Source organism: Astatotilapia calliptera, chromosome 7 (genome assembly GCF_964374335.1).
Source record: "Astatotilapia calliptera chromosome 7, fAstCal68.1, whole genome shotgun sequence".
In the NCBI taxonomy this organism is placed as follows: Eukaryota; Metazoa; Chordata; class Actinopteri; order Cichliformes; family Cichlidae; genus Astatotilapia; species Astatotilapia calliptera.
This window is the reverse complement of record NC_137428.1, coordinates 5,391,827-5,503,618: the sequence shown is the minus strand read 5'-3', so window position 1 is coordinate 5,503,618 and position 111,792 is coordinate 5,391,827. Positions and strand designations below refer to the sequence as shown.

General features: G+C 40.3%; 4 protein-coding genes and 3 long non-coding RNA genes across 12 annotated transcripts; 3 read left to right on the top strand and 4 right to left on the bottom strand.

Annotated features, from left to right (window-relative positions):
- Window positions 1-8,619: 8,619 nt before the first annotated feature.
- On the top strand, window positions 8,620-15,890 carry LOC145429929 (uncharacterized). Its single transcript, XR_013910272.1, has 2 exons — window positions 8,620-13,754; window positions 13,786-15,890. It is a non-coding gene; the product is annotated as an uncharacterized LOC145429929 (long non-coding RNA).
- A 76-nt stretch (window positions 15,891-15,966) lies between these two features.
- Window positions 15,967-18,882, top strand: LOC145429928 (uncharacterized). Its single transcript, XR_013910271.1, has 2 exons — window positions 15,967-17,951; window positions 18,026-18,882. It is a non-coding gene; the product is annotated as an uncharacterized LOC145429928 (long non-coding RNA).
- A 539-nt stretch (window positions 18,883-19,421) lies between these two features.
- Window positions 19,422-26,664, top strand: LOC145429927 (uncharacterized). Its single transcript, XR_013910270.1, has 2 exons — window positions 19,422-24,528; window positions 24,560-26,664. It is a non-coding gene; the product is annotated as an uncharacterized LOC145429927 (long non-coding RNA).
- A 7,842-nt stretch (window positions 26,665-34,506) lies between these two features.
- poglut3 (protein O-glucosyltransferase 3) lies at window positions 34,507-44,877 on the bottom strand. Its single transcript, XM_080304084.1, has 6 exons — window positions 44,501-44,877; window positions 44,059-44,256; window positions 42,824-43,107; window positions 42,526-42,730; window positions 35,501-35,697; window positions 34,507-35,320 (listed from the first exon to the last, which is right to left on the bottom strand). The coding sequence occupies exons 1-6, from the start codon at window positions 44,736-44,738 to the stop codon at window positions 34,880-34,882; spliced, it is 1,563 nt and encodes a 520-aa protein (XP_080160210.1). The 5' UTR covers window positions 44,739-44,877; the 3' UTR covers window positions 34,507-34,879.
- Window positions 44,878-48,882: 4,005 nt separating this feature from the next.
- cyb5r2 (cytochrome b5 reductase 2) lies at window positions 48,883-55,965 on the bottom strand. 2 transcript variants are annotated; one of them, XM_026172658.2, is made up of 9 exons: window positions 55,822-55,965; window positions 55,536-55,682; window positions 54,868-54,940; window positions 54,384-54,490; window positions 53,297-53,426; window positions 53,092-53,175; window positions 52,636-52,721; window positions 52,430-52,529; window positions 48,883-49,243 (listed from the first exon to the last, which is right to left on the bottom strand). In XM_026172658.2, the coding sequence occupies exons 1-9, from the start codon at window positions 55,834-55,836 to the stop codon at window positions 49,071-49,073; spliced, it is 915 nt and encodes a 304-aa protein (XP_026028443.2). In that variant the 5' UTR covers window positions 55,837-55,965; the 3' UTR covers window positions 48,883-49,070. The 2 variants fall into 2 exon arrangements, with proteins under 2 accessions (XP_026028443.2, XP_026028442.2); XM_026172657.2 differs by lacking the exon at window positions 55,822-55,965 and having other exon boundaries at window positions 55,536-55,718.
- Window positions 55,966-57,400: 1,435 nt separating this feature from the next.
- Window positions 57,401-71,992, bottom strand: LOC113025176 (ovochymase-2). Of its 4 annotated transcripts, XM_080304083.1 has the most exons (18): window positions 71,873-71,992; window positions 71,150-71,250; window positions 70,935-71,032; window positions 69,960-70,057; window positions 69,686-69,858; window positions 68,627-68,722; window positions 68,364-68,542; window positions 68,001-68,202; window positions 66,493-66,525; window positions 66,312-66,402; window positions 65,687-65,820; window positions 64,070-64,213; window positions 63,543-63,667; window positions 63,359-63,452; window positions 63,149-63,280; window positions 61,766-61,825; window positions 60,849-60,903; window positions 57,693-57,828 (listed from the first exon to the last, which is right to left on the bottom strand). In XM_080304083.1, exons 2-17 carry the CDS (start codon window positions 71,247-71,249, stop codon window positions 60,869-60,871), a joined length of 1,794 nt encoding a protein of 597 aa, XP_080160209.1. In that variant the 5' UTR covers window position 71,250; window positions 71,873-71,992; the 3' UTR covers window positions 57,693-57,828; window positions 60,849-60,868. The 4 variants fall into 4 exon arrangements, with proteins under 4 accessions (XP_080160207.1, XP_080160208.1, XP_026028441.1 ...); XM_080304081.1 differs by lacking the exon at window positions 60,849-60,903 and having other exon boundaries at window positions 57,401-57,828; XM_080304082.1 differs by lacking the exon at window positions 60,849-60,903 and having other exon boundaries at window positions 57,401-57,828; window positions 68,364-68,455.
- Window positions 71,993-77,532: 5,540 nt separating this feature from the next.
- far1 (fatty acyl CoA reductase 1) lies at window positions 77,533-105,882 on the bottom strand. 2 transcript variants are annotated; one of them, XM_026172655.2, is made up of 13 exons: window positions 105,744-105,882; window positions 92,977-93,078; window positions 91,705-91,821; window positions 90,886-91,061; window positions 89,006-89,185; window positions 87,159-87,336; window positions 86,773-86,817; window positions 86,348-86,475; window positions 86,190-86,257; window positions 84,187-84,358; window positions 81,102-81,231; window positions 79,752-79,879; window positions 77,533-78,996 (listed from the first exon to the last, which is right to left on the bottom strand). In XM_026172655.2, exons 2-13 carry the CDS (start codon window positions 93,046-93,048, stop codon window positions 78,837-78,839), a joined length of 1,554 nt encoding a protein of 517 aa, XP_026028440.2. In that variant the 5' UTR covers window positions 93,049-93,078; window positions 105,744-105,882; the 3' UTR covers window positions 77,533-78,836. The 2 variants fall into 2 exon arrangements, with proteins under 2 accessions (XP_026028440.2, XP_026028439.2); XM_026172654.2 differs by lacking the exon at window positions 84,187-84,358 and adding an exon at window positions 83,502-83,673.
- Between the last annotated feature and the right edge of the window lie 5,910 nt (window positions 105,883-111,792).

The following is a 111,792-nucleotide window of genomic DNA, read 5'->3' as shown; positions in this document are numbered from 1 at the left end:
GAGTCGTTTGGTACCGGGCCGCGAGAGTTGAGGCTCAGGTGTGAAATGTATGGTTTTCAGGGTTTTTATCGGTTTTCAGCGTTATTTTGTTATCGTTTTTATCGTTAACTCGGTGTCCCTGGGCCTTTTCAAGTGTGTTATGAATAAATCTTCTTTTTTCGGTACCGGTACTAGTTTTATTTTGTTGTATTTATCCGCGACACCTTAAAGGCCGGTCCTTTAAAATATTGTCGGGCATAAACCGGTCCGTGGCGCAAAAAAAGGTTGAGGACCGCTGACTTAATGCATGTTTCCTAATTATATACGTATGAGCCACTAATAGGAGAAAATGAGCACGCAATAAAGTGGACTTGTTAGGGAGAGATTGCCATCAGAGTTAAAACACTCCACCTCAATTTTGATGATGGACACAGCTAAAAAAATGAGCGTTTTGTTGACACTGATGACAAAATCCTGGTCAGATACAGACAGACACATGCATACAACACACACTACTGCTCAAAAGTTTGTGGTCAGATTCAAACAGTTGTCTTTTAATTAATAATTTACATTTACTTTAACATAATATTACATGAAAATTATCAGAAATGTTTTCACAGATGTGTGTTTAATGAATCATTTATGTTGAATCACCCATGATGCATTAGGAAATGTCTACACATTTATACATGGGCCCATTTTTAGTAACAATCACTGCTGTATGGACCGATCACATGGTTATAAACCAGGTGAAAATTGACTTCAAACTTTTGAGCTGTAGTGTAGATTGCAATGATAGTGTATAGTTATCTATTACAGAAGAATATATAGAAGTATGAGGACAGGGAGACACTGTAAAAAAGTTATGAGCTGTCTTGCTGCAGAGAAAGTGGAGTCTGTCATCCTTGAAAAGCTCCCAAGATAGGCAGCTGGCAGGTTGAATGATGCTCTGCCTCTGTGGTCAAGTACAGACATAGGCCTTAAGCAACCATGAGCCACTGATAAGTGTGAGAAATTAGTGCACTTAATGCAGCGGTCCCCAACCCCCGGGCCTCGGTCCGGTACCGGTCCGTGAGTCGTTTGGTACCGGGCCGCGAGAGTTGAGGCTCAGTTGTGAAATGTATGGTTTTCAGGGTTTTTATCGGTTTTCAGCGTTATTTTGTTATCGTTTTTATCGTTAACTCGGTGTCCCTGGGCCTTTTCAAGTGTTATATGAATAAATCTTCTTTTTTCGGTACCGGTACTAGTTTTATTTTGTTGTATTTATCCGCGACACCTTAAAGGTCGGTCCTTGAAAATATTGTCGGGCATAAACCGGTCCGTGGCGCAAAAAAGGTTGAGGACCGCTGACTTAATGCATGTTTCCTAATTATATACGTATGAGCCACTAATAGGAGAAAATGAGCACGCAATAAAGTGGACTTGTTAGGGAGAGATTGCCATCAGAGTTAAAACACTCCACCTCAATTTTGATGATGGACACAGCTAAAAAAATGAGCGTTTTGTTGACACTGATGACAAAATCCTGGTCAGATACAGACAGACACATGCATACAACACACACTACTGCTCAAAGGTTTGTGGTCAGATTCAAACAGTTGTCTTTTAATTAATAATTTACATTTACTTTAACATAATATTACATGAAAATGATCAGAAATGTTTTCACAGATGTGTGTTTAATGAATCATTTATGTTGAATCACCCATGATGCATTAGGAAATGTCTACACACTTATACGTGCGCCAAATCTTAGAAACAATCACTGCTGTGTGGACCAATCACATGGTTATAAACCAGGTGAAAATTGACTTCAAACTTTTGAGCTGTAGTGTAGATTGCAATGATAGTGTATAGTTAACTATTACAGAAGAATATATAGAAGTATGAGGACAGGGAGACACTGTAAAAAAGTTATGAGCTGTCTTGCTGCAGAGAAAGTGGAGTCTGTCATCCTTGAAAAGCTCCCAAGATAGGCAGCTGGCAGGTTGAATGATGCTCTGCCTCTGTGGTCAAGTACAGACATAGGCCTTAAGCAACCATGAGCCACTGATAAGTGTGAGAAATTAGTGCACTTAATGCAGCGGTCCCCAACCCCCGGGCCTCGTACCGGTACCGGTCCGTGAGTCATTTGGTACCGGGCCGCGAGAGTTGAGGCTCAGGTGTGAAATGTATGGTTTTCAGGGTTTTTATCGGTTTTCAGCGTTATTTTGTTATCGTTTTTATCGTTAACTCGGTGTCCCTGGGTCTTTTCAAGTGTGTTATGAATAAATCTTCTTTTTCGGTACCGGTACTAGTTTTATTTTGTTGTATTTATCTGCGAAACCTTAAAGGCCGGTCCTTTAAAATATTGTCGGGCATAAACCGGTCTGTGGCGCAAAAAAGGTTGAGGACCGCTGACTTAATGCATGTTTCCTAATTATATACGTATGAGCCACTAATAGGAGAAAATGAGCACGCAATAAAGTGGACTTGTTAGGGAGAGATTGCCATCAGAGTTAAAACACTCCACCTCAATTTTGATGATGGACACAGCTAAAAAATGAGCGTTTTGTTGACACTGATGACAAAATCCTGGTCAGATACAGACAGACACATGCATACAACACACACTACTGCTCAAAAGTTTGTGGTCAGTTTCAAACAGTTGTCTTTTAATTAATAATTTACATTTACTTTAACATAATATTACATGAAAATGATCAGAAATGTTTTCACAGATGTGTGTTTAATGAATCATTTATGTTGAATCACCCATGATGCATAAGGAAATGTCTACACATTTATACATGGGCCCATTTTTAGTAACAATCACTGCTGTATGGACTGATCACATGGTTATAAACCAGGTGAAAATTGACTTCAAACTTTTGAGCTGTAGTGTAGATTGCAATGATAGTGTATAGTTATCTATTACAGAAGAATATATAGAAGTATGAGGACAGGGAGACACTGTAAAAAAGTTATGAGCTGTCTTGCTGCAGAGAAAGTGGAGTCTGTCATCCTTGAAAAGCTGAAAAGCTCCCAAGATAGGCAGCTGGCAGGTTGAATGATGCTCTGCCTCTGTGGTCAAGTACAGACATAGGCCTTAAGCAACCATGAGCCACTGATAAGTGTGAGAAATTAGTGCACTTAATGCAGCGGTCCCCATCCCCCGGGCCTCGGACCGGTACCGGTCCGTGAGTCGTTTGGTACCGGGCCGCGAGAGTTGAGGCTCAGGTGTGAAATGTATGGTTTTCAGGGTTTTTATCGGTTTTCAGGTTTATTTTGTTATCGTTTTTATCGTTAACTCGGTGTCCCTGGGCCTTTTCAAGTGTGTTATGAATAAATCTTCTTTTTTCGGTACCGGTACTAGTTTTATTTTGTTGTATTTATCCGCGACACCTTAAAGGCCGGTCCTTGAAAATATTGTCGGGCATAATCCGGTCCATGGCGCAAATAAGGTTGAGGACCGCTGACTTAATGCATGTTTCCTAATTATATACGTATGAGCCACTAATAGGAGAAAATGAGCACGCAATAAAGTGGACTTGTTAGGGAGAGATTGCCATCAGAGTTAAAACACTCCACCTCAATTTTGATGATAGACACAGCTAAAAGAATGAGCGTTTTGTTGACACTGATGACAAAATCCTGGTCAGATACAGACAGACACATGCATACAACACACACTACTGCTCAAAAGTTTGTGGTCAGTTTCAAACAGTTGTCTTTTAATTAATAATTTACATTTACTTTAACATAATATTACATGAAAATGATCAGAAATGTTTTCACAGATGTGTGTTTAATGAATCATTTATGTTAAATCACCCATGATGCATTAGGAAATGTCTACACACTTATACGTGCGCCAAATCTTAGAAACAATCACTGCTGTGTGGACCAATCACATGGTTATAAACCAGGTGAAAATTGACTTCAAACTTTTGAGCTGTAGTGTAGATTGCAATGATAGTGTATAGTTATCTATTACAGAAGAATATATAGAAGTATGAGGACAGGGAGACACTGTAAAAAAGGTATGAGCTGTCTTGCTGCAGAGAAAGTGGAGTCTGTCATCCTTGAAAAGCTCCCAAGATAGGCAGCTGGCAGGTTGAATGATGCTCTGCCTCTGTGGTCAAGTACAGACATAGGCCTTAAGCAACCATGAGCCACTGATAAGTGTGAGAAATTAGTGCACTTAATGCAGCGGTCCCCAACCCCCGGGCCTCGGACCGGTACCGGTCCGTGAGTCGTTTGGTACTGGGCCGCGAGAGTTGAGGCTCAGGTGTGAAATGTATGGTTTTCAGGGTTTTTATCGGTTTTCAGCGTTATTTTGTTATCGTTTTTATCGTTAACTCGGTGTCCCTGGGCCTTTTCAAGTGTGTTATGAATAAATCTTCTTTTTTCGGTACCGGTACTAGTTTTATTTTGTTGTATTTATCTGCGAAACCTTAAAGGCCGGTCCTTGAAAATATTGTCGGGCATAAACCGGTCCGTGGCGCAAAAAAGGTTGAGGACCGCTGACTTAATGCATGTTTCCTAATTATATACGTATGAGCCACTAATAGGAGAAAATGAGCACGCAATAAAGTGGACTTGTTAGGGAGAGATTGCCATCAGAGTTAAAACACTCCACCTCAATTTTGATGATGGACACAGCTAAAAGAATGAGCGTTTTGTTGACGCTGATGACAAAATCCTGGTCAGATACAGACAGACACATGCATACAACACACACTACTGCTCAAAAGTTTGTGGTCAGTTTCAAACAGTTGTCTTTTAATTAATAATTTACATTTACTTTAACATAATATTACATGAAAATGATCAGAAATGTTTTCACAGATGTGTGTTTAATGAATCATTTATGTTGAATCACCCATGATGCATTAGGAAATGTCTACACACTTATACGTGCGCCAAATCTTAGAAACAATCACTGCTGTGTGGACCAATCACATGGTTATAAACCAGGTGAAAATTGACTTCAAACTTTTGAGCTGTAGTGTAGATTGCAATGATAGTGTATAGTTATCTATTACAGAAGAATATATAGAAGTATGAGGACAGGGAGACACTGTAAAAAAGTTATGAGCTGTCTTGCTGCAGAGAAAGTGGAGTCTGTCATCCTTGAAAAGCTCCCAAGATAGGCAGCTGGCAGGTTGAATGATGCTCTGCCTCTGTGGTCAAGTACAGACATAGGCCTTAAGCAACCATGAGCCACTGATAAGTGTGAGAAATTAGTGCACTTAATGCAGCGGTCCCCATCCCCCGGGCCTCGGACCGGTACCGGTCCGTGAGTCGTTTGGTACCGGGCCGCGAGAGTTGAGGCTCAGGTGTGAAATGTATGGTTTTCAGGGTTTTTATCGGTTTTCAGCGTTATTTTGTTATCGTTTTTATCGTTAACTCGGTGTCCCTGGGTCTTTTCAAGTGTGTTATGAATAAATCTTCTTTTTTCGGTACCGGTACTAGTTTTATTTTGTTGTATTTATCCGCGACACCTTAAAGGCCAGTCCTTGAAAATATTGTCGGGCATAATCCGGTCCGTGGCGCAAAAAAGGTTGAGGACCGCTGACTTAATGCATGTTTCCTAATTATATACGTATGAGCCACTAATAGGAGAAAATGAGCACGCAATAAAGTGGACTTGTTAGGGAGAGATTGCCATCAGAGTTAAAACACTCCACCTCAATTTTGATGATAGACACAGCTAAAAAAATGAGCGTTTTGTTGACACTGATGACAAAATCCTGGTCAGATACAGACAGACACATGCATACAACACACACTACTGCTCAAAAGTTTGTGGTCAGTTTCAAACAGTTGTCTTTTAATTAATAATTTACATTTACTTTAACATAATATTACATGAAAATGATCAGAAATGTTTTCACAGATGTGTGTTTAATGAATCATTTATGTTGAATCACCCATGATGCATTAGGAAATGTCTACACACTTATACGTGCGCCAAATCTTAGAAACAATCACTGCTGTATGGACCGATCACATGGTTATAAACCAGGTGAAAATTGACCTCAAAATTTTGAGCTGTAGTGTAGATTGCAATGATAGTGTATAGTTATCTATTACAGAAGAATATATAGAAGGATGAGGACAGGGAGACACTGTAAAAAAGTTATGAGCTGTCTTGCTGCAGAGAAAGTGGAGTCTGTCATCCTTGAAAAGCTCCCAAGATAGGCAGCTGGCAGGTTGAATGATGCTCTGCCTCTGTGGTCAAGTACAGACATAGGCCTTAAGCAACCATGAGCCACTGATAAGTGTGAGAAATTAGTGCACTTAATGCAGCGGTCCCCATCCCCCGGGCCTCGGACCGGTACCGGTCCGTGAGTCGTTTGGTACCGGGCCGCGAGAGTTGAGGCTCAGGTGTGAAATGTATGGTTTTCAGGGTTTTTATCGGTTTTCAGCGTTATTTTGTTATCGTTTTTATCGTTAACTCGGTGTCCCTGGGCCTTTTCAAGTGTGTTATGAATAAATCTTCTTTTTTCGGTACCGGTACTAGTTTTATTTTGTTGTATTTATCTGCGACACCTTAAAGGCCGGTCCTTTAAAATATTGTCGGGCATAAACCGGTCTGTGGCGCAAATAAGGTTGAGGACCGCTGACTTAATGCATGTTTCCTAATTATATACGTATGAGCCACTAATAGGAGAAAATGAACACGCAATAAAGTGGACTTGTTAGGGAGAGATTGCCATCAGAGTTAAAACACTCCACCTCAATTTTGATGATGGACACAGCTAAAAAAATGAGCGTTTTGTTGACACCGATGAGAAAATCCTGGTCAGATACAGACAGACACATGCATACAACACACACTACTGCTCAAAAGTTTGTGGTCAGATTCAAACAGTTGTCTTTTAATTAATAATTTACATTTACTTTAACATAATATTACATGAAAATGATCAGAAATGTTTTCACAGATGTGTGTTTAATGAATCATTTATGTTGAATCACCCATGATGCATTAGGAAATGTCTACACACTTATACGTGCGCCAAATCTTAGAAACAATCACTGCTGTGTGGACTGATCACATGGTTATAAACCAGGTGAAAATTGACTTCAAACTTTTGAGCTGTAGTGTAGATTGCAATGATAGTGTATAGTTATCTATTACAGAAGAATATATAGGAGTATGAGGACAGGGAGACACTGTAAAAAAGTTATGAGCTGTCTTGCTGCAGAGAAAGTGGAGTCTGTCATCCTTGAAAAGCTCCCAAGATAGGCAGCTGGCAGGTTGAATGATGCTCTGCCTCTGTGGTCAAGTACAGACATAGGCCTTAAGCAACCATGAGCCACTGATAAGTGTGAGAAATTAGTGCACTTAATGCAGCGGTCCCCATCCCCCGGGCCTCGGACCGGTACCGGTCCGTGAGTCGTTTGGTACCGGGCCGCGAGAGTTGAGGCTCAGGTGTGAAATGTATGGTTTTCAGGGTTTTTATCGGTTTTCAGGTTTATTTTGTTATCGTTTTTATCGTTAACTCGGTGTCCCTGGGTCTTTTCAAGTGTGTTATGAATAAATCTTCTTTTTCGGTACCGGTACTAGTTTTATTTTGTTGTATTTATCCGCGACACCTTAAAGGCCAGTCCTTTAAAATATTGTCAGGCATGAACCGGTCTGTGGCGCAAAAAAGGTTGAGGACCGCTGACTTAATGCATGTTTCCTAATTATATACGTATGAGCCACTAATAGGAGAAAATGAGCACGCAATAAAGTGGACTTGTTAGGGAGAGATTGCCATCAGAGTTAAAACACTCCACCTCAATTTTGATGATGGACACAGCTAAAAAAATGAGCGTTTTGTTGACACTGGTGACAAAATCCTGGTCAGATACAGACAGACACATGCATACAACACACACTACTGCTCAAAAGTTTGTGGTCAGTTTCAAACAGTTGTCTTTTAATTAATAATTTACATTTACTTTAACATAATATTACATGAAAATGATCAGAAATGTTTTCACAGATGTGTGTTTAATGAATCATTTATGTTGAATCACCCATGATGCATTAGGAAATGTCTACACACTTATACGTGCGCCAAATCTTAGAAACAATCACTGCTGTATGGACCGATCACATGGTTATAAACCAGGTGAAAATTGACCTCAAACTTTTGAGCTGTAGTGTAGATTGCAATGATAGTGTATAGTTATCTATTACAGAAGAATATATAGAAGGATGAGGACAGGGAGACACTGTAAAAAAGTTATGAGCTGTCTTGCTGCAGAGAAAGTGGAGTCTGTCATCCTTGAAAAGCTCCCAAGATAGGCAGCTGGCAGGTTGAATGATGCTCTGCCTCTGTGGTCAAGTACAGACATAGGCCTTAAGCAACCATGAGCCACTGATAAGTGTGAGAAATTAGTGCACTTAATGCAGCGGTCCCCATCCCCCGGGCCTCGGACCGGTACCGGTCCGTGAGTCGTTTGGTACCGGGCCGCGAGAGTTGAGGCTCAGGTGTGAAATGTATGGTTTTCAGGGTTTTTATCGGTTTTCAGCGTTATTTTGTTATCGTTTTTATCGTTAACTCGGTGTCCCTGGGCCTTTTCAAGTGTGTTATGAATAAATCTTCTTTTTTCGGTACCGGTACTAGTTTTATTTTGTTGTATTTATCTGCGAAACCTTAAAGGCTGTCGAGGAGGGAAATTATTTTACTGCTATTGTTAAATAATTGTTATTGCATTAATAATATAATTTGCAGCATGGATATTGCATTCCAAGGTTTAGACAGTGTCTCTTTCAGAAAGACTGAGTTGCAGGCTGACAGGAAGTTGTATGCAGAAAGAAGACAGGAAGTTATTTTGAGCCGCAGGCTAAGACGAGGCTTTAATAATGTAACAGATAGCTTTATCATTTTATATTAAGGTTTTAGTAGAGGTTCTTGATTAAAACATTTATTTAGTAGAAGACATACACATAGTCTCAGTGAGCTTCTGGTCTGGTAAAAGGTCAGAAGTGCAACAGGTGAATTGAGAAAGAGCATGTGAGGTCAACACACACACACACACACACTTTAAATTAGATTTATTTAGAGGAAGAGGTTAGTTATGTTTGGCTGTAACTACAAAATTGTCTCGGTAAAAGAGGAACCGTTTCTTGTTGTCTCGACAAGAAAGAGGAACAATTCATTTTAAGATAAGAACGGAAAGTACCAAGCCATGAAAATAGGAGATGATTTTCTGGGTGAAAAGTCATGATGATGTTGATCTGATCTATGTATAAAATGTGTCTGTGACGTATGAAGGGGCGTCAGTAAACAAACCCTGATGCTATAAAATATCTGTTCATGCTTTGATTAAGTTGAAGACTACTTCCTGTCTGCGTACAGAGTTTTCTTCCCACGCGTGTATTCATTAAAATCTTCGTTTGACTTCACCCGGCCGGACCAGTGTGGTTATTCTTCGATCACCTCTTGTACCCTTCCTCAATATTGAATCTTAACATTTGGGGGCTTCGTCCGGTTATTGGGGAAGGAGAGTTGGAGGTTTGGACGGAGAAATCCGGGGTCTTGGGTGGTCTGACGGGCAGACGTGAATTCCAGTGGTCTAAGTGAGTGGGCATAAGCCGGCTTATCCAAAAGGTAAGGCACTACCTGTTGAATTATTTCCAAAGTGTGCCAAATTGGATATGATAAAATTTAAGTCTACTCACTGAAGTTACTGGTGGATGTCTGTTTTGATTTTGATGAAAATCTCATGAGTTGAAGCAGTTAGAGTTCTGCTAAGAAGAAATGAAAGTAGTTAAGAGTCTGATAAGAAAAGTTTAAATAATGGGTTGAAGTCCCAAAGAAATTGAGTTAGAGTCTCAAGTAGTTGGTAGGGAATTGGTTATTGTGTTGGTTAGAGTCCAAATTTGGTCATAAGAGTGGACCTGAGCGGTCAAATTGGCCACTAGGTTGCACCTGCCTCAGTTATACACTTGTTTCGGGTGTTGATTGTTGTTTCAAAGTATTATAAATTATTCTAGAACGGCAGTTCGAGTCTGCTAGGAAGCGCAGTGCTCAGAGGTAACGCTTGCCAATGTCAAGGACGCTTAGACATTGTCCTCGAAGAGGGATAGTCAGTTGGTCACTGTGGAGTTTGGGGCACTCCAGAATAACTAGGAGTTAGAATCTCCTTACCGTTTGCAACGGTATCTGCGCTTTTTTGGCCAGCAGAAGTGGACTTCGGGCGTGTAACTTTAACCTAAAACTTCAAAAAAGTTTGGGTTGGTTGACGCTTTTAAATTGAGTTAGGGATTTTAGAAATGAGGCCAGAAACAGTTAAAGTCTTGATACTGGTTAATTGGTGGGCGGTTATTTTAAATTTGTCGAAATTGGTTAGGCGCTAAAGCTGACAGATCTGACAGTAGTTGTAAATATAAGACGTCTTTGTAATAAGAGATCTCTGTGTGTCGAGTCAGTAATGCACTGACTGCCTGCTGCTATTTTTGGAGGTGTGTGTGTGAGTGAAAATGCAAATGAGTAAGCAGTGAACTGTTTAAGCCACAGTTGGTTTTACAAATACTGCTGCAAACATTGTAGAGTGTGTGTTTAAAATGCCATTTATGTTTAGTAAAGGACTATAAATAAAGTTTTGAGTTGCCGTAGGGGATGCATAGTAACTGACTGAGTTTGGATGTAGATATATAAATATATTGAGTGCACTGTATATACTTAAGACTAACACATCACTTTCAGTAGTAACTTTTCTCCAGCATTAGTTGCTGGTGGGTTTTATTTTTTCAATTTCTTGTGTGTGCGGTGAGAATTAATGGAGGTTTCAATTTTTTGTTTGTTTGTTTTTTACTTGCTTTTTTGATTATGACAAGCATGTCTAAAATACTCTTAGGAAATTGTGTTTTGAGTTATATTCTTCAACTCTAGTCACAGTTTAAGTGTGAATGCGGTGACTAGAAGGTTTTGAATGATGAATGAAGGTGTGAGAGGTATTTCTTTGGTGATGTAAAGTAGGAGGTTTTAAAGTTTGAAAGTGTTTTTAATTTAAGAGATGCATGAGTGATGTTATGAGAGTTTTGAGTTTCTTTTTCTTTCAGTTTAAAACACATAAGTACATACACTTGGTACACCTGTTTACTCTTTGACTTTATTAAAACAGATGGTGTATTTGAGTTTGAATTTCAGTAATTGTATGTTGATATGGTAATTTAGTTTTATGTTAGGTGAAGGAGATGTCCATCTCTGCGTCTTGCAGGATCGAAAGTGAAAGTTGAAGGTTGTGATGTGAATGCTGTGAGTACTCGATTTGAATGATTCTGTGTGAGGTGTACAAAATACTAAATAATAATAACACTATGAAAGTTGATAGTAGAGTGAGTGCAAGGTGATGTGTGAACAGAGGAAGTCTGAGAGAGAAGTGTGTGCGTAGGCAAAATGCAGAGTGTGTGCGTGAAATAAGGGAGTATTGTTTTTTACATCAAGGTTTAGTAGAACTAAAGTAGAACGTTACAAACAAACAGATAAATAAAGTAAAATGAAGAGAGAAAATAACTGACAATTACATTAATGAATAGAAAACACACATACACAAAGTGCCATATGTGAAATTATTCTAGGAAGGAGTCAGAATTGAGATAGCTTATTATAGAGATAGTTTAACATAAGATGCAATGAAGGAAGCAGCTTACATTCCTTTAATTCCCAGAGCCAGTGTGTTCCCTCCCCTGCCCACTTGGGCCCCGTATCAGGCGAGTATGGAAGGCTGGATAGCCCATGACGGGTAAGATCCCACCTCGAAACCCTGGGACAACCTAAGGCAGGCACAGTCACGAATACTCTCGGACCTGACGGGTAAGACCGCTGGGCTAGGGTGGAGGTGGAAAGTGGCAAGTGGAGCCCTACCTTCTGGCTGAGGACAAGGAATGCTGCTATTTAAGGTAGGAAATCAGAATTTGGGTTAGTAAATTTGGGGAGGAGAAAATTGACTGTTTAAAGGCAAAATTATGAAGGAGTCTGACACACTGTAAAAGCACCATATGCAAATTCACACACACAAACAGGAAATGCATTAAACTTATAAAGACAAGACAAGACAAGCTCATGGAGTTTAATGCATAGACACTGATTAAACCTAGCTAAGAACACAAACATAGGCAATGAAGAACAGCTTGCTATTTTGTATGAATGATACAAGGGTGTGAATGTTTAATAAAATACATTTGAGTTTGTAATTGAGGAATAGAATAAGCCATATGACAAAGGGAGTTATGAAAACGAAAAAGGGATTAAAGTAGTTTTAAAAAAAGAGTGACTTAGGAGTGCTCTCGTACTGAGTGATCAACACTAGTGATCACTGTTGGAAGAAATAAAATGATTTAATGAGTTGGGAATGTTTAAACATATGTTTCTGTTGTTACAGCTTCTTGAGAGATGATTCAGTATGCAAATTAGCTGGAGTGTGTGGTGACGAAGGAACTTCCTGAGTGTGTGTGTGACTGTGACTTTCAGGAAGAGGAAGCATAGCAGAGACGAGAAGTGCAGATTGGGGTAGGAAATTTATAGTTTAGTGATATGTTGTTGTAAGGGGGTTTTATGCTGAATTGAAGTATGTTATAGAGCATAAGGGGGTGATTTTTGTGTGCAAATTGAGTGGGTTTAATGGGACTTTTGGTGTATTGAGGAGGTGAAATTATGTGGTGGCAAGATTTGTGTGTTTAAGGTTGTTGTGGTGATGGGTTGATTCTGTCAGGTAGGTTGTTGTTGGTGTTTTTGTTTTAAATAGAGGGAGTTTTAGGAAACATGGACATGTCTAAAATTGGGCCCATTATTTTGTAACAGTGCACTTAAAGAAAACCTGTCAGGTGATTTTGTTTTGTTTTTAGGAGCTAACAATCAGCTCTATTTTTTTTTTCATTTCTGTTTTAAGCAGGCCTGCAACAGTGAATAACGGCGCTGAAAGTTCTCGGGAGGAGCAAATATAAGGGGGCTTTCCAGATTACAATTGGCTGAGGAGAGCTACCTGTGGGGACTGATCAAGGTCGTAAGTCCCTGTAAAAAGGATTTTATGCGAGTCAATCCAGTCCAAAAGCATAAAGAAATATTTCCCTATGGAAAATAAAAATGACTGAGCTCATTTTGCTGAGGGTGGAGTATCTGATCGTGCGGGAAGCTCCACTATCAGCAAATATATGGTGTGACTGCATGTGAGTGAATGTGAGGGTGAATAAATGTGGACAAACAATTTGTTTTTACCAGAGAAAATTTCTGTTTTGTTTTATTAGGTGGGGTTAGATTATGAGATTATAGTATATTGTTGGGAGAATGCCAAATGCTAAAGGGGAAATATTTTTTGATGTAACTCAGTTACCATTAATTGTAGAAACACATGACTGATAACTGTTCTGTTTTAAGTTTATTTTTATGACATAGATTGGATCATGAGTGGGGAAAACTGAGCAGTTTTAAGTTTTGTATAGTATCTTGACACATGAAATGTATCAAGATAAAGGGGGGTTTAGGGTTTAATAATTTAATTGTTTAATAATTTAGGATCATTTTAGGACCTTTTGGGTTTTTGATCATTTGGATATGGTAAAACTGAAACTGGTATTTTTAAGTTAAGGTTAAAGGATTAAAAGTGAACTTGTCACGGTTTGCGAGGCAAGCCGTGTGGAGTTGTAGAAAAGGACCCAAAAGGCGGCAGCTCTGGTGCAGGTGAATATTTATTTACAACGGTGGGCACAAAACAGCACTGGTGGAAAAACAAGAAACCGGAAAACTGGGTAAGCTAATAACACAAACCAGAAACGAGGATGCAGGGAGGTCCGGGGAAATACACAAGAGACGCAGGGAGACCGAGGGGAAACAATATAGACGAACCAGGAACTACAATATCAGAAGACACAACTTAAATACACCCAGAGCACGGGGAGAACACAGACATAACAGGCTGGGGGAAACATGGAATAAACACAAAGAGAGACGAGAGCTCATAAATAGACAGAGGGGCACAAGGGGGTAAGAGTCACAAAGGGAAAAAACACTTAGGGAACACCACAACAGGACACCTCAGAAAACCTGGCCTAAATAAGGAGCGAAAATACAAGGAACCAAGAATGCTGGGCCAACATGGCCCAGGACCATGAATCCTGTTTAGAAGATACAATGCCAGTTTTTCAAAGCTGTGAATAAATCTTAGAGGGAAAATTAGTGAGGGTTGAAGGGGTAGAACAGGTTTGATTTTTTGATCTTTAGAAGAAGTGGTTATAATGTAGGCTTACACATACAGATATTACATAGGAGGTATTTTTAGGATAAAAGGGGGAGCTTATAAATAGAAATGATTTTTATACATATTGCATTTTGTGCTTTTAAAGGAGTTGTGGCTCAAATTTGTCTCTGGAGGGTCACGAGCCTTTGGCTAGCGCTATGATTAGCCAATCTACTGTGAGGATAATATGAGTTCATGAAGGATTGCACACGCTTACAGACACAGAGTTAAGAAACACACATGACAGTATTGATTCCAGGCAAAAGGCCTTAAATTCATTTAGCTTTTAACTGAACTTAAAGAAGGACCAAAGAGGAAGGAAAGCATATATTTTGGTTAAGTCTGATAAATTAAAATTAGAAGGTATTGTTACATTAAGGGAGCAAAATGAAATAAAAAGGTTATACCAAAACAGGTGATAACATAGGAAATGTGAGGTTTTAAAATGAAGTTAGTGTTAACACATAGGAGTTGTTTCAAGGCAGCATTTAGCTATGATGAAATGTATACAGGAGTAATTGCTTATATGCTTGAACTTAATTGATTAAAGTGGTTGTTTTCTTTTGGAGTAGATTAACTTGCAGCAGCGACAATTTGTGCACAGGATGTTGATGATCAGATAAGGGAAAATAGAGCGAGCAACTGGACGTGAAAGCAGGGCTCAAAGAGTTTAAAGTGATGAGTAACGTTGAAGAGTATACATAAATACAAGTCAATAAGTTAAGAGCATAATTAGGATCAGGCTTTTAATTAAAGAGTCCCAGATAGGATAAGTTAGGGAGATGCAAGAAAAGGTGTTTTGTTTCCTTTGCAGAAGACTGATCTCGGCGACCACAGGAGGGGCGAGGATCCTGGAGATCTCGAGGTTCGAGACCACCAGAGAAGGGTCTGCGTGAGGACACAATGTATTGTGACCTCTGGTTTTCAGAGGTCAAAAGGGGGAGTGTCGAGGAGGGAAATTATTTTACTGCTATTGTTAAATAATTGTTATTGCATTAATAATATAATTTGCAGCATGGATATTGCATTCCAAGGTTTAGACAGTGTCTCTTTCAGAAAGACTGAGTTGCAGGCTGACAGGAAGTTGTATGCAGAAAGAAGACAGGAAGTTATTTTGAGCCGCAGGCTAAGACGAGGCTTTAATAATGTAACAGATAGCTTTATCATTTTATATTAAGGTTTTAGTAGAGGTTCTTGATTAAAACATTTATTTAGTAGAAGACATACACATAGTCTCAGTGAGCTTCTGGTCTGGTAAAAGGTCAGAAGTGCAACAGGTGAATTGAGAAAGAGCATGTGAGGTCAACACACACACACACACACACTTTAAATTAGATTTATTTAGAGGAAGAGGTTAGTTATGTTTGGCTGTAACTACAAAATTGTCTCGGTAAAAGAGGAACCGTTTCTTGTTGTCTCGACAAGAAAGAGGAACAATTCATTTTAAGATAAGAACGGAAAGTACCAAGCCATGAAAATAGGAGATGATTTTCTGGGTGAAAAGTCATGATGATGTTGATCTGATCTATGTATAAAATGTGTCTGTGACGTATGAAGGGGCGTCAGTAAACAAACCCTGATGCTATAAAATATCTGTTCATGCTTTGATTAAGTTGAAGACTACTTCCTGTCTGCGTACAGAGTTTTCTTCCCACGCGTGTATTCATTAAAATCTTCGTTTGACTTCACCCGGCCGGACCAGTGTGGTTATTCTTCGATCACCTCTTGTACCCTTCCTCAATATTGAATCTTAACAAGGCCGGTCCTTGAAAATATTGTCGGGCATAAACCGGTCCGTGGCGCAAAAAAGGTTGAGGACCGCTGACTTAATGCATGTTTCCTAATTATATACGTATGAGCCACTAATAGGAGAAAATGAGCACGCAATAAAGTGGACTTGTTAGGGAGAGATTGCCATCAGAGTTAAAACACTCCACCTCAATTTTGATGATGGACACAGCTAAAAGAATGAGCGTTTTGTTGACGCTGATGACAAAATCCTGGTCAGATACAGACAGACACATGCATACAACACACACTACTGCTCAAAAGTTTGTGGTCAGATTCAAACAGTTGTCTTTTAATTAATAATTTACATTTACTTTAACATAATATTACATGAAAATGATCAGAAATGTTTTCACAGATGTGTGTTTAATGAATCATTTATGTTGAATCACCCATGATGCATTAGGAAATGTCTACACACTTATACGTGCGCCAAATCTTAGAAACAATCACTGCTGTGTGGACCAATCACATGGTTATAAACCAGGTGAAAATTGACTTCAAACATTTGAGCTGTAGTGTAGATTGCAATGATAGTGTATAGTTATCTATTACAGAAGAATATATAGAAGTATGAGGACAGGGAGACACTGTAAAAAAGTTATGAGCTGTCTTGCTGCAGAGAAAGTGGAGTCTGTCATCCTTGAAAAGCTCCCAAGATAGGCAGCTGGCAGGTTGAATGATGCTCTGCCTCTGTGGTCAAGTACAGACATAGGCCTTAAGCAACCATGAGCCACTGATAAGTGTGAGAAATTAGTGCACTTAATGCAGCGGTCCCCATCCCCCGGGCCTCGGACCGGTACCGGTCCGTGAGTCGTTTGGTACCGGGCCCCGAGAGTTGAGGCTCAGGTGTGAAATGTATGGTTTTCAGGGTTTTTATCGGTTTTCAGGTTTATTTTGTTATCGTTTTTATCGTTAACTCGGTGTCCCCGGGCCTTTTCAAGTGTGTTATGAATAAATCTTCTTTTTTTCGGTACTGGTACTAGTTTTATTTTGTTGTATTTATCCGCGACACCTTAAAGGCCGGTCCTTGAAAATATTGTCAGGCATAAACCGGTCCGTGGCGCAAATAAGGTGACCGCTGGTGACAGTAAGACCGCTGACTTAATGCATGTTTCCTAATTATATACGTATGAGCCACTAATAGGAGAAAATGAGCACGCAATAAAGTGGACTTGTTAGGGAGAGATTGCCATCAGAGTTAAAACACTCCACCTCAATTTTGATGATGGACACAGCTAAAAAATGAGCGTTTTGTTGACACTGATGACAAAATCCTGGTCAGATACAGACAGACACATGCATACAACACACACTACTGCTCAAAAGTTTGTGGTCAGATTCAAACATTCTTGTCTTAATTGTAAAATTATATTTGCTTTAACATAATATTACGCAAAGTTTACCAGTAATGTTTTCACAGATGTGTGTTTAATGAATCTTTTATTGGTTAAATCACTCATGATGCATTAGGAAATGTCTGCATATTTATACATGGACCAAATTTTAGTAACACTCACTCCTTTATGGCCACATGGAACACACTTGATTCAATCAGATTACAAACAGAAAATGGGATGATCCATCACAAACCTCGATATTTTACTGTTTTTAATCCACACAATGATTTTGGTTTGTGCTGATATCTTTGGAAAAAGGTTTCTTGACTGACAAGTTTGGATGTAACATCACAAACTGACATCTGGTGACACGATGTACCAAATAAAAATGGGCCTCTGTAGATGTCACGGTTCCCTTGCCCTCTTTTGCTGGCCTGCTTCTTTCTCTCTCTCCTCTTTCGGTGTATGCCTGTGTTGTTGTCCGTGTGCTTGTCTTTTTTAGGGGATGCTCCTCCACCTTCCCGTCCCTCAGTCACTTGTGAAGAATCAGCTGATTACTCGCCTGTTCCTCGCGAGGTCTTCATGCTGGCTTCTAAACAACCAGATCATTGCAGTACCAAGGTAACGTATCATGCCACAGTCATGTCACATTTTCCATCAGTTCTTGCCTTTGCTCACTCTCTGTTTCTGTGCAGACGTTTCAGCGTTACGGATCTCCACGACCTTCTGTGACAGTGTCTGAGTGTGCCTCCAGACAACCTTCACTACCATTGAATCATACCTGTTATTAACCTCTGTCTCTCTTCCACAGCATGTCTTTTATCCTGTCTTCCTTCTCTCACCCCAACCGGTCGCAGCAGATGGCCGCCCCTCCCTGAGCCTGGTTCTGCCGGAGGTTTCTTCCTGTTAAAAGGGAGTTTTTCCTTCCCACTGTTGCCAAAGTGCTTGCTCATAGGGGGTCATATGATTGTTGGGTTTTTCTCTGTATCTATGAAGCGCCTTGAGGTGACTTTTGTTGTGATTTGGCGCTATATAAATAAAATTGAATTGAATTGAATTGAATTCTGTTGTTTTCATAACAGTACACTGTAGAAGTAATGGACTGTGTATTAGGTATTGAGGTCATAGTGAATGTAGTTTATTAGTGTGTGTCGTAGTATGATTTTGTTGTTGATAGGATTTAAGATTACAAAATAGAAAATAGTCCTGGGATGGGAACAAAGAACTGAGGTGCAGGGAAGTGCGGCAGTTAACCCCCAAACACAGGACAGTAGCAAGATTTACTGAGGGTGAGGGGCAGACAATTGCCAATGTACATTACCTTAAAAGGAGATGGGGGTCAGGGTGTCAGCACCCCAGGCCACTTTACCAGTGTTTTTCCATTGTGGGGGATTTACTGTAGAAATTGGAGACCAGAGACTATAACTGTAATTGTTGTGTGAAACCCTTCAGATCAGCCTTTAGAGTAGGACTGCACAGGATGCAGTGTGCTGATCTCCAGATGCATCTGTAAGGAAAATGGGTAATGAAAGGATTGTGTGAAATTTGGAAACATCTCTGCGTGATCTCTACCAAGACAAAAAGAATCGGAGAGACCGACGTTGTCTCAACAACACTAAGTAGATATTCCACTAAATCTCATTTGTGATTTATGCTAAATGTTACCATTAATTATTTATATTTCTTTACGCTTCTGATTAATTTAGTAAAACATCAAAAGATTTTCACTGTTGACAGTAAATAAGACATTTCTAATTCTCTACAGACGTTTGAGCTGTAGTATAGATTGCAATAATAGTGTATGGTTATTGTTTATAGCAGATGAAATAGCAGATGAAGTATCAGGACAGGGTGTGAATAAAAGTTATGAGTTGCGTTGCTGCAGAGAAAGTTGTTCACTCTGGTGAGGTCTAATGAGTCTAATGGGAGGCTGAGCCTTCAGCTTTCCTGTCCCTGTCCTGTTTAACCAGAAACGCTCTCGTCTTTTAACATTAAACTCATAACTTTCCTTTTTGATCAGTCTTACAGCTACAGCTGGATCAGCTGACCCTGTCCCATCCTTTAGTTATGCTGTTATAGGCCACAACTGCTCATTAACTTCTGTCGAGGAGGGAAATTATTTTACTGCTATTGTTAAATAATTGTTATTGCATTAATAATATAATTTGCAGCATGGATATTGCATTCCAAGGTTTAGACAGTGTCTCTTTCAGAAAGACTGAGTTGCAGGCTGACAGGAAGTTGTATGCAGAAAGAAGCAGGAAGTTATTTTGAGCCGCAGGCTAAGACGAGGCTTTAACAATGTAACAGATAGCTTTATCATTTTATATTAAGGTTTTAGTAGAGGTTCTTGATTAAAACATTTATTTAGTAGAAGACATACACATAGTCTCAGTGAGCTTCTGGTCTGGTAAAAGGTCAGAAGTGCAACAGGTGAATTGAGAAAGAGCATGTGAGGTCAACACACACACACACACACACTTTAAATTAGATTTATTTAGAGGAAGAGGTTAGTTATGTTTGGCTGTAACTACAAAATTGTCTCGGTAAAAGAGGAACCGTTTCTTGTTGTCTCGACAAGAAAGAGGAACAATTCATTTTAAGATAAGAACGGAAAGTACCAAGCCATGAAAATAGGAGATGATTTTCTGGGTGAAAAGTCATGATGATGTTGATCTGATCTATGTATAAAATGTGTCTGTGACGTATGAAGGGGCGTCAGTAAACAAACCCTGATGCTATAAAATATCTGTTCATGCTTTGATTAAGTTGAAGACTACTGGCTGTCTGCGTACAGAGTGTCTTCCCACGCGTGTATTCATTAAAATCATCGTTTGACTTCACCCGGCCGGATCGGTGTGGTTATTCTTCGATCACCTCTTGTACCCTTCCTCAATATTGAATCTTAACATTTGGGGGCTTCGTCCGGTTATTGGGGAAGGAGAGTTGGAGGTTTGGACGGAGAAATCCGGGGTCTTGGGTGGTCTGACGGGCAGACGTGAATTCCAGTGGTCTAAGTGAGTGGGCATAAGCCGGCTTATCCAAAAGGTAAGGCACTACCTGTTGAATTATTTCCAAAGTGTGCCAAATTGGACATGATAAAATTTAAGTCTACTCACTGAAGTTACTGGTGGATGTCTGTTTTGATTTTGATGAAAATCTCATGAGTTGAAGCAGTTAGAGTTCTGCTAAGAAGAAATGAAAGTAGTTAAGAGTCTGATAAGAAAAGTTTAAATAATGGGTTGAAGTCCCAAAGAAATTGAGTTAGAGTCTCAAGTAGTTGGTAGGGAATTGGTTATTGTGTTGGTTAGAGTCCAAATTTGGTCATAAGAGTGGACCTGAGCGGTCAAATTGGCCACTAGGTTGCACCTGCCTCAGTTATACACTTGTTTCGGGTGTTGATTGTTGTTTCAAAGTATTATAAATTATTCTAGAACGGCAGTTCGAGTCTGCTAGGAAGCGCAGTGCTCAGAGGTAACGCTTGCCAATGTCAAGGACGCTTAGACATTGTCCTCGAAGAGGGATAGTCAGTTGGTCACTGTGGAGTTTGGGGCACTCCAGAATAACTAGGAGTTAGAATCTCCTTACCGTTTGCAACGGTATCTGCGCTTTTTTGGCCAGCAGAAGTGGACTTCGGGCGTGTAACTTTAACCTAAAACTTCAAAAAAGTTTGGGTTGGTTGACGCTTTTAAATTGAGTTAGGGATTTTAGAAATGAGGCCAGAAACAGTTAAAGTCTTGATACTGGTTAATTGGTGGGCGGTTATTTTAAATTTGTCGAAATTGGTTAGGCGCTAAAGCTGACAGATCTGACAGTAGTTGTAAATATAAGACGTCTTTGTAATAAGAGATCTCTGTGTGAAAGGAGTCTGAGGCAATGCTGCTGCTATTTTTAGACGGTGTGTGTGAGTGAAAATGCAAATGAGTAAGCAGTGAACTGTTTAAGCCACAGTTGGTTTTACAAATACGGCTGCAAACATTGTTGAGTGTGTGTTTCAAATGCCATTTATGTTTATTAGAGGACTATAAATAAAGTTTTGAGTTGCCGTAGGGGATGCATAGTAACTGACTGAGTTTGGATGTAGATATATAAATATATTGAGTGCACTGTATATACTTAAGACTAACACATGACTTTCAGTAGTAACTGTTCTCCAGCATTAGCTGCTGGTGGGTTTTATTTTTTCAATTTCTTGTGTGTGCGGTGAGAATTAATGGAGGTTTCAATTTTTTGTTTGTTTGTTTTTTACTTGCTTTTTTGATTATGACAAGCATGTCTAAAATACTCTTAGGAAATTGTGTTTTGAGTTATATTCTTCAACTCTAGTCACAGTTTAAGTGTGAATGCGGTGACTAGAAGGTTTTGAATGATGAATGAAGGTGTGAGAGGTATTTCTTTGGTGATGTAAAGTAGGAGGTTTTAAAGTTTGAAAGTGTTTTTAATTTAAGAGATGCATGAGTGATGTTATGAGAGTTTTGAGTTTCTTTTTCTTTCAGTTTAAAACACATAAGTACATACACTTGGTACACCTGTTTACTCTTTGACTTTATTAAAACAGATGGTGTATTTGAGTTTGAATTTCAGTAATTGTATGTTGATATGGTAATTTAGTTTTATGTTAGGTGAAGGAGATGTCCATCTCTGCGTCTTGCAGGATCGAAAGTGAAAGTTGAAGGTTGTGATGTGAATGCTGTGAGTACTCGATTTGAATGATTCTGTGTGAGGTGTACAAAATACTAAATAATAATAACACTATGAAAGTTGATAGTAGAGTGAGTGCAAGGTGATGTGTGAACAGAGGAAGTCTGAGAGAGAAGTGTGTGCGTAGGCAAAATGCAGAGTGTGTGAGTGAAATAAGGGAGTATTGTTTTTTACATCAAGGTTTAGTAGAACTAAAGTAGAACGTTACAAACAAACAGATAAATAAAGTAAAATGAAGAGAGAAAATAACTGACAATTACATTAATGAATAGAAAACACACATACACAAAGTGCCATATGTGAAATTATTCTAGGAAGGAGTCAGAATTGAGATAGCTTATTATAGAGATAGTTTAACATAAGATGCAATGAAGGAAGCAGCTTACATTCCTTTAATTCCCAGAGCCAGTGTGTTCCCTCCCCTGCCCACTTGGGCCCCGTATCAGGCGAGTATGGAAGGCTGGATAGCCCATGACGGGTAAGATCCCACCTCGAAACCCTGGGACAACCTAAGGCAGGCACAGTCACGAATACTCTCGGACCTGACGGGTAAGACCGCTGGGCTAGGGTGGAGGTGGAAAGTGGCAAGTGGAGCCCTACCTTCTGGCTGAGGACAAGGAATGCTGCTATTTAACGTAGGAAATCAGAATTTGGGTTAGTAAAGTTGGGGAGGAGAAAATTGACTGTTTAAAGGCAAAATTATGAAGGAGTCTGACACACTGTAAAAGCACCATGTGCAAATTCACACACACAAACAGGAAATGCATTAAACTTATAAAGACAAGACAAGCTCATGGAGTTTAATGCATAGACACTGATTAAACCTGGCTAAGAACACAAACATAGGCAATGAAGAACAGCTTGCTATTTTGTATGAATGATACAAGGGTGTGAATGTTTAATAAAATACATTTGAGTTTGTAATTGAGGAATAGAATAAGCCATATGACAAAGGGAGTTATGAAAACGAAAAAGGGATTAAAGTAGTTTTAAAAAAGAGTGACTTAGGAGTGCTCTCGTACTGAGTGATCAACACTAGTGATCACTGTTGGAAGAAATAAAATGATTTAATGAGTTGGGAATGTTTAAACATATGTTTCTGTTGTTACAGCTTCTTGAGAGATGACTCAGTATGCAAATTAGCTGGAGTGTGTGTGTGACTGTGACTTTCAGGAAGAGGAAGCATAGCAGAGACGAGAAGTGCAGATTGGGGTAGGAAATTTATAGTTTAGTGATTATATGATGTCGTAAGGGGGTTTTATGCTGAATTGAAGTATGTTATAGAGCATAAGGGGGTGATTTTTGTGTGCAAATTGAGTGGTTTTAATGAGACTTTTGGTGTATTGAGGAGGTGAAATTATGTGGTGGCAAGATTTGTGTGTTTAAGGTTGTTGTGGTGATGGGTTGATTCTGTCAGGTAGGTTGTTGTTGTTATTTTTGTTTTTAATAGAGGGAGTTTTAGGAAACATGGACATGTCTAAAATTGGGCCCATTATTTTGTAACAGTGCACTTAAAGAAAACCTGTCAGGTGATTTTGTTTTGTTTTTATGAGCTAACAATCAGCTCTATTTTTTTTTTCATTTCTGTTTTAAGCAGGCCTGCAACAGTGAATAACGGCGCTGAAAGTTCTCGGGAAGAGCAAATATAAGGGGGCTTTCCAGATTACAATTGGCTGAGGAGAGCTACCTGGGGACAATTCAGGTCGTAAGTCCCTGTAAAAAGGATTTTATGCGAGTCAATCCAGTCCAAAAGCATAAAGAAATATTTTCCTATGGAAAATAAAAAATGACGGAGCTCATTTTGCTGAGGGTGGAGTATCTGATCATGCGGGAGGCTCCACTATCAGCAAATACATGGTGTGACTGCATGTGAGTGAATGTGTGACTGGATGAAGGTGAGGATGAATAAATGTGGATAAACAATTTGCTTTTACCAGAAAAATTTTTGTTTTGTTGACTGGGGTTAGATTATGGGATTATAGTATATTGTTGGGAGAATGCCAAATGCTAAAGGGGAAATATTTTTTGATGTAACTCAGTTATCATTGTTTGAAGAAGCACATGACTGATAACTGTTCTGTTTTAAGTTTATTTTTATGACATAGATTGGATCATGAGTGGGGAAACTGAGCATTTTTAAGTTTTGTATAGTATCTTGACACATGAAATGTATCAAGATAAAGGGGGGTTTAGGGTTTAATAATTTAATTGTTTAATAATTTAGGATCATTTTAGGACCTTTTGGGTTTTTGATCATTTGGATATGGTAAAACTGAAACTGTTATTTTTAAGTTAAGGTTAAAGGATTAAAAGTGAACTTGTCACGGTTTGCGAGGCAAGCCGTGTGGAGTTGTAGAAAAGGACCCAAAAGGCGGCAGCTCTGGTGCAGGTGAATATTTATTTACAACGGTGGGCACAAAACAGCACTGGTGGAAAAACAAGAAACCGGAAAACTGGGTAAGCTAATAACACAAACCAGAAACGAGGATGCAGGGAGGTCCGGGGAAATACACAAGAGACGCAGGGAGACCGAGGGGAAACAATATAGACGAACCAGGAACTACAATATCAGAAGACACAACTTAAATACACCCAGAGCACGGGGAGAACACAGACATAACAGGCTGGGGGAAACATGGAATAAACACAAAGAGAGACGAGAGCTCATAAATACACAGAGGGGCACAAGGGGGTAAGAGTCACAAAGGAAAAACACTTAGGGAACACCACAACAGGACACCTCAGAAAACCTGGCCTAAATAAGGAGCGAAAATACAAGGAACCAAGAATACTGGGCCAACATGGCCCAGGACCATGAATCCTGTTTAGAAGATACAATGCCGGTTTTTCAAAGCTGTGAATAATTCTTAGAGGGAAAATTAGTGAGGGTTGAAGGGGTAGAACAGCTTTGATTTCTTTTTGATTTCTAGAAGTAGTGGTTATAATGTAGGCTTACACATACAGATATTACATAGGAGGTATTTTTAGGATAAAGGGGGAGCTTATAAATAGAAATGATTTTTATACATATTGCATTTTGTGCTTTTAAAGGAGTTGTGGCTCAAATTTGTCTCTGGAGGGTCACGAGCCTTTGGCTAGCGCTATGATTAGCCAATCTACTGTGAGGATAATATGAGTTCATGAAGGATTGCACACGCTTACAGACACAGAGTTAAGAAACACACATGACAGTATTGATTCCAGGCAAAAGGCCTTAAATTCATTTAGCTTTTAACTGAACTTAAAGAAGGACCAAAGAGGAAGGAAAGCATATATTTTGGTTAAGTCTGATAAACTAGAATTAGGAGGTATTGTTACATTAAAGGGAGCAAAATGAAATAAAAAGGCTATACCAAAAACAGGTGATAACATAGGAAATGTGAGGTTTTAAAATGAAGTTAGTGTTAACACATAGGAGTTGTTTCAAGGCAGCATTTAGCTATGATGAAATGTATACAGGAGTAATTGCTTATATGCTTGAACTTAATTGATTAAAGTGGTTGTCTTCTTTTGGAGTAGATTAACTTGCAGCAGCGACAACTTGTGCACAGGATGTTGATGATCAGATAAGGGAAAATAGAGCGAGCAACTGGATGTGAAACCAGCGCTCAAAGAGTTTAAAGTGATGAGTAACGTTGAAGAGTATACATAAATACAAGTCAATAAGTTAAGAGCATAATTAGGATCATGCTTTTAATTAAAGAGTCCCAGATAGGATAAGTTAGGGAGATGCAAGAAAAGGTGTTTTGTTTCCTTTGCAGAAGACTGATCTCGGCGACCACAGGAGGGGCGAGGATCCTGGAGATCTCGAGGTTCGAGACCACCAGAGAAGGGTCTGCGTGAGGACACAATGTATTGTGACCTCTGGTTTTCAGAGGTCAAAAGGGGGAGTGTCGAGGAGGGAAATTATTTTACTGCTATTGTTAAATAATTGTTATTGCATTAATAATATAATTTGCAGCATGGATATTGCATTCCAAGGTTTAGACAGTGTCTCTTTCAGAAAGACTGAGTTGCAGGCTGACAGGAAGTTGTATGCAGAAAGAAGCAGGAAGTTATTTTGAGCCGCAGGCTAAGACGAGGCTTTAACAATGTAACAGATAGCTTTATCATTTTATATTAAGGTTTTAGTAGAGGTTCTTGATTAAAACATTTATTTAGTAGAAGACATACACATAGTCTCAGTGAGCTTCTGGTCTGGTAAAAGGTCAGAAGTGCAACAGGTGAATTGAGAAAGAGCATGTGAGGTCAACACACACACACACACACACTTTAAATTAGATTTATTTAGAGGAAGAGGTTAGTTATGTTTGGCTGTAACTACAAAATTGTCTCGGTAAAAGAGGAACCGTTTCTTGTTGTCTCGACAAGAAAGAGGAACAATTCATTTTAAGATAAGAACGGAAAGTACCAAGCCATGAAAATAGGAGATGATTTTCTGGGTGAAAAGTCATGATGATGTTGATCTGATCTATGTATAAAATGTGTCTGTGACGTATGAAGGGGCGTCAGTAAACAAACCCTGATGCTATAAAATATCTGTTCATGCTTTGATTAAGTTGAAGACTACTGGCTGTCTGCGTACAGAGTGTCTTCCCACGCGTGTATTCATTAAAATCATCGTTTGACTTCACCCGGCCGGATCGGTGTGGTTATTCTTCGATCACCTCTTGTACCCTTCCTCAATATTGAATCTTAACACTTCCCATCATGCACTGAGCACTTCTGTCTTTTACTCTCAGTGTGTTAATATATCACTACTGCGTGTCAGTAACGTTGGTCCTTTTCCTCCCATCATGTGTGATCCTCCACTTCTTTTAAGTGTCTCCCAGCACAATTCTTACCATATTTTGGTTCCTGCAACTGGTCTGTCGGGTTATTGTCTCCCCAGAAACACTTTCCTTGTGCTTTTGGAAATCTATTTTTTCCTATTTCTGTTTTGTTTTTCCTATTTCCGCTGTGTTTTGTGTGCTTTTGCAGGGTTTTTCTTATTGCTGGTGTTTTCTTAAGTTGCAGTCCGTTCGGCCTCTCAGGGCCACCGCAGTACAGTCCCCCCCAATTTTTTTAAATTTAACCCAACAACATAGTTGGTTAAATTATACAAAAAAAAAATCATATGTGCCCATAAAAGAGGTCAAAATCACAGAACTCTACTCAAAGTTAACAACAACCAATACTGATACCTCAAACAAACTGACCTCACTAAAGAAGACAAAGGGGGAAACTTAAATAGTGGCTGATCAGCCCACAAAAATCACAAAAAGGGGTAAAACACACAAAAACCTAACTGAGACCAAAACCAGTTATTTATTATCCTGTAAATTAAACCTTATATTTAAGGAAAGACCAATGTGGATGCAGTGTTGTGTGTAAGCCTCTACACTGATATTACCACTGTGTGGCTGTAACTGCAGCCATCACACCGCCTGACCACGTTAAGGTGGTAATCTCTCAGGGGGAAAACAGAAAAACAAAACAACAAAAAATAAAATAAAATAATGCTCATCAGATTCTAACAATTCAAAACATGACATTTACCTTAACTGGATGACCTATATAATAAATATTATCGAACCCAACAATAGTACTTCACACTATTGCCAATATTAACAAAACCAAAAAGGGTAAGCCAAGTTATTTAAAAAAAGACAATTCACAAAGTCTTGAAAAATAGAAATAAAGAATAAAAATCTTCAATCCACTCTATAACAGCAGTCTCCTGCTTCCCTGCAGATCAACACGTTCTCACTCCTAACTCGTCATATGTGCGACGCCCATACAGCATGTATCACTTCTCAGTTATTTATTGCACTTCTTGCTCGTCAGTGAGGCACTTTTAGTGCTTTATCTATGTTTGTGTGGGGACTTGTTATAAATCAGTCTTCAACCTTTAATCTCTCTCTGAAAATGACTGGGATTAAATGCAGTATAATAAACTTTCCTGAACGTGTGTCTTGTCATGATCTCCAGTGCTGCCATTTCATAGGATCTCCTGTCCAGGGCTTCTCAGACGTTGGTTGTTTTTATAACTCCTCTCACCTTCTGCTCTTGTGTCTGCTGTGATAAGCCTTTTATACTCCATCCATCCATCCATCCATTCGCTTCCGCTTCTCCTTTTCAGGGTCGCGGAGGGCGCTGGAGCCTATCCCAGCTGTCATAGGGCGAGAGGCAGGGTACACCCTGGACAGGTCGCCAGTCTGTCGCAGGGCCAACACACAGGGACAGACAACCATTCGCACTCACATTCATACCTAGTGACAATTTGGATTATCCAATTAACCTATCCCCACAAGCTGCATGTCTTTGGACGGTGGGAGGAAGCCGGAGTACCCGGAGAGAACCCACGCAAACACGGGGAGAACATGCAAACTCCACACAGAAAGACCCCGGCCTGATGGTGGAATTGAACTCAGGACCTTCTTGCTGTGCGGCGCCTTTTATACTCACCCATTTTATTTCCATTTCTGTTTCTCACTATTTTTCTTAACAAGATTAAACCAGAATCAAGGTATGACTCAAGTATGTGAGGAAATTCTACACTAATTGGTACCCGCGGTCTTTCTTATGTTACATACCACACCCCAAAGAAAGGGCACACATAATGCAGACACATTTTCAGTGACCCAAATAACATTCAAACACGCTCCGTATCATAACCTCCTTTTTGTTTGTGTTTATTTTAAGCAGTTGATTTAACATAAGGATTAAAATAGAAAGAACAATCCTTGAAATAACACATGTGTGTGAAATACATAATACAAAACATAAAATAAATAAATATGTCAAATCCCCTTAGATCCAGCCTCACAATCACTTGTTCTATGACGACTAAAGGAAGTTTATTTACGTCACAGACCCAGTGACGCCCATTCAGTTTCATTATCCAGGAAGTAACAGCTGATGCTCACTTCTGTTTAAGACACAGTCCAATCTTAGGTTCCTCATCCTGAGTGGAACAATGGGTCTATGTGAGTACAGCTGCCTTTTTCACATCATCTTGTTACGGCCCTAGCAGGGCCTCCTCCTGAAGGTGCCTGTGTGGGCGTGTCCCACCACCTCTTCTGCCTGAGGTGCCACCTTTCCCTGTTACACAGCTGACTCACATCAGTAATTAAAAGTATTTAAGCCCAGGGAAAGGTGAGCTCTGGGCCAGAGTGCCAGTAGTGTGGTTACAGCTTGTGAGCTGAGTGGTTGTTGTGTTTGCAGCTAGTGAGCTGTGTTTTTGGTGGTTTTCAGCTAGTGAGCTGCTCTTTCTTTTTGGCTTACGTTTTACTTTATTGACCAACGCCTGAGTTTTGTTTGTTTTCTTAAATGGTAATAGCGGCTTGTCCGTCTCTTTTAGTTAGTATAAATTGAAACTTTAATAAAACTCTTTAATTGAACCCCTTTGCCTCCTTGACTCCTTTTTCTGACCCGGTCCCTTTTGTTACTTCCCCCTCCCCGCCTAGACCCCTCAGGGGAACGTAACAATCTCTACATTATATGAGTTGATGATTCTAGCATTACAGAAAATGTCTTAATATTTCCAGACTGAGCTGTGGTGAGATCTTTAGTTTTCTTTCTTGTGTTTCAGTGACAGCCTTAGCCATCACAAACCTATTTGCTTATTTATTTATTTTTATCTCTAAAACTCATAGGTAAATACATATCAATACATGTATTCATCGTGAAGCATCCTGATGATCAATAACCAAGTGTTTCTTCCTGAAACAATTACATGTAACCAGTGTTGGGGAGTAACGGAATACATGTACCGCCGTTACGTATTTAAAATACAAAATATGAGTAACTGTATTCCGTTACAGTTACCGTTTAAAAAGGTGGTATTCAGAATACAGTTACTTTGTTGAAATAAATGGATTACACTGCGGTACTTTGTAGCCACAGCTGCCCTGAGGCAGACTGACAGAAGCGAGGCTGCCATATCACGCCATCGGGCCTCCACTAGTAGGCAGTAGGTGAAGTGTCTTGCCCAAGGACACAACGACCAAGACTGTCCGAGCCGCGGCTTGAACCGGCAACCTTCCAATTACAAGACAAACTGCCAACTCTTGAGCCACGATCTAATGGACAGATGCAAGGTTATCGATGGTTACATCCTCGTGCAATAAAGAGGTTGAATGTTGTATCACACAATGCCTGATCAATTTGTTTCACTAACTCATCTAAATAAGTAATTTTGTAGCAGAAACAGTAATTATAGCAGTTTGTTGTGGAACAGTAATGTCCATATCAACAACTTTTTTCTTGTGGCTCTAATACTCCATCGTAACATAAAGCCTCCCCGTCTTCTCTGTAGCTCAGTTACTTGATCTAAATCCTTGATCAGCTGTGTGCTGAGCTATGGCCCAGTTAGATGTTAATGTGTGTTCTTATGTTGTGTTATAGTGACAGCTGTGTGTACTGCTGCAGGAGCAAGTAAGCAGTTTATTTATCTTTAACTAATTTGAATCAAAGCCCGATCCATGTCTGATACATGTCTTGTCTTCCTGCAGTAGGTGCTGTAGTCACTGCTCCTGCTCTTCTGGGAGCTGCAGGTTTCAATTCAGCTGGAATAGCTGCAGGCTCCTGCGCTGCAGGCATGATGTCGTCTGCTGCAGCTTCTAATGGAGGAGAAGTGACAGCCGGAGGTGTGGTGGCTGTTTTGCAGTCAGCAGGTAAATAAATAATTAGACGTTTTATTAGGATTTTAACTTACAACAACATGCAAAAAGAAGAAGTTCATGGCTTTGGGCCTTGGATTCCAGGCCGGAGTTGTGTCCTCAGCCTGTAGTCTGACTTGGAGGAAGAAAACTAAATCTTGTGGACCCCATTGCAGTGTGAGTGTGGTGGTTTCTTACTGGTCAATAGTAGACCTTACAATGTTCTTGTACGGGAGTCATTTTGAACCATACGTAACATTTGACGTTTGTTGACAGGATTTTTGACCAGCATACAAAACCACCTGCCTTAGACTGATCAATATGGCTGATGAACCATCTGAAACCGTTAATATGGTGTCACCATTTTTTATTGGTGCACCCTGTGTACCAGAATTTTGTGGCTTAACACGAATTATGAAGACCGGGAGAGCCAGATTAGTGCAATGCTCCATGCTCAAAAGTGGTCTATAGAGCAGCAGTGTGATTTTGTGCTGAGTGCATTAGGAGAGCAAGTGGAGCGGGATACGCCAGATAAGATCTTTCTTCAATTTAAAGAACTGTACGGGGACAAAACAGCTGTGGGTACCTTGCGTGCCATGTTTTATGACTGCAGACAAAGGCCAGAAGAGCCTATTAGAAAGTTCACTTTACATTTAAGGGAGATCTGTAATTTATTACTTTGGTTTGATTTTTCAGTTTTTCTTTACAGGAAAAGATGGATAAGCTTGGTGTTAGTCCTTTCCATCAAGTTTCCTTTGTTAAAGCTGTTTTCTGCTTACAGTATGTGAATATCAAATAAAGTCTTATGAATCAAATTATGTCAGTCCTTCATCACATGTATCACTTGTTTTTTTGGAGTGTTTTTTTTTTCTTTGTTTTTTAATTTTGTTATCCCACATGAAAAATTCCAAAACTGCAGATTTTAGACACTTTAGACCTAAAATGTATATTCATTAGGGGAAAAAAACATTCATTTGTGATAGTAAACGTAAAACAACCTGAAAGACTTCATGTGACAGTCAGAACATTGAGCTTATCAAATTTGCGGACCCCCATCACGGTTACGACTGTTCTTCCCATCCCATGCAAGGCCACCTGGGTTGGCTGGAAGACTGTTTACTTAGCCTGTCGGGGTGAAGGACACTGTCTCAGCTGAACTCTGGGGACACACACACACACACACACACACACACACACACACACACACACACACACACACACACACACACATACATACATACATATGTGTAATACACTATCAGTACACTATCAATACACTACCAACATTCAAACAATATGTGGACTGTCCCACCAGGGGAGAGAAAATTTTAGACTTACTGTATGCTAACGTCAAGGATGCATACAGCTCCTCCTCCCTCCCCCCACTTGGTAGGTCAGATCATAACTTGATTCACCTCACCCCCCGCTATGTGCCAATTGTGAGGAGGGAACCTGTGACCACCAGGACTGTCAGGAGGTGGTCAGAGGAGGCAATAGCGGAACTACAGGGCTGTTTCGAGGTGACCGACTGGGAAACACTCTGTGAGCCTCACGCCGAGGACATCAATGGGCTTACTGAGTGTATCACAGACTACATAACTTTCTGCACCGACTCCATTGTTCCAGCTCAGACTGTTCATTGTTACCCAAATAACAAGCCGTGGGTGACTAAGGACATCAAAGCCCTCCTCAACAACAAGAAGAGGGCTTTCAGAGGGGGCAACAAAGAGGAGGTGAGGAAGATCCAGGTGTTACTAAAGGACAAGATCAGAGAGGCTAAGGACAATTACAGGAGGAAGCTGGAGTGGAAACTCCAGCAGAACAGCATGAGAGAGGTGTGGAGGGGCATGAAGACCATCACTGGATTCAGGCCAACCAACAGCAGGGGAGCTGAGGGAGGTGAGAATAGAGCCGACGAGTTGAATCTGTTTTTCAATAGATTCGACACCACAGTGTCTGCTCCCACCCCCACAACCTCACCTGTAGTCAGCCTGGAATCCAGAGCCACACCACTGTGCCAGCCTCTCTCTTCACATGTTGCCTCCTGTGAGATTCCTGACACCCCTCCCCCACCCATCACCTTCACTCAATACCAGGTTGAGATGCAAATGAGGAGACTTCACTCAGGCAAGTCTGCTGGACCAGACGGAGTGAGTCCCCTTGTCCTCAAGACCTGTGCCCCCCAGCTGTGTGGAGTCTTTCATAAACTGTTTATGCTGAGTCTGAGTCTGCAGAGGGTCCCGGTGATGTGGAAGACATCATGCCTCGTCCCTGTACCAAAGACGCCACGTCTCAGTGGCCCCCAGGATTACTGACCTCCCACATCATGAAGACCCTGGAAAGGCCCATCCTGGACCAGCTGCGACCCATAGTAAGACCACATCTGGATCCCCTTCAGTTCGCTTATCAGCCTCGTCTCGGAACTGAGGACGCCATCATCTACCTGCTCAATCGTGTCTACACCCATCTGGACCAGCCGGCGAGCACTGTGAGGGTCATGTTTTTTGACTTTTCCAGTGCTTTCAACACCATCAGGCCGACCCTCCTGGGTGATAAGTTAGCAGCGATGCAGGTGGATGCTTCTCTGGTGTCCTGGATTGTTGATTACCTGACAGGAAGACCACAATTTGTACGTCTCCCACAGTGTGTGTCTGACAAGGTGATCAGCAACACAGGGGCACCACAGGCACTACAGATAGAAACACCCCAAAAGAGGGTCTGCATTCTATAAATATATCAGACTCTTATATATGATATATAAAAAGAATTATATCATAAACATATAAGAAATTGAAACCTAATCCATTTGTAACAATATAAAAGGTATTCGAGCTGAACAGAAATACTCAGACCAGCCCTTCTGACACCAACAACTACGCCGCTCTTCCCCATTCTGATGCTCGGTTTGAACTTCAGCAGGTCGTCTTCACCATGTCTACATGCCTTACAGCAATCAGCTGCTGCCATGTGATTGGCTGATTAGATATTTGTCTTAGCAAGCAGTTAACAGGTGTACCCAACAAAGTGGCCAATGGGTAACTGTATGTTTGCCGTTTGGAACAACCTGCCTGAGGAACTCCACTTAGCGCTTCCTGAAAATCTGTTTCACTTCTTTGGTGGTGCTTTCTGCATGTGGTTCTACTTTTTCCCCCTCATGTTACCTCTTTTCTCTTAATTCTATTATTTAATTCATTATTGTTTGGAGTTCTATCTTTTCATTTCATTTTAACTTTTACCTTTTTAATACTGTTTTTGGAAAGCATTTTCTAACGCTGATTTTGATACGTGACATGCAAATAAACTCCTATTAGGTATTACAACAACTTCAGAGTCATGTTTTCAATCCTGGTGTTAGAGCTTAGTACAGCTTGACCAGTGGTTAAGCTACAGAAAGGGGCGGACACAGTAGATGTACTTACCCACTCAAAATGTCATCAAAGGAGACCACTAACATGTTCCACACATCCATTTATTCTCTTCCCCTCATCCAGTTATGGGTTGCAGTGCAGCTGGAGCCCATTCCAGTGGTCACAGGGTGAGAGGCAGCCAACCAGTCACAACTACAGCCAATTAAGAATCACCAATTATCATAACATGCAGGTCTTTGGACTATGGGAACAAGCTGGAGCACCCAGAGAGAATCACAGGGCCTTAGCTGGCCGGTAGATTCAAACCCAGACCTCCTCACTGTGTGGCGATGGTGTTAACCACCGCACCACCACGCTGCCCACTCAATTACTAATGTAGCTTAGTGATTCAACAGAGTAATAACTACTCGAAACTGCAGTGAAAGCTGTATGCACAACAATATAAAAAAATCTGCACTTGTTAAATATTTTAAGACAAAGTTTTTAGTTTAGATAAAGCACACAAGTATCCAATTTAAAGGTACATTTACACTCATCCAAGTTCCTCCATTACTAAACAGGTATAAAAAAAAACTCCCACAACAACAACATAAAACACATTTTAAAACATTAATGCTCACATGATCACAGATTGTTTTTGAGCTCGATCTCAAAATTTCTGACAGCTATGGTTTTATCATAAAATCCCTCTACTGTCCAAAATTAAAGTGGAATGCTGAACATTCATATGCCCTTAGGCATCAGGAACATTACGTTATCATCTTCACTCTTTAGATATCAGGAATGTTTTCACACAGAAAAAGAGACTCGAGTGCTTAAAGACTAAAGCCAGAGCCCGTCATAGTTCATCCTTCACGTCCGTTTCTTCTTTGTAGCTTTTACGCTCACATTTGCAGGCAGCAGTGTGGTCATCCAGCTGAGGCACCAGCTCCATGTCTGCGTGTTGTGTCGGCTGTCCCGTCTGTCGCTCTGAATACATGTGCAGCACTTTGTAGTAGTAACAGTACAGCCTGCTGGGCTGCAGCAGCTCTCTGGCTGCTGCCTGGCCCGCTCTGGCGATCTCTTGTGCTTCAGCGTCGTTCTCTTTAGCCCATCTGATCTTCTCCAGAAGGTCCGACAGGTTTCTCTTCACAGGAATGTAATGTGTTCCTGCCTTCAGGTGGCTGTAGAAATGTTCATAGTACTGAGAGTCCTGTTTCAGAACCAGACTGTTCCCGAGCATCAGGTAAGGAAACCGGTACGCTGCCACTGTTCCATCAATGTTCACCTGATATTTGTACTGCAAGATGAAGACAAGGTGGCACGAGTTGCATACACACGTTATGGATGTATTAAATCTATTCATAAAGACGAGGCATCAAGGAGCTAAACTAAATCATTGTAGTGAAGTGAGTAACGTATGGATGTATATATTTATAATTATATTTATTAAAGAGAAGACTATTTTACGCTTCCTTACCTTAAAGAAGTCAAAGAATCCAACAAGTGATGCTTTGCCAACGTGTTTCTCCTGGTCTCTAAAGAAGAACCACGCAGTGATGCCGGCATCAAGGAGCTCTGGGTTTTTTTTGGACAGTGATACAAGCTGAAGACGCTCCTCTCGACTGTCCCGACCCCGGAAAAACGCCCGCTCAGTTTTATTCACCCACGGAGGCCCTGATGGAAGTATATATTACTGAGTGGGAAGAATTGTCTACATTTACATACAAATTCACAGATCATAACCATATTTCTCCTAAAGGTGTTGACTGCTTCTCATCTATCCATCTATCTGACCTGCTTTCCACAGATTCCCTTAACCACACTTCCAATTTCTCATGCCACCACACCTCCTTCATTTTGCCTTTCTCTGTCCTCCCTCCGAGTCTGTTCCCGGACCTGCTAATTCAAAGACCAAGCGGCACCTCATATGTGCGATCAGTCGGGTTTAACCAAACTCCCTTAGCCTGTCGACACATCCCAAGTTCAAAGAAGACAAAAGGAAGAGTGGCTGTGGGAAGAGTCAACCCCCTCCCTTTCAACTCCCATAAATCTTTTAATCATCACACTGACAGGAAGTGTTTTTTCCCCTTCCATCTCCCTTGATATGCCAGTCCTTCTCTTTCTTCTTTTGTCTCCAACATCTCCCGTGCTCTCTCTCCTCGCCTCTCCTCTAAGCCGTCTTACCAAATAGCCAATCCTTCTTTTTCTCTCCCTCTCCATTTGACAGCACTCTCCCTCCATCCCACCCACCCCCTCGTTGTCTGCCTACCGTGGAGGCTTTAATGAGTACACTGGCAAGGTCTGTAAATTATTCAATAACTGGGAGAAGAATCTCTGATTCCTCCCCTCCCCCCTTGTTATTCTAAAAATAGATTTCCTTATGTTGGGAGTGACTCTGAGCTATTAGAAATTAAGACGCTCATTGTTGTCTCCTGGTGGGGTGGAGATTTGACACCGTATTTTGAAATAATAGTTAAGCTGTGATTTCATTACTTTAGATTTATCATTGGCTATGAAACTGTGAAATCAGGTTAAAACAAATTCCGCTGTTTTCATTGAAAACAGCGGAATTTGAATGAAAACAGCGGAATTTGAATGAAAACAGCGGAATTTGAATGAAAACAGCGGAATTTGAATGAAAACAGCGGAATTTGAATGAAAACAGCGGAATTTGAATGAAAACAGCGGAATTTGAATGAAAACAGCGGAATTTGAATGAAAACAGCGATAGATAGATAGATAGATAGATAGATAGATAGATAGATAGATAGATAGATAGATAGATAGATAGATAGATAGATAGATAGATAGATAGATAGATAGATAGATAGATAGATAGATAGATAGATAGATAGATAGATAGATAGATAGATAGATAGATAGATAGATAGATAGATAGATAGATAGATAGATAGATAGATAGATAGATAGATAGATAGATAGATAGATAGATATATATATATATATATATATATATATATATATATATAGATATATATATATATATATATATATATATATATATATATATATATATATATATATATATATATATATATATATATATATATATATATATATATATATATATATATATATATATATATATATATATATATATATATATATATATATATATATATATATATATATATATATATATATATATATATATATATATATATATATATATATATATATATATATATATATATATATATATATATATATATATATATATATATATATATATATATATATATATATATATATATATATATATATATATATATATATATATATATATATATATATATATATATATATATATATATATATATATATATATATATATATATATATATATATATATATATATATATATATATATATATATATATATATATATATATATATATATATATATATATATATATATATATATATATATATATATATATATATATATATATATAGATAGATAGATAGATAGATAGATAGATAGATAGATAGATAGATAGATAGATAGATAGATAGATAGATAGATAGATAGATAGATAGATAGATAGATAGATAGATAGATAGATAGATAGATAGATAGATAGATAGATAGATAGATAGATAGATAGATAGATACATTCATTCATTCATTCATTCATTCATTCATTCATTCATTCATTCATTCATTCATTCATTCATTCAGTCAGGGTCCTAAGGCTAGACCCCCTATGCTAAGCAAGCATGAGCGAGACAGATAAATATGAAGGCATGCCGGCTCGGACGTCGCCCAGATCAACAAGGTCCGCGTCAGGTGTTGAGGAACCAGGGCACCCTGACGAAAAGTGGGCTACTGGAACAAGAAGGCATCGGTGGGCAAGACACAAAAACAGGGCGTTGTTGGAATGCTACTACGCAAGTAACCCCGGCGGAAGGGGCTACATGAATAGGATGCGGGACCTATGGATTCTTCGATATCCAACATCCACAATGACGGCGAAACAACTAGTAGCTCAGTGTTCCAACATTCGAAAGAAGAGACTGCTCTCACAGCTAGAGATTGACGAGGTACAACACAAATGCTATGGCAAGGAGGAGTCAGGACGCCAGGTCAGGGGGGAGATATCATCACCCCCACCCGAGATTGGGTACATAGCCCCAAGTGCTATAGGAGAAGGATCGTTGAGTGCGAGAGGAACTGACCTGAAAAATAGGATCATGGCCAAGCTTGAAACCTGTATCCCCCATAGTCGGTTACCAAGATTACGTGAAGTACCCTCAGAAGGTCTGCTAGATGATGTTAATGCAGCACTATGGGCAATACCTACAACCACGATTACCGACAGCAAGCTGATCTACAATATGGCATCAGTGATCAGTGAGATGCTTGGCTACAAGTTGAACAGCGACAAGGGGCAGTACCCTCCATGGAGAAGGAGGCTAGAGGGCAAGATCAAAGTAGCACGGAGGGAGGTTAGCCAACTAACGGAGTTGCAGAAAGGTGCGACAAAGAAGGTGCATAAGAAATACAGCAAGCTGTCCATACCTGAGGCCTTGGAAACTGCCAAGCAAAGACTCACAGCCTTGGCCAGCCGCTTGAGGAGGTACACCAGAGAGATAGAAGGCAGGAGAATAAACCAGCTGTTCTCCACAGAACCAGCAAAGGTGTACTCTCAGTGGCAAGGGAACAATAAGAGAACAGCACCACCAAGGCTGGAGACGGAGCAATACTGGAAGAGCATATGGGAGAAGGACGCAACCCATAACGGCAATGCTCAGTGGCTAGTGGATCTGAGGGCTGACCACAGCGACCTCCCTGAACAGGGTCCAGTAACCATCACAGTGGCAGATATCCAAGAAAGGGTCTCCAGTATGAAGAGTTGGACAGCACCAGGGCCCGACATGGTTCACGCCTACTGGCTAAAGAAGCTGACTGCACTCCACGAGCGTCTGGCAGCACAAATGAAGCAGCTGCTAGTTAACAAGAGACACCCGGAATGGCTAACCGAAGGTCGGACGGTCCTGATCCCCAAGGACCCCAAGAAGGGACCGGTCCCCTCCAACTACCGACCAATAACCTGCCTCAGTACTACATGGAAGCTCCTGTCAGGCATCATATCGGCTAAGATGAACAGGCACATGGGTCAATACATGAGCGGGACACAGAAAGGAATTGGCAAGAATACCAGAGGCGCAAAACACCAGCTACTGGTAGACAGAACAGTCAGCCAAGACTGCAAGACCAGACTGACCAACCTGTGCACTGCCTGGATTGATTACAAGAAGGCCTATGACTCAATGCCCCACAGCTGGATACTGGAATGCTTAGAATTGTACAAGATCAATGGGACCCTAAGAGCCTTCATCAGGAACTCAATGGGGATGTGGCGTACAACACTAGAGGCCAACTCCAAGCCCATAGCACAAGTCACCATCAAGTGCGGGATCTACCAAGGAGATGCTCTGTCCCCACTGCTGTTCTGCATAGGCCTGAACCCCCTCAGTGAGATCATTAACAAGACTGGCTACGGATACCGACTACGGAACGGAGCAGTTGTCAGCCACCTCCTGTACATGGATGACATGAAGCTGTATGCCAAGAGTGAACGAGACATCGATTCACTGATCCACACTACCAGGCTATACAGCAATGACATTGGAATGTCATTCGGACTGGAGAAGTGTAGTCGGATGGTAACAAAGAGAGGGAAGGTAGTCAGAACTGAGGGGATTGAACTACCAGAAGGCAACATTGCAGACATAGAGGACAGTTACAAGTACCTGGGGATCCCGCAGGCGAATGGGAACCATGAAGAGGCCGCTAGAAAAGCTGCAACCACCAAGTACCTGCAGAGGGTCAGGCAAGTCCTGAGGAGTCAGCTGAATGGTAAGAACAAGATCCGGGCCATCAACACGTACGCCCTGCCCGTGATCAGGTACCCTGCTGGGGTAATAGGCTGGCCAAAGGAGGAGATAGAAGCCACTGACATAAAGACAAGAAAGCTCCTTACCATGCATGGAGGGTTTCACCCCAAGTCCAGCACCCTGAGGCTGTACGCTAAGCGGAAGGAAGGGGGCCGGGGACTGGTGAGTGTCAGCACCACAGTCCAGGATGAGACAACGAACATCCAAGAATACATTGGGAAGATGGCCCCAACTGACCGAGTGCTCAATGAATACCTCAGGCAGCAGAAACCCAAGAAAGAGGAGGGAGACGAGGAACCATCATGGAAGAACAGGCCCCTGCACGGTATGTACCACCGGCAGATAGAGGAGGTGGCTGTTATCCAGAAATCCTACCAGTGGCTGGACAAAGCTGGACTGAAAGACAGCACAGAGGCACTAATCATGGCAGCACAAGAACAAGCTCTGAGCACAAGATCCATAGAGGCTGGGGTCTATCACACCAGGCAAGACCCCAGGTGCAGGCTGTGTAAAGATGCCCCAGAGACAATCCAGCACATAACAGCAGGGTGCAAGATGCTAGCAGGCAAGGCATACATGGAACGCCATAACCAAGTGGCCGGCATAGTGTACAGGAACATCTGTGCCGAGTATAACCTGGAAGTCCCGAGGTCAAAATGGGAGATGCCCCCAAGGGTGGTGGAGAATGACCGAGCTAAGATCCTGTGGGACTTCCAGATACAGACGGACAAAATGGTGGTGGCTAACCAACCGGACATAGTGGTGGTAGACAAACAGAAGAAGACGGCCGTAGTGATCGATGTAGCGGTTCCGAATGACAGCAATATCAGGAAGAAGGAACACGAGAAGCTGGAGAAATACCAAGGGCTCAGAGAAGAGCTCGAGAGGATGTGGAGGGTGAAGGTAACGGTGGTCCCCGTGGTAATCGGAGCACTAGGTGCGGTGACTCCCAAGCTAGGCGAGTGGCTCCAGCAGATCCTGGGAATAACATCGGAGATCTCTGTCCAGAAGAGCGCAGTCCTGGGAACAGCTAAGATACTGCGCAGGACCCTCAAGCTCCCAGGCCTCTGGTAGAGGACCCGAGCTTGAAGGATAAACTGCCTGCAGGGGCGTGCTGGGTGTTTTTTTTATATATATATATATATATATATATATATATATATATATATATATATATATATATATATATATATATATATATATATATATATATATATATATATATATATATATATATATATATATATATATATATATATATATATATATATATATATATATATACACACACTCAGATTTCCTGAAAGTTACATCTGAGTCAATATATGTATGAAATCCATTAAAAAAACCACTTCCTTGTCATTTCTATCTTTAAAATGTTAACAAACAACAGCAGAATGTGTAATTTAGAAAAAACAGTGACTTTAGATGAAAACTGCTTCTGACTCCAAAAATCTAACATGTCGGCCGACATTGGGAATGTTGTGCGCAGAAAGAAGTGCCATCTTATATCTATCATTCATCACATGGACAAACGTATTGGCTCACACCTCTTAATCTTTGAATTCATCTGTTTTCAGTCCCACTGCAACAGGCTTATGATATTTTTACAAACAAGTGTTGCAAACTCAAAAACTCCACAGTCCCAAACCGCCTCTGGAATCAACATCAAAACAGAAAGTGTGCTCTGGGAGGTTGATGACATGGCTCAGCAGCTCCTGTAGGTGTAATGTGTAGGTTTTGTTCATATAGTGTATAGAGCAGGGGTAGGCAACTCCAGGCCTCAAGTGCCAAGTGTCCTGCAGGTTTTAGACGTGTCCTTGATCCAATACTGCAGATTCAAATTGCTAAAAGACCTCCTCAACATGTCTTGAAGTTCTCCAAAGTCCTGGTAATGACTTTTGATTCAGCTGTGTTGACTCAGGGTGATATCTAAAACCTGAAGGACACCTGCACTCGAGGTCTGCAGTTGCCTTCCCCTGGTATAGAGTCTATGGACTGTGGTGCCCTCTGGTGGACAGTTACAAAAACAAACCAAAGGAGAAACTGCCTTCATAACGTGACATCACCCTCATAGATGGATTCTTTGGTTGGGATCTTTTGGATCTTCGTTAAACTAGCTGCAGCTAAACATACAGCTTCTACAACAAGTTCAACCTCTATACTGCCTGAAGAAGAACAGCCCACTAAGTTGGATTATGTAGTTCAGGAAACCTTGCACACTGTAGATTTTTTAAAAAAGGTAGTGCTTTATGGCTCTTGAGAACATTTTGGGAAAATACAGCAGAGGCAGCACTTTCTTTCTTTTTTATTTTATTTTTGCTGAACGCTGGCAAGTTCAAAGCAATAAAAGGTCTTAAACTGCTGCACAGTATTAAAAGCAATAAATCAATAAAAAGTACACCTCTGTGTAGAAGTACATCCCAACATAATTTACTCCTGCCAGTTGCAGTTTAAGTGCAATTTCCTTCAAACTCAGATACTCAATAAGAAGTTTTAACAACTTGTAGCACAGACAGAAATATACGAATGATGATAACATAAACTGAGGGCTGTTTTGCTCAGGAGTATCAAAGTTACCTGTATTCCCTTGGACAGATAGGAGGTCATTAGTGACCCCTCTCAGTGTCTCCAGGGTGGAGTGTGTGACCTCATAGGTAGGGAGGACGATATCCCGTGTGTCTGTGGAGCCACACCACGATAAGATCGGAACAGCAGCCGACGTCTTTGTCTCTAGCGGCCAGTCACCCACATTGATGTAAAACTCCACATCAGGCACCCTCACCTGCAACAGAACATCGCTGTGTGACTGTAAAGACTTTATATATATATATATATGCAACAGCACAGCATGGAAAAAACAGCAGAACAACTCTACCTTCCTCGTCAATGATAGCAAAATTTCATCAGAGAACATCTTGAAGTCGGTGTATTTTCCCAGCGTGCGCCGGTACACGTGGTTGTTGATGATGGCGTAGTGAATGAGCCCTCCTCTGTTGGAGAATCTGTGAGGCACTTCCTGCCTGAGATGCTGCAGGTCGATGGTGGGAAAAGACTTAAAGTCAGCTAGAATCTGTCGGTCATCGGCAGGACACTGCATGACGCTCTGCCAGACGGAGGCATCGGGCTCAGGACAGTCACAGTATTCATGATGCACTGGACCTGAGCATGGGAATGAGCCATCAGGGTTAGATACACGTATAAATGCAATGTGGAAGATGAGGAGTCACTGTCAACTTACTGAAAAAAACAAACCCCAAAATATCTGGAACAGTCGATGAAGTCAGTCAATGTTGATAAATCCCAAAAAACACAAGTTACTGGATGTAAAGCTGTGTTAAATCTAGCGTATGTATGTGCACTCACCCCCAAATGTGACTACAAAGCAGCACAAAGACAACACTTCTTTATGCCAATGCTATAGTTAGTGTTCTTCTGCTCTATACATATGAGCTGGCTGTAATGAGGAGGTGGAGCAGGTTATCTAAGGTTGGTGGTGAAACATCTGGTTACTTGAGTCTGCATGTCAAAGTATAATTGGGCAACATACCAAACCCAAAGCTGCTCTCCAGCGTGTTCATCGCAGTGTGAGTGTTAAATAAAAAGCACTTACGTGTAGAGAAAAGTAATTGCATGAACCAGTCTATGTAACATTTACTGCATTCTTTTTAAAATAATTTTAATAGCTCTGACAGTCACTCTGCTCTTAAGTCTTTACTCCTTCCTGTGCTTCAGTAAACATCAGTCTTCCAGTAGTACAACATGAAGTGGACAGTGTGACTCGTGATGGAAGAGTTTAAGTATAAATGCTGCAGTTCTAGGATGAGTATTTTGAGGTCCCTTTCATATCTATCTTCATCATTCATTGTGTGGGTTACCCATGGAGTGGTGAGACTTTAGTTTGTGGCCACTCTTGGGTCTGTTATCAATCCTGACTTTATTTTTTGTGCAAAACACTGGCATCATAATTAAGAGCAATGCACTCTGGAGATAAACTTTGCATGTAAAAGCAATTCGTCATTTTTATCCCGATTTCTCACCATTAAATTGATTTTTCACCTTCGTATAAAGGGTCTGAGGACAGAAGGTGATGCAACAGGTTTTCTGACTAACCTTGGATGGTGTAGGGTGAGCTAGCCACAGCAGCATCTCTGTAAGAGACCTGGATCTTCAGACCCTTGTGAGCAGTGCTGTAGAGCCGATACCTCAACAGGAAGGAGCCGTCTCCTCTGTCCAGAGGTGGAGGGACGTGGATACGGAGGTACTCATTCTTATCCAGTGAGCCGATCTTCACTTTAAACGTGTCTTTTCCTGAGCACCACATTCAAAAAGCATTTCAATGAACAGTTTGAGTGCTAACGCAAGTAACAGTTATGCATATTCGGCCGCTCGTGCACGTTTTCGTTAACATTAGCCCCCCAAAAACTTTAAACGTAGCTTGCTAGCCACCGGGTTGTAATAACAAAAGAATGCTGCAAAAACAGTTTAAGGTTAGCTTAAAAATACTGCAACAGGACTTTAGTGAGCTAATAATGTCGCGTTGGTGGTCATTTACCTGGAGACAGAGTCAGGTTTTCTCCTTTTGAATTCACTGCCTGAATAAAGAAGTAGCGGACTGGTAACACGGTGTCCGGGTTTAGCCCCGGACCCCATATCAGACACCTCTCTGGACTGATTCCTTCAGAGTCACAAACCGGGAAGCTTGTACTTTGAAATACTAGTAAAATTACAAATCGGCTAATTAAACCACTCGGAAACGGCTCGACTACATCTACGTTCCGGTAACACGCCATACTCCAGCAGCTGGCACCAAGTAAACGTGTACAGTCACTAAATTTTAAGTGAAAAGTTTTGATAGAAACTCCTACTCCGACATATTGGTGAAGACAACACGCCCACTGGTGATGGCCAGTGACGCCTTCACGGGAAGTTGGAAATTTTGGGGGTATACATATTGTGAACGCCCCCTACAGACTTAAATACTCCACATTACTGATAAAAAAAAAGATCTTAACACTAATTAACCACTCCTTTGTTGTTGTTCTTGTTTTTTAACCAACTTTGCAAAATACTGCAGATAACAGCACCAGGATTAGTTATTGTCAGGGGTAAAGGAAGTCTTCAGATTTACTACATCAGAAACTTATATTATTGCATCTCATTTACAGGTAAAAGTTCAAGTTCTACTTGAGCAAAAGTACACAAGTACCGTCAGGCCAATATATGTGGCTGACCTGTGCTGCGTTCATTTCACAAATCCCTTTACTGTTGTAGCTGGTGGGGTACTGTTATTTATTTATTTATTTATTTATTTGTATTGTTATTGTGTAGCAGCGCAGCTCTGTTTGCATAATATAAACAGTGAAGGTGAAAGCTGAACGCTAACCTTTTTCCACTCCATATGTTTTTTTTGTTTTTTGTTTTTAATTTTACCAGTATGTCTCAAATTTTATTCCAATGGGAAAGTGCAACCATCCATTGTATCAGGAACAGAAATGGAGAAGAATACAGTACAAGTAGTGTAAGCAGAGCACTTGTCTTATTTTACATCAGGTGTGGTTGCTTCAGTGTGCTTTAAGCTTTGTTCTTTGTTTTAAATGTTAACTTTGTGAGGCAGGATGTTGAATCCATCAATCATGGAAGGAATGAAAAACAGGATGGACAAAAAGTGAAATAAAGGACTCCCATTTTGTGGTTAAGTTAGTTTCCAACTTTTGCTTCATGCCTTCATCTAAAACTTAATTTAGTTTATCTGGCTCCTCTTAAAGAGGATGTGTCAGGGAACTGTTTCCAATAACATTAACCTTTGGTACAGGAAAAACACATCCCCTTTTCACTGTACTAGTGTCAATAAATTCAAGCCAAGTAGAGTAACATATTTTTGCTTATTAAGAAGCTTGTAGTGCTAATTTCAAGATTGTACAATTCAAACTTTTAGTACAAAGCAGCGTCTTTAAAATAATACACACAATATTTAAATAAGTACAACCACCGTGATAAATATTAAATATTGTAGTGGTTAAAATGTAAGATGACACGCTTCTGCACAGGCCAGGTATCTATGTGTGTGATTGCATTAGCTGTTTTAGTGCTTCTCAGAATAAAAGGGTGTTTTCAGTCTTTTCAAAATTTGCCAGCTGTGCACAAGCGTGTCTGGGAAAACATGTAAAAACACTCAAGTGGTAATAAAAAGGTGCAAGTACAAAGGTTTGCATATTTAAAAAAAGAGCCGAGTCTGAGGCCTCAGGAGAAGAGCAGTTTCTGGAGCCCTGAGGATGTTATCAAAGCTAGAAGTTCAGAGTGGACAGCCACATCTACGCTGAAAATCACTTTCCTCTATTCCTCTAAGCTTTCAACAACTTACTCTGGTTTTTGTGCTACTACTACACCTGACATTCATTGCTCCTACAAATGTACTCTAAAACTCGAAAGAGACATTCAAAAACACATCTAAAGCTGCCACTTCTATCCATTCTAGCTCTGCACATCTCCTCAGGCCAAATGTAGAATGTGGAGAAGCTGGCAACCAGAGAAAGGCGAGCGCAGCTCCTCTGGCAGTACTGTGTAATGTACTATAGGTGTAGCGGACTGGAGAGAATTGTATGAGTGGTTGTGTGTGAGGGTGGGTGGGGTTTGCAACATCATGCATTGGCCAGTTCCTCAGCTTCATCTCTGTTTTCATTGATCTCAGCCAGCGTCCTGACGAAGCGGGTCCACTCATCCGCTTTGGGAACACAGATTTGCTCGCCAACATCATAGACCTGAACCTGTCCCTCTGAGTCCCCAGTGGCAATCTCCTTTCCAGTGTGAGACCATCTGACACGGTTCAGTGCCGGAGCCCCATCCACATACACACTAGCAGTTGGAACTTCGGTATCATTGTTGAGGTTCCACAAGTCCAGACGTCCAGCTAAGTCCACACAAGCAAACAGGGCAGGGTGTTTTGGAGACCACATCACATCGTAGACGTAGTCACAACTGTCCTCAAAAGAGTATAGTGGACGGGTACTCTTAGTGCTCCAGAGTTTGACGGTTTGACAGAATTTTATAGTAAATTCTTTGATCTTGAATTGAACAAATTCCAATTTCTGTATAATACACACTATTGATTCCTTATTTTCAGTATCTCTGATTATATGTCTAATTTTATCACGATATTCATCCCTATTTAAAAGGCTGGCATTGAATTCCCAATATTAATATCCCCTGCTACTAAGTTTCTTCCTTGTTGGTTTTGGCTTTAGAGATTTTAGATTGTGAGGTACACCAAAAAATGGCATCGCTCACCAACCAATAATCAATTCCTGACCTGCTTTCTCCATTAGGTTTAAACCACGAATATTTCTTAAGTCCAGGATTCATACATCTCCAAATGTCTGTGAAATTATTATCACAAGCAAAGTTCTCAATAATGTTATTCTGCTGCCTCCTTCCTAAGCGAGGCGCCCATCTGTCCATCCATTCATCTGGTGTCACGTTCCCATCGCCTCCAACGACAATATAATCTGTGGGGTACATAACTTTAACTCTGAAATCACATTTGTTAAATTTTCCAATAGACTTTTATTTTGACCCTGATTATTTATGTCCATAAAGCCTTGTGACAATAAGGAATAAACCTTCGCATTTCAACACTACAGTTAACCAGTGGCCCTCTCTGTCAGCTTTGTAAGTTATAATTTACCCTGGGAATTTATTAAAACAAATCGCCACACCTCCAGATGGATTAGATCCATGGCTGAAAAGAATCTGGTCTCCCCACCGATTAGTCCAAAATGTAACATCAGCATCTACAGAGTGAGTGTCTTGTAGAAATAAAGAGTGACATTTTTGCCCCTTGCAAAATAAAAGTGCATTTTTTCTTAACAAGGTCCTTCAAACCCTGAATGTTTAATGAACTAAATATAATTTGTGAGTGAACCATAACAAGTAAAGAAAAAATGAAATGGAAAAAAATAAAGAGGTATGAGTTTAACCCATAACTCTTGTCACCCACTCAGTGACTAGTAACCTCTCATTTTCAGCTGAGCTCTGTTGTCCCATTAATAATAATCCACCGTATAACAGTCTGAGCCTTTCATTTAGCGTCGCCAATCCTCTGTCCTTCAATGTATCCACGAGGACCTCGGAAAAAGGTCAGTCTTGCTTGCTTGTTCAATTTGAGGCCACATCTGCTTCCTCTCTTCCAAATCCTCCCGCGGCAGTACCTCAGCAAAGTGAACAGACAGCCGAACCGACTCCTTCAGATCGTAGTTGTCTTTGGTCAGCTGCTCATATCTTCTCTTTAACCTTCTGTCTACATTCTTTCACCTCCTCCAAGTTGAACTGAACAGCTTTCGATAGGATGGCTAGCCTTTTTAAAAAGTATAAAAAATATACAAACCAAAGATATAGTTGTAAAGAGCAGAAATATTCTAAAATTTGAAAAAACATACGAAGGCAAGAAGAATAATAAAGAGAAAGAATAAAGAGAAACAGGAAAGTGTGGATGCCTACAACATTCACTCAATAAACAAAATAACAGGGTTATGAATCATGCATCGTGTGGCAACAAAATAGAAAATGTAAATAATTGTCAGGTCTGTCATTAAACAATTTCAGTTATGAATCAGTTCATTCAACAGTTTTTGCATATTTGATTGGATATGTGAAAAATGCATGGATGGATGGTTTCCTGTTCAATCTATTGGAAGAAAATAATCAGATTTTAAAAAACTTATATGGTAAATACATTTGCAATAAATTTTTTAAAAAGTGATGTGAATAAACTGTGAATACATTTTAATTTTCACATTTCTAACAAAAGCAGACGTTTGTATATTGCTTCAGCTGCATGTTATGTTCTGCACTTTTTCTGTTCACCTTTGCTCACTGATTAGCACTTGAGCAATTAAGTGGTAATGTGAAGAATAACAAAAACACTAATGCAGCATGATGTATACACAAAATCAACACTTGTTTTTCGTCTTTATTTTGCATCTTTTACACGTGGTAGTGTCACTGATATCAAAACTCACACATAACCTGAATGAAATACAGAAAATTACAAACAGGTCATTTAAATGACAGTCGTTTGTGATTTTGAATGGAAGGAACATCTGCAGCGACTGCTAAACGACGAGATACTAGTATGTAAAGATGTTTTCCGTTCTGTGTCCCAGCTTTTCCAGATTTGGCAGACAGGCATTCTGGATCATAGGCGCAGGGCCGCAGAGGACGATGAGGACATCGTTGGATGCAGCGGGGAGGTGGTCCTTGATCATGTCATAGGTCACAAATCCTGAGCTGTAGCTCCAGTCTGGAGAATAAGATCAAGAACCACAAAGCTGAATTTTCACCAGTATGTGCACAATTCGGGTCGTGTTTTTAGCACATGCTTACTGAAATGTGAAAGCGTTTCAGTCGTGCATGATGTCATAGGGTTTATTGTACCAAACAGCCACAAGAAAAAACAGTACAGCTGATCTATATATGGCTTATTCAACATAGAAGCGTGTCTTTTATTCTGCTTTTTACTCCTTCTCTAAACGCTGAATATTAAACACTTCTTCTTTCTCTCATTTTGAATCTGTCTCTGTCCTCAAGGCCTCAGAGGAAGGAAGGGAGGCCTTTTGGTGAAAGGCAGGCAGAACTAAAAGACAACCTCCATTAACAGATAAAACAGGAGACATTCAAAGAAAGATGACACTGTCTGCTGCGGTTTTTGGTGAGACGAAGATTTTAGTGTCAATGAAGCCATTTGCTGAAGATGCTTGTTCAACAACAGTCATCTCTCCATCAAAGGCCAGCAAATAATGGCACTGCTAATGAAGAGCTCTTCAAATAAATAATGATCAAGGGCTGATGTGTCCCCTTTCTGAGGGGAGCTAATGAAGACGTGACACGACAAAATAAAAGGTCTCCACAACAGAGATTATGTAACAATAATATGCTTGTTAATTCAAGCTGGCTTTAAGGATTATACGAGAGAAAACGGGAATGTTTTGCTAAGCTACTGTAACACCTCGTGGGAAGTATCTCCCTCCTCAGCCCGCAGGGATTTTCCTTCAGCTGAGGCGTCTTTGTTTGGTGTCAGCAGTGAAACCAAACGCCTGAGTATCAAGATTTATCCTGCTGCATGTAGCCTGGAGAGTCTCTAATACTCACATACAGGCCTGCCGTATATCCTGTGTGGTAAAATGATCAAATTAGTCACAGAAAATGTTTCTCAGCATCAACTTGAATGTAGTTACAAAGTTATAAAGCCACTGTAGGACTTAATTTGTATGTATGTTTGGATGCTGTCTGGCCAATATGTTTGGAAAGGTTACAAGTATCAGTTTGAAGTCACTATTGGTCATTTTTAACAATAAAGGTTTTCCTTAATGGATAATCTGAGTAAGGCTGTGGTCACAGCAATTTTATCATCTCTAAGCATTTTAAGCTTCATCTGGGGCTCCAAAAGGTTAGGGTTAAGGTCAGGGTCAGCTTGTTCATGCGACCTGCATCTCAGTCTGTTCTCTAAAACCTAAAAGAGGAATTATGGATTGGATCAACTGGTCCCTAAATGCAATTGACACCCCTTTCTCAACGAGAAGTTTGGGCTTGGGTGAGCCTGAGTGCTCCGGATCCAACGCCACCTCCAACGCTTACCTCCCCTCTGATGTGGACATCGGGTCAGTTGGAGGCGCAGTCGAAAGATTGCAGCGGTCCCAGATCAGATGTACACACTGGAACTCTTTCCCATGTTGCTTGTCTGTGTTTATTGTGCTATGGTGTGTTGATATCTTTGCATTCCTGTATTATCCTTTTGTGTTACACATTTCAATGTTTTTTTCCTCACTACCTGGCCTGACCTGTCTCCCCAATGTGATGTTTGTGTATTGTATGTACGGTCGGCAAGGTCTGTCATCTCGGTTGTGGGCAAAAGACCTGCGACTGACATCTCATCATCATCTTCTTCATTTGCTATTTCCTGATATCAGGCGTATTTTTAAAGCCAAGAAAATATTACTCATATCTGGTTTACTTCACAAGAAAAAGGGAAAAATACTAGTAATGATTTATCTTCATTCCCTGTTGGTTTTCTAAGACAACAAAGACATCTTCAGAGTAACATAAATAGAAATGAAATGAAAGACTAGGTGAAGATAAGAAGGACCATATTCACATATATTCATAAAACAAATGGTGAAACTCATTATGGATTTACAAACATCTTCCTTTTCTTTTTGCAGAACTTCTTCTGTACAACTCGTGCACTCACACATCACAGGTGAGTCACACAGGTGCACTGCTACATGGCAGTCACGAGTGAGGGAGTAAAAAAACAACACTGGCTGGGAATTTGCAACACAAAGGAAGTGTTGTCTCTGCAGACGGAGCAGCATGAGAATTTTGTCAGAGTTGTGCTTCTAGGCACCTGATGAACTGAAGCTGCCAACTTGACCCCATTCATATGCAGACTGATATCGACTTGACTCCATCTTGTGGCAACATTTATGGCAGGTTTTAGAGCCAGCGTTGGTAAGCGTGGGGGAAAACAATCCATACAGAATAATATTGGAATATTCTGTGTGGTGATTATGATATTTGCAATATATTACTTGAACTGTCTCAACTGAAAAACATTCAGTATTTGAACACACCCAGCTTTTCCCTTCTACCTGAGAGCTCATGGTTAATGGTTCAGTCACACAAGGAAAAATAGGACAGCAGCCTCTTTGCAACTGAAAAATATCATCGGCTGCCTGCGTTTGTCGTACTGAATTATTTCACATTCTGTGAGCGATTGCAACTTGTGGTGACTAAATAGTTCCCCTTAAGGATGTTGCACATCCACAGCTGCTTTTGATTGCACAAGTTGCCTGATAGGAAGAAACATTTCTGCAAACAGTCGCCGTCTGACTTTGACTGCAATCATTTTCTCAGAGATTGTTGAAGGTTTGCAAATAGTTGATGTCTAGTTATAAATGCAGACAAATTACCAATAAGTTGTCATCAGTCTGAGTCTTTGTCAGTGAGCACAGATCAACAGGATTTGAATCTGGTTGTATTCTGGTTAATTTACTATAGCACGGTTAAAATTGAACTTCTATGAAATTGAACTTTCTGTCTATGCAGACTCCAACAGATATGTGATTTTTGCTGATTTATCACAGTTAGTTGCTGTATTATCAGAAACTCCGATTCAGGCTGATATTAGTCTGGCAACATTTATAGTCTGGCAGGTTTTAGCGACAGTGCTGGTATGCTTGATAATTGCATTTTGCAGCAAAAATAAATGGTAAAAGAAATAACTGTAGTGATATAGCTTTATCTTATTGAATATACTGTTTTATATATGCATTAAGTGTATTGTAATCGTGGAAGCATTTGTCTCAATGCTGCTTTTTTCCACATTCAGACTATGAATTAGTGCTTAAACTGAGCCTCCCACTCTATTCTGGAGTGAACATTACACAGAGTGAATTTTAGATCCATAGATGAAGACATTTCCTCTTACTCTGTGGAGGTTTGTCCAGTGTGAACCACAGCTGAAGTCTCTCAGGATGGTTCTTCTTCACCTCCTCCAGCTCCTCCCTCAGTAAGATGTCTTTCTCAGTCTAAGATAAAGTAAAACCCAGTAAAGCGGTTTGACCACAACACTTTCCCTTTATATGCAGTTATAGAATTCAACCGAGACAACGCAATATCCCGCACACAGCTGACCTGGTTGGCGAATATGAGAGAGCACTTGGTGTTGTCAGTGGAGTCTGATGAGATACTGCGAATTAACTGCAGCATAGGAGTGATACCTGGGAGGGTGAAAGACACTGGAGTTAGTCTCAGAGGTGAAATACAGACTTTTCTCATTTTTCCAGTGAACTGAATGTGTCAGCAGTGCAAAGCAAATATCAAAACTTTCTAAAAGTTAAAGCATGTCACAGATTTGAGGACCACACGAGCAGAACAGCTCTTTTCAAACGCTCTGTATTACATCCCAGTCGTCTAAAACACACTAAAATAATAACATGATGCAGTAAAGCACTTGAAAAGTGTGATTACACGCAGGCCTTAGAATCACTTTAAGGTAAATAACACTTCTGCAGATTTTTGTCCTCTGTGATGTTCCTCTGAATGAAGTGCGTGTATAGTTAAAGTTATTAGAGTGATCTGAAAATGGACCTGTTCCGCCAGCGATCATTCCCACGTGCTTAAACTTCCGAACCTTTGGCTCCGACTTCTTATCTGGTCTGATGGCAAACTGACCTGAGTGGATGACACAAAGTCTCAACCAAAGCAGATCACACAGCGCCTCCTGCTGGTGTCAGCAGGTTAATGTAGAAACTTCTTTTTTTGGTTCTTTTCATAAAAAACACCATCACCACACCATTGCCCTTATACACCAGGAGTCCATTGGGCCCTCTGAAGTCAATAGTGTCTCCAATGGTCATGCCGTCCAGGTACTGCGACATCTTCCCTCCATCAGGGAAAGACGGGTGGGTGTTCTTGTAGTAGACCTGGAGGAGTTTACAGAAGGACATCACATTTTTATTTTCACCTTCTTATGCAGTCTCATTTTCCACAACAGTGCAATAAAAATGACTTCCAGGCTCTCAAATGATCCACTCAGCCAGTAATAATCAAATGTCAAACTTTAGACATATTGTCTAATATTACTATTGATATGGCCTTTTTCTCTTACTGGAAAAGCTTCCCTATAATCCAGAAAACAGAAAAAGAGTATGTAAAACCAATATTCAAAATTTTATTTATGCTTTTGGAGAAAGCATCACGATCACAGTTATGTGACAAATGATAAAACCTGTGCGGTACAAAGCATCTCACAACATTGTGCTTCAGTTTTCTGTATGAATGATATTCTAGTGTTAGCTGTTAGCTTAGCACTCAGTAATTTTATATACATATAAAATTACTCCAGAACATCGACGTAACTTTGTGCTAGACATTGGGGAGGGTCAAGATCTCTGTCTAAATAAATAAATATGGGTAAATTCCCAGATGATTAAACATGCAACTGTTTTGTTGGTAATAACTGAAACGAGTAAAGAAAATCAACAGCCTATTTATGCAAGATAATTCACAATTTTATTGGGGGGGGGGGGGGGGGGTATATATTGGTTGGGTCTGATTATTGGAGGGGTCATAACCCCCCTAACCCCCCTGGAACTTACGCTCCTGCTCCAACAGGCTCAGTTTTTTTAAGGTATTATTGCTTCAGACTTGGTTGCCTATTAAAAACAAACTCATGGCCTTTCATCAGTTTCTAGGGCTTTGTACAAATGGCTTATAGTGTAATAAAAGTGATAAAAGTGTTTATTAAGCAATGACTGACTGTCCAACTGATAATCTCACTGATGATAGTAGCTCAGGATGCAATACAGACACTCAGATCTTTACCAAATTTCTTAATAATTGCTCTACAGATCAAATGTGAACATGTTAAGGTTAACCACCTTAACCACGAGGTCAACATATCCTTGGTGCTCATCACTGGAGACTGGAGTGTAGGCTCTAACCGCCAGAACGCCGTTCACCTTTGCTGACAAGTACACGTGCTGGCCTGCACAGTGGACAGAGACGGGGAAGAGAAGTGGCAGGTTTGGTGTAGTGTTGGGTTAAAGTGAAACAGGACGGTGGGGAAAATGTTGATACAGGAAATGAGGGCAGTTCTACGGCTGCAGCAAGGAATCGTGAGCATCACTGTCAAGTGCTAATACTTATCTATTCTAATCAAAGTCCAATAATTTTTTATTTTTGATGTTTAACCGGTGTAATCGGCAAGTGAGCTTGCCTTCTTGTTTTTTTTGTCTGGTTATACCGCAGCATAAGTATGAGGAAGTGCTAAAAGTGCTGAGTGCTCAGATAAGAAAATCTGCATGCTTGCTTTTTCTACTAGGATTTTATCAGAAGAGAGAAAGAAAAGAGCTGGTACAGTACCTACTGGCAGCCCAAGGATGTGACTTGCAGATGGAAGGCCAAACCGAAATTTCTTTGTGTCATGACTGATTTCCTGCACAAGGACACAGCCACAGTACCATAAAAAGAGAAAATACATATAATATTATCCTTCTGGGCTGGCTAAATAAATCTCCCATGGCTTCTGTTTGAAGCTTTATGTTTATGCAATACATTAACAGATATTTGTCCTATTATGTAACTGCATCTTAAGGGTATTTAAAACATAAAGACCGTTCCAGGCCTGCAAACCGGTGCACTGCACAAAAACAGAGCTGTTACAGCTAACTCAGTGAGAGCAGCAAATCTATCACTGCACCCCCAATAATACTTTCTTATGATGGGAATTTTTGATGAAAGAATGAGTCCTACATTGCCCACAATGCAACTCAACAGACCTTAATGTTTAAAATGTGGTGTGTGAAAGGATTTACACGGGCTCTTGGTACACTAAATCTGAACTGTTCTTTTTTAGGGTCTTTGAGTGAATTTCAAAGATTACTGAACAGAAATCTTGTGACTACAAATATGCAAATCTTGGTTTTTTTTGCAGTCATTTAAAAATGTACGTGCTTATTTATCATAAACATAGATGCAGGTCTAAACACACACTGGATTTTGTTAAGCCTGTAAGTTTGTATGCAGCCCACCTCTTTGCGTATAAGTGGGAGAGGATATTTCACTGTGGGATCTTGGAGAGTGACGGGCAGCTTCTTCGTCTTCTCACCTGAAGAACCTAGCAGGAAGTAGAAAACTGTTCCTACCAACACAAAGACAGCCACCAATCCAGGGATCACCTGCAGGACAAAGATCAAAGTGTGAACATGCTGCATTCAGCCGTTTGTAACACGCATAGCGACTTGCACAACAGTTAAGATAGAGAAACAGTTTACATTCAATAACTGAAAGGAGAAATAAAGCTCATTTTTTTCTCACCAAGGTCTCGTCCATGTTTAACGTGACAAATTAGTCAGTCAGAGCCTCCCTCTCCTCCCACAGACCAGAGTCCACACAGTTAAGGCAGTGACAGCCTTGCCGCATTCACTCTACACACAAATCTCAAAAGGGGCTTGGCTTCCCACTGAGGTGAAAGGTGACACGGGGCCCGAAGCACCAATAGGAAGACAGATTTCATCATGACGCTATATAGTACAGAGGTGGTATTCAGACAGTGAGGAGCAGAGCCTTGAAATCACACCACTGACAGAGGGGAGGAGAGACAGGCATATCAGATTATATAACAAAGACCTTCACTGCTCTGTACAGGGGCACAAAATACTTTACTCACTTCAGAGAAAAACATGCTTTTCAGAAAATAATGAACTCATGTATGAATATTTCCACAAAAAGGCCTCTAATTCATTAATTTATTCAAGTTAAACACAACAGTGATAAAAGTTTTAGCTGGCATTAAATATGTCCTTGAGTTAACTAGTAATCTTTAACTGTGAGCCCAGTCTTAATGAATCACTGTGAAGCAAGTTCTTTCTTTCTTTTTCGGTACAAAGTAACCGAAATACAAAAAGGCAAGAAAAACAAAAATCAGCCTTTCCACCATATCTCATGATCAAACTTAGTTTGGTTAAAAAAATCTGAGAAATTAGAGAACAATGTTCAAAAACTTGTTTTTTTATACTAATGAAAGAAAAAGTGGGGCAAATATTATGAATCCTTACATTGTTTTTAATGCATTTGTGTTTGAAGAACAGTAAAAAGTAAAAGCGCTCAATGCAGCAAAAGTCACTGTGAATCTATTGCATTAACACACTCTATCATTATAATCACTGAATGCATTAAAACAATAGTATTTTAATGTTGTACTATGTTGCATGGATTAATGTATCTTATTCTATCATTTAAGAATTTTTACAAATGCAAAGTACACAAGAGCATATTATGGCAATGCATGCGTAAGCTGCAAGTTCATTGAATTTGTGCTTAAGTATAGCTCAGTCAGGACTATATTTATTGACAATCACAAAAATTATATTTGGGAAAACAAAGCAGACATTTATGATATTGGGCTGGGTGGAGGTGGGTTGCAAAGTGGTTTGCTCAAATACTGCATCCTGTATGAGATTAGCTGGTTGGGAGTGTAGACTTTACCAGCTGACCCGTCACCTGATGTGGTGTTGCACTGAGCTGGTGTCCAGTTGATCTCCTGGGATTGAAGCTGAGTTTGGCTTTGTGGTCTTTTGTTATACGCCACTATATTCCTTTTATTAGATACTATATTTTATTCTTTACAAAAATCATGTTTTTGGCAGTTGGAATTGCTAAAAATCAATGTAACATCCAACTGCGTGTCTTTGGGAGTATCCTAAAAAAGATGAGCCAATTTTATTTGTACCCAGTAACAGTTGCAGCATTTTAATCATTTTGTTTAGTCACAGTCACCAACACTGATAAAAACATAGCACGGGGTAGAATAATGCACTCTGTGTCTCTGTGTCAAGTCAAATGATTTAAAAGCAACAAATGTTGACCAAATCGTTGCAAAAAATTATGAGGCAGATTTTTAATACAGTCTTTAATACTTGAGCATAACTTCAGGGTAAGAAAATAGCAAGATGACAAAATGGTGCGAGGAATATCCTGAGGTTTCTGTAACAAAAATGACTAAACTAAACTACCAGTGTGGTTCTTGAACTATCAGTATGTTGAAAACTGGAGAGCAAGCATTCTAGGAAACAGCAACAAGTAACAGACAAGCGATTGAAAACTCCCGTTTTTGCATTCCCAAGCAGCAGCAGCAGACTTAAAGACAGCAGAATTTAACAGGTAGCCTCCTTCCTGCAGGTTACTGTGCCAGCTCTGATGATTCCCTACTGTAATCTTCATCTACACTCCGGTCCACATTTAAGGTAACATCCTCTGAGGCGTCATGGTCCACATCGGCCCGGTGAGGCAGGGCTCTGGTTCTGTACTGCTGCACAACTAGTTCTGCAACACAGATGTTAAATTAAAAAAGATTTATGTGAACCAGTCGTAATCTCATTATGTAATTGTGGGATAATGTGAAAGCAAAATACTACATGAATATAACTAAGCCTGGAATGTCAAACCATTTTACTCCAATTTTGGACTCGAGTTTCCATCACTGTAAAGAAGTTAAACTACACATTCAGTTTCTGAGACACAGAAACACAATTTTGACATTATGTCTCAGTTTTTCTATAGATAATGAAACAGTGCAGTAATAAATGAAAGAAATCTGTCAGCATGACTCTGGGCCTAATTTGTAAGAAGAAAATGTGTAAAATTACACAAATCTATTGTTTAATTACTCTGGTGTATTGTGAATGGCCATGACGAGATCGTTATCAATAGGAAACGCTGTTAAACTTGTAAAATTGTTGTGAAAATACAGTTAAAAGTCCTAACTCACATTTTCCAAAGCCACCCTTCGGGCTGGATTGGAGTCTTTGATTCAGGAGCCTCATGTTTGACACCCCTCGTCTAAACAATAGATCCTGCATTAATAAATCTGTGCATTATATTTTGAAATGGAACTGATATAACTCTTGTTGTATCAGTTGTGTTCATGTCTTAAAAAACGTTTTGGCTAACACCTGATAATAATCACTAATAAAAGCTTGACTCACTGCAGCTTATTTTACAGTATATACCAAGGAGGATAATAACCTTCACAGTTATCAAGAAACGCCAGCAAAACGGGTTTGTTTGAGATGATCTGCACGTTTCCTGAAAACTGCGCCTGTGTGCACAGAAAATAAAAAAGTACTAGAGATGGGTTTTTTTTTTTGTTTTTTTACATTTGCAAATATTAAAGCAATTTAAATGGCAAATGCCGAATCAGAAATGGTATTTAGCAACAGCAACTTTTTTAAACTGCTTTACCTTCAGTACCCATAAAATATCACTAGAGGGCGCTCTGTACCCACACATTTGCACAGCCGCCTCAGTCAGGCGGTCTGAACCAAGACTTGTGTCTAGAAAAAAAGTTTGATTCGCTGATCACGTGAATCCTTTTCATGCTTCCTGTTGAGGACGATGGTTGATGATGGGTTAACTAAAAATATTTTAGGTACTCTCAATACTCAGCATGTGAAAATATATATATAAAACACAAAGCAGCACAAAGAGAAGCATGAAAACCAAAAGATGCATCTCAAATGCTTAACATTTTAAAGTCAAACGCTATCACTGCAGGTTATCACTGCAGGTTACTCATCACCCTCTTTTAATATCAAATCAGTTAAATATTGTGAAATGAATCTAAAAATAATCTTTGGGGGAAACAGGGAGGCTATGAGGCCATAACAGTGGTGTGCTGTTGCATCATGTGATGTTTATCTCTGCCCAGCGCCTGTTGTGTTTACAAGCACCCAGACAGCCTGGTAAAAGAGAAAGCCCTGAACCGGTCTAATTTTCTTAATGTAATTAATGGATTTGTGATTGAAAGACAAATAGCTATGACCTTTTTTTTGGTAAAATATACACCCGCCCCTCATTTTGTTAGGTCAGCTGCACATCAACACAAATATCTAATCAGCCAATCACTAAATGCATTTAGGCATATAGACGTGATCAAGACGACCTGCTGAAGCACAAACTGAGCATCAGAATGGGGAAGAGAGGTGATTCAAGTGAGTCTGAATGTGGCACAGCTGGTGATTCCAGACTGGCTGGTCTGAGTATTTCACAAACTGTTGACCTACTGGGATTTCCTGACATAATCATCTGTAGGGTTTACACAGGATAGTCTGAAAAATACAGGAACAAAGTAAAAATCCAGCGAGTGGGAGTTCTCTCAGCTAAAATGATGTATTGATGATAGCTCAAATAACCACTTGTTACAACCAAGGCATGCAGAAGAGCACTTCTGAACACAAACTTTGAAGCAGATGGGCTGCAGCAGCAGAAGACCACCTGGTACCTCTCCTGTACCTAACTAAGAAAAGGAAACTGAGGCTATAATTAACACAAGCTCACCAAATCTAGACAATACAAGATTGTAATAAAAGAAAAACTTTCACTGGTCTGATGAGTATCGATTTCTGCTGCAACGTTTGGCTGTTTGCATCAGAATTTGGCATAAAAATGTGGAAACATTGATCCACCTGCAAACTGTATCAACAGTTCACGTTGGTGGTGGTGTAATAGTGCGAGGGACCCTTGGTACCAACTGAGTGTCGTTCAAACTCCACAGCCTACCCGAGCATTGCTGCTGACCGTGTCCATCCCTTTATGACCAAAGTGTGACCATCTTCTGATGAGGACGTCCAACAATAACATGTCAGAAGCTTAAATGAGCTCAAACTGGTTTCTTGAACATGACAAATCAAACTAGCATCAAACTGGCCTCAACAGCCGCCAGATCTCCATCCAATAGTAGTCGGGCTTCAGTCCTGACATCATTAAATAAACAACATGCTTTGAGAAGTGATGGTAAATCACAGAAAATATAAATTTCATAAAATTTTAGAGGCTAAAACCTGAAAATGTGACTGATCAGTTTTTACTTCTTGCTTCATGTGCATCGTTGAAAACCGTCAAACATTCAAACACACCTGCCACCTACATTCATCCTGAGTCATTTCATTTAATCAAAGTCTTTGAAACGGGGTGGAGTTTCTACTTTCTCAGAACTGGGAAGATGAGGTTCAGTTGGGAAAAAGCAACAGCAAAGCAACACCATGGTCTCACAGGTACTGGGTGTGGTTGGCGGTTAACCCGGCAGACATGCAAAGACAACTAACAGGTTTAGACAGAGAGCTGATGAAAAACAGAACAGATCAGAAAAAAATTACAAAATGTTTTCAATTAAAATAAAAGGTCATAACAGATCTGAATCCCAATTCAAAGGATTAAAAAAAACACTGAGAAGCGAGACAGTGAGAGAGGTGAAGGTGGAACCACACACACACACACACACACACACACACACACACACACATGCACACACACACACATGCACACACAGACACAGGTGGAACTACCTGTTTCTCAGGTGCTGTTGTCATGAGGGGCAGCCTGCCAAGGGACTCTGTCTCTCTGCAGTGCACAGTAGAGTCATTAAACATGGAAAGCTCGACTAAATGACTAGCATATACTGTATGTGATGAATGCACGTGTCTCTTCTCAGAGGACACATTACATCAAGACTGGTGGATTTGATTCTGAAAACTGATATGTTGCACCCACATACTAGTAGTAATGCCAAAGGTCTAATGCTCTTTAACAGCAGCTCACAGGAAACCCTCAGAGCTCTACAGGGTATGAACTCAGTCAGAAACTGAAAGCCATTTCTGTATCAGTTTTGGAACAGCTTGCACTCAGATATTTAGTTTTTACAGAGTATTTCTCAGAAAATACCATGACAAAAACAAAGGAGGGAATTCATGAAACAATATCATCTGTTACAAAGATTTAAAAAATAGTTCAGTTATCTCGGCCCCTCAAGAAGACTGTTTGAAAAAAAGTAATACTGTGTTTGACAAATTCATGAAACAGATAACATATAAAGCTGAACAGTCTTTTGGAAATGTGTTCATCAGCCTGCTTTATACAAACTGTTGTTTCTCACATTGTAAGCGGTGACGCCAGTGTTAAATGTCTTACTGCCATTCTAAATGCCAATGACACAGCTTTGCTGGGCCCATAACACCACCGGTGGATAAGCTCAACACTTGGAGTTGGCAAATACCATTCATTCATTAATTCATTCACTCATTTATTCACTCATTCCACTCCTGACCAGCGAGCAGCTCCACTGCAGCAGCTCAATATTTAATGCCTTGCTCAGGAACTCCTGAGCAGCACGGACAGACCGGCCACTGTCACTGTTCCTTATTTCTTAATTAACAAAGAAAAAACACATTAAAGACAAAAAAAAAAAAAAGAGCAAAGCACCAACCAAAAGTTGTCAAAACATCTGGCAGATCCTCAACATCTGTCCTCTTTTGGTTCTGAAGGTCTGCAGAAAAATGCAACAAGATTTGTATCATACTTTCATGGGTAGTTATTACCTTTATAGGTTTTACTTTTTAACTTTATGTCCTGAGTCTGATGACTCTGTGTTTTGTGTTTGTTTATATTAACTTTTGTTCTCGTTTATTCTGGTTATGTCTTTTGTTAAGATTTGCTGTTTGGTAGGTTTCGGTTCTGTACTCCCTCTGTTCCTGTTCTGAGTCTGTCTCTGCATATGTGTTGAGTTTCCTGTTTTACTTTGAAGGTCTGTGTTCCTCCTTCTCGTCTGTGTAATGAGTGTCAGCCCTGTCTCCCAGCTGTTTCCTCTCAGTCCTGTTCACTTCTTGTATTTAGTGTCTGCGTCTCTCCCTGCTCGTTGTCGCGTCATTCCCCACTGTGCGTTTTGTCTGCCCGCCTGTTTGCTTGTTTAGTTTAGTTACTTTGCCAGTTTTCTGTTTTGCCTGCTGTCGAGCAGTAAAGCTGAGTAGTTTTAAGTTCACTTTTGCCTCCACAAGTTTGCTCTTGGGTCCACAATTCCTGCCTTCACACAGTCATGAAACTTCATTCCAGTTACATTTGGAACACCATAGTTAGAAAATAATGTCTCCAATTTGTAATTTTGATATTTGTATTTGGGGACATGGCTCTACTCTTGGCCTGAGACGTCAGAGAGCAGGGCAACAGGACTCGAGCACCGAACAGACGAGAAATATAACAACTGATAAAGTTTCATGTGTAATGAAAGGGTGGGAGATGGCACTGAGCTCATCAGCTGACCTGCCAGACTTGGATTTAATGAAAGGTAATTTTTAAGTGCAGCCATCATCAACTCAAGTGTGCAGGCATAAAAGAATATAAGGGAACGTGTGATATATATTGTTTTAAAACTAAAGGTTTGTTTATTCTTGTTGGCCAGCATTTTTCAGAGGCTCATGCTCACTAGGATACGGTAGATGAAGATAATTACACAACATTTAAAGTATTAAATTAAACAAAGCTCCACAAATTTTGTAAAGACAACAGATTATTGGGCTGGCTTACAATCATTGGTATTACTATTTACTAATAGACTCATATTACTGAATGAAGGAAAAAATCATATTCACAGACAATAACTGTAACATGTTAGTCTGCACATGTAAGTGGAGTGGCCTCCAGTGGGACAGAGTTCATAACATCTTTTACTTTTACAGGGAAATAAGATGGGGCACTGATATGGTCTGCGGGCCGGCTACATTTAACCCATCACTAATCCACTAAACCCATATCGCTAGACCTTTGGTATGTTAGTAGTTACTCAGTGGTGGGAAACACACGTGCAGTGGGGTACCTGTAATGCTGATGAATGTCAGTGTAGCCCTGAAACCCCTACGAGCGATGCTGCTGTCCGACGTAAACCGAAGCACCATGGTGCTGTGGTAGGAAAGGACAGGAGGAGGGATACTGCCGCCACACAGCAAGGCTAAACAAAGAAATGCAACAAGATACTGAGTGATACAGGTATAAAAAGATGAATTCTGATTTGATGTATCCATCCTACCAATCTCCTCTGTTCCTTCAACATCTCCCAGGACAGTGAGGGAATCATACAAGCATCTCTCCGACTCCTCCAGGTCAAAATCAGTAAACTCCAGCTGAAAATATAGAAATCAACCAGCTTCTAATCACACATGTCCTAATAATACCTTAAGAAGAATACCAGGTAGGTAAGTTGTGCAGCTCACCTTAACCACATGACCCAGAGGAGCATGGATTACCCAGTGGAGGACACAGTCATTACTGTAGGCTTGTGGGTGATTTGGACTGTGTATAGAAGCCTTATCGTCAACCAGAACAAGTGTTCCACATCCTGAGTGCGCACGCACACACACACACACACACACACACACACACACACACACACACACACACACACACACACACACACACACACACACACACACACAAGCTTACATTAGACAGTTCAGTTTAAAACATTTAAAAACACTCATCTGCACAAATGTGCTGTTTCTAAACCTAGAGCGTGTGTGTATTTTTTAGAGTCCTCAGTTAGCCTGTTGATGTCTCAAGCAGCATCCACCTGCATAATTTGCTGTTTGTTACAAAAACCACAACCCACAGACACAGCAGAAGCTAAAATTGTGTATGAGCTGAGTACGCAGTGCGTGCATCACTCTGCCAGCTGTATAGTGTATAATCTGGATTGCACAATGCGCTCGTGTATGTTTGCAGTGTATGTTGTATTTCCCACCAGGATGAGAGTGTCCTTTGACCGCATGGTGCCTAATTACAAAGCCACTTCCTGCTCTGCTAACATCAGAGGAAAAGAGAAGTGTGGCATTGTGGGAATTATTTAGAAGAACTGGGCCGGGCAGCACACTTCCACAGAATATCCCTGAAACACAGAGGCACATGAAGACGTTTAGATATTTACACACACTTTTCTTGATATGTATTCCATGAACAAGATTCTCTCGTTGTCAGTGTGTGCGTTTGGGGTGTCATTCAGTGTTTTGCAAAGACTAAACCTGTGCTTACCAGCAACATTTAGCTGCATGGTCATCAAAAAAAATCCTACAGAAAATCCTAATCCTACATTCATCAATTCATGTGAAAGAAAGAATTAGATACACCGTCAAAGCTGTGGGAAGCTTCATGTTTTCAGCCAAGCTGTTTACGATAAGATATATTATGTAGGCCAACCACATCCTGACCCCGGCAGTTTTAACTCACAGCCAAGACACAGAAAAACTGCTACCTCTTACAGCCATTTGTAAATTATTTGAACTGGCAATAGGAACATACCCTGTATATAAAAGATGGGCATAGCCTCCACAATACCAATCACTGGGTTGGTGGGCTCTGTTTGAAGCCTCATAGTGGTTTAGCAACCATATTCACTTCTTTTTAAGCCACAAGTGACCACATTTGAAGCGGAGAGGGTGGAGTGCTGAGTTATCAGCTCCTACTGGCAATGGGTGCAACATCCACATCTGCTACTTAGTATTTGTAACAGGCTAACTTACCAGAACAGACGCACAATTTTCTTAGGTCTGTGCCAAATAGCAGGTCATGTTATTTGGAAGATAATTAAAAAAAAAAAAAATCCAATAAGTGACTTAGTGAAACTGAAGCCCAGCAGAGAGCCATGAGCTACAGCTGCATGTGTCATCACATGTCACTCAGTGTGGCTGCGCTTCTAATTTTAAGCCTCACCTGCATCCAAATGGATGAGGTGTAAAAACAGAGTTGTTACAAAAGGGGAGACCACATTATTTTGTTCACCAACATGTTTTCTAAAGGTATTTTAACATCGCGGTTTGAGGTTGCCATTGTGGGCACTTCTGCATGAAGCCCAGACATATCAGAAATATTACTTCTCATTTCAAAGACGTGATATATAAGAATGTATTTTTAGAAATGTTTCACATGTCCTTTAACACAGCCATCCCCAGAGGTCCAGGCTGGCTCTGATGCATCTTTAGTACAGTATAAGCTGGTGTATTGGATTCCTTTCCCTTACAGTATCTGAATTCTTTCACCCATGAAGATGACATTTCACAACTCCTCCAATCGGGCTCCAAGTGGGAAAGAGTTAGGAGAGTCATTACTTCATGACCCCCATGGTTGCTCGTATTAAATGAATGAAGGTGAACTGAACAGAAGCTCAATAACTGGCTTTTTCTTTTTCAGTTGCACATATATTGATATTTTTCATTACATTACTACAATAGACTACATATAATGATAGTATTGTGAGACTCTGCGATTCCCACAACATACAAACTAGTTGTTATTGTTGAGGTTAGCCAGGAAATGATTGTGAGTCAGTGCACTGTAAGCTGAAATGAAGGTGTTTGAAACTCACCAACAGGCCGATGGCTTCCTACTGAAACAGTGAGTCGATCATACCGACAGTACGAGTCGTTCTCCAAGTCAAAAAGATCGAACTCCAGCAGAATACTATAACCTGGAGGAACGCTGATGCTCCACAAACACAACCTGTGGGAAGGCATGAACAGTTTAACCAGGGCACTGTATTTCCCTTCTTTACATCCATATAATCCTGAGCTAAAAGTCAAATGTTCGTTTTTTAGAGTTTCTCATCCTCACAGAATTATAGGAAATATTGATTGCCAGTTATCTTATTAAGCATGGCGTTAGCTCAGGCAGCTTCTGGCACATCGGCTGATCTCAGTGACTGCTCATATCAGCACATCTGATTCATTTGCTTTAGGCTGCACATCTGTAAGCCACCTCATAACCCACCTCCACCCCAGCTTGTCCATTCAGTCTGCATCGAAATCAATTGACATCGCATCTGTTGCATGGACTGGTTGTTGCTCTCTCTGCCATCTTTTAAATTTATGCACGTAAATGGCCTCAAATATAAATCACTACAGATGGATTTACAGTGTTCTCTTGACTACACTGATTCTGACTGAGCAGGCAGTTAGCACCGCCGCTTAGTTCTTCTCTGAAGTGTCACTCACTGGTTGTTGTCATAGCGATCGCCATGGAGCCTGGGATTTTTGATTACCCCGTTAATGTCAGACACAGGCCCATCTCTCACACTGCAGAGTCCTGAGACACACGCAAACATCAAAGAAGCATGAGCACATTATGAAATATAGATGAACAAGAGTTGGTGTAATGAGTGGAAAGACAACTCACTTGATGAAACCGTTGTCTGCTGCTGGTGCTCAGCTGAAAGAAGTAGAAAGATGAAAGAGAGAACATAAATATAGATGGAAGAAGTTCATCTGTCATCAGAATATTTGTTTCTGGAGGAACTGTGGACAAAAATCCACAGAGTTAAACCGCAGATTAACGTAATCTAAAATGTTCTAATTAGTTAATTCATATTTATTCAATACAAAATGTTTTTTCTCCTAATTTTCAGAATGACACTGCTGAGTTTAAACAATTCAAAAATGCCTACAGACGTGGTTTTTGTAACCTTTTCTTCTCATAAAAATAATAATAAAAATCTGTTCTAACCATGATGACAGCATCAGATTAAGTCCAGCATGCTTTGATAAAGCTCAGCCTCAAAAGTTGTCTTTGTTGGGATCCACAAAGTGGCCCCATATGGAGAAGCAACAGCTTTAAATTTTATCACGTTAAATATTAATAACAGCAGCAGCTGCTAAATGAACTGCAGACAATCTGCTGCTCATGTTTGTGCATCACACACTGTGTGAAAGCTAACGTCATCATACAGGGATGACACATACAAGATGCTATGCGTCTACTGTACAAAAGTCCTGAGGAAACCCTCATTTCTTCATATTCTGCTTGGAAAATAGGAATAATATGTTATTGTTTTCATAGATCCAACTACAGAAAGGCAAGAAATGAGACATTTTTGTGACAAACAGTAGTAACAAAGTATCAGATACATCTTAACTTTTGTTTATTGTTTATTTGAGTTATCTGTTGTGTTTAGACAGTGTTAAGTGGTTTTCTTCAGAGGAAAGAAGCACTGCTCTGATAAGGGTCCGATACGAGGGCCGGAATGAAAATGAGTGACAAAGAAGTCACTGTATAAAAGGAAGACTTGGAAAGGTCTTCAGAGAGCCGAGACAGCTATTAAGACTGCTCTTTAAAAACAGTTACAAGTAAGTCGGGCTCCTTGGAAGCAAAGTATAAAGAAAGGAAAGGTGACTCAATGCTTTTTCACAGTACTGTACTCACAACACTTAGAAAGCTGGGCGATTAGTTAAAGGAATGTCACAAAGGCAAGTGTGTTTGTATATTACGTCATGAAGGTCTGTTTTTTAAGAACATATTTGAATCGATTGCTGATGAGGAAACAAAGAATCTTTACCTTCATCTCCTGATATTTCAACAAACAGACATTGTTTACATTCCTGTCTGTTACATCACATTTTGATGGTCAAGCAGCACTTTAAAGGTTAGGAAAACAGGTTTCTCACCACCTTGATATGTGGGTGGAGGCATATTTACTGCAATATGTTTCTACAAGCTTTAGCTACTTTTTAAGTTTGTCCCTGACTAAACTACAAAGTGACATTCAGATGTTATCAGATGGATCTCAGGGTGTAATAGGCACTTTGTAGCAGCACTGTACTACCTCCATATATGGTTATCATGTGACACACCATGTCTATCACACTCTTTAGAAGCAAATATGCTGTATATGCTGTATCAAAACCTACCCTCTCTCAATTTACGCTTGATCCAAGGCAGCAGCAGCCTGACGTCAGTGAAAATCCCCGGAGAACCTCGTTTGGAAGGGGGGCGGCTGCTGTTGTTTCCCCAGCTCCTACCACATCCTTTACCCCAGGAAGTCACGCCCAGCGCCACCCAGCGATGACCTTCTGACCCTGCTGGACACACCAAAGGACCTCCTGAGTCTCCCTGGACAGAGGATGAAGTCGTGGGTCAAGGGATGAGTCAATTATTTAAAGCTCAGTGGGATAGAATGACTGATTTACGGCACTGAATTGTGCTGTAAATAGAGCATCTGTGAGGATGGAGAAAAAATCTGAAGTTATAGATAATGAAAAGATTTTTAATACCTGACAGGCATCCCTCCCTCCTGTCTCTGGGCCGGCACACAGAACTGTCATGCTCGGCTGAGGCCGGACGAGTCTCTGGTTCATCATAGAACCTTTAAGAGTTTGGAGGACATATTTACATTTGGCTCGGTCAACCAAATCCAAATGCACCTCTCTCAGAACCATAGGAAGATGACCCCCTAAGAAACAGTTACATAGATTGGAATAGATTAAAAAGCTCCAGTCTAATTTAACAATATTTAAAAGTCAGAAAAACGACATACGTTCCTTTATCCTCCCCCATCCAGCCGTCATGCAAGCGGTCTGAGGAAGGATATTGTCATTAGGTAAAGGCAGACATATCGGCTGGACACGAGCTCCTGTTGAAAAAGTCACATCAGGTCAAATTAAAAACCATGGTGGCCCGAAAGTACAAAACACAACAGAAACACAACATTCCTTGTTTCTGTTTTCACATCATTGCATCATGCTTGAATGTTATTCTCAGCAGTGTCCTTGTGTGACTTTTGTCATTGTTGAACCTGACAAAGAATCTGTAAGTTTTACTTGCTTGCATGTGAGCTATGTGTGTCCTGTGACGAGCTATGATGCTTCAAGCAAGCATGCAGACTGCATACACATCACTGTGCTCTGAGGATCTGAAGGAACATCTTAGAGCCATTACATGTTAAAACTGCACTGACCTTCAGTCTGCTGCTCCCTTCTTTGCAAAGGGTCACCGCAGCAAATCTGCATATCCGATTGGTCGGACGATCTTCCTCACAACTCTTGAGGAATTTGTCTCAAACAACGAGTAGTCACATGTTAAGTGAATGTGTTAACCATGCACCATGTAGCCATACCATCCCAGCATTTCAAGCTTAAAAATTCAGTGCAGTCAGAAAACTTCTAATGTAACAGAGACCTCCCACCTAGATTCAGATACCCGGTTCTTGTGAAATAATCCAGAAGAAATTGGTTTGTTTTTTTTAAAATTTGATAGAAAGAGTTGATACAAAAGATATAATTCTATTTTTATAGTTGATTTGATCCATTTGTAGCCACATAGCTTTCTGTAATAACATTTTCTCCTTTACCATATTGATGTCTTGAAACCAGATGTGACAGATGAGGTGTGGATCTGAGAAAACATGCTGATCGACTCAATTGCAAATCATCGGCAAATGAGCAGAACTGGACTGGAATTCACACAGTAGACTTGATTTTTTACTCAATATGACCCAAAATGCAGGTTTAAGGCACTTGTTTGAGTCTCTGAGTCGAACACAGTGATCAGTATGACACGTTATTTGATTTTGAACCAATGCGAACAGAAAACTTGCCCATCTGGATGCGTTGGTTCAGCTCTATGAGAGCTATGTCATAGTTCATCGGCAGAGCAGGGTTGTACTTTTCATGGACTGAGACAGACTTGACCAGAAAGACTTGCTCCTCCTCATCGTGTACTCTCTGGTCAAACTCTCCAACAAGGACTCTCACACCACTGAGAAACTCTCTAGAGAGAACATTCAAAGCTTATCATTTATTCCCGTTAGATAAAATGTTAATTCAATTCTGCTCAATTATAAGTCGTGTCAGCGACATAACGCTTTATACTTTGACAAAGATGTGAAGCAGTGTGCAGCAGTCATTATCCAGCAGTCACTCAAGATGGATCCTCCACAGAAATGAGAGCCCCTGTTCTGGAGGGAAACCTGAGGACAGACGATCCATAAGAAGATTAAGCAGAGCCAACAGCATGAGTCAGTTTGTCACTAAAAGAAAAGGCTGGTTTACCCTTTTCTTTGTGTTTGCTATGCCAGCCTTAAAAATGACACTTTTTTCATGCAGACCCATGAATGCAAGATTCATGTAAAATGCAGCAGATGTGTGAAGTTTAAATGTTTAAAATGATGAGCAAAGTTGCAGTCTCTCATATTGCAGGACTGCGGTGCTGAATAAGGTTTTTTTTTTTTTTTTAATAGCAACCCTTTAAAGCCTGAAACATTAAATAATAACCAGAGAAATATATATATTTTTGAAAGTGAAGCATTTATTGAACCTTTTGATAATTAAAAAAAAGAAACAAGTTTCAATTCGTATTTTGTTTGCTACATACTTTATATTTTTGTGTGTGTAATTTATTTACATTTTTCTAGGGGAAAAACACACGGATGATTTAGAAGTTTTAAAAAAAACTTTCAAAAGTTTGTATGTGTCAAATATGATATACTAGGGGTTTAAAGGGGTTAAACCGAGCAATTGAGCAACGAAGCAATTTATCCACAAAATTCCACGGAGCTGTCCTTTTTGGTTCATAGTGTAAAAGGTTACTCCCATCTCTTTGTCATTGAGTGATCCTCAGGAAATACCAGCATGAGCAACCATGTCATGTTTGTGGAGGACAGAATACGTGGTGAGCCTGCATGGCCGCTGATAACCATCAGGGGTGAACAAGAAAGGAAAGTTCAACAATAACTTTAACCACTGATATGCATCTTTAAAGATAAGCAAAATAGCAGTCAGATCAGACAGCTAAGCTAAAGAAAAGAAAGAAAGAGAGAAACCTGAAAGAAGAACTAAATAACTGACCAACCACGGGTGTGATCCGTACATGGCTTCAGTTCCTCCTACCACCCTCAGAGAGGAAACCGTCGGGTTCCACACTTGAGAAATTCCACATTTCGAACCTAACAGAAAGCATCAATACTTTTGAGACCACTGACAACATTTTCCCTCAGCTCTGTGTCATTTTAAGACATGAAAGGTTGTGTGTTCCTTTTTTCAGCACCCATCCTATTACTCACCTGTTTGAGCAGCATGGATGTCAGTGTTTACCCAAAAATACAGAGAGAGCAGAGCGGCGGTGGTCCTCATCATAACCCGAGCATGGAGAAAAGGTCTCATACTGGGCAGACAAAAAGGTTTATAAGGACTAGTGTGATGTGAGGGTATACTCACAAACAAACCAGTAAAGGCTGGCCGTGATGGTGATTGGTGAGTTCAAATGTCGCAGTAAAAATTAGTTGGAGAAAAGTGGTGAAAGTGTTTATCATCTCAAGGTCAGCTGTGGTGAGGTGTGCAGAGTGTTATTGGTGCCTCAAAAACAGGGCAGCAGCTGTAAAGCCTTCAAGGGGGAGAAACAGTCATAAAACACGCACAAAAGGACAGAGAGCACACTTACTGCCGCACAGCCTGTGTGAAAAGAAGTGCTGACGTAAAAGCAGCCAGAAAGGGAGGAAAACGGGGAAAGCAGAGAAATAAAACGACAAAATCTTCCAAAGCTGCAGCCTCTGTGAAGGAGTCCTCTGAATCATCTGACATTCAGAAAAATATTTACATTTTTAAAATTTCACACAAATCTCATTTTCAGAGATGTTTGCTTTATTGGATATTAGATTAACACCACTTACTGTATTGCTTGGTCAAGAAATGTGTTGTAAAAGCTTAAAAATAACAAGTCCTGATCGCATTTGTCACTTTGTGATAACAAAAACGACAACAGGCAGCTGAAAAGTTATTTTACTTACCAGAAAGCAGCACTGTGAGAACGTTTCTCTTTTTCTTAACTTGTGCTACAAAAAAAATACCTCAACATGAGAGTTTCCTCTCCCAGTTACATTTGCAAATGACTGAGAAGTGCGGAGGAGTATTCTGCTCTGAGAGGTGGAAATTAGATACACACCGAGTGTGAAAACCAGAAGAATCGAGCTTGGTTCTGAGTATACTTTTGGTGTGAGCGGCTGCATTATGAATAATCCGAAAAACATTTTTAATGCACGAAAGATTCACATGGATTTTACGTGTCCTGAAGGCCTTGAGAGTCAAAAAAGGTGGATTGTGCAGGATATCACCATCAGAATCGACCCTCACTCATCACACCAGGATGGCGACACTCATCTCAGGGTTTTTAAACAGGAGTTCACAAACCAGTGGGTAGCGACGTCCATCTTTTGTACGGTCCATGGCCTAAATCATAAAAAGTAGCATTGCAGGCCACGGAACCACGACGACGAGCTGAAAGACGTTAAAAAGCTCCACAGATTTGAGGTGAACTGCAGATTACAAATTTCTCATATTATTACATGACAACTCAATAAATTACATGACAATGACGACAGGCACAACCATAGCCACAAGTATCCCTGCTATCAACTTTCCACATTCTCATTTCCCGGCTTTACTCAGCAATCCCACGGAGGGTTTTCCAAGTAACTCACATGAAAACACTTCCAAAAGCTTTCATAAAGTACTTATAGATTGAATCGCCATTTTGTTAACAAGTACACAAATGAGCAGCTATTGACCACGAGTGTTTAAAAGCCTGCACATCAGCATTCCCTGAATTAAAAAATGGAATAGACGTTTAGTGTGTATTTATGTGAGTGTTTTCTGCCTCGGGGCTCCCACTCTAAGCCTTATAAGCCCCCTGCTTCCTGTTTATGCAGCCCAGTGGCCCAGACCCCACAGGGTGTACATGGCTGGATGTGACTCAGTGCTTGGCATAGTTGCTTGGCCACAGTTGCCGGGGCTGCTGTTGCCAGGTGTTGCAGAGAGACGCGTAAAATACCGTGCTGTCGGTAACAATTGGCATAAACAATAAATGGAAGCGTGAAACGAGGTCAGCCTTCAACGGATCATTGTCTTCATTTCTCTTGTTTGTGTAAAGCTGGACAAGAGGAGCGATGAAAGGTTCCCTCCTCACACATAAATCCAGATCAATGTCTGAGCAATATGTAGTAGCTGTACACAATAGCATCCGATTGGTAGGAAGCAATTCAGTCTTTATAAATTCTTTATGTAAAAGAGGAAGCATTAACATGCGGGCACAGAAGGCTTAGCACTTCAGTAAACAAACTTTAACCTCAATCAGACTAATATTGTTTCCAACTTCAGGTTGGCCATGTTGTGCTTAAAGAAGCCTGATTATACAGGTAAAGTTTACAGGTCTTGAGTACAATAAAAATTAATGTTGTGTTCCAAATATTAAGCCAATTCTTCACACAAGGATTGTACATCTACTTTCAAACCAAACTATGTTGCATGTTTACATCTGCTTTTTCCCCGAACTCACTGTGTACGTTTATCCCAGCCTTGTTAGTGGGATTCTGGATCCAGTTTCTAAGAGCATTTACTAAGTTAAAACATATAACTTTGTTCTCTTTATATCAGAATACTATATTAACTAAGTACCTGCAAATAACCAAAACTAATGTGAGCAAATGTGCAGTGTTAAAAATTCCAATCAAATTAGAAACCATGCTGGTTCTTCCACATAATGGTATGCATGTAATATTTGTTTTATTACTCTCCCAGTCAGATACTTGAAATTAAGGGTAAGACTCCCTAATTAAGGCCATGTTTGACACCGTCTACTTGAACTCACCTCCACAAATTCAAGAACCAAACCCCTCGACCACTTTGAGCTTTTGTAACCGAATTATCTGGCAAAAACATAGGAGCTGCGATGCTGTACAACCCATCCAAGAAGTTTTTTGCTACACTTTTGGTGAGAAAACTTCTAGTATTTTATAATTCTCTTGCTTAGCAGTATTTAGCTTGCATATCAAACTTTGCAGAATTAGCTGATAACTCCATCCTCTTGCTCAGAGATCACTATTGGCTCCAAAACACCAACATTGAGGTTGGTAAAGCTGATATAACGATGGCAACATCCATCTTTAAAATACAGTTTATGGTCACAGTAGCTTGCTAATCTTTGATTGAAGTGCAGACTTTCAGTTTTAATTCAAGTGATTTAACAAAGTACACCATTAAATGTTTAGGAATTACAGCCATTTTTATACACAATGGCCCATTTTCAGAGGCTCAAACACTAATTTGACAACTATATGACAAACAGCACCTTTTCCTTTTTTATTCAAGGACAGACAAAACAGAAAAGATCTGGGATTGATCCAAGTGAATTTGGGAGCCGTTTACGGGAACTCAATATAAGGTCCAAAGAGAAGTTGATGCAAGCGAAGGAAGCCATTGTGTCATTGTCCCAAAACTTATGGATTTAGGCCAGTCCACAGATTTACAGTGCTCCGATTTTATCAATACAAAGAGTGTGACGGAACTGTGTGAACATCTGAGATCATAAATCGGAGTCAGAAAATTAAACAACTACTTATCCAAATAACTGCACTTACTCAGATCTCCAGCAATACGCCACCAGGTCTGAAATAGCGTTGATGAAAGGACATTAGTGAAGCATACACACCAACTGTGGCGCAACAAACTGCATGTTGATAAAACCTGGTAAGATGGAATCTCTCATGACTGCAGTCTTGTTGGAATGCAGACTCCAGCATCCACAACCTCTCTTCTGGAGGTGCTTTTTACTTACATTAATCATGTTACCCGCTCCTGTCCGGGCTCACACAGTGTGACTGAGCTTTCAGAACTGTGGCAAGACTGCACACTTTTAAGTCTAAAACCAAAGTAAAGGTTAACACAGTGCAGCGTCAATGATTGGCTTCTGAGCTTTATTAGAAATGCAGCCCTTCCAGTCGTGGTTTCTAGAAAATGAAAACGGCCATCAAAAATGATGACAGGCCAATCCTCTCATCCCTGAAGTATAATCCTGATCATATTGAATCTTAATGGAGCCGTCTAATAGCTTCCACTTTAATCTGGCTTCCAGATACAGCGCGTGAGGTGGAGTGCTGATCTGTAATGCACTACAGGAAACAGGAAAACAGGTCAGCTGGACAGATTGAGACTAATGCTTCAGTCATGTGATTTACAGCTGTGTGCCAGAATGACTCAACTACAAAAGAAAAACATAACTTCTGAACTAGGAGAAGATTAAACATTGTTTATTCCTTCTTTTTGGTTTACAAACAAAAGGCACCCATTGATATATTTTGAGGAGTGTCACATTAAAATGAATGACAAGAATCCCTTTCCCAACTTCTGAGAGTAGAGTGGGGCCGATATTCATCACTGCACTCAAAGTAGGAGCGATTAAACAGGCCTCCCCTCAAGAACCTCACATTTTAAAAATCAAACACTGAAACTAAATCATTTTAAATGCATTCACAACCACTGATGAAAGCTTTATTCTGCACCTTAAACGTGCCCTGCGATCAACTGATCATTTAAAAAGGCCAAATAAAACTACCGCTCCTCCTTTGATGCAGGGGATAAATACTCAGGACATCGAGTCTTTTTAAAACCCCTGAAAACACATTTTAATCTTTTTGTCCCTTCCCTCTATGAAAAGTAGGGTTCTGCTTGATTGCATTTTTTTTTTTCCTGCCAGGTTACGAGAGCTAAAGTTGTTTCACGTAAGAGATTTTGATCTCGAGTCTGTTGGAAATAGATTGCTAGGAAAATGAAACCACAGTAGAAATGGCAATAATTGCAGTTCCTTGAATGGCCACTTGAGGCCGGCTCAACGCAATATACAAACTTGGCATCTTATGAAGAAAATACTTTTTAAAACTGCAATCATGTTTAAAGATATGCACTTAAGTGGCCGTTCTTTTGTGTTCAGTTTTCTGCCAAGTTTTTAAGCTAGCCAAACATTAGCATAACATTTGACCTTTGGCACTTTACCAAGTTATCTAGCCATTAGTAGCAGTAGCATCACTTTTCCCGCTCAACCTTTTATCCAAATATGGTCACATCCTGTTTCAAAGAAGTCAGTGGATGTTGGCACTGTGGGTACATCTTTTATCTACAGTCTATGGATACCTCTCAAGTCCCAAAATGTAATTTAGCTTAAAGGAAACTGGCATCACCTACTCTATCAAAACGTACAAACGTCTGTTATGCATTGTGTTACATTATTTCTTTGCCAAATTTCTGCTGCAATCAGGTTTGGCCCTGCAGAAACTACTCTGGTGGCTGGATTTCGTTTTGGACAGAGGCACACCAAACATTTTTCCCTAAGCTGCTTGTATGACATTAAATTCCTCTAACATGTACCAAAAAATAAAAAAAATAAAAAATAAAATTCTTGCAAGCAAGCTTATATCACAAAAATGTAAATGTCCCAAAGAAAAACTGGTTGTTGCAAAATAATGCTATAACGCAATGCAATTCCTAAACTGTTCAAAGCTGTGATTTCAGAGGTTTACAATCATTTCAATGCTTGTGTGCAATGCCCCGTTTTAACAATCCACTGGTAGGATTCAGTAGTTCCTGACATCAGAAGTGAGAAAACCCTGAATTAGACATGGCGGCGCTTTATTTCCCCTCCCTCCCCCCACCACACTACACAAGAACAGTCATAATCACACCAGAGACTTCACACCCTCGCAAGGAAACAGAGTTAAGCAAGAATTCGTCACATGGTCCCTCAGCTTTTCCCATATTAAAATCACAGGCAATTACAGAATTTTTCAGAGCTCAGTCAGGGAGAATCTGGCTGAGCAATGAAGTCAGGCTGTTGAATGTCTACTACATTCCGTGATGGAAAAAGTTAAAATGTGCATGTATATACAAAGTGATATGACGAGCAACTTGTAACAGCCAAATTCAGTATTTAATCTACTGCATTTACATTTTTTTAACAGGTTAAATTCTTTTTTTTCTTTTTTTTAAAATATACAGCAGCTGAAGTTGGTTCAGTTAGCTCTTTATCAGTAAACTAGTCACAATGTTATCAGCATAAAAATACATCTGTTGTGTTATATGTCATCTACCTAAATAGAGTTATACAGAAAATAACTAGAAAACAGATTTGATTGCTTTCTTTTCACATTATCTTGACAAAAGTTCAGGCACAATTCAGGTTTGAGTCTTGGACTTTCATACGATCTATGCAAAATGACTCATGCTGTGAGATTTGGGAGAAGGGGAGAAAAAATAAATAAATCACACTCCTCAGTGACTCTGGCACGACAAACATGTAGGTGCTTGAAATCTCTATGGCCTAAGATGCAAGCAAACAGCACGCAGTCACACCCTGCTTCATTAAAGCTCGGGGAAAAGACAAACATAACATAGTGCGCAGATTAGCTCAGTTCCAACAATATGAGACTTAACATGGCAACGAATGGTCCAAGAGGTTATAAACAGCAGCAATAGAATACAGTATGTCCCGCGAAGTTACTCTAACACATGCACACACAAGCACTTGCAAAGAAAAACGACTTAAACCCTTCACAATGTTGGCGAGCTACAATTAGTGCTACCTGAAAAGTAGTGTACTAAAAGAACAGTGTGGAACTCAAGATTTGTACCGGTACAAGAGCGTTTAATTTCAAAGCATTCGAGAAGAAAGAAATAACCATCTCACCCCCACCGTTTCACAGAGGTATGAGCATGTTAGCCAAGATGCATTTTGGCAAAAGTGTAGCTTAATAACTTTCAGACGTGATTTAAAACAAAAAAGGAAACTGAAGAAGAAGCTGGATATCTGCTGATGCAAGAACCGTTGGTTTGTAGGCACTGGGTAAAGCCACTACAGTACAATCTACATTGTGCTTTGCTGTAATTAGGGAGTCTGCCAACGTAGTCCACTGGAGGAACATGCAGAGGTGCATCATTGCTGACAGTTTCTTTCTCACAAGCAGCGAGAGGGGCTAAAGGCCATTCTTTTTGTGGGACATAAAAATCAGCATAAGCAAGCCCCTCCCGTGTTTATACTTCAGTTTCCACAAGCCATCGCTGCAAATGTCACGTGTTAGCTAAAATGGCTTCGCTCTTGGTGTTAGGTCATGACAGAGTTAAACAGTGATCCCTAGGTCAGCCGGTCCCTGAATAAGCCTCTTAAAATGTCAAATCAACCAACTGTTTAAGCATCTAGCCAACGCTGCTGTCAGGTGAAAAAAAACAAAAAAACAAAAAACAAAAACACAAAACAAAACAACCCTGATTCTTACAGACTGCTTTTAAAAAAAACGTTCCATAGCATAAAAATGACACAAACCACAGACAATCCGGAAGAAAAACAGCAAAACCAGTTATCTTTTCAGATGACAGATATACAACTTACACTTGCAACTTAAAACATCTGACGCGACTGAAGCCTGGACTGATTCAAAACCAGCTGGGGATTTTTGCAGCAGCATCATCCAATGCATAGCTTCGTTTTGCAGGAAGACAGCCAGGCGAGCACAAAGATGCGAGATGAGCAGGTTTAGAGAAGGTTGCTCTTGAGCAAAGCTGGCGCCGAGGAGGAGGACCGGACATGCTGGGAATAAACAGAACGAGGCTTGTTCCAACTAGTCCAAGTGCTATGAATCGGAGCTGTATGGTGCAATAAATCCATGCACTGAGTTTCTATGAAATGCCAGAGATCCAGATAGCCAACAGACCCCTGTGAACTCCAGGCTTGTCAGGTAGTTCCATCTGTATTTGAGTTGTTAAATGGTTTGGTGGTGTCAATGAAAAAGAGACCAGAGACTGATGTTTTTATTGTTTTTTTTTTCTTTTCCAAGCACTTTGAACACAAGCACCTTTCACCATCCACAGCCAGTCTTTTCTTAATTTCTTTTGTCGCTCCGCCTCGCAACCCGCCACCACGTCCCTCGGTCACTATCTCATGGTCGAAGAAGCTTGGAAGTAGGACAGGAATTTGAAGCAGAGGCTCACCACAAAGTACCAGATGTTTCTGGCCATCTGGGATCGGGCAATGAATATGCGCCAAATAAACACCACCAGGATGGTGTTGAAGGTGTAACGAATGTTCCTCAGCCTGGAAATAAAACAGATTGTGAGACATGCGATACACCACCTTAGACTGTTTCATATTGATAATGTGTCATTTCCAATGAATGCTCTCTAATAATAACCTAATTAATAAGACTCACAGGCGTTAAGACATGCTTGTAAACTGTGTATAAGCGACCAACCAAACAGTAATACCATATACATCACACTGTCCTGCAATGGTCGAGTGCAGCATGTACCAAAGTCCTGTACACTGTACACGAACTAGGACACTGGTGCATATACCCTGTGTACTCTTGTATCAGTATAATAAGAGTGAGTTGGATGTGCCAAAGTAATACTAGACAAATATTGTGTAGCCAAGTTATAACTAGTTGGCCATCTACCCCAGTGTGGGTCTTGCATAAACACCCCCTCCCCAAAGAGGAAAAACAAAAAAACAAAAAACAAACCACCCTGCATTTTTACTTTAATCAGCCAATACAGTATTTGGATTTGTGAGCAACAATTCTGCATCTTTTGTGCAAATATTTAAAAATTAAATATTAAAAAAAATATTTAAAATATTTAAAAATAATTTTTTAAATATTGTCAATAAAAAGTTTTCAAACCCATTAACGAAAAGTTGCATACAGCACATTTAACTGGCGATGCAGAAAAGCATCTTTTGTGTGGTGAACTTTAAAGAGCCTGCCAGAGCCCATCACTTTGAATGCTACTACTTCCTGTGTCTCTGTGTTGGAGGAAAGGATGACAGATTTAATTTCATAGACTTCTTACTTGTTGAGGTGTTTGCGTGCAGCAGGCAGCCCCGACAGCTCTTCGTTGAGGACATATTTTTTGGTGCCCATACAGTAATTTTCCATGTACTCTGCCCAGTGCAGCTGACGCACGTCAAAGTTAAATATCTGCAGCAAGAGAAACAAGAAACACCCTCAGTATGCCTCAGCAGCAACATTTGTTTATGAGAGATGTACTCATGACAAACCTTTATCGATTCTGAATTAACAAACATTTAAATCAACTCTCAACAGGGGACGCTTTCATGTTAAGAAGGCTGCATTGTGGATCTGACAGTGTTCCAGCTTACTGTGGCAGTTCCCCCCCCCCAGTGGTGCCTTCTAGGAAATAATACAAGCGAGGCACTGTGTGGTCAACTGTTGGGGGACGTGGGAACAGAGTCTCTGCTTCAGTAAGGAAATTCAAGCCCTTGAATCCTCCGTCTAAGGAGCCTGTATCCTCGTTAGGCGAGACAAATGCACTAAAAAAATAAATAAATAAAAAATAAATTCTGTGAAATTAAAAGTTTAACTTTGCTAATATAATGTAAAGCAGAGGTGTCAAACATAAGGCCCGGGGGCCAGAATCAAACCACTGGACAGCTTGGAACAAGCCCAGTATTTTTAAGTTAACTGTATTTTCATAACCGTTACAGCTTCTCCTACATAAAAACATCTCAGATGGCCATTCATGCTACACCTAAATAACGGAGTAACCCATCCACTATAGAAATTTCTGTTCTTTGCAACAGAACTGCCGTAGAAAAAGTAGTGAATTCATTTAATAATTTTCATAATTAGTCTGGGCAGTGAGCTACCAGAACTTTCTGTGAACTTGCACATTTATTTATTACTTTAAGCTCAAAGAGGCATCCCAGGAGATTTCCTTCTTTGCTACAGCAACATTAGAAAAACTGTTGAATTTGCCCTTCTTTCTTAAATTACTAAGACATCAGGGATTAAATGTGTAGCTAAAGTTCTGAGATGAAAGTATGCTGTATGTGGCCAGTGTAACATGAATTTGACGCCCCGGATTGAAAGCATCTGATTATTTTCTCGAAAAGACTCCACAAGACGTCAGTGTCGTAATGTTGAGTCCAGATTCCTCCAGACAGTTGCAACGCAGAACAATGATCCCGTTCACAACAAACTGACGTCAGCAGTGAATGAATCACGCTCTGCCTTACCAGCAGACTACTAGACATTATCACTCTGGCACTCCACTCTGCCACAGCGTGTAAACGACTGCAGCGTGGGCGGGGCAGGCACGGGTAACTGAGGCACGGAGTGTGAATGAAGCAGTGTGCGGAGCGATGATTAAACATTGTTTAATCATCGCGACCCTCCCTACCTTTTTATCCTCAGGGCTCATCTGGGCCAACAGCATGGCCATGTTGTCAGTGTTCCACACCCAGGAGTGACTGGTGAAATACTCCAGTACCATCATGGCTTTGTGGAGGCGAGTGATCGTCTTCATCATCCTATGGCAAACGGCATGTAGCGGAGGGGCAGTGTAAGGAAAAGACAGCAGTGTTGTGGATAAATAGTGTTTGCAGAGTAGGACCAGAAGGAAGATGAGGAAGAGGACAGGACAGATAAAAAGTGGTGGGATAAAGAGGCAGGATGAGAAGGAAAGGAGAAGAGTATGCCAAAGTGTTTGGGAGCAGGGGCAGAGGTTAGACAGTCTAGAGAAATATTAGGCTATAAAAGACAGGTACCAGAGAGAGCAATGTATATATGTATGCATATAAATTAACCGTTTGCAGTCAAATTTGTTATTCCTGTATATCTCAGATCGATTTGACCTCTCCGATTACGCTATGGGCATGACTTCACTGATTTGCACATTTGATTAAGCTGATCTTGATTTAAAAAAGTGATCATTTGAGCTGTACAGTGCTATGAGATTGCATACGGTAGCCATCAGCCACAGCGTTAACGCAAATGACAGAAGAAGTGAACACTCAGTGTTACAAACCACATTCTCAAACTAGTGCCAGAAACCAAAGGTACATCTCAGCTGATGTTTGCCCATGACCAGATTGGTTAGAAAACTCAAATGAAGCAATCTGAAACTATTAGGTAGGTGGAGTTAATGCTGTGGCTGATTTATTGATCTAAACTTTGAACTTTTATTGTTCCCATCCTGTCAAAATCTTAAAAAGTGCCAAGAAAAAGTTTTAAGCTTTGTGGAAAACAGATTTGTCAGCTACTCCACATCATTTTCTTTTGCCAGCACTTTTTAAAACTTTCTTACTCCTGGAGAGAACAAAGGAAGCATGTTGTAGTTTTTCCAGACAATTTAAATTCAATCGTGTAATAATTTTATTAAACCCCAGATTAGGACATTTGGAGGTCATACTTTTTTCACAGTTTTTGGTAAGGTTATAGCTTGCCTGAAAGATAGGAGTATTTTCCAAGCTTTTTCATAGCACTGCAAGTCAAGGTGGCAATTTCTTCCCTGCGGCAAAGTGAGTCACACAAATCAGCAAACAAATCAACTGGATTTAATCTGTTTATAGGCCAGGAGGACAGACAGTTCACTCAAATGAACCCATGACCCAGTCTAGGTCAATATTTTACCCAAAATAATTAAAAGCTCAACACAAAAATGAACTAAATCAGCTTAAGTTCCTCAGAAAATAAACTTACAGTGGAGGTGATATTGTCCTCCTGGTAACACAGATGAATCCAGTTAGGATACTTAATTTTTGTGTTAGTTCAGATGGAGATAATCAAATTTTTAGTAGGAATGATTCAAGGTGATGATGTGATCAGTGTGCAAAGAAGCAGCCAATATTGTTAGCAGGATAAAAGGGATCCGAGTCTTCAAATGCCACCTTTTTTGTCATCCAGTAAATTGTAAATGTTAACCACTTTTGGATCAAATTACTTCAGACATTTCAATTTGTCATGAACAGAAATGGCAGGCTGCAACGCGAGGCCTGTAATGCTGTCCTTTTAAACTGCTACACTAATGAAGGCAGATTGATATGACTCAGATTCCTTCTGCGAACACAAATGATTCAAAGATGTGACAAACATGCATGGTTGATCAGCATACAGAAGCAGGGATAATCATTTCTTGTAGCTGGTGACAAAGCCAGTTAGGTTCAATACAAATTACCCATTCAGCCATCCATGAGTATTTCAGACAGTTAAGCACAGCAAGTTTTGTCCAATTCATTTTTCATTTATTTTTATTATTTATTTATTTATTTATTTATTTAGAATCAGAAACAGCACTGCTGATTTTAAAACTATAAAGGTGTCACTTTTGCCGTCTGAAATATTTGTGGCTTTAGAATTTAGACTAAGAATGAATTACCAATCAGTTTGCATGCAGTAGTGTTGTTTTCAGTGAGACACAAGATGTCCAACTGAGCACAACTTTCTCGATTGGTCAAGAAGTCTCGTGGTGCCTCAGCATTTTCCATGATTGGGTGAAGACCGGCGGATAATGGATGTCATGTTCACAGCATGGCTTGTTCACGAAAGGAAAAAAAAAAGAAAAAAAAAAAAAGGCACGTGGCATCTTCTTTGAATTGAAAACACATGCTCGGATACTGCCTACATTAACAGCTGACGTCAAGAAAAGACACTGCAAACATTGTTCCTTCTGCCCTTGTTTCCACCTTCCCAGGAAAAAAAAAAAAAAGACATTCAGGGAGGAGTGGAGTGTGGGGAAATTGGGAGAGGCAGGGGGCAGACTGGCAGACAGGAGAGGGTTGAGGGGCAGTTGCAACCTTACCGGGGCTTCCGGCCCATCAGCGTGAGATAGCCATCATAGAGCAGGGCTGGCAGCGTGTGGCTGACAGTGGTCCAGTACTGATTAGTAAAGGGGTTGGAGCGTAGATTGACATTGGGCCTTCTGAAAGCCTGCTCTAAGGGATTGGTCTTGAAGGACATGTTTATACAGTACTCTGTAGGAGAGAGAATCACATATGACGGAACAGGAAGGACACAGAGGACGAGAAGAAAAGGAATGCACGTTCATTTTCTCCTCCTTTTGATACAAGGAAAGACGCAGGCCCACTGTAACCGTCTAATTAGCAGCACAACAGAACACTGGATCTAGTCTTTGGAAACAAAACAAGACAGTTTGAGTCCACTTCAGTCCATTTATGAGCTGGACTGAAGTGAACTTGGTGCCAAGGTTTTGGAAATCTAACTGAAAATACAAACATTAGAAAGACGCAAAGAGTGCAGAATCCAGCATGTTCAGGAGAACAGCTGGGTTATACATTCTTCACCTGCAAAACTGCACACAAGCATCTTTAACACAGCAGCACTGCAGCTATGACGTTAGGCTACTTCGATAAAGGAAGGGTGACAGTGTAAGCCGGCGGAAATGCGAGTGTGTGTGTGTTTGGGGTAGGGGGTTCTGTTAGAACAGCAGCGGCACGGCACATCCGAAACGGCAATGACGAGGTTACCTGGGTTCTCGTCCAATCAGCCTGAGGTACAGATCATAGAGGAAGGCCGGAGCTTTGTGGCTCACGGCGATCCAGTACTGATTGATTAGGTGATTGGATGTGAGATTAACATTGGGCCGACGGAAGGCCTGCTCAAGGGGGTTCCTCTTGAATGTGGATATTACATGGTACTCTAAGAAACAGAAGGTTGTTCAACACAAGTCATCAATGAGCAGCTTTAAGATTGCCGTTACATTGTTTTGCCTTTATGACTGGCTAGAAGGTTGAGCCATGTGGGAAAACTATACTATATGTTCTGCAGATATACAAAGCCACAAGGTTTGTACCGGAACTAGAAAAAGTTCGATTTCCTAGTTTTCAACTGCCTTAGCTGTTAGGAAACTAGCTAGACAAAAGGGTGCTAATACAATAACAAATAATGTAAGGTGAATAACATCAGGCATCTAAAAATGGCAGCATTACAGGGGATGAGGTGTGTCATAACAGCAACTGATGCAACCAAATGTGCACCTCCACCACCTGTGTGGCGATCAGCCTGCAACTGCTGCGATTGGCCTGTTCAGTCCTGTTGACTCCTCCTCTACATTTGAGCTACTCGTTACCGCTGTTGAATGGCTCAGTGTGAGAATAATCACACTTCACCTCAATATGAGAACTCAGCAACCTGTCCAAACTATCAAAATGGATGTGAATGCATGCTCCATGTGGAGAAAAAATTTGTAATTTCTTTAATTAGTCCTCAGGAACTGTTCTCCAGGGTTCTTTAAGGGCATTTAAAGCTCTTCTTTGAATTTTGGGTGCCCTTTGTTCCATTCTCTGTCGAGATGATCCTACACTTTTCCATCCAGGTTTACTGTGTGTTCAGGATCATCGTCATGCTGAAAAATGAAACTGTTGCCAAGCAGATGGTACTGCATAGTGGATCAGTCTACAGAGGCACGTTTGTGTTCACAGTTCCAATTTTGACAAGATATCCAACAACACTGGGTGAAATGTAGCCACAAACCATGAGAGAGCCTCCACCCTGCTCTATAGATGGGTGTAGACACTCACTGTGAACCTTTGACCAGCTCTGTACATACTAATGATTTGAACAATAATTTCACATTTGGATGAATCGCTCCATCAGACCTGTTGCCGCTGGTTTTTGCTCCAGTTTTTGTGCAGTGTCCCTGTCTCACTTCTTTTATAAGTGAAAAAAGCAGCTAACAAAAAAAACTTTAAAGGACCTTTAGAAAGCCTGGAGAACTGTTACTCACGGCCACCAATAATAATACTAAAGAAATCTGGCAACTTGGAAGCAAACTAATTAAATGAGGGGTGGCTCAAGACTTTTGCACAGCACTGTATGCAGCAGGAGTTGTCAAGATCTGCAAACTGAGAAATTGTGTAATATCATTTAAACCCTGAGGCGAGCCTCTACATGATCTGGATAAAGTCATTTCGTTCTCAGTTCCTATTTGAAACTGTGTCATGCTGTTATCTGTCACCTTTTTAATGCACAGTGCAACTTTAAACAAAGGGGAGTGACTCTCAAGCTCGTTCTGTCACGGTCGCTGCCACCCTAATTTTATATATGCAAGCCCTGCACCTGGCTCAGTAATTTAACTGCCAGCACACCAGAATTCAAGTTTTAGGACATAGCGGTTTTACATTTAAAAGCTTAAAACACTGCACTTAGAGCAGGAGCTACAGTTTAAACCATGAAATTTAAATGCAAAGCATTAAGAGAATTCAGCACAAATACAGGACATGATGAGATTATGAACAGTTTTCCAAAATGTGCAACTTCTATACTGGGGAAAGATGCGCTTGGGATACTTTACTGCCCCAAATCAATATCCATAAGGGACAGGTAAACAAAAGCTTCTGCTTTGGGTGTGGCAGGCCAGGAATCAAGTTACAGTGAGGGTATATCATTAGACGCCACGTTAAAGCGCATAAGCTTCCACTGTCAGGGGCTTCCCCCTCATAGGCTGCGTTTAGGCAAGAAATTGTCTTACCGACTTCTCCCCAGCGAAACGGGTTAATCCCACCAGTTGTACAATTGTACACGGGTATGCTTTTAGGCCTGCCGTAAAAAGGGAAAGATGTCAGAGGAACTAAGATGAATTAAAAAACAAATATTGACTAAAGTTGTGTTAATGTGTGGGTCTCTCACCTGTTAAGCACCTGTGATCCTGAGTACCAGCCTGCAGCCAGCGTAGTGTTGATGACCACATCTACAGGAACCAGGTCAGCCACAGCATTATTAGATGCTCTCATTGTTCGGAGGATCCCTTTACCAGCCTAAGAGGGGGTGGCGTAGAGGAAGTATTAATGCAACCGATTTGTGGAAAACACACCACAATCACAAATCACACCACAGACTTTATAACAATTAATAAACCACAACTAGCTCTTCAAAGCAAACATACGGCACAGTTGTTTATGTAACCAATCATCATGAATAACAGTAAATTACCACCAGAATCTTAAATACTTCAATACCACTCAAAGCTCTCTGATTGTGCTGTAAATACGAGCAATCATAAAACAGTTTAGGCTTCTAGACCCCACCTACAGTTATTTTTCCTGTGTACTTACTGCAATGAAAATCCCACTGGGTCCATTGAAGTTATCAATCCAGCCCTGAAAGATAGAATATTAATGTTGAAACAATGCGCTTACTCACCAAAGCTGAATGACAAAGTTTAACAAAAGCAATGAAAATATTAAAGCTGAAATATAACTTTCAGGCAGATGTTCAACTGACTTAATAAAAAAAATAAATCAATCACACTGCTGCTTAAACTTTAGGAGAATTCCCACAATTGTGCTTGGCAAAAAGGAGAGGTGAAGAAGACCAAATTTGGGGGGGAACAAATCCAAATAATATATAAAAGACACGATTATGCATTGTTCTTTACCAATTTAAGGTTCTACAGTAATAATGAAAACGCAGCGTAACACCAGCATCTGGAATTACTCACTGGGAAGGGCTCTTTCCAGCTGGCTCCAACTATGGAGGGTCTGACAATGCCTACGTTGAGGTCTCCAGCCTCCTGCTGCACCATATATTCGGCCAGAGATTTGGTGAAGGTGTAAGTGTTGGGATGTTCTCCAATTAGCTTGGGAGTCAGTGTAGATACCAGATCGTCATCCATCCAGCTGGACCGAGAGAGACAGAGAGAGATTAGCCCTGTATTTGCTTAATTTAATTTTATGACCTGCAGGGCTTTCCAGTCTGAAGTAAACAGAAATATTGCTCATTCTCCAGTACTAATCACTGTGTGGGTGACTGCCCCAACAATATTTAAACCCAGAGAATATCCAAAAAGCAATGGCACATTCCCCTCAACACTTTGCAATACGTAGGTATTGTAGGTTGTCACATCTGTCACTAGCACTACTGCTGCTGTTCAGAAAAACTCTCTTCAAGTGTTAGGAAGCCACACCTCCAGGGGAGCCTTACTCACACAAAAAAATCAAACCAGCTGTAATTACAGGACAAAAGTATAACAGCCAAAACAATATTCATGTCCTTCTTTTCACTTTATTTTCCTTTAGACTTAGAATTCACCAACTGCTTAAACCCGTTTGTGTAAAATGTCATCGTCTCTCCCACGCTGCACCACGCTCTCATTACACACAACATTTCACTAACAAACACACCAGGGGAAAGGGCAAACAAGTAGTAATGAGCTACATTAAGCTCAAATTAAAGCCAAACCAACAGCGTTCACTCATCAAAGATTACTCTAAAACTACAATGAACAAAGAAGGGATTTTGGGACGGCCGTCAACACCAAAAACATCCAAAAATCTCTACAATGTGGAATTCAGAAAGTTGTAGGCATCTCAAAATGGCAACTTCCATATTTTTGCTTTTTTTAATAAAAAAAATAATAAATAAATGGACATGTATACATATCCATTTTTTATATACAGTCTATAGATAATGCGTGTAAAGAGAATAACTGCTGTTTGATGCACAAGTTCATTAAATGGACCAAAATACCTCATTTCATTACCAGTGCCCACAGTTTTATTAATTTATTCAGTCTGCAGAAAGTCTGCTAAGCAATACGATTTGCTCTTTTGGACTGTTCTCAAGCGTGAGAGAAAAAGAAAAGGAAAAAAGTCTCCAACAGACCAGGTGGGAAAAGAGTTTAACCCTCTCTTCCATGCAAACCACATGTGATTACACTCCTAAAAATGTGCTCAGAACAAAGAAATGCAAACACGAACAACACAGTTGTCATGATTACATAACTGGAACAAGGTAAAAAGAGAAACCTGAAGAGCGAATTACGTGTGCCAACAATGCCCATCTGCTCCACCTTCCATATAAAATCCAGAGTTGGGCAAAAGGAAAAATTATATTCCAGCTCATTAGGTCGTTTCACTCATCACTATTCAACCGCTACACAACAACCTCGAGCAACTCTGCCCATCCAGAAGATCAGTGTGTACTGTACACAACAAACTCTGCATGCTGTCTCTTTGCACACGCACTCAAACGTTCACTGAACAGCTCTGTACATAAAATCCCCCAGAATCATAGCACTAATCTCTACTCCACAGACTTTACTAATCTATCTTGAGCCATTTACTGTAAAGCCAGAGTTAAGCTGAAGTGCTTCGCTTTATTTCACTGGCATTAATCTTGAAATGCACTTCCTACTTGCTTTTAAATCCATCAAAGTCTGGAAAAAAAAAAATAAAACTATTAAACTTAATGCTGCCATTTAGCAATGACTGCTACGTCCTCATATCTGCACACGTGAAGCAGACGTTTGGTGTCAGTGCTGTTTGATCACATTCCAGATCAGCTTACTCCAGAGTATCGATGAGTTTTCGGTAGTCTACGGAGGGAGAGTAGACAACTTCCTCGATGAGCTCTCGGTTACAGTTGGCATAGGCTGTGGAGATGTGAATAAAAACCTCCAGGTGCTTCATCCTGTGAGCCAGGGCCAGCATCATCTGAGTGGCCAGGACATTCAGCTGCACTGCATCCCTGAGTGAAAGAGGGTAAAAGACAGGATAGTACATGTCAGGAAAGCAAGACGTGATTGCAGCTCCACCTAAAAATGCTTACTTCCGTTTTGATTACATAAGGTTCACATATCTGTCGTCGCAAAACACAGAAGTATCATTTAAGCTTCCACAAACAAAAGTTCCTTATCAAATGTTTACCTGACTCCTAGTCTGACTCAAAATCTACACTACACTGATGTGCACAATTTCCTGCTTGCACACTGCCCGAAAACTTTGAACAAGAACACAAATGTCCACAATACTAATTATAAACAACATCCAATTCCACCCATTTAGCACAAATAATTTCCTCCAAGCATAATGTACCATCTCCAAAAGGCTGCAAGAGTTAAATCTCAAAGCAGCTCCAGGCGTGCCCTTTGCATGCCGGGTCAGGTGTCATCAGTCTGTGTGGTTCAAAACAACAGTGGGCAGTCCGTCAACATTGCTGTTTTTTTCTCGTGCCGCACCAAGCAAACACTGACTCCATCACCATTCATTTGAATAAATAACAGCTATTTTTAAAAAAGGCAGTAGATCGCACACACTAAGGTGCTGCCCTTTACCAGGCTCACAGAATTTAATAAGAAGAAACTAAGCTTTTAGGAGAAGCTAAAAGCAGCAAGTTTTAGGCAAAGAACGAAGGAAGGTGCAAGGTCAGAATATAAATGAGCAAAGCTACAATCAGGAGCCCCAAACATAAGACCATACAGCTTAAAACTAATATAGAAATTTAACCCTTTAAGACCTACCATAGAACCAAGTCCGCCAGAGCTTATATTATATTTTTACATGCTGTAGTGCCATTTTTGGGAGCATTTCAAGTTGCTATACATCAATACAACCATTATAGCCCAAATTTTAATAATATGGATGCATTAAGTGCATAGCAATTACATAAATTGCAAAAAAGTGCAATAAACTACAAAAGAAATTGAAAATCGTTTGGTTTTTTTAACATATATTTCTAGTTAGAGAAATTTAAGAGGCTTATCCCTCAAAATTGTAACTACAAAAAAGTTAAAAATAGTTTCCCACCACAGGAAATTTATTTTGAGTGTCTTCACAGTTTTATTTTTGAAATACACAAATTTTTATATACTGCAGGAAAAACGAAAATAAATATTATAATGCAAATATGCAAAAAAGCAGCATATGCATCAAAATAAACTATTTCCAGCAGTGCAATATGAGTCCTAAGCATCCCAGAAACGACACAGAAAGTCATAAAGTCAAACATAACTTTTAAAAACACCAGTACAGGCTCATGAGGCCCTGATGGTAAAAAACTACATTTCCGCGAAAATTACGTCACTTCCGGTTTCAGGCAGGTAATAGCGGACATGCGAAAGTTCGCTCTGACGTCTATTCCAACGTAGGAAGTGTTATGAACAGCTGATCGGATCGGCAAAGCGTGTTTCTGGAATATTATGTTTTTGTTCCCGCAAGCGCTTTTTATGCAGTTTTTGCAAAGCTTTATGTGGAAGGAAACCGTGACCTAGGACAAGCTGATGGCACAAGATGTAAGTACAACTTCTCCGGTTTCATATGCAAAAAAAAAATTATTGCGCTAGCTTACGTGGTTGCAGTGCTACCGGGATTTAAAAATAGTTATGCAAAACAGAGCGTGCCCGCTCCGACTAGTTTTAAAGGGTTAAAAAGAGGAAAAAAATAACTCACTTGAGTGGCTCACTAAAGCGGACAGTGGCAGCACAGTGGAAGACGATGTCAATGTTTTCAGCAAGGATGCTCTGGTCCGCTTTACTCAGATTCAGCTCCGGTTGTGTGAGGTCAGAGTTCACTGCAATGATCTTCTCTGCAAAGTCCGGCTGATCTTGTTGCAATTTTTCAAACAGCTAAAATAGTGAAAAAAGTAAAGTCAGTACGACATGGAAATTACAGAAGACCATAACCATAACCAAATACAGATGACTGTCATGCTGTAGAAGACCCCTTTTTTTTGACCTAGTCACAATTTAGTCGTCACTTCTCAGACCAGCCTGTTTTTCCTTGTTTTTAAACATTGCATTTGGCATCAAACTGGAAAACTGTTCCCAAAGAATGTGGTAGTATCACGGTGTGGGGGGTTTCTGCACAATCTTTATCAGAAGCTGCTTCACCAACATGTTGCTGCTTGTCACTCTGCAAAATTGGCTGAAACTAAAATAATGACACTGCGATCCCAGAGCCTGATCTGAACCCCACTGAGACTCTGAAGATGACCGAGGACAAATTTTGGCACACGCAAGCCACTACAGTCTCCAAACTGTGGAAGTGATGAAGTAAGAGGGGAGAAAAAGACCAAACTAGAGCAAAATGAGAAACTGCTGGACTTTGCAAAAGTGCAAAGGCAGTCCATCCAGAGGGTGTTTGTTGTCAATGTGGCAAAAATATGCAGTATAACATTTCTGTGCGCCATTTTTGTTCCATCTGCCAGCTACAGAAGAGCCTCAAAACCATTCATCACATCACACCATCCTCTCTTTGCCCATTACTCACCTTGCTGTTGACGATTTCGGAGATGCGGGCTTTAGGGCTTTGACCAGCTTTCGATCTGACCAGCACATAGACTGATCTGACTTCTGGACAGGACCTCAGCAGCTTCTCCAGCAGCACCTTCAATAACAAGCAAGCAAAATGACTCAGTTTGGACTGAGATTGTTACAACTGGTCAGTCCTGCTAAATCTTCACAAAAGACAAACTGATACAGAACAAAAAAGTTTTTTTAGCTTCTCTCTTGTTTCAAAGAGGTTGCATATTTTATTAGGCAAAGATTTTGCACAAGAGTCCTCCTTATACAACTCCCACTTATGTGCGCTTGGTACTGGCACAAGGAGTACACTAGCTTGTGAACACAGTGAGGCTGACTTCATGTCCCATCCCCATCTCAAACTGGGGTCTGTCACATGCAAGTTGAATGTGTTAACCACTACATGGTGGTTGACTAAGAGGCCTTCTGACTCTCCTCTAACAGCTTAAGTAAAGTGGAAGTAAGAAATTCAGGACATGACTCTTATCATCACCATGACTGCTATACAGTCACAAACCAAAAGCAGCTTAGAAATTGAATCCAATAAGCCCTAACAAACCAAAAAACTCAAACACTGTATATCATTCCAAACATATATATACACTACTAATGTGCAACATTTTTATTAACCATATAAAAACACAGTGATAATAAAAAGATCACATTCGAAAACGCTGAAAGATGTTTGAAGTTGGAACTTGAGATTTGCAATGCATTATGGGTTGAGTAATCATTTTCCTCTTGCCAAAAATTTGTTCTGTACACATTCTTGCACTTTTGCCTTCTTCCGGTTCCCTTTATTTTGAGGACCCAAATCAAATATTTTTGACTCACAGCTGCTCGGCTTGGTTTGACGCTTAAATCTTTTATATAAAAGTTGCGATGCGTCACTGGAGGAAATTAATGAGAAACTCACTTCTGGAACCAGAGCCTTTTAAAATGAGAGGTCACTGCTGAGCTCTATATTGCAAAATAGTAGCTGACAATAGAATTCGATGTGTTTGCATCATCACAAAACTGCAACACTGCAGTTCACTGGATGGCTGCAGTTGTGCAGAGACGTTCCAGCTGATGGAGAGTCATCGTGTGTGCCACTTCACTTTAACATACAACTCAAGTCAAGTGTGTGTAACATGCTTCAGACTGGAAACTCTCCAGATAGCCACTTTAAAGATTACCAAAGTTCATATTGCTGGGCTCAGTCCTGCTGGCTGCTAGATGATGAAAACCACAACTGTACCTTGCCCATGAAGCCGGTCGCTCCGGAGATCAGCACGTTTTTTCCTGCATAGTATTCTGGGATGTTCACCATGATGTCTGCAGTCTCTCAATACCACACGACCTGCATAGACATGATAAGAAAAAGATGAGTAAAATAAAATAAAGCTGTGTTCCAAGGACAGTGAAGTCCTACACAGACTCACATTTGAGGAACTTCAAGGTTGCCAAACCTGTTTTGTGCAAAATTTTAAATCAGCCTGTAACATCCGCTTCATTCTGAAAACACACCACACCAGGAAATGCTGCAAACATGAAAGTGATTCTGCACTTTAAAATCTAACTTCATTTTAAAGTCTCCAACATAGCAATGTGTAAAGTTTTTAAACATGCCTGTGCTTTTCTAAACTGGTTTGAAGTAGGTTTAGCTGGAGAACGGCAGCTGTAACTGAACCAGTCTGTATCCACAGCTTGACTGGGAGGGTTTTCCAGTTATTTTAGTATGTTTTGATTATTTAATGCTAAAAATAAGAACATGGTGGCTTCATCAATTATACAACTCTTTAAAGTAGAGACCAATTAAATGGTTTTCTTACTATAAATCAAAAGGAAGTAGTTGGACCTGGACAATTTTATATATTAGGAAAACAAAAGTCCAAAGCGCACAACTTTGCTGTCCTTGAAAGACCTCCAAATATGCAAATATAACTTTAACAAGCTGAATAATTTCCATGAAGTATAGGAACAGTATTGTTTATTTTTAGAATAGTGCTGTAATACCACTAACAAGGATTTCCCCAAGAACATAATGGTTCACAGTGAGTTTCTGACAAAATAATGAATTGATAACTGCATGTTATTTTATGTATTTACTCATTTTTTAAATGCACCAAATTATTAAATGATAATCCAAATATGAAACAAGTGTTCTGTGGCCTGGCTTATAAAACACAAACGCACACAAAATCAAATCAGCTGTCGATTGCAGCTCTAAACCCAAGTCTGCAAACACTGCAGTAGACAAAGCACTTTGATGTGTGTCAACTTTATCAGTCGCATTATTGGCTTTTATGAAGAATGACACCGTCCAGCTGATAACTGGCCACTAGGATAGATATTTCACATAATCATTAACGCAGGTGGTTTTCTCCCGTCGGCTGACTGGAGCCGATTATTGTACGGCACCGTTACAGAAATCCAAATCCTTCTCCAGTTTTACTATTAGGGTGTTGTACTGCTAGAACTTTATACCGTGCAGCGTGTCTGAAAGTGGCTTTCAGAACAAACTGCATTATTGTGAATATAATTCATATGATTTTATTTATTATGAAGCATTTTTAGTTGTGTGCATCGGTCTGCCTGTGTGATAACACACAGTAGCTGGCTTTAAATGAGATCAGAAGGTCAACACCGCAAGCTTCCCCAATTTCCACTGGGAAAATGATATATTTAGAGTGATGATAGGTCCATTCAACCAATAAACACACAAAATATGAGAAACTAATGTTTGGAAAGCTATTACAATTTTCTATTAGACTTATGTATACTCTAAGCCATTCATCCATCCTTACAGGAACAACAACCATGCAAATCGTTATCATGGTCTGCTTGTACTGACTTTATCTTTTATCCTTTCCTCTGAGCAGTTTCCGCCAGATCCAGAGTTATTTCTTTGCATTAAATGGCTTTCTAAAATTATTACAAAAATACACATAGCTGCAAATATAAACTGCAGGTTTCAGATTATCTCAGGTTGTTTAACCACTGTAGATTAAAGTGTATAAAGTTTTAAAAGAAGGGGGTAAACTAAGATTCCATGTTAGCTATCCAGCTCTTTTGTTCACATTGACAGTGCTAAAGGGCGATTCCGTGGTCATTCATGTTTGCATTTTGGCGCTATCGCCACTAGGGATGGCTATCGTTTAGGTTTTATCCGATACCAGTACCAAACTGGTACTTTTGAAACGGTGCTGGTGCTTAAACGGTGCTCGAACCGGTGCTTAAAGAATGGAGAACACAAAATTGGTCCAAAAACCATGTCCAGCTGTTTTTAGTAAAAAGATAACGATGTTAGACTTTTCTGCAGCTATGGGGCATATATGGTATCACTCTTGGCTGGAAGCAGTGCTTAATCAATGGAAAAAACAAACTTTGTCCAAAAACCTCTCATGTTTAGCTGTTTTCCACTTTTTCTTTGGTCATTTTAGCCTTTTTGGCCAGGATGAAGGGAGTATCTGCCATCAAACAAGAAGACAGCCGCATGTAGCTATGATGATGTTTGCTAGTTCACCTTACATGCATTAATTTAATAACGTGGTTAGCCTACTCAACGTAAATTACACACGAACAACATTAAGCTACTCGCCCAGAGAAGAATGGCTGCTGCCATCATCATCCGTCATCATTTCTGCTACACTGACAGGGCTAGGGGCCAGGACTCTACTCTTCGGGTTCTTGGGGGATGTTGCTAACTCCGGGTCCGATAACAGGCACCACACCCGCAGTAGATGTGCACGGTGTGAGGTCTCGCAGCAAGCTATCAAATACGGCGCATTTCTCGGCTTTTAACAAAATGCTATACGTCGCCATATGTTTAATCAGATTCGAGGTGTTACCTCCTTTGCACAGTATCACAGTATCACCTTAAAGCACTTGTTGCTGCTGAGTTTGCATATTTTGCTGTGAAGTACAGCCAGACTTTGACCGCTTCGGGCATTTTTAATCTGTAGCTCTGCTCTAAAAGAACATACGTACCTGGGCCCGCCTACTACGCTCGCAAAGGTAAAATGATTGGCTGGAATCCAAATTGTATGACATCTAAGGGAAATTTTTTTTAAAAAGCACCGAAATGCGCGCTGCTTTTCGGTCTGGTTACTACCGTTTACCCATCCCTAATCTACTGGTACCCATCCCTAATCGCCACACACGTAGTTACAGTTAAACTGGTTATTCAGGTTTGCACTGTCAGACTAGGACGGGGGTGGGCAACATCCTCCTCTATCTCGGTGTTGCCCGAGGAGAAATTGTAGCTCTACACTCTCCTATCTTAGTTTCCTTTCAGTTGTTATATAAAAGGTTTAAATTATACTCCAAGCATCTGGTAAACATTACAGATCGCTTTACAGGAGTCTCATTTCTAAACCAGATGGCTGGTTGCTTGAGAAAACAGCACATCACGACATGCAGCATAAACTGATTTATTACTTGAAAACTAGACACCAAGTCAAGGGCTACATTGACACCTTATTTTCATTGTCAGCTGGTGGAAAAATCCTGGTGGGCACAATGCTCACTGAATGCAAAGAGCCACTGCCACCAGCCTGAAGACTTAAACTGTCAGTGAATTCTGCTGCGATGCAGAGTAATAGCTCATACACAGCAGATGATTAAAAATATCAAACAAACATTAACTCTGGACACTGATTGCATAACTTTTGCTAACACGGTACTGCAGCTGCTGGGCTCTGGAGCTCATATGGACTGATGTGAGGAACAACTCCCCAGGTCCCACTGCTGTAGACGCTCCGTGGATCCCTGGCCAGTGCTGCAGATGCACAGTTTGCTGCATCACATCTTGTGCCAAGTGCCAAGCTCCAGCTGTACATCTGTCTGATCCCTGCTGCAACTAGGACCAAGTTTCACTGTGTGAGCGCAAAACAGCACTCACACCAGAAAGAGATTATAAAAGATCTTTATTATAAATATCTATATTATAAAAACAGATATTTTAGTCTGATATAGCTTGTGGGTTATACTGGGCCTGAGACTGACCTTATTAAAAACATCACACAATGCCCATAATGTGACTGGCCTCCAAACTCAACTGAAAGGGGAGGGAAAGACTAGCTTAGACTAAACGCTGACAGGAAGCATGGTTCAAAAACTAGTTCTGTCAGGACCAATTTGGTCAAAAGTATTGTTACTGCATCTGCAATCATTTCTATAGCATGGTATTGCTCTGACCCCAAGTGATAAGTGGAAAGCTGAAAGGGGTATTCACACCATGTAACGTCCATGAAATTCAGCAGCTTGAAGCAATAACAGGGAAAATACGTTTTAATAACAGTAAAATACAAAAAAAACCAAACTAGGATTTAAACATGCAAGAATAAGAAATTTATTCCTTACTAATACGTTATTAGTAAGGAAAACTGTACAGAATATTAAAAATGCCACATTGAAAGGCCCACTAATGGGAGTAAATGACAACACTATTTGACATGAACCGAGCTTGATTATCTATTGTAGTGACCAACTGTCAGGGTAAGGCAAGCGGGAGCACATTAAGTCAGAAATAGCATGAAATGGAGAAGCTGGGGAAATTTGCCAACGGGATACACAAAAGGGTCTCAGCTGAGCCATCAGCTGATGTTACAATCAGCCTATCAGGACTGCGTGAACTCCATGAACTTTCAGAACCAAGGTTAAATTAAATTTTCGGTTTCAATATGGAAAATTGAAGCCGCTTGTCTCTTATCTTCTATTCAGCAAACCCAAACATCAGGTGTAGTTTATTAAACCTTTAGTCTGCACTCTAGACTATTATTCTCCCACCGTCTCAAACTCTACGTAAGATTTTATTGATAAGGTTATCCGATCATTCCCACGATGAATCTTACGATACGGAAAACACAAGCAGAAGAGGCACCGTCGCTTTGTGTGCATTTCTGTCATTTATCTACTTTTAGGATCCGTCTTCTTTCTGAGCTGATCCACAAGGTTCCAAATATGCAAGTGGGCTGTGCTCTTGCTGAGCAGTTTAACAATTTGCACAAACTTCAGTTTACACATTAATATTAAGAAAAAAAAATTAGCTTAAACATGTTTCAAGGAAGAAAACCAAAACAAAAAACACCCACAAAAGCTGTCAATACATGAGGTCATTTGGGGAGGAAGTTGGGCTCGAGAGGCTGGAGCGTGTGCACGATGTCCGTGACACACCTAAACCCACTGGCAGTAAAAGTGGATGACACAAATGTGAAGCTATTTGACCGGCCAGCTACTGTTGTCATCTTTCACTTGTTGCTGACAGTAGTTGGCTTACCCCACAAAGCTAAGTCTGCCTTTTGAAGAAAACGAGCACCAGAATGTCACAGAACAGCCAACTGCTGGCTTCCTACGCCAGATTTCTTTTTTCTGTTTTGGAGAGGGTCAAAGTATCAAGTATCTGCATCAAGTTAAGAACACACATATCTGTGAGAGGATTATTTTGGATCAAAAGAGCAGAGGTAATGGGGACAACATAACTGCAGGTGTCCAGCAGAACAAACTCTTCAAACTCACACTGCAGAGCAACTTCGAAAACAGCAGTGTCACAGCTAAACTAAGGAGGACGTACATATGCTTAAACTGGATTATCATATGAATTAAAGTGTGTGGAAAATGTATTACATAACACTAAGATGGGTCAAACCAGTGGCCAGAAAAACAAAGTACCAGCTAAAGAACAGGAGCCAACAGGATCAGTATTCAATCATGCAAAGGTTATACAGGCCACAGAGTTTAGAAAGTCAGGAGGTGTGTCAGCCTACTCATCCTGGCATTTAAACCGCAAACATGCAAGACAATTATTCACATCACGCTGCTGTGTTATGGTGCTTTAATAACCAAGACTAGAACAACAAGCCAGCTGTATTAAACCCCCAGGTGCCTTCTGCAAGCATTTATTAATTCTGCTGTAGCTGTAGATTTGCCCCTTGTTTGTGTCTGTGTGCGAATAACCATCCTTCTAGTTTTTCTTGCTTTGTGTTTAGGGCCCTTGAAGGATCTGCAACATAAAAACTAAAGAGTGTTTAAGTGCCTGAGTAAAACCAAGTGATTTTACAAACCAGTAAATGTGGGCTATTCCACATTTAACTGTAAATGGTCAATGCAAAGCACCTCCTGAAAGATGAACACAAATGACCATGCTGATCATTGAATCGATCACTCATGTAGTGCAATCTGCAGCTAGTTACTGCACTCACTGATTCACTACATGCCTAAATTATCATTTGAATTTAGCAGTATATCCAGCAGCCAGTTTTTGTATACATTTTGCATGGTAGCCGACAGTTTGTAGGAGGGGGGGGGGGATTAAAAAATTTTTATGTCGAAGTCTGACCTTCAAAGTAGGGCTGAACGATATATCGCATTTGCGATAATATCGCGACATGATCAAGTGCAATTTTCTAACCGCAAAGGCTGCGATTATAAGGCTGTCCAAATTACTACCATATCCCAGAATTCATAGCGCGGCCCAGCCAAACTCCAGTTTCCAGCAATGGCGGCCGCTACTAAGTTTTAAAATTACTCATACTAATCTTTCTGGGTCACAAAATAAACTTTTAACATATTTTCAGGCGAGAAAGTAGTTGTGTAAACATCAAATATCTGCTCGGTTTATCAAGATATCCCATATTTGCAAAAGTGCTTCGACGTTTTCAGAGGCGTCTGCTACCCACCAGCTCGACAGCTAGCCGGGAGCTCGAGGATTACTGATGCGGCCGAGAACGGCACAACTCCCGGCACATCATTTTCAGATCACCGCGGAGTTTCGCTGCTCGGGTTAAACGTAATATATAAGTCACTTAGACAACCTAAAAATGTTATTGTTGGGCTTTTTTCAGTGTTTTGTTTGTTCGTGAGTAAATCGGTTTGGCTGAGATTAAAGTTATTAGATTAGATAAAATAAAACTTTATTAATCCCCCGGGTGGGTTCCTCCTTGGTTTTCACACAGCTGACTAAACGTCAAACAGAAAACTTATTAAACAGAAGTATGAGACAGTCGAGAATTTACACCAGTGTCTGGTTATATTTTAGATAGCAAGAAGCAGACGGCCGAGTTTATTAAACTCCACCGAGACAGCGGTGACGCTAATCAGAACTAGACCGTCCAATTTCACGCCTTTAAACTTTAAAGGCGTGTTTGTGTGTGTGTTTATACAATTGCTATTATGTTTGCACTTTATGTGTAATGTTACTGACTGCAAAGATCAGTAAGATGTGTGTATTTTTTATTTATTAGTTTTATTTATTTAATATTATTTTTTAATTGAATGACTGTCTAGTAGTTCACAGATGTCGAAAAACTGAGTGTGGTAAAGCCACTGATTTTTTTTATGTATATTTCTGCAATCTGCACATTGTACTGACTTCCATTTTAATGTTTACACCAGGGTTCCTTGTCAGCACTTTATGCTCAGATGTTTGTAAGCTAAAAATAAACTATTGTGTATGTTCAAATATACTGTTGTGATTGAAGAAGTTAAATAAAAATGTCAGTCATCAATTCATGCATCACCTCATGTCATCATAACAGAGGTCTGTCTTCCAGGAAAGAACAGTTTAAAATTAATGTAATATAGTATTGGCCATACTATATGATGTATTGCTTGTCTTTGTTTAATAATACAGAAGACAAAGACCTTAAAAAAAATAATCGCATATCGCATCGCAATCTTGGGGCAAAAAAATCGCAATTAGATTATTTTCCATAATCGTTCAGCCCTACTTCAAAGCACCTTCAAACTCTAAAGTCAACCAGCACAGACTAACCACTCAAAGCAGCAGTTGGCAAAGAAGTCGATTGTTGAGTGTGGTGGAGTGTAGCTTCACTTCCTCGTGAAACATAACCTGACAGCCGGTAAAACAGGTCATTGTTGTGTGGAGTTCTCTCACCAATGCTGGTGACGCCAACACTTTGAAGAGTTTCATATTACAAAGTCAGGTGACTGTTGTTTTGGTGCTATACAAATAAAACTACATAGAACATGTTCTATATGCCACATAAATATAAAACAATGATTCTTGTAAGTGGCTTAAGTCCTTGCTGCTACTAATAGGTCCTGTCTGCTTGGGGGCATGCCTGCCACCGTCCACTGCAAGTAAAGGGCAAACCACACGGGCCTAGGCACTGCTCAGTGACCACCTGCCAGTGGTTGTCTCATATTCTGGTTTGCTTTGCACTTTTGTAAGTGTTTTCAGAAGAGTCAGAATCAACAATCACAAGGTTTATGGTGCTCTTTGTGAGCGATTCCACCTAGCATTAGACACCAACCTCCAGCAACCACTCCTCAAGTGGTTGAGGAGTAATTGAGGTGTAATTTTACAGTCACTTTTTGGCATCCAACCTGTTGGTTTCTCAAAAATAAAGACGCAAATCCCCATCCACTATACTAAAACTGTCATTTTTTTTTTAATTTTATTTCTTTTTTAGTTCACCCAGCTCTATTGAAAAAACATTATCAAAGTGGCAGTATAGAATGATAGACCAAAATATAGACAAATACCAGCATGTGCCCACTTATAAATGGTATTTATAAGGATAAAAACCCCACCAGAGCCTACCTGGAAGCACTGCATGCCTCTTTTGGCCAATATATCCAGGGTTGGAGGAGGACAAACTTTTTTGGCTAATAGCAAGAATTGCTGTGAAGCTGCTTCACAGGCAGGAATCTAGTAATGCTCATGTTTCCTTGTGGTGCCTGGTCTATGATTATAGAGATGAGATAATTGAGAAAAACAAACAAGATGTGATTGTGAAGAAAAACGGGAGTGCAGGGGAGAGAGGGGAGGCATGTCTCTTAGCCTGACCAAAAAACAAACAAACAAAAAAGGATCATGCATGCATTAACCCCTTTAAAGCTGCAGAGAAAGTGTGCACATCACAGGAAAAAAAAAGAAAAAAAAAAAGACCCTGGAACAAAAGACTGTAAAAGCTTTCTCTCCCCGAACATATCTAGCATCCCACATACAGCTGCCCTTGAAAACTCATCAGCCTACACTGAAATACTCCCTCAAATCGTGTGTCTTCATGTGAATGAACAGAAAGCTCTGTCCCTGGATGTAGCCTTGCAGGGCCTGCTAAGGCGTTTGATCAAATGTTTGTGAAAGAGCTACTGAAGCCTACAGGCAGGCAGGCAGACAGCAAGTTGATCCCTGATGCTTCACTCTAAATAATTGATCAAATGCATTATAATGCCCCAACTGGGCACCTGTGGCTGAGGTTTAATTGTTTACAGACAGAGGAAGTCTAAGCTTTTGACAAATGCTCTCAGAGGAACAATCCACACCTGACTGATGTGAAACCCCACCTAATGCCAAACAAGTGGGAGAGCGATAGATCTTTGAATTAAATGATAAAGCGTTACAGACACTAAAATGTATATATTCACAACACTAATCTAACCAAACTCAAAGATATTAGAGATGATAATAATAAAAATGTCATGATATGAAATGGTAATTCACTTTATTCATGCTTGAATCCTTAAAGATCCTTGCTTTAAATTTAATGAGAAAATCCTTTAGCGTTGCGATGGGTAGCCAACAAACGCTATAGTTTAATACATGTTTCACACGTTTGATCATGCTTTTATTGAAAGTGTGTTGACTGTATTATCTTTGGGTTTGTAACAGCCTCTGAGGCACAGAAAAAGGCAATTAAAAAGATGGTAACAATAGCTGGTAGGTTGTTGGGAATTGGATTACCAAGCTTAAAAAGCATTTATAAAGCAGCAAGGCAAATAATATTGTGATTGATGGGAGGCTTAATCCTCAGGCCATCAAATTTCTTAACAAATGAAACACGTAATTTGTCCAATTGGTTCTGGTTAAAATTATCCATGCGATGCAATGATAGTCAAAGTATTTGTATATTGTGTGCTTTCTGTCTTATGTTGTGATGCAATCAAATATCCAGACGAGGACAGATCTACCTACATTACACTGGGCTTAAGTTATTGAGTTTTGCTTTAGGATGCTGTAATGCAAGTCTGTGGCAACTACAAAACTTAACTGGTACAAAGAGAAGACAACACTTCGCTCCCGTTTAAGCTCAGCTGCACTGGTAAAGTTAAAAATTGTGTTTTCAACGCTCTCTGTGCATCAGACTATATAGCACTTATATTACAAGTCTGTTAACTTGTATTATGACTAAAGGTCACTGAGGTAATCACCCAAAGAGTCCTTTGTGTGTCTTTTCTCTCTTATTCTCCATTTGTGGAATTTTTCATATATTTGTTCTCCTTTTGTAATGTTAACATTTTCTTTGTAATTTATTCATTTAATTCTGATTAGAGATTCTCTTTTTCCATTTCAGTTGCACTTGATTTCCCTGTAACTGTTCTATTTACCACATTTTATGTAGATTTTGCGGTTCAATTTTGTTTCACACGCTTAAACGTTAATACATTTGTTTCAAACGGAAAGTACTTTCAGTTAGCTCTCATTTTTGAATGTGCTAAATAAAATTTAGAGTAATACATTTAAATTAATTCAATTGAATTCATTTATATAACACCAAATAACAGCAAGAGTTGCCTCAAGGCACTTTATATTGTAAGGTAGTTCCAACAATAATACAGAGAAAACCCCAACCATCACAGGATCACCTATGAGCACGCACTTGGCAACAGGGGGAAGGAAGAATTCCCCTTTAACAGGAAAAAACCTCCAGCAGAACCAGGCTCAGGGGGTGGGGTGGGGCATCTATTGTGACTGGTTAGTGGTGAGGGGAGGAAGACAGAACAAAAGTCACACTGTAGAAGAGAGCCAGAGAATAATAACTAATGATTAAATGCAGTGTGGTGTATAAACACTGTGAGCAAAAAGATGCAAATTAAAGAAAAGAAAGTGCATCATGGGAAGCCCCCAGAGGCCTAAGCCTTCTGCAACTTATCTAAGGGACGGTCATCTGATCCAGCCCTATGATCTTTATCAAAAAAGGAAAGTTAAAAAGCTAATCTTAAAAACAGAGGGTTTCTGAATGGCCTGAAAGCTGATGCTCCCTCTTCTTGAAAGTAGTAATGAGTGAAGACTTAAGATTTAAGTAGGATACTTCCCCACACTAAAGACAGAATCATAAACTGATGCAAAAAGTAACAAAACAAACACACATCTCATGTGCAAAACATCTTCGGTGAGGACCCCCCCCCCCATTCCCCGGAGTCTCCAGGCTTAAGCGAAACCTGGACACCTGGACAGCCTGGTGTTTGCAGAAGACAACTGAAATAAAAACAATATCTCAGGCCAGTGTGACGACAACTTTAATCCTGTGCGTACATTTTTTAAAGCCCTTTACAACATCTTGAAAGCACCAGTTTAACGTCCAGTCTTCCGATTAGTTAACTGGTTTATGTGTTTGCATTTCTGACTGCATGTTTTTACACTTGAAGATGGACAACTGGGGTTAACATCGTTTTATTACATGGACAACATTTCTGGTGCTCCTTGGCAGTGCATTTTTCCTTAGCTAGCCAACAAATGAGCAACCACAAACAAACAAACAAACAAAAAAAAACAAAAAAAGGAAAGAGGATAGCTGGCTTCCCCTTTTGAAAAAGAGAAGTAAAACAAAGGCAAGTAAAGATTTAGCAGAAGTTTGTTTGCTAACAAACATACTTGATTTTATGATGTTGCACAAGTTATCTTGCAAGAGGGTGAGACTGCAGAGATGCTGAATGAAGCTTAACTGATAGAAACCCATTTTGTTTTTTCCATCTGACTTTTTGATTGTGTAGTAGCATCAATATCTCCAACTGACACCATCCTGGTCCCGTTTTTAAATGAAGATTCTACTAAATGTGCTTAATTGCAACTTTCAGTGATTTATACTGAACACAGATGTTGCGATAAAGAGGTTTGCCTTGCCATTTTGTTGCTGCTAGGCAGGTTTTTTAAGAATGTGTTCGTAGAGGTAGTGCAACTACCGGGGGGGGGGAGAATCATGAATCACTTGCTCGCTCTCTGGGGAGGCCAACAAGCATGCGTTGACTTAAAGTCCTGCAGGTGCAAATGCCAACAATGTGCTTATTCCAGTCAAAATCAACTTCCTGCCTGTAATTGTTGACAAAGCACAGCCATCTATGTACTAGTATTGCAGGTTAACTTAGTTTCAAACTAAGTATGCCAACCAAGTGGGAACAGAGCCAAATCCTAGAGCACTTAATAAACATTTTACACATGTGTGTGTTAATCATTGAGAGACAAACCTCTTCTGAAAGTTTATATTTGTAGGAGACCTCAGAAATATCTCTGAGGGGAAAAAATTCAATAAACCCTCTGATGATTGCAACAATTCCATTTTCTTTCAGTCAGCATGTCACCATAATCATCGTGATGAAGTAATTCTTTGAGATTTTACCTAAGCCAGTGTGTGTAATTAGAAAAAGCGTGAAAGAGGAGGGGGAATAAAAAAAGGCAGACTCCATTAGGTAGAGTGAGCAGTGGAGCCCGTGATTCTCATTACACACAGCTGCCTCAAATCATTATCACGGTCACCACTCACTCTCCATTTGCACAGTAGGCGACGATTAAACCGACCACGCAGACTAATGTTTGGCTGTGACTGCCTTTAATGTGATTAGTAGCAGAATCTGCGAGGAAATTAGAAGGTGTGCGCCTCAGCTAGAGCCTCGCCACAAATTAAGAGTCTCCTGTGCTGCTGAAGTAGTTCCCCCTTCCTCGTTTAAGTAGTAAAAACGAGGAAGAGTGGCCACCCCACAAGAAATGCTGCACGAGTTTCGCGGTGGCTGGCTGCCACGTTTGTGCGCGATGTGCGAGAAATGCCAGCAGAGTCGCAGCTGGTCCTCATATCTGCGTAATTTGTTGGAGTTGCGCTACAGAAGCCTCGAGCCACCCCTCCCTTCTCTGTGTCGCATCTCTGCCTACACGTTGACAGCCTGTCGCACGGGCACTTGAAGCTCTGAAACCCCGCTTACAGTTACAGGAGCACGAGCATACACGGACAGAGACGCACACAGGGGCGCGCGCGTGTCTCCACAAGGCGATTTGAAGCGTGTACGTACCAGAAATGTCGGCGCTTTTCCTCCCGGCGTGAAAACTTAGGAGAGAGTGTTGAAGTGAGGCGGGAAGCGAAAAGTAGCGAGTACCGCTACGAAAGACTGAGTGGAGCCCCAGCAGGAAGCCAGCGGAATAAATGAACCCCGTGACGTCAGGGACAGCGGTCTCGCGCACAGATAGGAAGAAGATGAGGTCTCACTCCTACCTGTTTCAACTACTCGGCCTACGGAGACACGAAAAGACTTTCGACTGAGACTTTTCTCCTAATTATGACTTACTATCGTTTAATTATGAGACAGAGGTCATTATTACCTGAGGCAAAACCTGCAAGGCTTTCTAAGCCTTAAATCATCAATTTATTAGGACATCACGTTCACAGTAACACTTTCGTAGAAACTGGAAGTATCCTCGTGGTACGTTAGATGAAGAAAAATGGCAGTAGCTAGGACTAAATAAGTTTTCTGTGCAAAACCTTTTGTTGTTTCAGCACCGTTGGTGTGAAACCACTTCATCAAATTTGCATCTTTAACATAGCAAAAGTGGGCGGAGTAAGCATCAAACAGTTCACCCTGAAAAGCATGGGCTGAGGAAAAGGAGACACAATCAGGTCATAACATTTTTGTAACTAGCGCATTTCTCAGGCGTGGGCAGTTAATTTCCCCAAGGGGCCTCGTGAGAAACTGGGACTGTTGTGGAGGGCTGCATCAAAACACAGAGCCCAGTTCAGCTCATATTAATGTTATCCTCCTTACTGTATGAGCTCATTGCTGAGGCCCTCCACAGCAGTCCTATTTCTCATCTGGCCCCTTGGGAAAATTAGTTCCTTGATAGAAACTGAAATATGATGTACTGCTGCAACAAAAACGGCAAAAGTGTGCAATCATATTTCTATTTTTGGAAATGGGTTTAATTGGTCCCATTCACTGAACCAGTGATGAGGTGGATAGGATGGTTTTAAAAGGATTAGATAATAAAAAAAAAAAAGTGGCATGTAGATGGGTGGTTCCCAGACTGCAAACACTATACTAGCTACATGTAGTTACATGTCTCCACTCTGGGTCACATGGCACACCTAACAAAGGCAGGTACTTTGAAATTCCTCACCCTGCCCAGTGAGGAAGGAAGCAGGGCCATTAAAAAGCCATGGAAGTTGTTCTAAAAGTGAGGAAAAGTAACATTATGCTGTCGTAGGCTGTCGATTTCATCGAGCCTCTTATTCCTAATGTAAATGCAAAACTCACACCAGTCTATAAGTACACTGCTCAGAAAATTAAAAGAATGCTCTGAAAACACATCAGATCGCAACTGGATAAAGAAAAAAAAATTATTCTGCATATCTATACTGATATGTACTGGGTAATGTGATATGAATGAAAGGATACCACATCGTTTGATGGAAAAGAAAATGATCAGCCTATAAAGGGCTGAAATCAAAGAGAAAAAATGATGTGGCAGGCTAATCCATTTTGCCAAAATTTTATAGTAGCAGCTAAAAATGGTACTCAATAGATTGTATGTCCCCCAGGTGTTTGTATGCATGTGTGACAATGTCAGGGCATGCTTCTAATGAGACGATAGATGATGTCCTGGGGATCCTCTCCCAGATCTGGACCAGCATCACTGAACTCTTGGACAGTCTGAGGTGCGACCTGGTGGGGTTGGATACTACGAAACATATTGTTCCAGAGTGTTCTGTTGGATTTAGGACAGGCGTCTGAGGGCCACTCAGTGGTAGTAATTCCTTCATCCTCCAGGACTTGTGTGTATACTCTGGACTGGACAGTGGTCTGTCTGATGTGCAGTGCAGGAGTCTGTACTGTCTCCATTCCTGTTCACCCTGTAAACCTCAGACTTTCAGTACAACGCCTGGTCATGCCAACTAACGAGATAATATGACAAAGTGTTGGAGTGCTTGGAAGTATTAGTGATGAGCATAAGAAAGAATACAGAGCATTAGTAGGTAATTTGTGGAGTGGCCTGAAAGGAATCATCTGGTTATGTGTGTGAATAAGAACAGAAACGATGACTGACTTCAACAGGAAGAGGACAGCTCTATGACCCGTGTCTATCCTGACACAGGATGCTGATGTAATGTTTGAGTACAAGCACTGGGGCCTCCACATTAACAACTGACTGAACTGCAACACCAACACAGATACTGTGTATTTCCTATGAAGCTGAGAGTCTTGTGTGTGTGCAGTAAAATTGAGATTTTCCATTAGTCATGTATGCAGAGTGCAGTGTGCTGGAGCTGGTGACACTGTGGACTCTCATCTCTCTCCCTCTTTTCTCCTCTTAAAGCAGACAGTGTTCTGAAACTTTTAAAGCTCTGCAGAAAGACTTGAGAACTGTTGCGCAGCACCACTTAAAAAAATTACTCCTTGGAAGCACAATATGAAAAAAAGAGGGATGTCTTGAGACATTTGGACACTAACCTCTGTCATATGTGGTCATTGTTAAATAATACACCAATCATCAGATAGCTTTATATTTCTAAATATAAAAATTTGGTGAATCTGATCAAACAGATTTTAAGTAAAAGAGAAATGCAAACAAGTTTCGCAACTTTTCCCTAAACAAAATGTACAAAAATGGGCTGATATCAGACAGAGTAGCCATCTGAATACACTTTGACTTTTATACTTCGACCAAGGAAACAAGAAAGGAGGACGAAACAGTAAAATATGCCACTGTGTTACCTGATTTTTGTGTTTTTCTTTTACATAAATAAATGTGCACTGTAAATGATTGCAGAGAAGGCACAAATCAGTGCACAAGGAAAACAAATATCATCAGAATTCAGGAAATGAAGTGTTTGAAGGTCAAAGTTTCCTGGGGAACATCCAAAAGCTACGCTCATTCTTCCCTATTCTGCCTGCACGCTGCAGAGAAAACAGGTTAGCTTAGTTGTATCTACTGAAACCCAGAGCTAAACTAGCACTCTTACGCTGAAATAATACAAAATGGCCCCATGTTAAGTTAACAAGGACATAATAGTAGATCATCAGAAGCAAGAGACTGTGCTTTTGTTTAGCTGGGTGGACAAACTAGTTTAACAGAGACTTGTTTCATTCTGGATGAATACTGAAAGAGTAGTGTTCCAGCTCCAATATTACTCATAGACTACATTATTAAAGATATACCTTGTATACTTATAGTACAAAAATTAGAAGCTAAATGTACAGAATCACAGGCAGCAGGCTCCAGATGCAAGAGCAGGGCATGAGCAGTCCTAACGAAAGAGAAGGATCTGAAATTTTTTTCCATACTTTACACAATATAAGCCAAGAGTTTACAGAAAGGCTTACATCTGCAATATCCATATTCATGAAAGAATCAAAATCTAAGTAGAACATATGGGAGTCTGGTGTGTATGTGTGGAGAGGTTTGGAGATATCACATTTATTTGTGGAAAAACACGGGCTCTTAATGTGGAAATCAAAGAAAGAAAAAAAATCAGCATCAGTCCACGGTATGATCATGTGGGGATCAGCCTCTTAGCATTTTCCCAGTGTGGGTGGTTTGGTGGGTGCATGTGTGTGAAAGAGTGTTATGTGCTGCCAAACACAAAGCAGGCAACATTTCGCCCTCTAGTGTTCACGGCTGTGTTTGGACTTGATTCCGACGCGCAAATAACTGAGTGCTGCTCAATGAAAAGTACATAGATAGATGAGAAAAGGTCACAAAGTATTAAGGTACTTGTGATTTTTTGGGATTTTTTAAACTTAAATATTTGGATTCTCTTTGTATTACATAGTGTTATAGTGTAAACATATACAAAACATATAGCATAAATGCATGCATGTGCAATAAAACTAGCAGACCTAAAACCCCTGATTATTTTAACAAACATATAACCATTTACTTGTTTGATATCACTAAACAATATGTATACTTCACGCTTATTTACATATCTGAACGTGTATATCAAACACACAGTTGTTGTATTCACATTTCGGCATGGTGATGCTGCTAATCCATTTTTATGCCACTGTCATTGCACAAAACAGGTGTTTCTCTGTTCTTTTGTGTTACACTGGTATCTCTCTTTTGAATACAATTACACAGTGCTTTATATTTGAATTTGCAACCCATGTAGATGAGCTAAAGTTAGAGGGCGGGACAACAATTGGATCAAAGCAGGTATATCTTTAGTATCATATGTAGCAGTTTTTACTCTTTCTCTGTTATGACAAAAATCTGTAATCATAGAGCCAGTTTCATGTATGAGGGGACAGGGTTCAAGATGTGCTTGAAAATCATGTTCAGATCTTTTTAAATTACTGACTTCATACACTTAATTACTTTTGGATCAAATGGTGATTCCCCCTTGGAACTGTAGCTAATAAATCTTGAACAAGAGTTACTTTTACTGGAAGTTAAAAACTAGGATGAAGCGATGACTTCAGAATTGAGCTATACGTGGCGCTGACTCTTAGCTCAATTACTTTAGATTCATAGAGATATTATCTTATCGTTAACTGTATTACTGTGCCAACACAGTATATTGCTGCCAAACAGACCTATCAGATCTGCTGAGGTACGTGTCCCTGTAGCATGAAGCTACATTTCTGAGAAAGTGTATGCTAGGATGAGGCTTCCATGGGTGGGCAATTCATTCTCCAAAGGGGCCACATGAGACACTAGGACTGTTGTGGAGGGCTGCACCAATACGCTGAACTTAATTCTGCTCATTATTGCTTAGGCTATGCTGTAGTGTATAGAGTTAAGATGAAGCTTTCTATTTCTACGCAGTGTTACTGAGCCATGACTTCATGTTGTAGCTATGAACTGTCACCAGGGGACAGTATCAGACAATATTTCCAGCCACCTGTTTCTGTTTTTATTGGCTCTAGCTTAGCTCTTGCCCCAGAGAAAACAGAAGTCGTAGCATATGTAATACTCTGATAAATATCAGTGGTATTTATTTTGTTTTCATGAGAATAAGTTAAAGAGAAAATAATTGTTCATGGTGAGGTTAAGAGTGGTATAAATATGTGATATAAATGTTTGTATTAAAATGCATAAATCGTGTGTGAAAAAATCAGTTATGTTAAAAAAACATAATTTCATGGAATGTGAATGTCTGTTAAAAGAGAGGAGGTGTAACTTGTCTTATATGCTACGTCACGAGAGGTCATGACTTGCAGATGACTTCCGGGGGAAAGAGACTCGGGAGGAAGAGAGGAGAAAAAGGAGGATTACTAAAATGGCATAGACGAAGCACAGACTTCGGGACTGCTTATGTCACCAAAGTTGTTCGGCAACAACATATCACCCGTCTGCGGACTTCCCGGTAATCATTCGGAGCGTTTGAGCCGGGCTTCCCGTATCCTTTGTGCTTGGCTAAGCACGAGGCACGTTTGGCTACGTTGGCTAGCTGGAGCTAGGCTAACGCCACGGTCCTGGCTAACGGAGATTCCGCCGGAGCGAAGAGACGGAGTTTGAGAGTTGTCTCGGGAGAGAGTCGCTAACCGTGGATGATTTGCTGCTATCTAAGGAACCGGAGATTCGTTGCTCGCTGCCGCGAGTGGAGACGGTTGCTACCACAACGAGCGAGTTATTCATCGGAGGAGGTGGAGACATCACGGATACTCTGAGGTATTGTTGTTATTATTAAGAGCTCCAACTAAAGGGCGCCAACAACAAAAATAAACTAAGAGTGCACTCTGGGGAAAGAATAACATTGGACAGGTTAAGGGAAAAAATACTAAAATCTATCCCCCGGGGGTTTATTGTATGTTTTGTATATGTGTTTTTTTCATGAAGAAAAAAAGGGTTGGATGTGAATTTCCTGCAATTGTTTAATACATTTTCTAACCCTGAGATCCTGTGTTGGGTTTATTGCATGGTGTCTTATCATTTGAGTATTCACATGTATTAGCCTTAATCGGTTAAGTGTATTTCCTTAGCCTCCGCTTGTCTGTGTAGACACGAGAATCATATGAACCTTAGACTGATATTTATTTTTCGAGATGTATCTTTTATCACAGAATGTTTAAGTAGAGTCAAGACTGCACCCGAGGGCATAAGGGGGGAGTCTTGTCACACGAG

Excerpts from the sequence above, each read along its gene's own strand:
- far1 (XM_026172655.2), bottom strand. The coding sequence starts at position 93,048 with ATGGTGAACATCCCAGAATACTATGCAGGAAAAAACGTGCTGATCTCC. Across the intron at positions 86,476-86,772 it reads CCAGTGGGATTTTCATTGCA|GCTGGTAAAGGGATCCTCCG; the intron begins GTAAGTACACAG and ends ACCCCCTCTTAG. Across the intron at positions 86,258-86,347 it reads GGATCACAGGTGCTTAACAG|GCCTAAAAGCATACCCGTGT; the intron begins GTGAGAGACCCA and ends TTTTTACGGCAG.
- cyb5r2 (XM_026172657.2), bottom strand. The coding sequence starts at position 55,718 with ATGCAGCATGTTCACACTTTGATCTTTGTCCTGCAGGTGATCCCTGGA. Across the intron at positions 54,941-55,535 it reads TCCCACTTATACGCAAAGAG|GAAATCAGTCATGACACAAA; the intron begins GTGGGCTGCATA and ends GTCCTTGTGCAG. Across the intron at positions 53,427-54,383 it reads ATGTTGACCTCGTGGTTAAG|GTCTACTACAAGAACACCCA; the intron begins GTGGTTAACCTT and ends AAACTCCTCCAG.
- poglut3 (XM_080304084.1), bottom strand. The coding sequence starts at position 44,738 with ATGGCGTGTTACCGGAACGTAGATGTAGTCGAGCCGTTTCCGAGTGGT. Across the intron at positions 43,108-44,058 it reads CTCACCCTACACCATCCAAG|GTCCAGTGCATCATGAATAC; the intron begins GTTAGTCAGAAA and ends TCCCATGCTCAG. Across the intron at positions 35,321-35,500 it reads GATTCTTTGACTTCTTTAAG|TACAAATATCAGGTGAACAT; the intron begins GTAAGGAAGCGT and ends TTCATCTTGCAG.
- LOC113025176 (XM_080304081.1), bottom strand. The coding sequence starts at position 71,249 with ATGAGACCTTTTCTCCATGCTCGGGTTATGATGAGGACCACCGCCGCT. Across the intron at positions 70,058-70,934 it reads ACGGATCACACCCGTGGTTG|GTTTCCCTCCAGAACAGGGG; the intron begins GTCAGTTATTTA and ends GTCTGTCCTCAG. Across the intron at positions 63,453-63,542 it reads CTCTGGGTCATGTGGTTAAG|CTGGAGTTTACTGATTTTGA; the intron begins GTGAGCTGCACA and ends CTATATTTTCAG.